This window comes from Nerophis ophidion, linkage group LG01 (assembly GCF_033978795.1).
Source record: "Nerophis ophidion isolate RoL-2023_Sa linkage group LG01, RoL_Noph_v1.0, whole genome shotgun sequence".
In the NCBI taxonomy this organism is placed as follows: Eukaryota; Metazoa; Chordata; class Actinopteri; order Syngnathiformes; family Syngnathidae; genus Nerophis; species Nerophis ophidion.
This window is the reverse complement of record NC_084611.1, coordinates 14,924,834-15,069,012: the sequence shown is the minus strand read 5'-3', so window position 1 is coordinate 15,069,012 and position 144,179 is coordinate 14,924,834. Positions and strand designations below refer to the sequence as shown.

Sequence of the window (144,179 nt, the reverse complement as noted above, 5' to 3'; positions counted from 1 at the left end):
TAAGCTGCAGGAGGATGTGGACAGGCTTCGAGGCAAATTCAAGCAGGTGCATACTAGAAGTACACAATCAGTTATGAATACCTGCCGATGGTACCAAGTTTGCTTATTACAAGCAAAGTTCAATCAATCAATCAATGTTTACTTATATAGCCCTAAATCACTAGTGTCTCAAAGGGCTGCACAAACCACAACACAAACCACTACGACATCCTCGGTAGGCCCACATAAGGGCAAGGAAAACTCACACCCAGTGGGACGTCGGTGACAATGATGACTATGAGAACCTTGGAGAGGACGAAAGCAATGGATGTCGAGCGGGTCTAACATGATACTGTGAAAGTTCAATCCATAATGGATCCAACACAGTCGCGAGAGTCCAGTCCAAAGCGGATCCAACACAGCAGCGAGAGTCCCGTTCACAGCGGAGCCAGCAGGAAAACATCCCAAGCGGAGGCGGATCAGCAGCGCAGAGATGTCCCCAGCCGATACACAGGCAAGCAGTGCATGGCCACCGGATCGGACCGGACCCCCTCCTCAAGGGAGAGTGGGACATAGGAGAAAAAGAAAAGAAATTGAGAAAAAGAAAAGAAACGGCAGATCAACTGGTCTAAAAAGGGAGTCTATTTAAAGGCTAGAGTATACAAATGAGTTTTAAGGTGAGACTTAAATGCTTCTACTGAGGTGGCATCTCGAACTGTTACCGGGAGGGCATTCCAGAGTACTGGAGCCCGAAATGAAAACGCTCTATAGCCCGCAGACTTTTTTTGGGCTTTGGGAATCACTAATAAGGAGTCCTTTGAACGCAGATTTCTTGCCGGGACATATGGTACAATACAATCGGCAAGATAGGATGGAGCTAGACCGTGTAGTATTTTATACGTAAGTAGTAAAACCTTAAAGTCACATCTTAAGTGCACAGGAAGCCAGTGCAGGTGAGCCAGTACAGGCGTAATGTGATCAAACTTTCTTGTTCTTGTCAAAAGTCTAGCAGCCGCATTTTGTACCAACTGTAATCTTTTAATGCTAGACATAGGGAGACCCGAAAATAATACGTTACAGTAATCGAGACGAGACGTAACAAACGCATGGATAATGATCTCAGCGTCTTTAATGGACAGAATGGAGCGAATTTTAGCGATATTACGGAGATGAAAGAAAGCCGTTTTAGTAATGCTTTTAATGTCTGCCTCAAAGGAGAGAGTTGGGTCAAAGATAATACCCAGATTCTTTACCGAGTCGCCTTGTTTAATTGTTTGGTTGTCAAATGTTAGAGTTGTATTATTAAATAGAGGTCGGTGTCTAGCAGGACCGATAATCAGCATTTCCGTTTTTCTTTATTCTTTTTCTAAAGTCGCCTTACTAATTTCATGAGTTGCGGGGTTGTGGTCTTTTTGGCTTGTTTTTGAGCGTGCAGTTACTTATTTGGCCTTACGTTTCTGTCCACACAACAAAGTACACACTGGCTGTTGATACAGTGGTACGTCAACCAAAGACCTTTATTGTTTTCAAAGCTCAAAACACCACAATTTAAATATGGAACATCCATCCATCCATTCATCCATTTTCTACCGCTAGTGCCTATCTCAGCTACAATCGGGTGGAAGGCGGGGTAAACCCCGGACAAGTCGCCACCTCATCGCAGGGCCAACACAGATAGACAACATTTACAGACCAGGGCCAATTTAGTGTTGCCAATCAACCTACCCCCCGACGCATGTTTCTGGCATGTCCTTTCAAAATAAAATCTAAATTTTAGACAACAAATATTGTTACAGTGCGTATCGCTTACGTTATTCGCTTTCGGTGATCATAGCGTTTTATCGGTGGACAGATTTTTTTATGCATCGGTAGACAACAGTGCAATGACAATAGGCTATACACAGTCCTGGTCAAAAGTTTACATACACTTGTAAAGAACATAATAATGTCATGGCTGTCTTGAGTTTTCAATAATTTCTACAACTCTTATTTTTGGTGATAGAGTGATTGGAGCACATACTTGTTGGTCACCAAAAAAAACATTCATGAGGTTTGGTTCTTTTATGAATTTATTATGGGTCTACTGAAAATGTGAGCAAATCTGCTGGGTCAAAAGTATACATACAGCATTGTTAATATTTGGTTAGTGAAGTGAATTATATTTATATAGCACTTTTTTTCTAGTGACTCAAAGCACTTTTACATAGTGAAACCCAATATATCTAAGTTACATTTAAACCAGTGTGGGTGGCACTGGGAGCAGGTGGGTCAAGTGTGTTGCCCAAGGACACAACAGCAGTGACTTGGATGGCGGGGATCGAACCTGGAACCCACATGTTACGTGTCCCTCGGCAAGTTTCACTTCAATAAGGCGCTTTTGGTAGCCATCCACAAGCTTCTGGTTGTATTTTTGACCACTCCTCTTGACCAAATTGGTGCATTTCAGCTAAATGTGTTGGTTTTCTGACATGGACTTTTTTCTTCAGCATTGTCCACACGTTTAAGTCAGGGCTTTGGCAAGGCCATTTCAAAACCTTCATTCTAGCCTGATTTAGCCATTCCTTTAGCACTTGTGACATGTGTTTGGGGTCATGGTCCTGTTAGAACACCCAACTGCGCCCAAGATCCAACCTCCGGGTTGATCATTTTAGGTTGTCCTGAAGAATTTGGAGGTAATCCTCCTTTTTCATTGTCCCATTTACTCTCTGTAAAGCACCAGTTCCTTTGGCAGAAAAACAGGCCCAGAGCTTAATACTACCACCACCATGCTTGACGGTAGGTGTGGTGTTCCTGGCATTAAAGTCCTCACCTTTTCTCCTCCAAACATATTGCTGGGCATTGTGGCCAAACAGCTCAATTTTTTGTTTCATCTCACCACAGAACTTTCCTCCAGAAGGTCTTATCTTTGTCCATGTGATGTCAGATGAAACAAAAATACTGTACTTTACGTGCCTCTAGGAAGAAGTTCCACAGCCTCCGAAGCAGAACCTTCAGGTTCTGTAACAGCTTCTTCCCTCAGGCCGTAAGACTCTTGAACGCATCATAATAATCCCCCAAAATGGATTAAACTCGCTGTAATATAAAGACAGTATAACATACATTTATAAACCTGGATGCATATGCAAAAAGTGCAATATATTTATCTGGACAGTAATCTATTTATTTTATATCCGCACCTTATTGCTTTTTTTTATCCTGCACTACCATCAGCTAATGCAACAAAATTTCGTTCTTACTTGTACTGTAAAGTTCAAATTTGATTGAAAATTAAAAAAAGAAGTCTTAAGTCTAAAGCAGGGGTCCCCAAACTACGGCCCGCGGCCATCATTACATTTGTTTTAAGTTGCATTGAAATAATTTTAAGTATATTTGCCGACATACGTGCAGAGAACCTGATGTTTTTGGTTCCATTTAGGTCTGTTCCGTCCTCGGCATCCAAACGGACTTCAGGGATTACAGAAATCTCGCTCAAGGGGCTACCTTCTAGATCTCTTCGGAGAAGGACCAAGACCTTGGCCAATGTCCGTGAGTAGCAAAGAAGGGCCTTCTTCAGTTCTCTTAGTCCCACATCGAAAACCCTTTTCAAAACCATGATCACAGATCCCAGGCACGATCAACAGTCCTCACTGGGCCAGAACCAGTTCTCTCGATCGAGTCAATTACCTGTTGGTCTGTTTCTGGTACCAGAGTTTACTCACCAGTCGTGAAGTGAATTATATTTATATAGCGCTTTTCTCTAGCGACTAAGCGCTTTACATAGTGAAACCCAATATATCTAAGTTACATTTAAACCAGTGTGGGTGGCACTGAGAGCAGGTGGGTAAAGTGTCTTGCCCAAGGACATAACGGCATTCATTGACTAGGATGGCGGAAGCGGGAATCGAACCTGGAACCCTCAAGTTGCTGGCACGGCCACTTCGTCAACACCGGACGACCATTTTGGACTCAATGTCAGTATTGATGGTCAAGCCAGCTCTCCTTTCGTGAATCATTGCTGAACACGAATAAGGACAATCACAGCAGGACTTTGGTTCGGACACGTTTTACGACGCTCGAAACGCAGCGCCTTTCTCAACATGTCAACTGAAATAATTAAAAAGGATTGTGTTTTTTATCAGATTGCTGTCAGCGTACCAGCGTTTTGTTTTGTTTTGTTCTCGCCCACAGTCCTTGTTCGGAGGAACCTCTTCCACAGGTCTTTGTTCACTACCACCGCTTCAAACTGCCACACACGTTTGACAGTACCAAGCGCCAATGTTTCGCACGACACATTTCATGGGCGGGACAGGAAGTAGTCGGCTTCAGAACATAGGGAAACGTTTAGGGAATTTGGCGTGGAAGTTGAGATTTATTACGTAAGTGCAATGTTACGTGTAATATTGTGACTTGAATGATAAATGGGTTGTACTTGTATAGCGCTTTTCTACCTTCAAGGTACTCAAAGCGCTTTGACACTACTTCCACATTTACCCATTCACACACACATTCACACACTGATGGAGGGAGCTGCCATGCAAGGCGCTAACCAGCACTCATCAGGAGCAAGGGTGAAGTGTCTTGCTCAGGACACAACGGACGTGACGAGGTTGGTACTAGGTGGGGATTGAACCAGGGACCCTTGGGTTGCGCATGTCCAGTACCGTGACACAGACAAAGCAGAGACATAGTGATATCATGAGTGTCAGCACATTTGCATTTCTGACTAATCATATATCGTGTCTAACTGGGGCTGCTGAAACTACCCCCCTTCCTTCAGAAGCAGCCACAGTGATGTAACCAGCGACCTCCCAAATAAATAGAGGAGCACGTGGGACTGTACCTTAGAGCATAGGTTGGAACTGTAACTAAATGTACAGCCCAATAAGTCTCTCCTCATCGAGCAAAATGTAACTCTGTCGCTGCATGATTCCTTGCTTCTTGTCTGTTTAATAGATGTCATCAGTGTTTGAACCTGACAGTTTCAATCGCAAACTGGTAACACCACCACCAAAGAACAGTTTTTGAGACATACACATAAAACGGTTCATAAATATTTACACAAATTTACACCAACGCATATCTAAGACATATTACGTGTTATATTGTGACTTGACATATTACGTATAATATTGTGGGGTCACATATTACGTGTAATATTGTGGGGTCACATATGTGTAATATTGTGGGGTCACAAATTACGTGTAATGTTGTGACTTGACATATGTGTAATATTGTGGGGTCACTTATTACGTGTAATCAATCAATCAATCAATGTTTATTTATATAGCCCCAAATCACAAATGTCTCAAAGGACTGCACAAATCATTACGACTACAACATCCTCGGAAGAACCCACAAAAGGGCAAGGAAAACTCACACCCAGTGGGCAGGGAGAATTCACATCCAGTGGGACGCCAGTGACAATGCTGACTATGAGAAACCTTGGAGAGGACCTCAGATGTGGGCAACCCCCCCCCCCCCCCCTCTAGGGGACCGAAAGCAATGGATGTCGAGCGGGTCTAACATGATACTGTGAAAGTTCAATCCATAGTGGCTCCAAGACAGCAGCGAGTCCCGTCCACAGGAAACCATCTCAAGCGGATCAGCAGCGTAGAGATGTCCCCAACCGATATTGTGGGGTCACATATTACGTGTAATATTGTGGGGTCACATATTACGTGTAATATTGTGGGGTCACATATTGCGTGTAATATTGTAGGGGTCACATATTACGTGTAATATTGTGGGGTCACATATCACGAGTAATATTGTGGGGTCACATATTGCGTGTAATATTGTAGGGGTCACATATTACGTGTAATATTGTGGCGTCACATATTGCGTGTAATATTATGAGGTAAAATATTACGTGTAATATTGTGGCGTCACATATTGCGTGTAATATTATGAAGTAAAATATTACGTGTAATATTGTGGTGTCACATACTACATGTAATATTGTGACTTCAAATATTACTTGTAATATTGTGGTGTCCCATATTACGTGCAATATTGTGACTTCAAATATTATGTGTAATATTGTGGTGTCACATATTACGTGAAATATTGTGAGGTGACATATGGATGTCTAAGGGTCTTTTCTGGGAAGCATTAAAGAGCAAAAGTGCAGACGTTAGAGAAGAAGAAGGTTCTCTTGAAGGTTGTTTACAGGACATGTGCATCATTACGAGACAAAGCATGTTGAGAGAAGATAAAAGGAAGACCTCACCACACGTACAGTAAAATACCTTTAATTGGAGTCGGTGCAGGCCAATAGTTTCTCCTATTTGTGTAAACAAAGCTGAAGTACGGCTTGTGCAGGATGGTGTACTTCAGAAAGAAACCAGCAGTGTTTGGCACTCGGAGAAGTCCTCAAATGACGAGGAATAAAAGTTCGACAAGAAGATGGCGATATGTGTCACGTCAGCAGCTTCCATCACCAGTGATGTCACAAATATGCAAATTAATCTCATCTTCACCCCTGCTTTGCTCCATCGCTCCTCAGGATTCTGAGTCTGGAACCATCTTGCGACATGTGAACAGTACATGGTGACTGCTGAGTCAGCGTGTCCTCCTGTAGAAGACAAAGGAGCCCACCAAAATGACGGACGCCACCAAGGTGAGCGTCCTCCAGCGAGACCACCCGCCGATCACTCCTTCCTGCAAGGCGAGACGCAAACATCAGTTGGATTCATCCCGCACTGTTGGTCATGGGACTCACTCACCCAGCCTCCCTGCTGGACCAGCCAATAGTAGAGCTGCTCTCTGATGACTTGCAGCACCCAGCTGATGATCTGGCGGCTGTTCTCCAGATGGTTGGTGGTCAGAGCCTTGGAAGACAAACATCACAAGTCTCAGCTGGGAAAATGTCATTTGGCTAAAGAGGGCCACCCATGCCGAAAGGCCGAGCTCAGAGGCTAACAGTTAGCACGCTAGCCGCATAGCGACAACATCAGTGACTCTTGGCTGGAGACCTGCAGAACCAGCTAGCATACTAGCATGCTAACATTAGCGTGTCAAAGGTTGACACAAAATAATAAAACAAAATATATGACTCGGGCGTACATCCGTTTAATGAGTCTAAGTAGGTTTGAATGCTAACATTAGTAACATAATATATATTGATAATATATACATAGGAAATATATGTATTACATAATATATATTACAATATATATATTGTCTATATACAGTATGCAAATATGTATGTATATGTATTATCTAAATAATACACATTGTAATATATATATATATATATATATATATATATATATATATATATATATATATATATATATTTATTACAAACGTGTGTGTGTGTGTGTGAAAAATCACAAGACTACTTCATCTCTACAGAACTGTTTCATGAGGGGTCCCCTCAATCATCTACCACGGTATCGAGCACAATTCTCTGGATAATACAATTAAGACATATATATATATACATATATATATATATACATATATATATATATATATATATACATATATATATATATATATATATATATACATATATATATATATATATATATATATATATATATATATATATGTATGTATGTATATATATGTATATATATGTATATATATATATGTATGTATATATATATATATATAGAATCGATTCAAATTTTTTCAAAATCGATTTTTTTAATTTTTTATTATTTTTTTTAATCAATCCAACAAACCACTATACAGCAATACCATAACAATGCAATCCAATTCCAAAACCAAACCTGACCCAGCAACACTCAGAACTGCAATAAACAGAGCAATTGAGAGGAGACACAAACAAACCAAAAGTAGTGAAACAAAAATGAATATTATCAACAACAGTATCAATATTAGTTATAATTTCAGCATAGCAGTGATTAAAAATCCCTCACTGACATTATCATTAGACATTTATAAAAATAATAAAAAAGAACAATAGTGTCACAGTGGCTTACACTTGCATCACATCTCATAAGCTTGACAACACACTGTGTCCAATGTTTTCACAAAGATAAAATAAGTCATATTTTTGGTTCGTTTAATAGTTAAAACAAATTTACATTATTGCAATCAGTTGATAAAACATTGTCCTTCACTATTATAAAAGCTTTTTTTTTTTTAATCCACTACTAGAATCTGAAAAATATCGTTTTTGAATCGAGAATCGAATCGAAAAAAATCGATATATTATCGAATCGTGACCCCAAGAATGGATATTCAATCGAATCGTGGGACAACCAAAGATTCACAGCCCTAATATATATATATATATATATATATATATATATATATATATATATATATAGGCTCACACAAGTTCAGTATATATATATAGGCTATATATATATATATATATATATATGCATATGTATAACATATATCTATATATATATATATACACAGAATATATATAGTATATACATTTAGTGGTATGTATTAGGGCTGCGAATCTTTGGGTGTCCCACGATTCGATTCAATATCGATTCTTGGGGTCGCGATTCGATTATAAATTCTGTATTCATTCAATACATAGGATTTCAGCAGGATCTACCCCAGTCTGCTAACATGCTAGCAGAGTAGTAGATTTTTTGAAAAAATCTTTTGTAATTGTAAAGGACAATGTTTTATCAACTGATTGCAATAATGTAAATTTGTTTTAACTATTAAACAAACCAAAAATATGACATATTTTATCTTTGTGAAAACATTGGACACAGTGTGTTAAGTTTATGAGATGTGATGCAAGTGTAAGCCACTCTGACACTATTCCATCCATCCATCCATTTTCTACCGCTTATTCCCTTTTGGGGTCGCGGGGGGCGCTGGCGCCTATCTCAGCTACAATTGTTCTTTTTTATTATTTTTACAAATGTCTAATGATAATGTCAATGAGGGATTTTTAATCACTGCTATGCTGAAATTATAACTAATATTGATACTGTTGTTGATAATATTCATTTTTGTTTCACTACTTTTGGTTTGTTTGTGTCTCCTCTCAATTGCTCTGTTTATTGCAGTTCTGAGTGTTGCTGGGTCAGGTTTGGGTTTGGAATTGGATTGCATTGTTATGGTATTGTTGTGTATTGTTTTGTTGGATTGATAAAAAAAAAATATATATATACATACATATATATATATTTTTTTTCTTTCATCTAAATCAATTTTTAAAAAAAGAGAATCGATTCTGAATCACACAACGTGAGAATCGCTATTCAAATTCGAATCAATTTTCTCCCACACCCCTAGTATTTATAGTGTGTATATATACCAGTAGTATATATTATATATAATATATATACATATATTTACATAAATAAATATTTTTATATATGTTTTATTATTGTATGTTTTATATATAATACATAGTATATAGTGTGTGTATATATATATATATTTAAAGTATATAATATTTGTATATATATATATATATACATATATACTGTATATATATATATATATATATATATATATATTTATATATATGTGTGTTTTTTATACTTATCCAGGGTGTACTTGCGTTCCACCCAAATGCAGCTGTAATAGGCACCAGCGACCCGAAAAGGGACAAACGGTAAAAAATGGATGGATGGATATCTATTTATAAATATATATAAATATATTTATACATACACAGTGTGTATTTATGTATATATATATATATATATATATATATATATACATGTAGTAAGTTTCATTGTGTTGCAAATACAATGACAAAGCACCTATCCTATCCTACATATATCTAGGTATTTATATTTATCTAAATATATTTGTATATATATGTACTGTGTATATATATTTACATATATTTGTATAAATATATATGTATAGATACAGTACATATATATCAATATATCTATATATATACACATATAAAGTATATATATGTAAATACATATATATATATATATATATATATATATGTCTTGATTGGATTATCCAGAGAATAGTGCTCGATACCAATATATAGGTGTGGGAAAAATCACAAGACTACTTCATCTCTACAGAACTGTTTCATGAGGGGTTCCCTCAATCATCAGGAGATTTTAAAATCTCCTGATATATATTTTATTTTAAAATTTCCTGATGATTGAGGGAACCCCTCATGAAACAGTTCTGTAGAGATGAAGTAGTCTTATGATTTTTCCCACACCTACATATATATATAGATACACACACACACACATATATATATATATATATATATATATATATATATATATATATATATATATATATCCATTATCTACCGCTTATTCCTTTTGGGGTCGCTGGTGCCTATCTCAGCTACAATCAGGCGGAAGGCGGTGTACACCCTGGATAAGTCGCCACCTCATCGCAGGTCCAACACAGACAACATTCACACTCACAAAGATATATATATATATATATATATATATATATATATATATATATATATATATATATATATATATATATATATATATATATGTATATACATACATACATCAATCAATCAATGTTTATTTATATAGCCCTAAATCACAAGTGTCTCAAAGGGCTGCACAAACCACATCCTCGGTAGAGCCCACATAAGGGCAACGAAAAACTTGCTTCACCAATTATTTATTTATTTATTTTTGTTGTGATTACTTATGGAGTATATTGTGAATACATTGAGAACAGAAAGTGAACAAAAGTTTTAGCAACTGTTATGTAAAAAAAAAAGGGGTAGGATTAAATAAGCTCTGCTTCTTCCTACTCCTTTTCGAACATGTTGAAACTGGAAATTGTGATGTATCATGTTGTATGCTTGCATGTTTGAAATAAACTCAAACTCAAAAACTCACACCCAATAGAACGTCGGTGACAGTGACAATGATGACCGTGAGAAACCTTGGAGAGGACCGCATATGTGGTCCATTGCTTTCGGTCCCCCAGGGGACCAAAAGCGGGTTTAACATGATACTGTGAATATATATATATATATATATATATACATATATATATATATATATATATATATATATATATATATATATATACACATATATATATATATATATTTATATATATATATGTATAAAGTCTGTATAATAAGTGGTACAAATAAGTATTAATTTACCTTGTATATGAGTCTGTATGCCAGGTGGAAGAGAGCCACGACTCTCCCCCAGTTGATGCCGTCAGCAAAGATGTTCCTGGCAACTTTCATAAAAATATCCTGAGCACAGTTCCCTTGAACCTGGTTGATTAGTCTGTCAATTGCACACACACAGACACACACACACACACACACACACGGTCGATCATTGGCATGCAGTCAAACATCATCTTGTCACTTATATCCGCATCATAGAACATATTTCATCTACCATTTTGTTGTTTACTAGCATAGCTTTATTTTTGTTATCAAAAATACTTTAGTAGCAAAGTTAGTCATTAATTCATTATTTAAATAGAATAGCAGCTTAGCACACATACATACATACATACATACATATATATATATACATATATGTATGTGTGTGTCCACGGTGTACGTCGCCTTCCGCTGAGATAGGCACCAGCGCCCCCCTACGACCCCAAAAAAGGGAATAAGCGGTAGAAAATGGATGTGTGTATATATATATATATATATATATATATATATATATTTTAGGGGTGTAACGGTACGTGTATTTGTATTGAACCGTTTCGGTACGGGGGTTTCGGTTCGGTACGAGGGTGTATCGAACGAGTTTGTAAACTAAAGTCTTAACAAGCTGCTCTGCTTTCTGCCTCTGTCTGAGCAGTGAGCACCCAGTATTGTGCCGCCTACACAACCATCTGATTGGTTACATACAAAGCCAATCAGCAATGCGTATTCAGAGCGATGTAAAAGCCAATCAGCAGTGCGTATTCAGAAAGCATGGGGTTAGTGCTCCGGCGTCGAGATGAGCAGATGTGTGTTAAGCAGGTGAGCGGCGGACATCGTACACTCCCCAAAATATAAAAAACACTTCCCAGTCACAACTATTACAAACATCACTATGAGCCCCTTGACCTTCTAGAAACTTAAACTGCAGCTCAACTCGCTCATAGTTGAGGTGAAGGCTAATAGCTTTTAGCGTTACGTTAGCTCATTTTGCTAAGTGTGTGCGTGCGTTTGCATAATAAAAGTCAACTACAGACTTCCCAAATGCTGTAATTTAATTAAGCATGATGAGTTGACTTGAAACTGTTTAATGTTGCACTTTTTATATGTAGAAGAAAGGTTTTGTCATTTTATTTAATCAAAGCAACAACTTGAGGCAGTTTAATGTGGATTAACGTGGGCAGAATTATTACGATGTTCCCAATGTTAAAAGGATAAAGCCATTGTTTACAAATTTGGTAAATAAATAACCAAAAAATTTATATTTTGTTGTTTTCTTCCTGTACCGAAAATGAACCGAACTGTGACCTCTAAACCGAGGTACGTACCGAACCGAAATTTTTGTGTACCATTACACCCCTAATATATATATATATATATATGTATATATATGTATATATATATATATATATATATATATATACATATATATATATATGTAGGTGTGGGAAAAATCACAAGACTACTTCATCTCTACAGAACTGTTTCATGAGGGGTTCCCTCAATCATCAGGAGATTTTAATGGAAGCATTCACATACAATGGTTTATATAGGGCACAGAGTGGGTGAGTACAGGCAGGCGTAGGGTGTGGTGATTGGCTCATGTGTTACCTAGGAGGTGTTTCCGTCTGTGGTGGCATGTTGAAATGATTTCACTGCGCTTGTTGAGGGATGATAGATCTGGATGATATATAATAAACAGTTTCTCTTTTAAGCATAGGTTGCATCTTTTATTGCCACTGTTGTAAGGTGTGCTGGATGCAAGAATTTGCCATGTTATTGAATATTCAACATTATTGCCTTTGAGGTTCCAAATGTGCTTGCTGAGTTCTGTAGAATTCCGCAATGTCTGGTTTCTAAAGGAGGCCTTGTGATTATTCCACCTGGTTTTAAACGCTCCTTTGGTTAATCCTACGTACGTGTCGGATGTGTTAATGTCCTTGCGTGTTACCTTTGCTTGGTAAACGACTGATGTCTGTAAGCACCCTCCGTTGAGAGGGCAATCAGGTTTCTTGCGACAGTTACATTCCTTATTGGTTTCAGAGTCGTTTAGTCTGGGGGTAGGCAGGCCTTTTGCAATTGCTTTGTTGTGGTTTGAAATGATTTGTTGTATGTTATTCATATAGCTGTAGCTCAATTTGATGTTGTTCTTGTTGAATATTTTTCTTAGGGTGTTGCCTTTGGGGAAGTGTTTGTCGATCAGAGTGAGGAACTTGTGGCCGATATTGGTTGAGACGTTTTTGCTGAATGGTGGATTGTACCAGATGATGTGGTTTCGTTTTCTGCTCTTTATATATATATATATATATATTTATAAAAATATATATATATATATATTATATTATATATACATACACACATACATATTTAAACTATATTGCCCAAAAAATATTTGGACACCCATCCAAATGATGAGAATCAGGTGTCCTAATCACTTGGCCCGGCCACAGGTGTATAAAATCAAGCACTTGGGAATGGAGACTGTTTCTGCAAACATTTGTGAAAGAATGGGCCGCTCTCAGGAGCGCAGTGATTTCCAACGTGGAACTGTCATAGGATGCCACCTGTGCAACAAATCCAGTCGTGAAATTTCCTCGCTCCTAAATATTCCAAAGTCAACTGTCGGCTTTATTATAAGAAAATAGAAGAGTTTGGGAACAACAGCAACTCAGCAACCAAGTAAACTGTTAAGAAAGGGGTTAGCGGATGCTGGAACGCATAGTGGAAATACTTTCTGCACAATCCGTTGCTGCAGAGCTCCAAACTTCATGTGACCTTGCAATTAGCCCACATACAGTACACAAAGAGCTTCATGCAATAGGTTTCCATGGCCGAACAGCTGAATCTAAGCCATACATCACGAAGTCCAATGCAAAGCGTGGGATGCAGTGGTGTAAAGCACGTCCCCACTGGACTCTAGAGCAGTGGAGACGCCTTCTCTGGAGTGATGAACCACACCAATCCATCTGGCAATCTGATGGACGAGTCTGGCTTTGGAGGTTGCCAGGAGAACGGTACATTTCAGACTGCATTGTGAAGTGTGAAAATTGATGGAGGAGGAATTATGGTGTGGGGTTGTTTTTCAGGAGTTGGGCACAGCCCCTTAGTTCCAGTTAAAGGAACTTTGAATGCTCCAGGATACCAAAACATTGTGGACACATGGTCCCAACCTTGTGGGAACAGTTTGGAGCGGGTCCCTTCCTTTTCCAACATGACGGTGAACCAGGGCACAAAGCAAGGTCCATAAAGACATGGTGTGGATGAACTTGACTGGCCTGCACAGAGTCCTGACCTGAACCCGATAGAACACCTTTAGGATGAATTAGAACGGAGACTGAAAGCCGGGCCTTCTCCACCAACATCAGTGTGTGACCTCACCAATGCACTTTTGGAAGAATGGTCGAAAATTCCTCTAAACACACTCCTAATTGAAGCTGTAATTGCTGCAAAAGGTGGACCGACATATTGAACCCAATGGGTTAGGAATGGGATGGCACTTCAAGTTAATTTGTGTGTCAAGGCAGGTGACCAAATACTTTTGGCAATATACATATACGTATATATACATATATACATATATATATATATATATATATATAAACCCCGTTTCCATATGAGTTGGGAAATTGTGTTTGATGTAAATATAAACGGAATACAATGATTGCAAATCATTTTCAACCAATATTCAGTTGAATGCATGACAAAGACAACATATTTGATGTTCAAACTAATAAACTTTATTTTTTTTTGCAAATAATAATTAACTTAGAATTTCATGGCTGCAACACATGCCAAAGTAGTTGGGAAAGGGCATGTTCACCACTGTGTTACATCACCTTTTCTTTTAACAACACGCAATAAACCTTTGGGAACTGAGGAAACTAATTGTTGAATCTTTGAAAGTGGAATTCTTTCTCATTCTTGTTTTATGTAGAGCTTTAGTCGTTCAACAGTCCGGGGTCTCCGCTGTCGTATTTTACGCTTCATAATGCGCCACACATTTTCGATGGGAGATAGGTCTGGACTGCAGGCGGGCCAGGAAAGTACCTGCACTCTGTTACGATGAAACCACGCTGTTGTAACACGTGGCTTGGCATTGTCTTGCTGAAATAAGCAGGGGCGTCCATGATAACGTTGCTTGAATGACAACATATGTTGCTCAAAAACCTGTATGGACCATTCAGCATTAATGGCGCCTTCACAGATGTGTAAGTTACCCAAGACTTGGGCACTAATACACCCCCATACCATCACAGATGCTGGCTTTTGAACTTCCCGCCTATAACATTCCGGATGGTTATTTTCCTCTTTGTTCCAGAGGACACCACGTCCACAGTTTCCAAATAAAATTTCAAAATATGGACTCGCCAGACCACAGAACTCTTTTTCACTTTGCATCAGTCAATCTTAGATGAGCTCGGGCGCAGCGAAGCCAGCGGCGTTCCTTGGTGTTGTTGATAAATGGGTTTGGCTTTGCATAGTAGAGTTTTAACTTGCACTTACATATGTAGTAACCAGCTGTAGTTACTGACAGTGAATTTATGAAGTGTTCCTGAGCCCATGTGGTGATATCCTTTACACACTGATGTCTGTTTTTGATGCAGTACCGCCTGAGGGATCAACAGTCCGTAATAACATCGCTTACGTGCAGTGATTTCTCCAGATTCTCTGAACCTTTTGAGGATTTTACGGACTGTAGATTGTAAAATTCCTAAATTCCTTGCAATAGCTCCTTGAGAAATGTTGTTCTAAAACTGTTCGACAATTTCATGGAAGCTGTTTTTATACCCAATCATGGCACCCACCTGTTCCCAATTAGCCTGCACACCTGTGGGATGTTCCAAATAAGAGTTTGATGAGAATTTCTCAACTTTATCAGTATTTATTGCCACCTCTCCCAAGTTATTTGTCACGTGTTGCTGGCATTAAATTCTAAAGTTAATGATTTGCAAAAAAAAATGTTTATCAGTTTGAACATCAAATATGTTGTATTTGTAGAATATTCAACTGAATATGGGTTGAAAATGATTAGCAAATTATTGTATTCCGTTTATATTTACATCTAACACAATTTCCCAACTCATATGGAAACGGGGTTTTTATGTATATATATATATATATATATATATATATTATATATATATATATATATATATATATATATATATATATATTATATATATATATATAGTCAAGAAAATAAGTAATTGAACAACCTGCTATTTTGCAAGTTCTCCCACTTAGAAATCATGGAGGGGTCTGACATTTTTACAGTAGGTGCATGTCCACTGTATGAGAGATAATCTACAAAGAAAAATCCAGAAATCACAATCAATGATTTTTTAACAATTTATTTGTGTGATACATCTGAAAATAAGTATTTGAACACCTGTCTATCAGCTAGAATTAGGACCCTCAAAGACCTGTTAGTCCGCCTTTAAAAGTCCTCCTCCATTGCACTGTACTATCCTGAATCAGATGCACCTGTGTGAGGTCGTTAGCTGCATACAGACACCTGTCCACCCCATACAATCAGTAAGACCCAAACATTCAACATGGCTAAGAGCAAAGAGCTGTCCAAAGACACCAGAGACAAAATTGTACAACTCCCCAAGGATGGAAAGGGCTCTGGAGAAATTGCCAAGCAGCTTGGTGAAAAAAGGTCCGCTGTTGGAGGAATCATTAGACAATGGAAGAAGCTAAACATGACGGTCAATCTCAATCGGAGTGGAGTCCCATGCAAGATGTCACCTCGTGGGTTCTCAATGATGCTAAGAAAGGTGAGGAATCAGCCCAGGACTACACGGCAGGACTTGGTCAATGACCTGAAAAGAGCTGGGACCACAGTTTCCATGGTCACTGTTGGTAATACACCAAGACGTAATGGTTTGAAATCATGCATGGCACGGAAGGTTCCCCTGCTTAAACCAGCACATGTTAAGGCCCGTCTCTAGTTTGCCAATGACTATTTGGATGATCCAGAGGAGTCATGGGAGAAAGTTTTGTGGACAGATGAGACCAAAATTGACCTTTTTGGTCATAATTCCACTATGCGTGTTCGGAGGAAGAAGAATGATGCGTACCATCCTAAGAACACCATCCCTACTGTGAAGCATGGGGGTGGTAGCATCATGCTATGGGGGTGTTTTTCTGCTCATGGGACATGACGACTGTACTGTATTAAGGAGAGGATGACTGCAGCAATGTATTGTGAGATTTTGGCCAAAAACCTCCTTCCCTCAGTTAGATAATTGAAGATGAGTCGTGGCTGGATCTTCCAACATGACAATGACCCAAAGAACACAGCCAGAAAAACCAAGAAGTGGCTTCGTAAGAACCATATCAAGGTTCTGGAGTGGCCTAGCCAGTCTCCAGACCTAAATCCATTTGAAAATCTTTGGATGGAGCTGAAAGTCTGTGATACTCAGCCAGAAACCGGACTGATCTAGAGAAGATCTGTGTGGAGGAGTGGGCCAAAATCCCTCCTGCAGTCTGTGCAAAACTGGTGAAGAACTACAGGAAATGTTTGACCTCTGTAATTGCAAACAAAGGCTACCCTACCAAATATTAATGTTGGTGTTCAAATACTTATTTTCAGCTGTATCACACAAATAAATTGTTAAAAAAATCATAGAATGTGATTTCTGGATTTTTCTTTTTAGGTTATCTCTCATACAGTGGACATGCACCTACCGTGAAAATTTCAGACCCCACCATGATTTCTAAGTGGGAGAACTTGCAAAATAGCAGGGTGTTCAAATACTTATTTTCTTCACTGTATATATAGATATGTATCCATCCATCCATTTTCTACCGCTTATTCCCTTTTGGGGTTGCGGGGGGGCGCTGGCGCCTATCTCAGCTACAACCGCTATATATATACTGTATTTCCTTGAATTGCCGCCGGGGTGCTAATTAATTTAAAACCTCTTCTCACTCCTGCGCTTACCAAAGGCATGTGGTAAAAGTAAACACGCGCTAATTGTTTTAAAACCTCTTCTCACTCCGGCGCTTACCAAAGGCATGCGGTAAATTTAGTTCTGCGCTTATAAATTTGAGTGTGATGTAAGGATACCATCATGAAAAGCACATTTAATAAAAAAATACCTTAATGTACGGGAGCCTGTGAAGGACTGTATTTTACGTTGGGGGGGGATGCTCCAATTATTCACTATTTACCCAATAAATCTAGTCTAAGAGAGAGCGAGAGGAGACGGCTTATATAGTTGAACAATTTACTATATACACCACATAAATATACAATAACCAGACAATAATAAACACATTAATTACACTCATAACCATGATAGCACCCAACTAAACTCTTTATAATGTTCCACACTCGCTCTCCAAATAGTAAACAGTCACAGGGGAGAGGGTCTCTTTAACAAACTTAACTAATACGTGACTAAACCCGCCGTTCGTGAAGTTACTGTGCAGTAAACTAACACACGTGCGAGCTGCGGTTAGCACACCCGTCCTATCTACTGGCAACGTGAGTGCCCAAACGTCCTAAACTTTAACGAGTGCAACTTATTAACTGTCACTTATAACACACTGAAATAGGAAGCTTACTGTGGTTATTTCTCTGAACTGCAACCGTGGTGAATTATCTCCCGTGTAGTATTACCGACGCTACGTTGCTTGTTAATGCCGCAGCTCTTTTAACACTTTGTTTAACGTGCCGGCGGAAACGGAACTGCCCGTAACCATAGCAACAGGAAACCATAGCAACCGAAGCCATAGCAACTATTTAACAACTTAATGAAACACATTATACCTTTCCAAACGACACATATGAAATAGAAATAAATAATAATAATTGAACCCTTAACAGAAACGATCTATTTGAGGAACTAAAGGAACAATTACATAAATATGCAAACCTTCGGAACAGTTAATATGTAGCATAAAAAATGCAGATGGCCTTAAAGGGGAACATTATCACAATTTCAAAAGGGTTAAAAACAATAAAAATCAGTTCCCAGTGGCTTGTTGTATTTTATGAAGTTTTTTTCAAAATTTTACCGGTCCCGGAATATCCCTAAATAAAGCTTTAAAGTGCCTTATTTTAGCTATCTTCGAAACCACTATCCATTTCCCTGTGACGTCATACAGTGCTGCAAATACAAACAACATGGCGGTTACCACAGCAAGATATAGTGACATTAGCTCGGATTCAGACTCGGATTTCAGCGGCTTAAGCGATTCAACAGATTACGCATGTATTGCAACAGATGGTCGGAGTATGGAGGCAGATAGCGAAAACGAAATTGAAGAAGAAATTGAAGCTATTGAGCAAATAGCTATTGACGCTAGTCGGCCATAGCGTGGGTGTACCTAATGAAGTGGCCCATAGCATGGCTGCCTTATTAGCATCGCCGGTAAAATGTGCGGACCAAACGATCAGGACTTTCGCATCTTGTGACACTGGAGCAACTTAAATCCGTCGATTGGTAATTGTTTGTTTCGCATTATATGTGGGTATCTAGTTTCAAATGTACATACAGCTAGCGTAAATAGCATGTTAGCATCGATTAGCTGGCAGCCATGCCGTGACCAAATATGTGTGATTAGTACATAAGTCAACAACATCAACAAAACTCACCTTTGTGATTTCGTTGACATAATCGTTGCAAATGCATCTGCAGGTTATCCATACATCTCTGTGCCATGTATGTCTTAGCATAGCCGGTAAAATGTGAAGACTCTTTGGTACATTCAACGGGGGTCTGGCGGCAGATTTCTTGCCAGTGGTGCAACTTGAATCTCTCCCTGTTAGTGTTGTTACACCCTCCGACAACACACCGACGAGGCATGAGGTCTCCAAGGTTCCAAAAAATAGTCGAAAAAACAGAAAATAACAGAGCTGAGACCCGGTGTTTGTAATGTGAAAATGAATATGGCGGGTGTGTTACCTCGGTGACGTCACGTTCTGACGTCATCGCTAAAAGATCGATAAACAGAAAGGCGTTTAATTCGCCAAAATTCACCCATTTAGAGTTAGGAAATCGGTTAAAAAAATACATGGTCTTTTTTTCTGCAACATCAAGATATATATTGACGCTTGCATAGGTTTGGTGATAATGTTCCCCTTTAAAACGCCACAACACTCAGCCACCGTATGTAAGTACCCAAAATAAAGACTCGACATAAATATAAAATCAATCGGATCAGAAACATTGGAGGAAACGGGATTAAAACCCGATGCTAACCGCCCATAGAAAATACATGGGTACGGCTAGTAGCTACTATTAGCAAACAAATTCACTCACCAACTCGGCTTAATATCTAAACATCGCCACACTCTCTCATCGCAACTCGGCCCTGATGGTCGGCACCTATAAGTTTACAATTAGTTGTAAAATGTTGGACAGTTGTTTTTACGATATGCAGGCAAACGACAACTTTACAACATTCCGGCTTCAGATGTCCCCAGGCTTAGCCACCGCACCTGGCAGCCATCTTGGAACGCTGGATTATATAGAGCGCGATAGGCTGCAGCGGGTCACGTGAGCGCCTGTGTTAAATTTGCGAGATTAAACGTGGAAACGGCGCAGGTAATATGAGGGGATGCCCTGACAGGAAATATATCTTATTTCTCACCCGTGTTACACACTCGCGACGTGACGAGTTTGACCCGGCGGTAAACCGAGGCATGCGCTAATTATTTTGCTAAACAAGTTTGACCCGGCGGTAAAACGAGGCCAGCGGATAATATATACCCGGCGGCAATTCCAGGAAATACTGTATATATACTGTATATATATATATATATATTCCGCCTCACTCTGTATGTATATATGTAATGTAGTATCCGTCACATTCATAATAACATGTAATAATTACATATTTGGATCATTTTAAGCATACGAGAGTCAACTCAACATTCACTTTCCTTTCAACAACAACCAGACTACTTATCATGGCAGACTTTAGTCTTACATAAGTCTTACATAAGTCAAGTGCCGAGTCCAAGGTGACAAGTCAAAACACGAGCAGTGTATCCACTCAAACATACCTTTGGAGCTCAGCATTCCTGTTCAAATCATCTGCAATCTTCAGGAGCTGCTCCACAACTTCTTTGACTTGTGGTTCCTGTTGCTCGTCTGGCGTCCCGCCCAGGTCCTCGGAACAAACGTTTCGACCGGGGTGCTCCATGTTTATCCGCTCAATTACGTACCTGCCACAATGGGAGCTGGATTAATGCAGGGCTGTCACATGGCCACACCTGAAATAATCCCGTCCCACCCAAAGACACCTGCTTCGGGGGCCTCACACTTCTTCCACATACTTCAATGTTACATACGTATTGAATTGAGGCAGATTTGAGCCTCTTTTATTTTTTTCCCATTTTAGCCAATTTTGCAACCGAACGACTCAGAGTCATATAACCTGGTCCTTGACACATGCTAACTGTTAGCATGCAATCTCTTAAAACTCATTTTGCATGCATACGCTTCATAGTCATAAAATTTGTTTCTTGACACATGCTAACTGTTAGCATGCTAACTCTTAAAACAAATTTTGCATGCATGCACTTCATAGTCATATAACTTGGTACTTGACGCATGCTAACTGTTAGCATGCTAACTCTTTAAAGTTAATTTGGTATGCATACCTTTCATAGTCATAACTTGGTACTTGATGCATGCTAATTGTTATGCTAACTTCAAAGATAATTTTGCATGCGTACGCTTCATAGTCATAAAACTTGGTACTTGACGCATGCTAATTGTTATGCTAACTTTTTAAAGAAAATTTTGCACGCATAGGCTTCATAGTCATAAAACTTGGTACTTGACGCATGCTAATTGTTATGCTAACTTTTTAAAGAAAATTTTGCACGCATAGGCTTCATAGTCATACAACTTGGTACTTGACACATGCTAACTGTAAGCATGCTAACTCTTTAAAGCTAATTTGGCATGCATACCTTTCATAGGCATAACTTGGTACTTGATGCATGCTAACTCTTTAACGCTAAATTGGCATGCATAGGCTTCATAGTCATAAAACTTGGTACTTGACACATGCTAATTGTTATGCTAACATTTTAAAGATAATTTTGGATGCATACGCTTCATAGTCATATAACTTGGTATTTGACAAATGCTAATTGTTAGCATGCTAACTTTTTAAAGCTAATTTGGCATTGATACTTTTCATAGTCATATAACTTGGTACTTAACACATGCTAATTGTTAGCACGCTAACTTTTTAAAGCTAATTTGGCATGCATACGCTTCAAAGTCATATAACTTGGTACTTGACGCATGCTAATTGTTATGCTAACTTTTTAAAGATATTTTTGCAGGCATACATTTCACAGTCATACAACTTAGTAATTGACACATTGTAACTGTTGGCATGCTAACTTTTTAAAGCTACTTTTGCATGCATACGCTTCATAATCATATAACTTGGTACTTGACGCATGCTAACTGTTAGCATGCTAACTCTTTAAAGCTAATTTGGTATGCATACCTTTCATAGTCATAACATGGTACTTGATGCTTGCTAATTTTTATGCTAACTTTTCAAAGATAATTTTGCATGCGTACGCTTCATAGTCATGAAACTTGGTAAAAAGCATGCTAATTGTTATGCTAACTTTTTAAAGAAAATTTTGCACTCATAGGCTTCATAGTCATACAACTTAGTACTTGACACATGCTAACTGAAAGCATGCTAACTCTTTAAAGCTAATTTGGCATGCATACCTTTCATAGGCATAACTTGGTACTTGATGCATGCTAACTTTTTAAAGCTAATTTGGCATGCATAGGCTTATTAGTCATAAAACTTGGTACTTGACACATGATAATTGTTATGCTAACTTTTTAAAGCTAATTTTGCCTGCATACGCTTCATAGTCATATAACTTGGTATTTGACACATGCTAATTTTTAGCACGCTAACTTTTTAAAGGTAATTTGGCATTCATACTTTTCATAGTCATATAACTTGGTACTTAACACATGCTAATTGTTAGCACGCCAACTTTTTAAAGCTAATTTGGCATGCCTAAGCTTTATAGTCATAACTTGGTATTTGACACATGATAATTGTTAGCATGCTAACTTTTTAAAGCTAATTTGGCATGCATACGCTTCAAAGTCATATAACTTGGTACTTGACGCATGCTAATTGTTATGCTAACTTTTTAAAGATAATTTTGCAGGCATACATTTCACAGTCATACAACTTAGCAATTTACACATTGTAACTGTTGGCATGCTAACTTTTTAAAGCTACTTTTGCATGCATACGCTTCATAGTCATACAACTTGGTACTTGACGCATGCTAACTGTTAGCATGCTAAGTCTTTAAAGCTAATTTGGTGTGCATACCTTTCATAGTCATAACTTGGTACTTGATGCATGCTAATTGTTATGCTAACTTTTCAAAGATAATTTTGAATGCGTACGCTTCATAGTCGTAAAACTTGGTACTTGACGCATGCTAATTATCATGCTTACTTTTTAAAGAAAATTTTGCATGCATAGGCTTCATAGTGATGCAACTTGGTACTTGACACATGCTAACTGTAAGCATGCTAACTCTTTAAAGCTAATTTGGCATGCATACCTTTCATAGGCATAACTTGGTACTTGATGCATGCTAACTTTTTAAAGCTAATTTGGCATGCTTAGGCTTCATAGTCATAAAACTTGGTACTTAACACATGCTAATTGTTATGCTAACTTTTTAAAGATAATTTTGCATGCATACCATTCATAGTCATATAACTTGGTATTTGACACATGCTAATTGTTAGCATGCTAACTTTTTAAAGCTAATTCTGCATTCATACTTTTCATAGTCATATAACTTGGTACTTAACACATGCTAATAGTTAAGACGCTAACTTTTTAAAGCTAATTTGGCAAAGTCATATAACTTGGTACTTGACGCATGCTAATTGTTATGCTAACTTTTTAAAGATAATTTTGCAGGCATACACTTCACAGTCATACAACTTAGTAATTGACACATTGTAACTGTTGGCATGCTAACTTTTTAAAGCTACTTTTGCATGCATACGCTTCATAGTCATACAACTTGTTAGTTGACGCATCTTAACTGTTGGAATGCTAACTTTTTCAAGCTAATTTTGAAAGCATAGTCACATAACTTGGTACTTGACGCGTGTTAGCATGATAAGCAGCTTAATTTCAATGAACTTAAAATGAGTCCAAAAAAGACCTGGCCACAAATGCAATGTTATTGTTTGGAAAGGAAAAAAATTGTGTGATTAATATGTGTATATACATGATTAATGCACTATATTCGTGAATAATCGCTATTTTTGACAGCCCTTGTTATCAGATATTCCACAAATTTCCTGTGACGTATTAAAACAAAGCTAACATGATTGTTTTGTCCAGCTAGCTTAGCATATATTGGCGTACTTTGGTTTGCTCTTAGCACCGTTAATGTACGTCAAAGTGCCCCCAAACCCCCCACCCGCCCCGCATCCTTCTATTACCGGTAGACTGAATGTGGCCACTCACTCACCCTCGCAGGACCACTGCTCCTTGTTCCAGGATGGGATCGTCAATGACATCTGTTCAACACAACACTTGGATTAGAACATTGGAGACAAAAAAACAGAATAGGCCTACAATCTTAGGGAATCCAACCATTCCATACAAGACATAGCTCAGGAATAACCATACTGTCTCAATATATCCACGTTAGATCCACGTATCGCAATATCAGTCGTTTTTATGTGAACAAGAATGCGATTTTACCGAATTTCCCGGACTATAGAGTGCACCGTTATATGTGCCGATATATGAGATATATAGACACAAATACCTCTTTAGTAAGATGTAAATCAGATATATAAACATAAATAAGTCTCTGCAGTGCTTTGTTGTTAAGGCGGGCGCCTTAACAACAAAGAGCCACCACCTAATTTAAAGTCTTAACAAGCTGCTCCGCTTAGTTCTGCCTCTGCCTCTGTCAGTACGTCTCTGCAGCGCCCAGCATTGTCCCACCCACAAAACCATCTGAGTGGTTACACGCAGAGGTGGGTAGAGTAGCCAGAAATTGTACTCAAGTAAGAGTACTGTTACTTTAGAGATTTATTACTCAAGTACAAGTAAGGAATAGTCACCCAAATATTTACTTAGGTAAAAGTAAAAAGTATGTTGAGAAAAAACTACTCAAGTACTGAGTAACTGATGAGTAACCTGTTCGTTTAATGACGGCAACAAGTAATGCACAAAAACATAAAAATAGCAATGAACAAATTCAGAGCCAGGAATATCTCTTAAGCAACTAAAAAAATTAAATATATTAAATTATATATTTGGTTTTACAGTGTATTGAGAAAAAAAAATTCAAAATGAATTTTACCTTTGCAGCCTCATTATACGATTGGCTAAGTTTTATATTCATAAATGTAAGTTTCAAAATACCCGACCTGTTTTTTGTGCCTTTAAAAAAGATTTAAAACTCTACATTAAAACACTCAACCTCTAACAACCAAAAAGCTGTGAAAACGATGATGCTGTGTTCCAAATTTAAGTTGTTTACTGAGATTGAGTGAGCCTATGGCTTTGCACTTTGTTTATTTTATATATATATATATATATATATATATATATATTTTTTTTTTTGCATTCTATTTTAGTTACTTTGAATTTACAACCCCTGGCGCTGTTTTGTACGTTTTTTATACTGTTTTGGTACTTAATTTGATTATTATTTTCAACTGCTTGTAAATGTTGAAATTTATAAATAAAGGTTTAATTAATTTTTTTTTTTTAAAGTGCAGTTAATCATGTGACCGCCTGGCTCTGTTTGATTGGTGAAACGGAGTCGAACGTCACCATTGACTGCATTTGATTGGTGAAATGCAGGTATGGGATAGATCCTACTTTGAAGGTCTGTCTGACAAAACCAAATCAAACAAAGCGTGCATTAACAGATTGATACAAATCAGTAGCGAGTAATAATAATAATAATAATAACTTAGGTTTGTATCGCGCTTTTCTAAACACTCAAAGCGCTCACAGAGTAGTGGGACCCAACATTCATTCACACCTGGTGGTGGTAAGCGACATTAGTAGCCACAGCTGCCCTGGGGTAGAGGGCAGACTGAGTAGCGAGCTGAATGTAGATAAATGGAGCAGAGTAAAAGTAGCGTTTCTTCTCTATATACTCAAGTAAAAGTATGTTGCATTAAAACTACTCTTAGAAGTACAATTTATCCCAAAAGTTACTCAAGTAGATGTAACGGAGAAAATGTAGCGCGTTCCTACCCACCTCTGGTTACACGACATGCTCTCAGTTAAACCATGTCCCAAACTCCAAGCTGCTGTTTTGAAGCATTTTAACAAAACAATAATGCACTTTGTGACTTCAATAATAAATACGGCAGTGCCATGCTGGCATTTTTTCCCATAACTTGAGTTGATTTATTTTGGAAAACCTTGTTACATTGTTAATGCATCCAGTGTGGCATCACAACAAAATTAGGCATAATGTGTTAATTCCACGACTGCATATATCGGTATTGGTTGTTAATCGGAATCGGTAATTAAGAGTTCGACAATATCGGAAAATCAGCAAAAAAGCCATCATCGGTCATCTCTAAAATAAATGGTATTCATTATGATAACCGGGATGTGTTCTCTCACTATCACGATGTCATCAAATGCCGCCAAAAGGCGTTGAAAACTAACAAGGCTATCCGAGGTGTCGTGTTCATTTAGCCTTTCATTAGTAACCACGCGAAAGTAGTCGTGCAAACTTATTCGGGTTATTCAAGTCATTCAACCTCATGCTACTTGGATAGCTTGCACTTGCACCAACCAAACTCTGTAGAATGTAAGAGTGCCAAGTCCTTGTTCACAGTGTGTCACGGGAACTTGTGTGCCAAGTTCCTGTCAGCCATATTGGTTCTGAATGTGAAGCAGCACATTTCAAATGCAGAAATAAAAGGCACTACCTTTTCCAATTTTTATGTTTGACATAATGAAAACTGTTCTTGTTTTATTTTTGATACTAAGAATATATTTTTATTTTAACTTCCTCAGGGAATTTAAATTTTGAACAAATATTATATATTTGTGTTTTCATCTCAAACATGTTATGATGGCAAAAAGGAACATTGATTACAATTTTGCATGCAATGAACTGGATGGCATTCTAAAAATGTAAATCTATTGTCGTAATTATTGAGTGGTTTGTCTTTTTTTTATTGTTTATGTATTGTTGGCAGGTTGAAAACAGCTAAGCGGATTTGCGAGGAGAAAACAACATTTTTTAAACAGCTCCGTATAATAATCATCAAAAACGCACAAGAGACAAGAACGTTGTTTATGCGGTCACACCACACAGCACACAGGGCTGTGGCCACACCTGTTTTTATTAGCACGATCAACCACGGACACCTTTCAGCTGTGCGTGTCAGCCTTTAATAATGAAAAAAGGCATTTAGAAAATAAAATATAATTAGGCCAAACGCAATAATTAAGGGCACATCTTAACATGTATAATCAAACCTTAATTAAGCAAAACTAGGATTTATTCGAATACTCGATCAGAATACAATATTCAATAGCTGCAGCTCTAAATCACATATATCAATCAATCAATCATCTATCAAAGTTTATTTATATAGCCCTAAATCACAAGTGTCTCAAAGGGCTGCACAAGCCACAACGACATCCTCGGCTCAGATCCCACATCAGGGCAAGAAAAAAACTCAAACCCAATGGGATTACAATGAAAAAACATGTTTTACTTGGCTCTCTCTTAAAGTATCTCTTAAAGCAGGGGTGTCAAACTCAAATAGAGTGGGCCAAAATTTTAAACGGAACAAAGCCGCGGGCCAGGGTTGAACAAATTAACCTTTTCATAGGGACCCAAACAAGTTTTGCATTAAATATTGAACAAGCAAGGCTTATATAACTTTAGTGACATGCAAAATCCAGTTTCAAATAATAATAATAATAATAAAAAATATCAATGGCATATCAAATAAAATAAAATAAAAATGTAATGCTTTTTTTTCTATTTGCAATCTTCTGAGGCAAATATAATTTTTTTTCCACAGGATAATAGTAAATTTGAAAATAAAATAACAATAATGAATGAACCAATCATTCAAGCCTTGAAGTAGCAAGAGAAAATGCATGAAAAAAAACATTAATTATTGTTCAGTTTGCTGGAAGTTTCCCGGAAGAGTTAGTGCTGAAAGGGTTTCTGGTGTGTTACGGTGCGGATGTTCACTTGAAATGTGTTTGTCATTCTTGTTTAGTGTGGGTTCACAGTGTGGCGCATATATGTAACAGTGCTAAAGTTGTTTATACGGCCACCCTCAGTGTGACCTGTATGGCTGTTAACCAAGTATCCATTGCATTCACTTGTGTGTGTGAGTGTAAAAGCCACAAATATTATGTAACACGCTGTTAGTATGGAGGAAAAGCGGACGTGACGACAGGTTGTAGAGAACGCTAAAGGCAGTGCCTTAAATGCACGCCCCCAATATAGTTGTCCAGGTGGAAATCAGTAGAAATTCGGGAGAATGGTCGGCCCAGGAGATTTTCAGGAGGGGCATTAAACTTCGGGAGTCTACCGGGAAAATTAGGAGGGTTGGCAAGTCTGAGTATTAGCGGTGAATACGGTGTTACAGCGGCACTGACGCTGTATAACACCGGCGGGCCAGCTCTAATGCTAAATTGATATTGCCTCAAGGGCCAAATTAAATTACACGGCGGGCCAGAGTTTGACACCAATGTCTTGAAGTATAACTACAGAAAACAGTAATTATTAATTTAAAAACATTGTTTGCATTTCTGCTGCTACATCAGGCAAATAACTAACCATTTTTATGTGATGCGTAGCTCTTGCCCCAAAGTGTAAATAACAAAAACAAACTCATTAGATAAATAGTATTAGTTACTAATTGCTATGAAGTAGAACATGGGAATGATTAAGTGAGCTCTGCTTCCTCCTACTTCTTTTCCAAAATGGAAATATTTGAAATGTGTCTTAATTTATAACTGTTTGCATGTTTGACATCAACATCATTGTGTCATCATAATAATATGGAAACATGAGAAAAGCTGTATTTCGTATTAAATTATTTAAATTTATATATATTTTTTTTTTTGCTTGCTTAATGTGTCTCCTTTACTCATAAATACTGTTACATCAATTATCAATGTTTAGTGATTTCATTTCTTAAATATCATAACAATAACAAACTTTACGACTCCCATTGCCGGGGAACGGCGGTTTCCTCCAAGAGGTTCAAGTCTCTAGATGCGCTCACCGTCCACACAAATGTCTGGTTTAAAACATGTTGTCAAACGCAGTAAAAGTGTAGAGACTTATAAACATAAATAAGTTCTTTAGTAAGACATACATGATATACAAACATAAATATGTCTTTAGTAAGATATGTACACATAAATATGACAGTAGCACGACATAAATGAGATATATAAACATAAATGTGTGAATAGTAAGATACAGGGTTCCTACACCATTTCCATGGCCAAATTCAAGCACTTTTTAAGGACTTTTAAGATCAATTTCACAGTTTTTCCAGTACCCTTCAAAAGGCAAAAACCAGTGTGAATCAATCCATAGCCTTGTTGTTTGAGGTCACCAAATGCTGTCTGTAGGAAAAATACGGAAAATCTGATAAAAGCCTAGCATTGAACCAGCAGTTGTGCATCAAAAATGAAGCAGTTTCAGTAGACCAAGGGTGCCCACACTTTTTCTGCAGGCGAGCTACTTTTCAATTGACCAAGTCGAGGGGATCTACCTCATTCATATATATCATTTATATGTTTTTATTTATGAAACATACTTTTTTGTTAACATATTAAAGGTTTTTAATGATAATGCAATAATGTTTAACACATATAGAGCCCTTTCTTTCATAAAGACAAGAATATAAGTTGGAGTATTACCTGATTCGGATGACTTGCATTGATTTGAATCCGACAGAAGTGCGGATAACGTCGGCATTTTCAAATGGAGGAGAACAAAAGTCCTCCTTTCTGTCCAATACCACATGAAATTGGTTGGTTTTTGGCATCTTATTTGTCCAGTTTCCATACTCATTTTTATACATTTTACAAGAAATCCATTAGCTCCGTAGCTTGCAAGCTTGTGCACGCCAGCTTTCTGAGACTCTTATTTTGTTAGCACAGGCAAGAGGAAGCAGCGCTTTTATTGTGAAGATAGGAACTCTGCAGTCCTAAAGTTTAAAACTAGCATATATTAATGCAGCATGAAGGAGAATGTTTTAATGGGAACACATAGAATCATTACACTGCTGTGATTATATGGATCAAGTGTTCATTCAAGGCTAAGGCAAAATATATATCGTGTATCGCGACATGGCCTAAAAATATCGAGATATTAAAAAAAGGCCATATCGCTCAGTCTTTAGTAAGACATACATGAGATGTATATACAAATAAGTTATTTAGTAAGATATATATGAGTTATAAAAACATAAATATGATTTAGAAAGACATAAACGAGATGTATAAACACAAATACGTCTTTAGTAAGACAAATGAGATATATAAACAAATAAGTTATTTAGTAAGATATAAATGAAGCATATAAACATAAATAAGTCTTTAGTGAGACATGCATCAGATATATAAACATAAATGAGTCTTTAGTAAGACATACATGATATATCTAAAAAAAATAAGTTATTTAGTAAGATATAAATGAGTTTTATAAAAATAAATAAGTGATTTAGTAAGACATAAATCAGATGTATAAACCTAAATACGTCTTTAGTAAGAAATTAATTAGATTTATAAACAAGTTATTTAGTAAGATATAAATGAGTTATATAAACATAAATAAGTTATTTAGTAAGACATAAATGAGATATATAGACATAAATAAGTTATTTAGTAAGACATAAATGAGATATATAAACGTAAATACGTCATTAGTAAGACATACATGAGATATATAAACAAATGAGTTATTTAGTAAGATATAAATAATTTATATAAACATAAGTGATTTAGTAAGACATAAATGAGATACATATAGACAAAAATAAGTTATTTAGTAAGACATATATGAGATATATAAACATAAATACGTCTTTAGTAAGACATAAATGAGATATATATAAAAAATAAGTTATTTAATAAGATATAAATGAGTCATATAAACATAAATAAGGGATTTAGTAAGACATAAATGAGATATATGAACATTAATAAGTTATTTAGTAAGACATAAATGAGATGTATAAACAAATGAGTCTTTAGTAAGACAAACATGAGGTATATAAACAAATAAGTTATTTAGTAAGACATAAATGAGGTATATGAACATTAATAATTTATTTAGTAAGATATAAATGAGTCATATAAACATAAATAAGGGATTTAGTAAGACATAAATGAGATATATAAACACAAATACGTCTTTAGTAAGACAGATTATATATATCAATCAATCAATCAATGTTTATTTATATAACCCTAAATCACAAATATATAAACAAATAAGTTATTTGGTAAGATATAAATGAAGTATATAAACATTAATAAGTCTTAAGTAAGACATACATGAGATACATAAACATAAATGAGTCTTTAGTAAGACAAATGGGATGTATAAACATAAATAAGTCTTTAGTAAGACATACATGAGATATATAAACATAAATGAGTCTTTAGTAAGACATACATGATATATATAAACAAATAAGTGATTTAGTAAGATATACATGAGTTATATAAACACAAATAAGTGATTTAGTAAGACAAATGAGTTATATGAACATAAATAAGTGATTTAGTAAGACATGAATGAGATATATAAACAAATAAGTTATTTAGTAAGATATAAATGAAGTATGTAAACATAAATATATCTTTAGCAAGACAAAAATGAGATATATAAACATAAATGAGTCTTTAGTAAGACATACATGAGATATATAAACAAATAAGTTTAGCAGGACATAATTGAAGTATATGAACATTAATAAGTTATTTAGAAAGACAAATGAGGTATATGAACACAAATAAGTTATTTAGTAAGACATAAATGAGGTATATGAACATTAATTAGTTATTTAGTAAGACAAATGAGGTATAAGAACACAAATAAGTTATTTTGTAAGAAATGAGGTAAATGAACATTAATAAGGTATTTAATAAGACATAAATGAGGTATATAGACAAATAAGTTATTTAGTAAGACATTTATGAGATGTATATACATAAATACGTCTTTAGTAAGACATAAATTAGATATATGAACAAATAAGTTATTTATTAAGATATGAATGAAGTGTATAAACATAAAAACATCTTTAGTAAGACATAAATGAGATATATAAACAAATAACTTATTCAGTAAGATATAAATGAAGTATATAAACATAAACACATCTTTAGTAAGACAAAAATGAGATATATAAACATAAATGAGTCTTTAGTAAGACATACATGATATATATAAACAAATAAGTTATTTAGTAAGATATATAGACATAAATAAGTTATTTAGTAAAACATAAATAAGGTATATGAACATGAATAAGTTATTTAGTAGGACAAATGAGGTGTATGAACATTACTAAGTTATTTAGTAAGACAAATGAGGTATATGAACACAAATAAGTTATTTAGTAAGACATAAATGAGGTATATGAACATTGATAAGTTATTTAGTAAGACATAAATGAGATGTATAAACAAATAAGTATTTAGTAAGACAAACATGAGGTATATAAACAAATAAGTTATTTAGTAAGACATAAATGAGCCATATGAACATTAATAAGTTATTTAATAAGACAAATGACGTATATAGACAAATAAGTTATTTAGTGAGACATTTATGAGATGTATAAACATAAATACATTTTTAGTAAGACATAAATGAGATATATAAACAAATAAGTTATTTAGTAAGATATAAATGAAGTGTATAAACATAAATACGTCTTTAGTAAGACATAAATGAGATATATAAACAAATAAGTTATTTAGTAAGATATAAATGAAGTATATAAACATAAACACATCTTTAGTAAGACAAAAATGAGATACATAAACATAAATGAGTCTTTAGTAAGACATACATGAGATATATAAACAAATAAGTTATTTAGTAAGATATATAGACATAAATAAGTTATTTAGTAAGACATAAATGAGGTATATGAACATTACTAAGTTATTTAGTAAGACAAATGAGGTATATGAACACAAATAAGTTATTTAGTAAGACATAAATGAGGTATATGAACATTGATAAGTTATTTAGTAAGACATAAATGAGATGTATAAACAAATAAGTCTTTAGTAAGACAAACATGAGGTATATAAACAAGTTATTTAGTAAGACATAAATGAGGTATATGAACATTAATAAGTTATTCAATAAGTCATAAAGGACGTATATAGACAAATAAGTTATTTAGTGAGAAATTTATGAGATGTATGAACATAAATACGTCTTTAGTAAGACATAAATGAGAAATATAAACAAATAAGTTATTTGTTAAATTATAAATGAAGTGTATGAACATAAATGCGTCTTTAGTAAGACATAAATGAGATATATAAACAAATGAGTTATCTAGTAATTTATATATGAAGTATATAAACATAAATAAGTCTTTAGTAAGACATAAGTGAGATATATAAACAAATACGTTATTTAGTAAGATATATATGAAGTATATAAACAAACATCTTTAGTAAGACAAAAATGAGATATATAAACATAAATGAGTCTTTAGTAAGACATACATGAGATATATAAACAAAAAAGTTATTTAGTGAGATATATAGACATAAATAACTTATTTAGTAAGACATAAATGAGGTGTATGAACATGAATAAGTTATTTAGTAGGACAAATGAGGTGTATGAACATTACTAAGTTATTTAGTAAGACAAATGAGGTATATGAACACAAATAAGTTATTTAGTAAGACATAAATGAGGTATATGAACATTGATAAGTTATTTAGTAAGACATAAATGAGATGTATAAACAAATAAGTCTTTAGTAAGACAAACATGCGGTATATAAACAAATAAGTTATTTAGTAAAACATAAATGAGGTATATGAACATTAATAAGTTATTTAATAAGACATAAATGAGGTATATAGACAAATAAGTTATTTAGTGGGACATTCATGAGATGTATAAACATAAATACATCTTTAGTAAGACATCAATGAGATATATAAACAAATAAGTTATTTAGTAAGATATAAATGAAGTGTATAAACATAAATGCGTCTTTAGTAAGACATAAATGAGATATATAAACAAACAAGTTATTTAGTAAGATATATATGAAGTATATAAACATAAATAAGTCTTTAGTAAGACATAAATGAGATATATGAACAAATAAGTTATTTAGTAAGAGATATATGAAGTATATAAACATAAATAAGTCTTTAGTAAGACATAAATGAGATATATGAACAAATAAGTTATTTAGTAAGATATACATGAAGTATATAAACATAAATACGTCTTTAGTAAGACATAAATGAGATATTGAAACTAGTAAGACATAAATGAGGTATATGAACACAAATAAGTTATTTAGTGGGACGTAAATGAGTTATATAAACATAAAAAAGTTATTTAGCAAGACAAATGAGATATATGAACACAAATAAGTTATTTAGTAACACATAAATGAGGTATATGAACATTATTAGTTATTTAGTAAGAAGTAAATGAGTTATATGAACATAAGAAAGTCATTTAGTAAGACATCAATAAAACATACCTTCACCACCCACAGCACCTTCAAGTTTCTCTTTGTCGTCGTTGCCGCTTCTGTCTTCAGACATATTCTAGGACTGGCGCGAACAAGTGAATATCAATTGTGATAAAACGTCCGAGGTGTGCATGGACAGAAAAAGACGTGAGTTACAAAAGGTTTCGTTAGAAGGCGGCAGGCAGCAACAGCAGCGAGAAAACTTCTTTCCCTTTCGGGAAGTTGGGAACACGGAAGTGTCATGGCGGAAAGCAACCAGGGTGTTGCAGTACCTTATCTTGCCGCTAGTCTGCGCCACAGCAGTACCTTCTCCTGCCGCTAGTCTGCGCCAAAGCAACGCTTTTAAACAGGGCGCTTCCAAATCAGTTTATTTATTTACCTTTAGGCCCATCACAAGTTTGGTCCCGGGGACCCAAAAGGGTGTCAGTCATTAAAAAATAAGTCATATATTAATATGTTTTTATTATCTTTATTCAATGCCAGAATATCTCGTTAATTAGTGTCCAAAGTGCAGGAACATTTGCTTTTTAAAAAACACCATTACAGAAAAAAATATCAAAAAGTAGACTAATATGACTCTAATAACACAAAGCTGGCTGTTTTTTTTTTTCTTTAAAACGGTCATTGCTCAAAAAATCATAATGAATCAATATCCATGTTGTTATAAATTATTTAAGGCTTTGATTACTTCATATCAAATATTACTCTTCAAAAATTTTGGGAGGAAAAATATTGCATATTTTGTGTCTCTGCAATAAATAAAAAAAGACAAAAACTGCATTAAAAAAAAGCTAATAATAATTGACGGATGTATATGAAGAAGATTTAAGTCTTGAAAGTAAAAAAAAAAAAAAAAAAAAGTGACTATTTTTAGTGGAGGTTTTTTGGACACCCAATAATTTTAGTTGGATTAAAAAACTAATTTAAAAAATTGTCATTGCTTTAAAAATAATTATTGACTTAATTAAGGCAGCAATTACTTCACATCAAATATCACACTTTGAAATAATTTTGAAGGGAAAATATTGCACATTTTGTGTGTCTGAAAAAAATATGAGAAAAACTGAATAAAATAAATAAAAATGATAATAAAAAAATGTAGTTATCAAGGGATGTATCTGAATATTTAAGAGTTGAAGGTAAAACATTAATAAAAGGGTTTATTTTCAACACTCGCATGAGTGGAGCCTTTTATTTTAGTTGGACTTTTTTAATCCGTCATTGATCAAAAAATAAAAATAAAAAATTAATGTTGTTATGAATTATTGGCCTATTTAAAGCTCCAATTACTTCACATCAAATATCACACTTTGAAATAATTTTGGAGGGAAAATATTGCACATTTTGTGATTCGAAAAAAATAAGAGAAAAACTGAATACAATAAATAAAAATTATAATAAAATGTAGTTATTGATGGATGTATCTGAATATTTAAGAGTTGAAGGTAAAAAATTTATAAAAGGGTTTATTTTTAACATTCGCATGAGTGGAGATTTATTTTAGTTGGATTTTTTTGATCTGTCATTAATCAAAAAATAATAATGAATAAAAATTAATGTTTTGAATTATTGACCAATTTAAGGCTCCAATTACTTCACATCAAATATTACACTTTCAAATAATTTTGGAGGGAAAATATTGCACATTTTGTGAGTCTGAAAAAAAAAGAGAAAAACGGAATAAAATAAATAAAAATGCTAATAAAATGTAGTTTTTGATGGATATATCTGAATATTTAAGAGTTAAAAGTAAAACGTCAATAAAAGGGTTTATTTATAACATTCGCATGAGTGGAGACTTATTTTAATTGGATTTTTAAAATTTGTCATTAATCAAAAAATAATAATGAATAAAAAGTAATGTTGTGAATTATTGACCAATTTAAGGCTCCAATTACTTCACATCAAATATTACACTTTCAAATAATTTTGCAGGGAAAATATTTCACATTTTGGGTGTCTGGGAAAAAAAATCTTTAGAAAAACTGAATAAAATAAATAAACATGATAATAATAAAATGTAGTTATCGATGGATATATATTTAAGAGTTGAAAGTAAAAAATTAATAAAAGGGTTATTTTTAACACTCGCATTAGTGGAGAATTATTTTAGTTGGATTTTTTTTTTTAATTTTTCATTGATCAAAAAATAATAAATATCAATGTTGTTATGAATTATTGACCAATTTAAGGCTCCAATTACTTCAAATCAAATATTACACTTTGAAATATTTTTGGGGGAAAATATTGCATATTTCGTGTGTCTGCAAGAAAAAAAAAAAGTTCTCTGACAAAAACTGAATAAAATAAAAAATAAATAAAAGCTAATAATCGACGGATAGTTTTATTTTGGTTTCATCTGACCACATGACATTCTCCCAATCCTCTGCTGTATCATCCATGTATCCATTTTGGTATAAACTCAACTCCTCGTGTTTGGAGGAAGAAGAATACCGGGTTACATCCCAAGAACACCACACCTACTGTGAAGCATGGGGGTGGAAACATCATGCTCTGGGGCTGTTTTTCTGCTAAGGGGACAGGACGATTGATCCGTGTTAAGGAAAGAATGAACGGGGCCATGTATCGTGAGATTTTGAGCCAAAACCTCCTTCCATCAGTGAGAGCTTTGAATCGTTGACCAAACACTTATTTTCCACCAAAATTTACAAATAAATTCTTTAAAATTCCTACCATGTGAATTCCAAACAAGAGTTTGATGGGGACCATCGGGAGTACAAGAGAATCCAGGTGGAGCTGGACAACATCAATCAACGTCTGGCTTTTCTGGATAGAGAACTGGACCGACATCCTGAGGGCAGTTCTCACTTCCTGGTAAGTCTAGTGTGTCACATGACCTTCCTCTCTCCTTGCAGGTTTATACAATCCTCCGAATACATCAGTGGTGTATAAACCTTTTCTACTGAGGGACATATTTACAGTATATATATACACACACACACACACACACATATATATACATATATGTACATATATAATTATATATACATACATATATACATATACAGTGGGGCAAAAAAGTATTTAGTCAGCCACCGATTGTGCAAGTTCTCCCACTTAAAATGATGACAGAGGTCTGTAATTTTCATCATAGGTACACTTCAACTGTGAGAGACAGAATGTGAAAAAAAAATCCAGGAATTCACATTGTAGGAATTTTAAAGAATTTATTTGTAAATTATGGTGGAAAATAAGTATTTGGTCAACCAATCAAAGCTCTCACTGATGGAAGGAGGTTTTGGCTCAAAATCTCACGATACATGGCCCCATTCATTCTTTTCTTAACACGGATCAATCGTCCTGTCCCCTTAGCAGAAAAACAGCCCCAAAGCATGATGTTTCCACCCCCATGCTTCACAGTAGGTATGGTGTTCTTGGGATGCAACTCAGTATTCTTCTTCCTCCAAACAGGACAAGTTGACTTTATACCAAAAAGTTCTAATTTGGTTTCATCCGACCATAAGACCATCCTCTGCTGTATCATCCATGTATCCATTTTGGTATAAACTCAACTCGTCGTGTTTGGAGGAAGAAGAATACTGAGTTGCATCCCAAGAACACCATACCTACTGTGAAGCATGGGGGTGGAAACATCATGCTTTGGGGCTGTTTTTCTGCTAAGGGGACAGGACGATTGATCCGTGTTAAGGAAAGAATGAATGGGGCCATGTATCGTGAGATTTTGAGCCAAAACCTCCTTCCATCAGTGAGAGCTTTGAATGGTTGACCCAATACCTATTTTCCACCAAAATTTTACAAATAAATTCTTTAAAATTCCTACAATGTAAATTCCTGGATTTTTTTTTTCACATTCTGTCTCTCACAGTTGAAGTGTACCTATGATGAAAATTACAGACCTCTGTCATCATTTTAAGTGGGAGAACTTGCACAATCGGTGGCTGACTAAATACTTTTTTGCCCCACTGTGTATATATATATATATTTTTTTTTTCTTTCCTTTTTTTTGGGAAGTAGAATATTGCATATTTTGTGTCTATGCAATAAAAAAATATTTCCAATGAAAAAAAATGAATAAAATTAAAATAATAATCAACAGATACATCTGAAGATTTAAGTCTTGCAAGTAAAAAAAATATGTGTTTATTTTTAACACTTGCACGAGTTAAGGCTTTTTTGGATCCCCAATATTTTTAGTTGGATTGTTTTTTTTTTTAATATTCATTGTTCAAAAAAATAATAATCTCTCAAATGAATGTTATGAATTATTGACATATTTAAGGCTCTATAGTAGCATTGGTATTTGTACTTCATTTAGCCATGTTTGTGTTTAATTCAGAACAAAAAAAAAACACTTGCAATACCTTTCAAAAACCCATCCGAGCTGCTGTTCAGTATCCTGGCTTCTGATTGGTTCAGCCTCTATGTTCAATTAGAGTGGTTAAACTGGTTTACAACAAGGGAAATATTTGCTTTAAATGAAATCATTTCAAATTCAACAGCAATAAACGAGGGATTACTCTTAAATTATTTTTGTATCATCGACCAAACAGCATGTAAAAAAAATATAATTATATATTAAAGAAAATTACACATTTATAAACAAAAAGTACATTAATTGATTTAAGAAATAATCGCACAAATGACATGTAGTCGTGCCCCTCCCCCGCCCTGCAGGTAGATACGGTAGCAAAAGTGTTTGCCGCCGTGGAAGAAAATATGACGACTATAAATCACATTAAAGCAGACTTTATTGCGGCGCAATCCAAGTATTGAACAACCATCTTCATCTTCCACTGCTCGTATGGAAACCATCAAGGTCAGAGGGGGCGGAGCCTATCCTAAGCCGCGGCGAGGGACCCGCGGCCGATCACTGGTCTCCAGGGTAGGTCCCCTCCGTGTGGGGCAAACGCACCTTTGAGCGGGCTGCAAGCGAGAAGAGAAGCCATGTTTTAGGAGACACCCTGACATGAGAGTCCCAAATCCTGTGGAACAGTACGCGGATCTACATGAGCCAGCTAAAAATCGCCATTTTTTTCAGACTCAAAATCCATATTAATGTATCACATACAAACTATTACGTGTGCGCGGTCGACAAGTGATGCACCAAAAGTTTGACGTAGATCGTCCAAAGCTGATCAATAAGTCACTTTTTTTTCATTTACAACTGAAGTCACATTTGAGAAGAGCAGATTCCAAGGATGCCACCTGTGCAACAAACCCAGTCGTGAAAATTCCTCCCTCCTAAATATTCCAAAGTCAACTGTCGGCTTTATTATAAGAAAATGGAAGTGTTTGGGAACAACAGCAACTCAGCCACCAAGTGGTAGGCCACGTAAACTGATGCTGAAGCTCATAGTGCAAAGACTTTCTGTACGGTCGGTTGCTACAGACCTCAAAGCTTCATGTGACCCTCCAATTAGCCCACATACAGTACGCAGAGAGCGTCATGGAATGGGTTTCCATGGCCGAGCAGCTGCCTCTAAGCCATACATCACCAAGTCCAATGCAAAACGTCGGATGCGGTGCTGTAAAGCAAGTCGCCACTGGACTCTAGAGTAGTGGAGACGTCTTCTCTGGAATGACGAATCACACCAATCCATCCAGCAAGCTGATGGACGAGTCTGGCTTTGGAAGTGGTCAGGAGAACGCTACATTTCGGACTGCTTTGTGCAGAGTGTGAAATTTGGTGGAGGAGGAATTATGGTGTGGGGTTGTTTTTCAGGAGTTGGGCTTGGTCCCTTAGTTCCAAGTGAAAGGAACTTTGAATGCTCCAGGATACCAAAACATCTTGGACAATTCCATGCTCCCAACCTTGCGGGAACAGTTTGGAGCGGGCCTCTTCCTCTTACATGACTGTGCACTAGTGCACAAAGCAACGTCCAAAAAGACATGGATGACAGAGTCTGGTGTGGACTAACTTGACTGGCCTGCACAGAGTCCTGACCTGAACCCGATAGAACACCATTGGGATGAATTAGAACGGAGCCTGAGAGCCAGGCCTTCTTGACCAACATCAGTGTTTGACCTCACCAATGTGCTTTTGGAAGAATGGTAGAAACTTCCAATAAACATACTCCGCAACCTTGTGGACAGCCTTCTCAGAAGAGTGGCAGCTGTAATAGCTGCAAAAGGTGGACTGACGTCATATTGAACCCTATGGGTTAGGAATGGGATGGCACTTCAAGCTCATATGTGAGTCAAGGCAGGTGGCCAAATACTTTTTGGCTATATAGAAGTGGTCCCCAACTTTTTTGTATCCGCGGACCGGTCAACGCTTAATAATTTGTCCCGCGGTCCGGGGCTGGCGGGGGTCTTTTTATTTTTTTCTTCTTTGTCATGAAAAAGGGACGTTTTTGTCATGAAAAGGGGAGGTTTTTGTGGTTGGTGCACTAATTGTAAGTGTATATTGTGTTTTTTATGTTGAGGGGACGGCGTGGTGCACTGGGAGAGTGGCCGTGCGCAACCCGAGGGGGTCTCCGGTTCAATCCCGACCTAGTACCAACCCCGTCACGTCCGTTGTGTCCTGAGCAAGACACTTCACTCTTGCTCCTGATGACTGCTGGTTAGCGCCTTGCATGGCAGCTCCCTCTATCAGTGTGTGAATGGGTAAATGTGGAAGTAGTGTCAAAGCGCTTTGAGTACCTTGAAGGTAGAAAAGCGCTATACAAGTACAACCCATTAATTTATTTAAAAAAAAAAAAAAAAAAAAAATTTTTTTTTTTTTTTTTAAATAAAAAAATTATTCTGCGGCCCGGTACAAATCGGGTTTGGGACCACTGCTATATAGTGTATTTTCCGGTGAAAATATACATATAAAATATATTAATTTTTGTCAGTGGCACTTTTATTAACCTAGTCAGTCAAGATGGTATTAACAGCATAGAAAAAAAACTGTTGAAGTAGCACAGAATTACATAACAAATATAATATGAAAACATGCAATATATTTATCTGTACAGTAATCCATTTATTTATCGTTTATATCTGCACCATGTTGCTCTTTTATCCTGCACTACAACGATCTAATGCAACCAAATGTTGTTCTTATCTGTACTGTAAATGACAGATTTGAATGACAATAAAAGGAAGTCCAAGTCCAAGTCCAAGTCTTAATTACCTGAAATAAACAGGTCGGCACGTCGAACCTTGGTAAGATTATCCACGCCGTTCACTCTTCTTTTTAGTCGTTTCCCCGCCCATAAATAACCGTAAGAATTCTATAAAAGCGACTTTATTCCTATAAAAGTGACTTATTCTTTCCCTCTTTATCGTGACAGTGGGAAATAGCGCACGTCGTCGGCATGATCAACATAAATGGTTAACCGAACGCCGCCCGCAGTCAAGTCACTTTTGGAACGTAACTTCCACCCTTCAATATGGATACCGGCAATGCATTGTGGGAAATGTAAAAAATGTATACATCCGAACCCATAGACATCATACAAGTAGACGCAGCATGGGCTGCTGTGACGTGAGAAATTGGGCCGCCATCTTGAAGTGGTGATGAGGAGCCGATGGGCAGCCTAAACTGACAGTTGACAGGTCAAAAACAAAGATGCCGGGCTGGTGTTCAGCATTTTCCTGTTCAAATGAGCGGACTTTTGAAAATAGGAATCGGGGGATTACTTTTCACAAGTAAGATTTACCATTAACGTACATCCATCCATCCATCCATCATCTTCCGCTTATCCGAGGTCGGGTCGCGGGGGCAGCAGCCTAAGCAGGGAAGCCCAGACTTCCCTATCTCCAGCCACTTCGTCTAGCTCTTCCCGGGGGATCCCGAGGCGTTCCCAGGCCAGCCGGGAGACATAGTCTTCCCAACGTGTCCTGGGTCTTCCCCGTGGCCTCCTACCAGCTGGACGTGCCCTAAACACCTCCCTAGGGAGGCGTTCGGGTGGCATCCTGACCAGATGCCCGAGCCACCTCATCTGGCTCCTCTCGATGTGGAGGAGCAGCGGCTTTACTTTGAGTTCCTCCCGGATGGCAGAGCTTCTCACCCTATCTCTAAGGGAGAGCCCCGCCACCCGGCGGAGGAAACACATTTCGGCTGCTTGTACCCGTTATCTTATCCTTTCGGTCATGACCCAAAGCTCATGACCATAGGTGAGGATGGGAACGTAGATCGACCGGTAAATTGAGAGCTTTGCCTTCCGGCTCAGCTCCTTTTTCACCACAACGGATCGATACAATGTCCGCATTACTGAAGACGCCGCACCGATCCGCCTGTCGATCTAACGTACAATTGGTTGTATTTTGTGAAAAGAATATTACCACAGAGTTGAGAAGGAGCAAAGATCTTCAATAGTACTGAAATCATAGCCGCTGGCAAACAAGGCTATGACCATAATAGAATTGCTTGTCAATGAAATTAATTACATTTAATAATGTTATTCTTGAATAACATATAGTTCTCTGCAGACCTATGGCGGCATAATGCCTTCAGTGTGCATATTCTATATACTTCTCTGCAAACCTATGAAATTTTCTATTTTGTATTAATTATTTAGTCAGAATGCTTCATTTGTAAGTCCATCCGTCCATCCATCCATCTTCTACCGCTTATTCCCATTTGTACGTGAACATCACAAATACATTTTTGGGGGGAGGATGACCACCCCCACATGGGTTAGGTTTACAAACTTTCAGCCCCACCTAAAACTTCAGGAAACTCTTCATTTAACATAATGTCCTTTTTTGCTGCTTCAACACAGCTCAATCCACACAGAAAAAGGTAAAGTGAAATAACTTAGTTGTTAACTGTAAGTCAATAATGCTTGTCTTTCTCTCAGACAGACAGGGCTTTGCTGTACGTAACACGCACACACACAGTGAGCTAACGTTACACTAAAAGCTAATAAGTCATCTCCTCAAGTACTACGAGCGAGCTGAGCTGCCACTTATGTTTCTAGTACGTCAACGGGCTCATAGTGATGTTACTAGTAGTTGACTGGGAGGTGTTTATTATAATTTGGGGAGTGTCCACTGCCTTATGCTCACCTGCTGAACACCTATCTGCTCACCCTGCAAACTCTCAAGACAGAATAAACTCTCTGCTGCTGCAGCACTAGAGATGTGGTCAATAGGTCCCTGAGATATATAGATATCTAATGAATTCATACATTGTTTTCGTAGGACATACACATGTATATATAACCTAATCATATTGTTTTGTGAATTTAAAAAATAGCTGACCGTTTTTTCCCCCCCCTTTTCTGGGATTATATTCCCAGTTTTGATCTCAGACGTCTGGTCACTTATAGCAGTGGTTCTCAAATGGGGGTACGCAAACCGCTGGGGGTACTTCAGGGTATGCCAAGGGGTACGTGAGATTTTTTTTAAATATTCTAAAAATAGCAACAATTTAAAAATCCTTTATAAATATATTTATTGAACAATACTTCAAGAAAATATGAACGCAACATTCAGTGTTGACAGCTCGATTTTTTGTGGACATGTTCCATAAATATTGATGTAAAGATTTGTTTTTTTGTGAGGAAATGTTTAGAATTAGGTTCATGAATCCAGATGGATCTCGGTTACAATCCCCATCGGGCACTTTAAGTTGATGATTACTTTTCTGTGTAGAAATCTTTCTAATTGAATCACTTGTTTATTTTTCAACGAGTTTTTAGTTATTTCTATATCTTTTTTTCCAAATAGTTCAAGAAAGAACACTACAAATTATCAATATTTTGCACTGTTATACAATTTAATAAATCAAAAACTGATGACATAGTACTGTATTTTACACCTTTATCTCTTTTTTTCAACCAAAAATGCTTTGCTCTGATTAGGGGGTACTTGAATTAAAAAAAATGTTCACAGGGGGTACATCACTGAAAAAAGGTTGAGAACCACTGACTTATAGCATATAGGAATATTCTATTACAGTTCGAGATGCCACCTCAGTAGAAGCATTTAAGTCTCACCTTAAAACTAATTTGTATACTCTAGCCTTTAAATAGACTCCCTTTTTAGACCAGTTGATCTGCCGTTTCTTTTCTTTTTCTCCTATGTCCCACTCTCCCTTGTGGAGGGGGTCCGGTCCGATCCGGTGGCCATGTACTGCTTGCCTGTGTATCGGCTGGGGACATCTCTGCGCTGCTGATCCGCCTCCGCTTGGGATGTTTTCCTGCTGGCTCCGCTGTGAACGGGACTCTCGCTGCTGTGTTGGATCCGCTTTGGACTGGACTCTTGCGACTGTGTTGGATCCATTATGGATTGAACTTTCACAGTATCATGTTAGACCCGCTCGACATCCATTGCTTTCCTCCCCTCCAAGGTTCTCATAGTCATCATTGTCACCGACGTCCCACTGGGTGTGAGTTTCCCTTGCCCTTATGTGGGCCTACCGAGGATGTCGTAGTGATTTGTGCAGCCCTTTGAGACACTAGTGATTTAGGGCTATATAAGTAAACATTGATTGATTGATTGAAGTAGTGATGGGTCCGGCAACACCGATGCATCGGTGCATGCGTCGAGCTCGTAGAGCGAAACCCTGTGTCGGTGCGATGACCGCTCTTAGAAAGTTATGTGACCAATCATGAGCTGTTTTGGTCACGTGACCGATAAGCGAACTGTGTCGCACCGACGCCTGCGCGCCAAACTGTGTTTATAAGGAAGCGCATCTGTCAACGAGATGCTGCTGCCAACAGAATCGCCGCACTTCTGTCGTCGGTCATTTGTAATTAATCGTCGTCGGAGATCATTTCCACTGTGTGGGAATATTTTGATCATATATCGGGAAAAAAAAGGTATTTGTGTTCATTTCCTTGTCGTTTCATCCTGTTCTCTCAAAGATTCTAGCATTGTCCCACCTAGACAAACATCCTATTAATTACATTAAATGGCAGTAACAAACAATCTCTTCGATAGCTTAGTTGGTAGAGTGGAGGACTGTAGTTGTACATGCTGAGTTCCTTAGGGCACTTGTTCAAATCCAGCTCGAACCCATTTCCTTTTTACCATGAATTGATTAACGTGGAACCTGATTTAAGCACGTTGAAAAACTTATTCGGGTGTTACCATTTAGTGGTCAATTGTACGGAATATGTACTGTACTGTGCAATATACTAATAAAAGTTTTAATCAATCAATCATGTTCCCATTATTTATTGACTGCATCTAAAAAAGAAAAAAATATATTTTTATTTAAAGGGGAACATTATCACCAAACCTATGCAAGCGTCGAAATATATCTTGATGTTGCAGAAAAAAGACCATGTATTTTTTTAACCGATTTCCGAACTCTAAATGGGTGAATTTTGGCCAATTAAACGCCTTTCTGTTTATCGGTCTTTTAGTGATGACGTCAGAACGTGACGTCACCGAGGTTTCACATTACAGCTCTGTAATTTTCCGTTTTTTCCACAATTTTTTAGAAGCTTGGAGACATCATGCCTCGCCGGTGTGTTGTCGGAGGGTGTAACAACACTAACAGGGAGGGATTCAAGTTGCACCACTGGCAAGAAATCTGCCGCCAGACCCCCATTGAATGTGCCAGAGTGTCTGCACATTTTACCGGCGATGCTAAGACAGACATGGCACAGAGATGTATGGATAACCTGCAGATGCATTTGCAACGATTAAGTCAACGAAATCACAAAGGTGAGTTTTGTTGATGTCGTTGACTTATGTGCTAATCAGACATATTTGGTCACGGCATGACTGCCAGCTAATCGATGCTAACATGCTATGCTAATCGATGCTAACATGCTATTTACGCTAGCTGTATGTACATTTGAAACTAGATACCCACATTTAATGCGAAACAAACACTTACCCATCGGCGGATTTAAGTTGCTCCAGTGTCACAAGATGCGAAAGTCCTGATCGTTTGGTCTGCACATTTTACCGGCGATGCTAATAAGGCAGCCATGCTATGGGCCACTTCATTAGGTACACCCATGCTATGGCCGAATAACGTCAATAGCTATTCGCTCAATAGCTTCATTTTCTTCTTCAATTTCGTTTTCGCTATCTGCCTCCATACTCCGACCATCTGTTTCAATACATGCGTAATCTGTTGAATCGCTTAAGCCGCTGAAATCAGAGTCTGAATCCGAGCTAAGCTATATCTTGCTGTGGTAACCAACATGTTGTTTGTATTGGCAGCCCTGTATGACGTCACAGGGAAATGGACAGTCGCATCGCAAATAGCGAAAATCAAGAACTTTAAAGCTTTTTTTAGGGATATTCCGGGAGGTGTAAAATTTTGAAAAAAACTTTGAAAAATAAAACAAGCTACTGGGAACTGATTTTTATTGTTTTTAACCCTTTTAAAATTGTGATAATGTTCCCCTTTAAATGAAGATATGAAATAATCCTAAATGAAATACAATGACTTGGTTTGTATTATTGTATATACTAGGTCATAAAATCAGTGTCAGTTGAGTCGGTTCATAGGTTGCATGTAGGGATTATTAATGTCCGGCAGATGTCAGTATTTAGTGACACAGTATCAATACAGTTTTGCAATGTGTTGAAATGATACATGAAGCCTCGTCAACCCATCACTACTGTTAAGCAAACGATGAATAATAAAACATGTGTCCTTTATTATAGCTACACGTGTGACAAAAAAAAAAACGTGTGAATATCAGTGGTTTTCAGTGAGGTAAGATGAATTAAAGGGGAGCATTATCACAATTTCAGAAGGGTTGAAACCATTAAAAATCCGTTCCCCATTGCTTATTTTATTTTTCGAAGTTTTTTTTCCAAAATTTTACCCATCCCGGAATATCCCTAAAAAAAGCTTTAAAAGCGCCTGATTTTTGCTATCTGTGAAGCCACCGTCCATTTTCCTGTGATGTCATCCAGTGATGCCAATACGGATAGCACAGCAAAATATAGCGACATTAGCTCGGATTCAGACTCGGATTTCAGCGCCTTAAGCGATTCAACAGATTACGCATGTATTGAAACGGATGGTTGGAGTATGGAGGCAGATAGCGAAAACGAAATTGAAGAAGAAACTGAAGCTATTGAGCGAATAGCTATCGACGCTATTCGGCCATGTCTGCCTTAGCATCGCCGGTAAAATGTGCAGACCAATCGATCGGGACTTTTGCATCTTGTGACACTGGATCAACTTAAATCTGTCGATTAGTAAGTGTTTGTTTGGCATTAAATGTGGGTGGAGGGAAACGCTAGGTGCAAATATAGTTTCAAATGTACATACAGCTAGGCTAAATAGCATGTTAGCATCGATTAGCTGGCAGTCATGCCGCGACCAAATATGTCTGATTAGCACATAGGTCAATAACATCAACAAAACTCACCATTGTGATTTCGTTGACTTTATCGTTGGAAATGCATCCGCAGGTTATCCATACACCTCTGTGCCATGTCTGCCTTAGCATCACCGGTAAAATGTGCAGACACTCCAGCACATTCAATGGAGGTCTGGCGGCAGATTTCTTTGACTTTATCGTTGGAAATGCATCTACTTTGAGTGTCGCAGGATATCCACACAATCTTGCCATCTCTGTCGTAGCATAGCTTTCATCGGTAAAGTGAAGTGAATTTTTGAAGTGAATTATATTTATATAGCGCTTTTCTCTAGTGACTCAAAGCGCTTTACATAGTGAAACCCAATATCTAAGTTACATTTAAACCAGTGTGGGTGGCACTGGGAGCAGGTGGGTAAAGTGCATTGCCCAAGGACACAACGGCAGTGACTAGAATGGCGGAAGCGGGAATCGAACCTGCAACCCTCAAGTTGCTGGTACCAACCGAGCTTTGCCGCCCCTGCGTAACAAACGACTGACCATTTCGTCGGCTTTCCCCACACCCTCGTATTTTGAACAAATTTCGTCCAATTTCTTGCCACTTTCGCGTCTTGGGCCAGTGGTGCAACTTGAATCCCTCCCTGTTAGTGTTGTTACACCCTCCGACAGCACACCGACGAGGCATGATGTCTCCAAGGTTCCAGAAAATAGTCGAAAAAACGGAAAATAACAGAGCTGAGACCCAGTGTTTGGTATGTGTTTGAGAAAATGGCGGCTTTATTACCTAGGTGACGTCATGTTCTGATAAATAGAAAGGCGTTTAATTTGCCAAAAGTCACCCATTTAGAGTTCATAAAATCGGTAAAAAAAATGTATGGTCTTTTTTCTTCAACATCAAGGTGTATATTGACGCTTACATAGGTCTGGTGATAATGTTCCCCTTTAAATGCGCTGACAGGTCATTGCTCCTACCAAATGAATTGCACTGAGTGGAGCGGATCACCACTCCAAGATGGCGGCCCGGCGTCTCGTCAGCGCCGGTACGTAACTTCCGCCCTTCATTATGGATACCGGCAATGCATTGTGGGACATGTAAAAAATTTATATATCCGAACCCCTGTATGGTGTAATAAAAACACGCTATGTATGCTCACTGAAAATGTCTCAGCTGCCACGAAAAGTCAGCTGTCAGAAAGTCCCGCCATGTAGGAATAATGAAGGTAAAAAATACGAAACTTACCATTAATGCTAACAGTAATAGCAGCTCCTGTTGTGGGGCTTTGGCCAGCGAGTGACTCGCGGCACAAGAAGGACTTTTTGGGATCCAACAAGAAGCGTTCGGACTTGGTCGGAATTATTCCGGTGACTAAAGATTTAAGTGGACCCGCGGTGGTAAAAGATGTCGCTTGCATGAACGCAGCTAACACTCCCGATCTCATTTTTAGTGACATCTTTCTTTCCACCTAAATAACAGCGACCTTGTCTTCTTCTTCGTCGATGGTGCCAAACACTACTGCCGCCACCTAGTGGATGCGCATGACATCACTCAAAAAAAAAAAAACCGTTATAAAAATAAATGCATCGGTCGTTATAGCCATTGAAATTCATCCTATCACATTTAAATAAATCAATAAGGAATTTAAAACCCATTTCCTGGTTGAAATACTATTAAACACATATAAATGGAATAAAAGAGCAATCAGGTGAAATTTATATATCCATCCATCCATCCATTTTTCTACCGCTTATTCCCTTTTGGGGTCGCGGGGGGCGCTGGCGCCTATCTCAGCTACAATCGGGCGGAAGGCGGGGTACACCCTGGACAAGTCGCCACCTCATCGCAGGGCCAACACAATTTATATATATGAAGGTTTATTTGAAATAGGGACAGATACATAGACATGTGAAACAGTTACCCAATGTATGCATCATAGTGTTTGTAGCCAAAGCTAATTTACAACACTTGTCCCCAACAACAACAACAACACAGATCCAACATCATTAAAACAGGAAAATAAAAATAATAAGACAAAAATTAGTCGATAATAATGATAAAGTTGGTTATCCTGCGACACTCAAAGTAGATGGTGAAGAAGGAGCTGAGCCGGAAGGCAAAGCTCTCAATTTACCGGTCGATCTACGTTCCCATCCTTACCTATGGTCATGAGCTTTGGGTCATGACCGAAAGGATAAGATCACGGGTACAAGCGGCCGAAATGAGTTTCCTCCGCCGTGTGGCGGGGCTCTCCCTTAGAGATAGGGTGAGAAGCTCTGCCATCCGGGAGGAACTCAAAGTAAAGCCGCTGCTCCTTCACATCGAGAGGAGCCAGATGAGGTGGTTCGGGCATTTGGTCAGGATGCCACCCGAACGCCTCCCTAGGGAGGTGTTTAGGCCACGGGGAAGACCCAGGACACGTTGGGAAGACTATGTCTCCCGGCTGGCCTGGGAACGCCTCGGTATCCCCCGGGAAGAGCTAGACGAAGTGGCTGGGGAGAGGGAAGTCTGGGTTTCCCTGCTTAGGCTGTTGCCCCCGCGACCCGACCTCGGATAAGCGGAGGAAGATGGATGGATGGATGGAATAATGATAATAAAAATAATACAGACAAAGTGCAAACTAGATAAAAGTCAATAATAATAATAACAACACAAAGTGCAGACTAGATAAAAAACAATGAGTAAAAATTTGTAAAAACTAAACATGGGAACACGATTGCCGCTTAACTAACCATAATTTTGTTTGTTTTTCGAAAGTGACAGGTGCAGATATACTTTTCAAAGTGTCAGGTAAAGAGTTCCATAGTTGTGGTCCTTTTAAAGATGTTCTCCGGAATGGAACGCAACAGTTGCCTTTTGACATTGCTCTGGTGGTAGATCTGGTACCACTTTGCAGTCTTGTAATTGTCTTGCAGAGCAATTGGGGAGCAGAGGAGAACAAGTTGCAATGTTGACTCTAATAACACAAAGTTGTTTTTCTTTAAAACTGTCATTGCTCCAAAAAAATAATAATGAATCAAAATCAATGTCGCGGTGAATGGTCGACCTACATTCATACAAAGTGTGCATTGTGAATTATATTTATATAGCGCTTTTCTCTAGTGACTCAACGCGCTTCTACATAGTGAAACCCAATATCTAAGTTGCATTTAAACCAGTGTGGGTGGCACTGGGAGCAGGTGGGTAAAGTGTCTTGCCCAAGGACCCAACGGCAGTGACTAGGATGGCAGAAGCGGGAATCGAACCTGCAACCCTCAAGTTGCTGGCACGGCCGCTCTACCAACCGAGCTATGCCGCACAGCAAAGATTCAGCTTTGAAATATTTTGGGGGAAACCGTTTCATATTTTGTGTTTCATTGACTGATTGAGGGCTTCACGGTGGGAGAGGGGTTAGTGCGTCTGCCTCACAATACGAAGGCCTCAGTAGTCCTGGGTTCAATCCCGGGCTCGGGTATTTTCTGTGTGGAGTTTGCATGTTCTCCCTGTGAATGCGTGGGTTCCCTCCGGCTACTCCGGCTTCCTCCCACCTCCAAAAACATGCACCTGGGGATAGGTTGAATGTGAGTGTGAATGTTGTCTGTCTATCTGTGTTGGCCCTGTGATGAGGTGGGGACTTGTCCGGGGTGTACCCCACCTTCCGCCCGATTGTAGCTGAGATAGGCACTAACGCCCCCCGTGACCCCAAAGGGAATAAGCGGTAGAAAATGGATGGATGGATGATTGATTGAGACTTTTATTAGTAGATTGCACAGTACAGTACATATTCCGTACTTACACAATCCGTACTTATTCCCGAATAAGTTTTTTCAACTTGTTTAAGTCGGGGTCTACATTAATCAATTCATATATGCCATATAAAAAAAAAAAACATAAAACAGCATAAAACCAAAATATGAAAACGTATAATCGACAGATAGATCTGAAGTGGATCTAGTAACTTAAAAGTAAAAAGTGAAAAAAAAAATCTGTGACTTATTTATAACACTCTAATGAGTGCAAGCTGAATTTAATAGGAAAAACATGAAGAAATAAAAAGTGTTTTCTGACTTTTTAGTGATTAGTAGGGACCGTTTGGGGTCCCTACTAATTTTAGTGGTATTTTTCTTTAACTGTCACTGCTCAAAAAATAATGAATTACTGTAAAATGAATGCTGTTATGATTTATTGACTTATTTAAGACTCCAATACATTAAATATTCCACTTTGAAATATTTTTGGGGGAAAATATTGCAAAGATTTTTGGCAAATGCTGCAACGGTCTCACTGGGTGTGTTTACAGTGTGACTCAAATGTTGATAAGGATTGTTTCGGTTAAGGCGAGCGGACACCGACCAATAACTTTGCTCTTCCCAATGCTCTTCTGTCCATTGGAGGACAGAAGAGCATCTTGAAAAAGAAGTTACAGGTCTGTGAGAGCCAGAGATCTTCCTTGTTTGAAGTGACCTAATACTTATTTTCCCCCATAATTTACAAATAAATTCTTTAAAATTCCTACAATGTGAATTCCTGGATTTTTTTCACATTCTGTCTCTCACAGTTGAAGTGTACCTATGATGAAAATTACAGACCTCTGTCATCAGTTTAAGTGGGAGAACTTGCACAATTCGGTGGCTGACTAAATACTTTTTTGCCCCACTGTGTATATATATATATATATATATATACAAACCCATATTAAGTTGAATGCACTACAAAGACAAGATATTTGATGTTCAAACTCATAAACTTTATTTTTTTTTTGCAAATAATAATTAACTTAGAATTTCATGGCTGCAACACGTGCCAAAGTAGTTGGGAAAGGGCATGTTCACCACTGTGTTACATCACCTTTTCTTTTAAAAACACTCAATAATCGTTTGGGAACTGAGGAAACTAATTGTTGAAGCTTTGAAAGTGGAATTCTTTACCATTCTTGCTTTATGTAGAGCTTCAGTTGTTCAACAGCCCGGGGTCTCCGCTGTCGTATTTTACGCTTCATAATGTGCCACACATTTTTGATGGGAGACATGTCTGGACTGCAGGCGGGCCAGGAGAGTACCCGCACTCTTTTACTACGAAGCCACGCTGTTGTAACATTTGGCTTGGCATTGTTTTGCTGAAATAAGCAGGGGCGTCCATGATAACGTTGGACCATTCAGCATTAATGGTGCCTTCACAGATGTGTAAGTTACCCATGTTTTGGGCACTAATACACCCCCATACCATCACAGATGCTGGCTTTTGAACTTTGCGCCTATAACAATCCGGATGGTTATTTTCCTCTTTGTTCCGGAGGACACCACGTCCACAGTTTCCAAATATAATTTGAAATGTGGACTCGTCAGACCACAGACCACTTTTCCACTTTGCATCAGTACATGTTAGATGAGCTCGGGCCCAGCGAAGCCGGCGGCATTTCTGGGTGTTGTTGATAAATGGCTTTCGCTTTGCATAGTAGAGTTTTAACTTGCACTTACAGATGTAGCGAACAACTGTAGTTACTGACAGTGGTTTTATGAAGTGTTCCTGAGCCCATGTGGTGATATCCTTTACACGCTGATGTCGCTTTTTGATGCAGTACCACCTGGGGGATCGAAGGTCCGTAATATCATCGCTTACGTGCAGTGATTTCTCCAGATTCTCTGAACCTTTTGATGATTTTACGGACCGTCTGCTCTAGCTGTCCGTTCTGGCTCTCAAATTGATCATCATTTCGCCTTGCAGAGCGGCCATTTTCTCCGAGATGTTATCCAGTTTGTGATAAAAATCACAATTTTGAGTGCTTATCAATCGCGACATTCCGGGCTCCTTGAACATCGTCTTCCAATTTTGTCGGCGGACCAGAGCACCGTTCAATCCAATCAGCGGATGATTTGTTATCGCCATTCAGAATGGGTAGACTTCTTTGAAAGAAGAATCGCCAGGAACACATACCTCCACTTCTCACAGAAGTCCATGGTGTATCCAAATTCAATAAGAAGGGAAGACAATAAAAGGGAGAGAATGTGACAGCCTCCGCTGACCGCCAGACAGAACAAAAATAAATGAATGTAAAATAAAGAAAAGTAGATAAATACAAAAATAAATATAAACAAAAAAATATGAATGTATTAATGCAAAATAAATACAAAACAGTGTGAGAATGTAAATAAACACATACATGTAAAATAAATACATCAATATTAAATAAATATAAACATGTAAATATGTGAACAAATACTAAAAAAATTACACAGAAATATAAAATAAATACAAATCAGTGTAAAAATGTGAATAAATACATACATGTAAAATAGATACATTTAAAACTGTGAATAAGTACATATAAAATGTATTCAAATAAAAGTACAAATATGAATACATGCATGTAAAATACATAAAAATACAAATATATATATATATATATATGTATAATGTATTAAAATAAATGTAAAAATATCCATACTTGCATGTAAAATACTTAAAAAACACAAATAAATAAATACATGTAAAATGTATTCAAATAAAAGTAAAAATATGAATAATTACATGCATGTAAATTACATACAAAAACATAATGTAAAAATATTAATACACACATGCATGTAAAATAAATGATAAAATAAATAGATGTAAAATAGGTTCAAATAAATGTAAAATATGACTAAATACATGCATGTAAAATACATTAAATATGTGTAAAGATACAAATAAATAGATAAATGCATGAACATTTTATTTAAATAAATTTCAAAATATTAATAAACACATGCATATAAAATACATTTAAAAAACAACTACAGGTTAAATAAATTCAAATAAATGTAGGAATAATAAAAAAATAATTACAAATACAAAAATATGAAAAAATACACCAATGTATAAATTACATGAACAATTGTGAACTAAGAAATACTATAAAAATGAATACAAATGTAAATAACTGCATTAAAAACTGCAAAAAATACAATAAAATAAAAATAATTTTGAATGACATAAAACAGATCCTGCATATATCGATTGAATTATTTCTCTTTCCCCTGAAACGTCATTTAAAATCATTTGTCCTTTCGACAATAAATTGTAGAAATTTCATGATCAATTTCATTTGTATTTTGAACAAGCAAGCTGGACAACTGGATTGTTTAAAAGTCATTTTAACATGAACTGATTGCGGGAAAAAATCTTAAACCAATTTCCCTCAATTTTTACTCGAAACCAAAGATTTAAAAAAATATACACCAGAATTAACAATCATCATAATTACGGAAGTGCATAATTACATGCAGTACTATTTTTGCGCCACTGGATGTCAGTATTGAGCATGATTCCTTGTGTTTCAGTCTTCATTGTGAATTATTCCTTTACTGAAAACCCTTTGACAGTTTCTCTACCACAAATCCATCCATTTTCTACCGCTTGTCCCTTTAATGTACTTTAGACTAAACCAAAACAATCGCTGGATTATACAAAACACTGATACCGTGATACACTTTTTACCTGGATCATAGTTTCTAGAATTCTAACATGGAAAAGACTTGTTTTGAAGTCTACTCTCTGAGCAACTAATAAGTTTGTCTTACTTTTAGTCAGGATTCGGGTAGCAGCATTCTGGATGAACTGCAGAAGTTTCAGAGAGCCCAGTGAGAAGATCGATACAGAAGTGTCAACCTGCTGGAGAAAAAAGGCGTTGATTGGTATCTCCAAGTCTGAATCGGACAAGTCATCTCCATTTCCAAACAAGGAATGGACCCCTGAGGAACGCCACAGATCATAGCCGTTTGGTCTGCGATACTGGAATTCCCATAAGGCTGATACCAGACCTTTATGCTGTAGTATCGATTCGTAAATCAAAATGTCGATACTTTCGATACTTAATTTCATGGGTATCAACCTTTGTCTACTAAAAGGTTAAGTATGAGTCGGCCATTTTGATATTTAAAAAAAAAAAAGCTAAAAACCTAAAAATATTTAAATGCACCACTTTGTTTTATAGGTGACTGTCGAGGTCATCCTTCAGGGGGTTCCTCGGACCACCAAGCGCTGACATGACATCCCGGTTCAGGTTCACAAACAGTTTTTTTTCTCCAAATATAGTCTCTTGCTTTTCAGCAATTGTTTTGTGTCTGTCTCCGGTTTGCTCTCGCTCTTGCTCCAACTCCAGCACCTCTCTCCTCCCCGTCTGCTGAATTTTAACAGAGGGACAGGTGATTAGATAACCATCTACGCACCTGTCGCTATCAAGAAGCCAGTCCTGGCACACCCCGCTTCGCTGCAGGTCCGCAGGACACCCCCCCCCCCCCCCCCTCATAGTCACTAAATATATTATCAGTGTAGTGAAGTGAAGTGAATTGAATTATATTTATATAGCGCTTTTCTCAAGTGACTCAAAGCGCTTTACATAGTGACACCCAATATCTAAGTTACATTTAAACCAGTGTGGGTGGCACTGGGAGCAGGTGGGTAAAGTGTCTTGCCCAAGGACACAACGACAGTAACTAGGATGGCACAAGCGGGAATCGAACCTGCAACCCTCAAGTTGCTGGCACGGCCACTCGAACTCAAACCGAGCTATGCCGCCCACAGATGTGTAAAAATGTCAGATTTTTCTCTCAACATTCCGATCTTTCTTCATGCATTTTTACCGTTAGTTTTTCCAGATGGATATGTTATTATTTGAAAAGACACAAATATTCAACATTTTAGCAGACATTGTTTAAGTCCGTGACGACCTCCTTAAAGTTTTGTAGCCAATCAGAAATGTCAAGCAGCTAAAATGTGCCAAACATGGATAAGTGTGGAGAGAGAGTTGTGTATTTTTCCCATCATGCTTTATAATGGATTGAAATGGGTGTCATTCGTAATTTTTTATGGTGCATGAACATTTTTTACAATGACCACAAAGTTCAGTGAGAAAGTTGTGTTGACTTTTTCTGTTGGTTGCAGGGTTTTTTTTAGCGCCATGACTAGGGGAGGTTGTTTGGATTGGGTTACAGTAAATGCTGTGCTGTTTTCCTCCAGTCGTTGACCGGAATTCTTTAAATTGTCTACAAGGTGGCGACAAAGTTGCAGCATAGAGTTCGTCAGATGCCAGATTCCTTTGTAAACTCATGACGTCTGGCGGGCCGCAGTTTGGACACGCCTGCATTGGGTGTATTTGCACAAAGTATCAGTATGGGATCGATACCAGCCTGAATTTTCCTTGGTATCAGATGGAGAAGAAAATGAGTAGTATCGCACGTGACTAGTCTGAGACGGAGAATGCAGCACAGACCAAATGGAACACTTGGAAGATTAGATGTGTTCATGATATTCTGTAGACTTTTTGGCAAGAGTATGAATCTTTAGGCACGTAACCACTTGATCTGATTCCAGTTCCTCTCTACAGATTGCCACTGGCCTGCCCGGCAGCAAGGTGGGTCCGGTCCTGGGGGTCCTGTCGCTGGCCAGACTGTCTGCGTGGGGCCGGTGGTCTCTTTTTCCCTAGGTGCCGCACCTGATGTTTTGAGTAGGGCTCTCTGGGTGGTTGGGGTCGTACTTGGGCTCCCACACACACTGGGAGACAAATGCATTGTACATAAAAACACACAATTATTCATACACATATACATGTATAAATAATTGTGTGTTTGTTTGTATGTATATATGCATACATATATACATACATGCATATATGTATATATGTATATATACATGTATGTATGTATGTATGCATGCATACATGTATATATATATATATATACGCATATATATATGCATACATATATATAAACACATATATTCATATATATATATATATGTGTATGACTAATTGTGTGTTTGTATGTATGTATATCTATATATATATATATATATATATATATATATATACAAACACAATTATTCATACATATGTGTATGAATAATTTTGATTGTATATATGTACACACAAACATATATATATGTATTTATACATACATATATACGAACACACAATTATTCATACATACATATATGTGAATGAATAATTGAGTTTGTATGTATGTATGTATGTATATATATATATATCAATCAATCAATGTTTATTTACATAGCCCCAAATCACAAATGTCTCAAAGGACTGCACAAATCATTACGACTACAACATCTTTGGAAGAACCCACAAAAGGGCAAGAAAAACTCACACCCAGTGGGCAGAGAGAATTCACATCCAGTGGGACACCAGTGACAATGCTGACTATGAGAAACCTTGAAGAGGACCTCAGATGTGGGCAACCCCCCCTCTCTAGGGGACCGAAAGCAATGGATGTCGAGCGGGTCTAACATGATACTGTGAAAGTTCAATCCATAGTGGCTCCAACACAGCCGTGAGAGTTCAGTTCAAGCGGATCGAAGACAGCAGCGAGAGTCCCGTCCACAGGAAACCATCTCAAGCGGATCAGCAGCGTAGAGACGTCCCCAACCGATACAGGCGAGGGGTCCATCCTGGGTCCCGACGAGCGGTCCATCCTGGGTCTCGACTCTGGACAGCCAGTACTTCATCCATGGTCATCGGACTGGACCCCCCCCCACATATATATATATATATATATATATATATACACATACATACAAACACACAACTATTCATACATATATGTGTATGAAAAATTATTTATAAAATTATTCATACACATATAAATTATGAATAATTGTGTGTTTGTACATATGTATGTATATATACATATATACATACAAACACACACAACTATTCATACATATATGTGTATGAATAGTTGTGTGAATAATTATATACAAACACACAATTATCCATACATAAATGTATATGAATAATTGTCTTTGTACGTATAAACAGTATATATATATATATATATATATATATATATACAAACACACAATTATTCATACATATGTGTATGAATAATTGTGTTTGTACGTATTATGTGTGTGTGTGTATATATATATATATATATATATATATATATATATATATATATATATATATATGTATATATATATCCACATATATACACACATACAAACACACAACTATTCATACTTATATGCGCATGGATAATTGTGTGTTTTTATGTGTGTATATTTTATATATATATATATATATATATATATATATATATATATATACATACATTCATGTATACATATATATGTATGTATGTATATATATATATACACACACATACATTCATGTATATATATGTATATACAGTATATACATAAAAACACACATGTATACATACATATATGTATGTATGAAAAATTGTTATGTATATATATATATACATACATATATATAATTACATATGTTCACACATACATACACAAATACAGTAGATACAACCCATTTTTTGTGCCTCCCTACTTTTTAGTGTACTTTACGTATTTTGAAAAGAACAAAGATCACGTATTGATGTCAAATCACTGAAACCAGGATATTCAGAAGCGTCTTTTTAGCATATTTGCCATTCTATATTTATTCTTTTATTCATATTCCATCCATTTCCTACCGCTTATACCTTATTCCCTATAATAATAATAAGCCAACGCCACCAAAGGTCAGACATTTTGTGGACTGTCCGTGAATAGTCGTGCGACTTTCACACCTAAACTTGTCGCCGTCCGAGTTCCAGGAAACATTGATCCATGCCGTCGTGTCTTCAGGGTTTCATTGATCGACTGAAGGTGTTACGCCATCAAGTTTTCATGGCTTCGCATAAATGACGGTGTTTGAGGAAAACAAGACATTGTTGAGGCGTCGAAAGAATGTTGTTTTGGGACTGACGAGAGTGTTGTGTGTAGAAACTGAGAACAGGTTAGTCCAGTATGACCGAGGAGGAGCAGGTGAGATGAGCACACACCTTGTTAGTCTCAATTCCACCCGGAGAAGCACACAGGTGTCATCTCCTGCTCCCTGCTCGGCATCCACGTCAAAAAGGTAACTTTTCTAAACCTCGACACACCGTGAACAGTAGCTCTTTTTCTGTGTTAGCATGCTAGCGTGTTAGCTTTTGATTGATTGATTGATTGATTGAAACTTGTATTAGTAGATTGCACAGTACAGTACATATTCCGTACAATTGACCACTAAATGGTAACACCCGGATAAGTTTTTCAACTTATTTAAGTCGGGGTACACGTTAATCAATTCATGGTAAAAGCTGACCTCAACTCTGCTCTTGGAAAATCTTCTTTTTTCCCCATTTCCTGTTTGCTTGTTGACCAATGAGAACTTGTGACAACTGGAACTAAAATCGAATTGGAGTGGCTTTTAGCTAGGCTGCCCATATTGGGAAATCCCAAAATAGGGGACACATGTACAGTGGGGCAAAAAAGTATTTAGTCAGCCACCGATTGTGCGAGTTCTCCCACTTAAAATGATGACAGAGGTCTGTAATTTTCATCATAGGTACACTTTAACTGTGAGAGACAGAATGTGAAAAAAAAAATCCAGGAATTTACATTGTAGGAATTTTAAAGAATTTATTTGTAAAATTATGGTGGAAAATAGGTATTTGGTCAACCATTCAAAGCTCTCACTAATGGAAGGACGTTTTGGCTCAAAATCTCACGATACATGGCCCCATTCATTCTTTCCTTAACACGGATCAATCGTCCTGTCCCCTTAGCAGAAAAACAGCCCCAAAGCATGATGTTTCCACCCCCATGCTTCACAGTAGGTGTGGTGTTCTTGGGATGCAACTCAGTATTATACTTCCTCCAAACACGACGAGTTGAGTTTATACCAAAATGTATACATGGATGATACAGCAGAGGATGGTCTTATGGTCGGATGAAACCAAATTAGAACTTTTTGGTATAAAGTCAACTTGTCCTCTTTGGAGGAAGAAGAATACTGAGTTGCATCCCAAGAACACCACACCTACTGTGAAGCATGGGGGTGGAAACATCATGCTATGGGGCTGTTTTTCTGCTAAGGGGACAGGACGATTGATCCGTGTTAAGGAAAGAATGAATGGGGCCATGTATGGTGAGATTTTGAGGCAAAACCTCCTTCCATCGGTGAGAGCTTTGAATGGTTGACCAAATACTTATTTTCCACCATAATTTACAAATAAATTCTTTAAAATTCCTACAATGTGAATTCCTGGATTTTTTTGTCACATTCTGTCTCTCACGATTGAAGTGTAGATGAAAATTACAGACCGCTGACTAAATACTTTTTTGCGTGCCAAGGCCGGGACTAGGTGAACAATTTGCCAATGATACTTGAACTTGCTTTATAAATAATATATTTATTTAAATAAAATATTTTTCTTCTCCTCTGCTGACAGCAGTGTTGGCGCGAGGAATTTTCAAAAATCTAGTCATAAAAATGGGGTCCCACAGTAGTTTTTTGGGGTCCCACTTCTTTGTAAGCGTTTTGAAAACAAATGCTAAACGTTTGAATTATCCTGTTATATCTCACATTCTATATTGTGTTTTGGAAAAAGGTTGTCATAAACGTTTCTCCATTTATTAAAAGAAATAATATAAAAAGAAGATACATTTGTATGCATATGTAAATATATTTAGTTAAAAACATTCATTCTCTTTCTTCTTTCCTTCATGGATCTAATTTTAGTAGTTTTTTCTATGTTTTTATTTAATAAGTTGTAAGTGTGTTTGTTTCAGTATAAAAGTGTAAAAAGTGATAATGGTGTGCCAGGGGCATACATACATTTTATATTTAATGCTTAAATCTCTGGAGTCCACATCAACTTCAGATTTATTCCTCATTTCAGAATGTTTTAGTTTTTTTTTTAAATGTTATTTGTTTGTTTGTTTTCCGCCCTTTTTAGTCAAACAAAACCATATTTTTTTTATGGCAAACACAGAACATATGCAAAATCTTCCACCAAAAATAGTTTTCAAAGTGGAATATTTGATTTGATGTAATCGGAACCTTGGATAGGTCAATGATTCATAATAACATTGATTTTGATTCAATATTATGTTTTAAACAATGACAGTTTGAAAGAAGAAAAAAACAGCTTTGTTTCACTCTATCACAATATACACCGCGGGGTGTGTATATTGTAGCGTCCCGGAAGAGTTAGTGGTGCAAGGGGTTCTGGGTATTTGTCCTGTTGTGTTACGGTGCGGATGTTCTCCCGAAATGTGTTTGTCATTTTTGTTTGGTGTGGGTTCACAGTGTGGCGCATAAACATCACTTCATATTCTCTACTGCTCACTAGTGTTACCATATCTGAGTTACTGTGTAGAAATATATGGGGAAATAATGACAAAAGTACACTTCATTCACTAACAGTGTTACAAAAAAGATCAGTTAGAATAATACATAATGTTGGATATAGAGAACATACAAACCCTTTATTTATTGAATTAAGGTACTGAAATTCCACGACATAGATTATAAGATTATACACAAAGCAAACTATAACAACAATTCTTCTCAACAAAAGAAGAGAAATATAATCTTAGAGAAAAATGTAATTTAAAAGATTTGTATGCACGTACAACACTTAAGACCTTTAGTATATCAGTATGTGGAATTGAGTTATGGAATGGATTAAGCAAAGCAATCAAACAATGTACTAATGTGATCCACTTCAAGAAACTCTTCAAACTGGAAGTGTTTACAAAGTACAAAAAAGAAGAACTATGATAAACATTCTGATTTTACTCACCCATTCATTCTCAAAATAATCTCACTTATCTCATCGTATGGAATAAAATTTACTTCACCAATTATTTATTTATTTATTTATTTATTTTTATTGTGATTACTTAAGGAGTATACATTGTGAATACATTGAGAGCAGGAAGTGAACAAAAGTTTTAGCAACTGTTATGTAAAGAAAAGGGGTAGGATTAAATAAGCTCTGCTTCTTCCTACTCCTTTTCGAACATGTTGAAAAGAGAAACTGGAAATTGTGATGTATCATGTTGTATGCTTGCATGTTCGAAATAAACTCAAATTCAAACTCAAACTCATATTTGTTTATACGGCCACCCTCAGTGTGACCTGTATGGCTGTTAACCAAGTATGCCTTGATTGACAATCAATCCACTACCTCGCTCTTTCTGTCTCTGCCCCTCCCTCACGACTGTTGCTGCCACACCTTCACAATTTGTTTAGTTTTTAACCCATCCTAACCCTGTATGTACAATGAAAATACACGCAACCATCACACAAAACGCCGGACATTTGAGGCATTTAAGAAACCCCGCCCGGACAGCCCGGACAGTCCCGCAAAAGAGGACATGTCCGGGTAAAAGAGGACGCATGGTCAGTCTATCTGTTGACCAATGAGAACGCGTTGACAACTGGAACTAAAATCCGTCTCCGGTCGAATTTGAGTCGCTGTCTTCGACATTTACGCGGATTTTAGCTTTCCAGCGTGTTGTGAGCATTATGTACCGCCGTCCTACAGCTTTTAGCACGCAGTGACGCAAGCTGTAGGACATGACAAGAGAGTTGGTGTCGTAATGCGTTTGGAGAAAATATTTGGCTTTTTCTTCAGACTGATGTCCTTGCCTCAGTAGAGTGGAAAAACAAGTTGACTTTATGTTCTTAATTGTGTTGCATTTAGGGCTGGGCGGTATGGCCTTTTTATTAATATCTCAATATTTTTATGCCATGTCACGATACACGATATATATCTTCATTTTTGCCTTAGCCTTGAATGAACACTTGATGCATATAATCACAGCAGTGTGATGATTCTATGTGTCTACATTAAAACATTTTTCTTCATACTGCATTGATATATGCTACTTTTAAACTTTCATGCAGAGAGAGAAGTCACAACTTAGTCAAATGACCAAAATTGTATTTATTACACAGTTATTACGCAGTGGCACAAACATTCACGTCATTTCCAAAACAGAAAGTGCAAGATTGTCAGAGACATTTTAAAACAAGCTATGAGTGCATTTTTGTGCATGATGTCACTAAGATGACATATCAAAACAACACTAAATTAAAGCGCACTTTTTGTACAGAACGCAATTTAAAGTCATATTTATGAGATTAAAAGTAATATTTATGAGATTAAAAGTAATATTTGTGATATAAATTACATTTATGAGATAAAACGTTACAGTTATGGGATAAAAAAAACATATTTCTGGGATAAAAAGTTATATTTATAAGATAAAAAGTTATATTTATTGGATAAAAAGACGTATTTATGAGATAAAAAGTCAAAATTATAAGAGTGCAGTGCAGTTATGCAGGTTGTACCTCAATTTCGACATAATTTAGATTTTTTAATCTCATGATTACATTTTATATCATAATTTCAGTTTTCTTAATTTTTACTTTCAACTTTCTTATCTTATAATTTCAAAATGTTATCTCATAATGAATGCTTTTTTTTTTCATAATTTTAACTTTTTATCTCATTTCAACTTTTTATTTCATAACTCTGAATTTTTATCTCATAATTTCGATTTTTTAAAATATCATAATTATGTTTTTTGATCTCATAATTATGACTTTTCATCTCATAATTTCGATTTTTTTTAACCTCCTAATTCTGACTTTTTATTTCATAATCTTTTACTTTTTATCTCTTAATTTCTTCTTTTCATTTAAATAAAATTTGACTTTTTAATCTCATGATTCGACTTTATCTCATAAATTTAACTTTTTATCCCAAAAATATGAGTTTCTATTTCTTAATCGTCACTTTCTGATCTCATATATCTCATAATTTTACATTTTTATCTCAAACTTTCAACTTTTCCTCTTATAATTTTGATTTTTAAATGTATAATTGTGACATTATGTCTCACAATTTTGATGTTTTATTTCAAAATTAGGACTTTTTATATCAAAATTCGACTTTATCTCATAATTTCAACGGTTTATCTCATATGACTATCTCATAATTGTGACTTTTTATCTCATAATTTCAACTTTTTATCTCATAAATGACTTTTTAAAATCTCATTTCGACTTTATCTCATGGCTATGACTTTGTAAGTCATAATTCCAACTTTTTATCTCATTATGGATTTTATCTCACAATTTTGACTTTCTTAACTCATGATTTAGACTTTTTATTTTATAATTTTGACATTTTATCTCCTACTTATTATCAGACTTAATCAAATATTCAGGATGTTTTTTATTGAGGCGGGTGAGATTGGAGTAGTAATTAGTTTTGAAGGGGGTATTCATATGGATATTGAAATACCCATTATAATTATATTATCTGCATGCGTGACTAGATGAGCGGAAACTCTGAAAATTCACTGATAAAGTCCGAATAAGGCCCAGGGGGGCAATAGATAACAGCTAGATTAGAGAGGTAGCGGTGTGAAAGACCTCACAGTAAGCACCTCAAATGATTTATACTTATTACTTTGGTTAGGACTAAGGTTAAGGTTTTCATTGGATATTGGTGCGTGTATTCTTCATCAGGTACACACACTTGTCATCTTGGACTTCTAACTTTATGTATTTGGTGAATACTTATGGAAGTATTATGTTTCAGAGTAATACATTTATGTATCTGATGAATACTTATGGAAGTATGTCGCAGAATAATAACTGTGTATTTGATGAATACTTATGGAATATTTATGTTGTCGCAGAATAATAACTTTGTGTATTTGATCATTACTTATGGAAGTTTAAGTTGTTACAGAGTAATAATTGAATGTATTTGATGAATACTTGTGGGAGTATTATTTTGTTGTAGAGTAATAACTGTATGTATTCGATCAATACTTATGAAAGTATAAGTGGTTGCAGAGTAATAAGTTTATGTTTTTTTTGAAGACTTGTGGAAGTATTATGTTGTTGCCTAGTAATAACTATATATTTGATGAGTACTTGTGGAAGTATTATGTTGTTGCAGAGTAATAATTGCGTGCATTTGATGAATACTTAGGGAAGTGTTATGTTGTTGCAGAGTAATACCTGTATATATTGATGAATACTTACGGAAGAATAATGTTGTTGCTGAGTAATAACAGTATGTATTTGATGACTACTTGTGGGAGTGTTATGTTGGTGCAGAGTAATAAATTCATGTATTTGATGAATACTTATGGAAGTACTATGTTTTTCCAGAGAAATACTACAAAGTCACAATGCCAGCTGACAGAAGCAGTCTTCCACCCTATCAGCCAAACAGCAAAAAACAGTAAGTGGAAATATTTTCTTCCTCATATTTCATATCATGTGCACTTTTTAGCTCCTTTCAATGGATCATATTTACTCAGGATTAATCATCAGCAACCATTTTTAAATCTGATTAACAGTGGTATTTGTTGGATAGTGGTAATTAAAAAAAATGTTTAATGCCGATTAATCCACAACAATTTTGTGATTAATCTGAATAAAAAAATTTTGATGTCACTAAATAAATGTGACTGACATATAATTGTGATTAATCCACAATTAATCTGATTTAAAATGGTCATGTTTGACAGCACTAATTAAAAATGTATATTTAATCAGATTAATCACGACAGAGAAATGATTAATCTGATTAAAAGTGTTTGAGAGCACTGGTTAGAAATGAAAATTTGTCAGATTTATTAGGACAGAGAAGTGATTAATCTGATTAAAATTGTCTGATAGCACTAATTAAAAATAAATATTTAATCTGATTAATAACGACACAGAATTGATTAATCTGAATAAAAGTGTCTGACAGCACTAGTCAAAAATTAATATTTAATCAGATTAATCAAGGCAGAAAAGTGATTAATCTGATTAAAAGTGCTTGAGAGCACTAGTTAAAAATGAATATTTAAAGTGATTGATCTGATTAAAAGTGTTTGACAGCACTAGTTAAAAATGAATATTCAATCAGATTAATTAGGAGAGAGGAGTGATTAATCAGATTCAAAGTGTGTAATTGTGTCGGGTGCTTGCAGTCGACACCGACATGGCGAGCGGACGTCCCATCCCGTCTACTACCATCCCGGAGACAAGATGCTTCACTTCTACCGCTGGACTTCGCCGCCTGGCGTGATGAAGATAATGAGCATCATCATCATCATCATGTGCGTGGCGGTCTTCGCCTGCGTGGCGTCCACACTGGCCTGGGACTACGACATGAACAACTTGGGTCTCGGCGGCGGAGGCCTGGTCCCGGGCTTCGGCGGCGGGCAGTTTGGCGGCGGGCAGTTTGGAGGCGGGCAGTTTGGCGGCGGGCAGTTTGGCAGCTCCATCGGCGGCGGCTTCGGAGGAGGCTCCGGCAGTTCCTTCAGCAATTTCGGCGGCGGAGGAGTGCAGATGGATCCCAAATCGGCCAAAGGTTTCATCATCGCCATTTCCGCCATCACCTTCATCGCCGTGCTGGTCATTTTCGTGCTGGTCGTGTCCAGGCAAAAGGCCGCTACCTCGTCCAAGTTCTACCTGGCGGCGATCATCATCTCCGCCATCTTGGCCTTTCTGATGCTCATCGCCACCATCGTGTACTTGGTGGCGGTCAACCCGACAGCTCAGACCTCAGGCTCCATTTACTACAACCAGATCCGCCAGGTGTGCGCTCAGTACCAGAACCAGGCTCAGGCTCAGGGTATCTTCCTCAACCAGTACCTCTACCACTACTGCGTGGTGGAACCTCCGGAGGTGAGATATTACGGGCGTAATGTCAACACACACACTCTGGTGCCCACACAAACGATCAGAAAACACAACAATCCTTAAATTTACCATAGTACAACAGCAAAAATAAGCAAAAACTACAATTGTCTCAGATTTTAATCCTTTGGGTTTTCCCCTTAAATTCTTCCTATATCCAAGGACTTATTTCCTAAACAATAATAAAAACTACAAAAAACGATTTTGTGATACTACATTTACTACAACCAGATCCACCAGTCGTGCGCTCAGTACCTAGAACCAGGCTCAGGGTATCTATTTCAACCAGTACCTCTACCACTACTGCGTGGTGGAACCCCCGGAGGTGAGATATTACGTATGTAATGTCAACACACACACGTTGGTGCCCACACAAACTATCAGAAAACACAACAATCCTTAAATTTACCATAGTACAACAGCAAAAATAAGCAAAAACTACAATTGTTTCAGATTTTAATCCTTTGGGTTTTCCCCTTAAATTCCTCCTATATCCAAGGACTTATTTCCTAAACTATAATAAAAACTACAAAAAACTATTTTGTGATAGTCAATGTACTACAACCACATCTGCCAGGTGTGCACTCAGTATGTAGAACCAGGCTCAGGCTCAGGGTATCTTCCTCAACCAGTACCTCTACTACTACTGCGTGGTGGAACCTCAGGAGGTGAGATATTACGGGCGTAATGTCAACACACACACTTTGGTGCCCACACAAACGATCAGAAAACACAACAATCCTTAAATTAACCATATTACAACAGCAAAAATAAGCAAAAACTACAATTGTCTCAGATTTTAATCCTTTGGGTTTTCCCCTTAAATTCCTCCTATATCCAAGGACGTATTTCCTAAACAATAATAAAAACTACAAAAAACGATTTTGTGATACTACATTTACTACAACCAGATCCGCCAGTCGTGCGCTCAGTACCTAGAACCAGGCTCAGGGTATCTATTTCAACCAGTACCTCTACCACTACTGCGTGGTGGAACCCTTGGAGGTGAGATATTACGTATGTAATGTCAACACACACACGTTGGTGCCCACACAAACTATCAGAAAACACAACAATCCTTAAATTTACCATAGTACAACAGCAAAAATAAGCAAAAACTACAATTGTTTCAGATTTTAATCCTTTGGGTTTTCCCCTTAAATTCCTCCTATATCCAAGGACTTATTTCCTACACTATAATAAAAACTACAAAAAACTATTTTGTGATAGTCAATGTACTACAACCACATCTGCCAGGTGTGCACTCAGTATGTAGAACCAGGCTCAGGCAGGGTATCTTCCTCAACCAGTACCTCTACTACTACTGCGTGGTGGAACCTCAGGAGGTGAGATATTACGGGCGTAATGTCAACACACACACTTTGGTGCCCACACAAACGATCAGAAAACACAACAATCCTTAAATTAACCATATTACAACAGCAAAAATAAGCAAAAACTACAATTGTCTCAGATTTTAATCCTCAGGGTTTTCCCCTTAAATTCCTCCTATATCCAAGGACGTATTTCCTAAACAATAATAAAAACTACAAAAAACGATTTTGTGATACTACATTTACTACAACCAGATCCGCCTGGTGTGCGCTCAGTACCTAGAACCAGGCACAGGCTCAGGGTATCTATTTCAACCAGTACCTCTACCACTACTGCGTGGTGGAATTTCAGGAGGTGAGATATTACGGGCGTAATTTCAACACACACACTTTGGTGCCCACACAAATGATCAGAAAACACAACAATCCTTAAATATACCGTATTGCGACAAAAAAAAGTCAGCAAAAACTACAATTGTCTCAGATTTTAATCCTTTAGGTTTGGCCCTTAAATTCCTCCTACGTCCAAAGGACTTATTTCCTAAACAATAATTAAAACTACAAAAAACTATTTTGTGATAGTAAACTTACTACAACAAGATCCGCCAGGTGTGCGTTCAGTACCTAGAACCAAGCTCAGGCTCAGGGTATCTTCCTCAACCAGTACCTCTACAGATTCTGCGTGGTTGAACCTCAGGAGGTGAGCTATTACAGACGTATTGTCAACACACACATTTTGGTGCCCACACAAACGATCAGAAAACACAACAATCCTTAAATATACCATATTGCGACAACAAAAATAAGCAAAAACTACAATTGTCTCAGATTTTAATCCTTTGGGTTTTCCCCTTAAATTCCTCCTATATCCAAGGACTTATTTCCTAAACTATAATAAAAACTACAAAAAACTATTTTGTGATAGTCAATTTACTACAACCACATCTGCCAGGTGTGCACTCAGTACCTAGAACCAAGCTCAGGCTCAGGGTATCTATTTCAACCAGTACCTCTACCACTACTGCGTGGTGGAATCTCAGGAGGTGAGATATTACGGGCGTAATTTCAACACACACACTTTGGTGCCCACACAAATGATCAGAAAACACAACAATCCTTAAATATACCGTATTGCGACAAAAAAAAGTCAGCAAAAACTACAATTGTCTCAGATTTTAATCCTTTAGGTTTGGCCCTTAAATTCCTCCTACGTCCAAAGGACTTATTTCCTAAACAATAAATAAAACTACAAAAAACAATTTTGTGATAGTAAACTTACTACAACAAGATCCGCCAGGTGTGCGTTCAGTACCTAGAACCAAGCTCAGGCTCAGGGTATCTTCCTCAACCAGTACCTCTACAGATTCTGCGTGGTTGAACCTCAGGAGGTGAGCTATTACAGACGTAATGTCAACACACACATTTTGGTGCCCACACAAACGATCAGAAAACACAACAATCCTTAAATATACCATATTGCGACAACAAAAATAAGCAAAAACTACAATTGTCTCAGATTTTAATCCTTTGGGTTTTCCCCTTAAATTCCTCCTATATCCAAGGACTTATTTCCTAAACTATAATAAAAACTACAAAAAACTATTTTGTGATAGTCAATTTACTACAACCACATCTGCCAGGTGTGCACTCAGTACCTAGAACCAAGCTCAGGCTCAGGGTATCTATTTCAACCAGTACCTCTACCACTACTGCGTGGTTGAATCTCAGGAGGTGAGATATCACGGGCGTAATTTCAACACACACACTTTGGTGCCCACACAAATGATCAGAAAACACAACAATCCTTAAATATACCGTATTGCGACAAAAAAAAGTCAGCAAAAACTACAATTGTCTCAGATTTTAATCCTTTAGGTTTGGCCCTTAAATTCCTCCTACGTCCAAAGGACTTATTTCCTAAACAATAAATAAAACTACAAAAAACTATTTTGTGATAGTAAACTTACTACAACAAGATCCGCCAGGTGTGCGTTCAGTACCTAGAACCAAGCTCAGGCTCAGGGTATCTTCCTCAACCAGTACCTCTACAGATTCTGCGTGGTTGAACCTCAGGAGGTGAGCTATTACAGACGTAATGTCAACACACACATTTTGGTGCCCACACAAACGATCAGAAAACACAACAATCCTTAAATATACCATATTGCGACAACAAAAATAAGCAAAAACTACAATTGTCTCAGATTTTAATCCTTTGGGTTTTCCCCTTAAATTCCTCCTATATCCAAGGACTTATTTCCTAAACTATAATAAAAACTACAAAAAACTATTTTGTGATAGTCAATTTACTACAACCACATCTGCCAGGTGTGCACTCAGTACCTAGAACCAAGCTCAGGCTCAGGGTATCTATTTCAACCAGTACCTCTACCACTACTGCGTGGTGGAATCTCAGGAGGTGAGATATTACGGGCGTAATTTCAACACACACACTTTGGTGCCCACACAAATGATCAGAAAACACAACAATCCTTAAATATACCGTATTGCGACAAAAAAAAGTCAGCAAAAACTACAATTGTCTCAGATTTTAATCCTTTAGGTTTGGCCCTTAAATTCCTCCTACGTCCAAAGGACTTATTTCCTAAACAATAAATAAAACTACAAAAAACTATTTTGCGATAGTAAACTTACTACAACAAGATCCGCCAGGTGTGCGTTCAGTACCTAGAACCAAGCTCAGGCTCAGGGTATCTTCCTCAACCAGTACCTCTACAGATTCTGCGTGGTTGAACCTCAGGAGGTGAGCTATTACAGACGTAATGTCAACACACACATTTTGGTGCCCACACAAACGATCAGAAAACACAACAATCCTTAAATATACCATATTGCGACAACAAAAATAAGCAAAAACTACAATTGTCTCAGATTTTAATCCTTTGGGTTTTCCCCTTAAATTCCTCCTATATCCAAGGACTTATTTCCTAAACTATAATAAAAACTACAAAAAACTATTTTGTGATAGTCAATTTACTACAACCACATCTGCCAGGTGTGCACTCAGTACCTAGAACCAAGCTCAGGCTCAGGGTATCTATTTCAACCAGTACCTCTACCACTACTGCGTGGTTGAATCTCAGGAGGTGAGATGTTACGGGCGTAATTTCAACACACACACTTTGGTGCCCACACAAATGATCAGAAAACACAACAATCCTTAAATATACCGTATTGCGACAAAAAAAAGTCAGCAAAAACTACAATTGTCTCAGATTTTAATCCTTTAGGTTTGGCCCTTAAATTCCTCCTACGTCCAAAGGACTTATTTCCTAAACAATAATTAAAACTACAAAAAACAATTTTGTGATAGTAAACTTACTACAACAAGATCCGCCAGGTGTGCGTTCAGTACCTAGAACCAAGCTCAGGCTCAGGGTATCTTCCTCAACCAGTACCTCTACAGATTCTGCGTGGTTGAACCTCAGGAGGTGAGCTATTACAGACGTAATGTCAACACACACATTTTGGTGCCCACACAAACGATCAGAAAACACAACAATTCTTAAATTTACCATATTGCGACAACAAAAATTAGCAAAAACTCCAATTGTCTCAGATTTTAATCCTTTGCATTTTGCCCTTAAAATCTTCCTATGTCCTAAACAATAAAAACTACAAAATACGATTTTGTGGTAGTAAAAAAATCCTGACCTATTCACTGCGTAGGGACATGATACTGCACTTGGTATCATTACCGTCGATACTTCTGTTTACGTTACAGAGCTTAGAAGTTAGTATAGCTTCCTGTAGCCGTGTAGCGTGTTTAGCTTGTGCTCGTCCTCCAGTGATAACGTTACTTACTTTGGAGGTGACGACTAGTGACTGGCATTAGCAGCCAACGAGGACGCTACATTGCGTTCAAGCCTCGCCCGTTTCCATTTTGTTGACACCTGTCTTGGTCTGGTGCAGGCCATCGCCATTGTCCTCGGCTTCCTGGTGTTTGTGGCGCTGATCATTCTTCTGGTGTTCGCCGTGAAGACCCGCTCCAGCATCAGACGCTGGGGCCGAGACCGCATCCTGTGGGAAGAAGTCAAGGTGGTCAACGACGGTCTTCATCACAGCGTCGGAGAGTGGGTGAGTCCCCTTGCCGCTTCCTCTACTTCCTGCCGTACTTGATTGTGATTAATCCACAGAAACCCAATGATTAAACCAAATAAGACGGTCATTTTTGACATGGCTAATTAACACAAATATTTAATTCTGATTAATCTACAGCAACCCTTTGATTAATCGGATTGAAAATTTCATGTTTGACAAAACTAAATAAAAATGAATTTTTGATCGTAATTAATCCATCGCAACCCTGTGATTAATCGGATTAAAAAGTTCATGTTTGACAAAGCTAAATAAAAATGACTATTTAATCGTGATTAAACCACAGCAACCATGGGATTAAAATACTGAGGTGGCGACTTGTCCGGGGTGTACCCCGCCTTCCGCCCGATTGTAGCTGAGATAGGCACCAGCGCCCCCCCGCAACCGCAAAGGGGAATAAGCGGTAGGAAATGGATGGATGGATGTTTGACAGTTAATTAAAAAAATACATTTAATTGGGATTAATACACAGCAACCATGTGATTAATCTAGAAAAAAAGTTAATGTTTGACAGAGTTAATTAAAAATAATACTCAATTATTATTATTCCACAGCAACCTTGTGATTATTCTGACTAAAAAGTTCATGTTTGACAAAGCTAAATAAAAATAACTATTTAATCGTGATTAAACCACAGCATCTGTGTGATTAATCTATTTAAGAAAGTTGTGTTTGACAATCAATTAAAAAAAGATATTTAATTGTGATTAACCCCCAGATACCCTGTGATTGAGCTAATTAAAAATGTAATGTTTGACAGAGTTAATTAAAATTTACTATTTAATCGTGATTAAACCACAGCAACCGTGTGATTAATCTATTTAAGGTCATGTTTGAAAGTCAATAAAAAATATATATTTAATTGTGATTAATCTCGATAAAAAGTTAATGTTTGACAGAGTTAATTAAAAAATAATACTCAGTCGTTATTATTCCACAGCAATCCTGTGATTAATCTCACTAAAAAATTCACGTTCGACAAATAAATATTTAAATAATGTTTGACAAAGCTAATTACAACTAAATTACATTAAATCATTAATAATCCTTAGGAACCTTGTGATCTATCTAATTAAACATTTTTGATTTGACTATTGATTTTTGACAGCTCCATTTAAGAAAAATATATATTTAATTGTGATTAACCCCCAAATACCCTGTGATTGAGCTAATTAAAAATGTAATGTTTGACAGAGTTAATTAAAATTTACTGTTTAATTGTGATTAAACCGCAGCAACCGTGTGATTAATCTATTTAAGGCCATGTTTAAAAGTCAATAAAAAATATATATTTAATTGTGATTAATCTCAATAAAAAGTTAATATTTGACAGAGTTAATTACAAATAATACTCAGTCGTTATTTTTCCACAGCAACCCTGTGATTAATCTCACTAAAAAGTTCACGTTCGACAAATAAATATTTAAATAATGTTTGACAAAGCTAATTACAACTAAATTACATTAAGTCATTAATAATCCTTAGGAACCTTGTGATCTATCTAATTAAACATTTTTGATTTGACTGTTGATTTTTGACACCTACATTTAAGAAAAATATATATTTAATTGTGATTAACCCCCAAATACCCTGTGATTGAGCTAATTAAAAATGTAATGTTTGACAGAGTTAATTAAAATTTACTATTTAATTGTGATTAAACCGCAGCAACCGTGTGATTAATCTATTTAAGGTCATGTTTAAAAGTCAATAAAAATATATATTTAATTGTGATTAATCTCAATAAAAAGTTAATATTTGACAGAGTTAATTACAAATAATACTCAGTCGTTATTTTTCCACAGCAACCCTGTGATTAATCTCACTAAAAAGTTCACGTTCGACAAATAAATATTTAAATAATGTTTGACAAAGCTAATTACAACTAAATTACATTAAGTCATTAATAATCCTTAGGAACCTTGTGATCTATCTAATTAAACATTTTTGATTTGACTGTTGATTTTTGACACCTACATTTAAGAAAAATATATATTTAATTGTGATTAACCCTCAAATACCCTGTGATTGAGCTAATTAAAAATGTAATGTTTGACAGAGTTAATTAAAATTGACTATTTAATCGTGATTAAACCACAGCAACCATGTGATTAATCTATTTAAGGTCATGTTTGAAAGTCAATAAAAATATATATATTTAATTGTGATTAATCTCGATAAAAAGTTAATGTTTGACAGAGTTAATTAAAAAAATAATACTCAGTCGTTATTATTCCACAGCAACCCTGTGATTAATCCCACTAAAAAGTTCATGTTTGACAAATAATTCCAAATAAATATTTGAATAATGTTTGACAAAGCTAATTACAACTAAATTATATTTAATCATTATTAATCCTTAGGAACCTTGTGATCAATCTGATTAAACATTTTTGATTTGATTGTCGATTTTTGACAGCTCCATTTAAGAAAAAAATTAATTTAATTGTGATTAACCCCCAGATACCCTGTGATTGATCGAATTAAAAAATGAAATGTTTGCCAGAGTTAATTAAAATTGACCATTTAATCGTGATTAATACACAGTTTAAAAAGTAATGTTTGACTGAGTTAATTAAAAAGGACTGATATTTAATTGTGATTTATAATTAATTGTGAATAATTCCCAGCAACTTTGTGACAGATCTAATTAAAAAATTAATGTTAGACAGAGTTAATCTGAAATGACTATTTAATCGGGATTAATCCACACCATTTTTGTCATTCTAAGGGTAATGTTTGACAGTGATAATTAAAAATGAATTGTATTTAATTGTGATTAATTCCCAGCCACCATCTGACTAATCAAAGGTAATTTTGACAGTTAAATAAAATGAGTATCTAATTGTGATTATTCCTCAGAAACCCTGAGAGTAATCAAAATGAAATGGTAATGTTTGACCAAGTTAAGAAAAAATGACCATTTAATTGTGATTAATCTAATTGAAAGGGTCAAATTTGACGGTGCTAATTAAAAATGTATTATATTCAATCTTGATTAAACCACAGCACAACTGGGATTAATCTGATTTTAACAGGATAATTTTTGACAGGTCTAATTAAAGGTAAATTATATTTAATAATGATTAATTCCCAGATACCCTGTGATGATTCTAATTAAAAAGGTAACATTTGACAGTACTAATTTAAAATGAATGCTATTTAATCATGATTAGTCCGCAGCAACCCTGCGATTAATCCACATAAAAATGTTTGATAGCACTATTTACAAATGAATGACATTTAATCTGGATCAACCATAGCACAAATGTGATTATTTTGATTGTTTTGACAGCACTATTTGAAAAGGAATGATATTCAATGGTGATAAATCCACAGCTGGCCTCTCGCTAGAGTGCATTCTTGCGCGCTATTAAAAAAACCTTTCATGCTGACAGGTTGGGCAGCTTTGTCGTCATAACTTTGATGGACAGCATTTGTGGGTGCAGCCACGGCCTTGAAGGCAGGGACGTCTTTTGTGGGCGGACAGGAGGGACACGTGTCCTCTGCACTTTTTTCAAAAGCTTTGCACTTCTTCAGCATCCAAAAAACAATGTTACTATTAACTACGTGCCACAGAAAGGCGTCAAATTGTGAGAGCCAGCAATATTGTGGAGTACGAGGGTCAACTGTCCTTGTTTTGAAGACGTAGGAGGAGGACGCGCACGCCCCCGCAATTATGTTACCGTCATTAAAACTGCGATCTGAAGGTAAAAAACGTCCATCAATCTGCAATTAATAACAAATTAACTATAGACAAGATGCGATGAATCGATATGAAGTATTTGAATAGCCTTTTCAAACACCCAATTATATTCAATGGAGGCAAGTCAAACAAACGGAAAGTCTGTCAACAAGCTCACTGATTGGCGTTAACGTGACAATGATTGACAGCAAGCTGACCAATCAGAGGTCAGATGTGTTGACGGATGCAGGTGGAGAGAAGAGAAGTGACCTTTGCGTGGTGGAATAAGATAAGTGACGTTTGTGTGGTGGAACAAGAGAAAGGATGTTTGCGTGGTAGAATAAGAGAAGTGACGTTTGCGTGTTAGAATGAGAGAAGTGGTAGAATAAGAGAAGTGACGTTTGTGTGGTAGAATAAGAGAGAAGTGACGTTTGCGTGGTAGAATAAGAGAGAAGTGACGTTTGTGTTGTAGAATAACAGAAGTGACGTTTGTGGTAGGATAAGAGAAGTGATGTTTGTGTGGTAGAATAAAAGAAGTGATGTTTGTGTGGTAGAATAGGAAAAGTGGTAGAATAAGATAAATGGTATATTAAAATAAGTGGTAGACTAAGATAAGTAGTATATTAAGAGAAGTGGTGGAATAAAAAAAGTAATGTTTGTGTGGTAGAATAGGAGAAATGGTAGAATGAGAGAGGTGGTAGAATAAGTTAAGCAGTACAATAAGAGAAGTGGTAGAATGAAAAAAAAGTAATGTTTATGTGGTAGAATAAGAGAAGTGGTAGAATTAAAAAAAGTAATGTTTGTGTGGTAGAATAAGAGAAGTGGTAGAATAAGAGAAGTGATGTTTGTGTAGTAGAATAAGAGAAGTGATGTTTGTGTGGTAGAATAAGAGTAGTAGAATAAGTTAACTGGTAGAATAAGAGTAGTAGAATAAGATAACCGGTATAAGAGAAGTGGTAGAATAAAAACAAGTTATGTTTGTGTGGTAAAATAAGAAAAGAGATGTTTGTGTGGTAGAATACGAGAAGTGGTAGAATAAGAGAAGTGATGTTTGTGTGGTAGAATAAGAGAAGTGGTGGAATAAGAGAATCAGTCAATCAATCAATCAATGTTTACTTATATAGCCCTAAATCACTTGTTTGCGTGGTAGAATAAGGGAAGTAGTAGAATAAGAGAACTGATGTTTGTGTGGTAGAATAAGAGAAGTAGTAGAATAAGATAACCGGTATAAGAGAAGGGGTAGAATAAAAAAAAAGTTATGGTTGTGTGGTAGAATAAGAGAAGAGATGTTTGTGTGGTAGAATAAGAGAAGCGGTAGAATAAGAGAAGTGAAGTTTGTGTTGGTAGAATAAGAGAAGTAGTAGAATAAGAGAACTAATGTTTGTGTGGTAGAATAAGAGAAGTAGTAGAATCAGATAACCGGTATAAGAGAAGGGGTGGATAAAAAAAAGAGTTATGTTTGTGTGGTAGAATAAGAGAAGAGATGTTTGTGTGGTACAATAAGAGACGCGGTAGAATAAGAGAAGTGAAGTTTGTGAGGTAGAATAAGAGAAGTAGTAGAATAACATAACCGGTATAAGAGAATTGGTAGAATAAAAACAATTTATTTTGTGTGGTAGAATAAGAGAAGTGATGTTTGTGGTAGAATAAGAGAATGAGTAGAATAAGAGAAGTGATGGGTGTTTGGTAGAATAAGAAGTGGTAGAATAAGATAAGCGGTGGAATAAAAAAAAGTAATGTTTGTGTGGTAGAATAAGAGAAGTGGCAGAATAAGATATGTGGTATAATAAGAGAAGTGGTAGAATAAAAAAAGTAATGTTTGTGTGGTATAATAAGATATGTGGTATAATAAGAGAAGTGGTATAACAAAAAAAGTAATGTTTGTGTGTTATAATAAGATACGTGGTAGAATAAGAGAAGTGGTAGGAAAAGATAAGCAGCATATTAAATGAAGTGGTAGAATAAAAAACGTTATGTTTGTGTGGTAGAATAGAAGAAGATTAGATTAGATTAGATAGTACTTTATTTATTCCGTCAGGAGAGTTCCTTCAGGAAAATTAAAATTTTCAGCACAATCCCATTCAAGATCAGACAAACATTACAGGGAGACAGAACAGGATCGCTGACGGGTCTGCCGGCTTCCAGCGCCCCTTACAAAAAAGATGATATACAGGTAAACAAGGAGGGGGGGGGGATTAAAATAAAATAATATAAAAAATAATTAAAAAAAAAAAAAAAAAAGTGGTAGAGTAAGAGAAGTGATAGAATAAGATAAGCAGTATAATAATAGAAGTGATAGAATAAAAAAAGTAATTTTTGTGTGGTACAATAAGAGAAGTTATGATTGTGTGGTAGAATAGGAAAAGTGGTATATTAAGAGAAGTGGTAGAATAAAAAAAAAGTTATGTTTCTGTGGTAGAATAAGATAAATTGTATATTAAAAGAAATGGTAGAATAAGAGAGGTGATGTTTGTGTGGTAGAATAAGAGAGGTGATGTTTGTGCGGTAGTGCTGGTGCATGCTGGGAGTCGAGCGACCGGTCGGACCGGCGGAACAATGTCTGCCGTGTTGAGTGCTTTCACTTCATTTCCAACGCAACAACAAACACTTTCGGACGGTCAGAGGCACATTCTAAAAGTACTTGGACACAACAAGACATAACAAGTGGAATAAAAGAGCAAACAGGTGAAATGTGAGGAGGAAAAGTCGCAAAGTTGACTAATAACACAAAGCTGCCATGCCATGTTATTTTTTTCTCTTAAAACTGTCATTGCTCAAAAAATAATAATGTATCAAATTCAATGTTATGAATTATTGACGTATTTAAGACTCCAATTACTTCACATCAAATATTAAACTTTGAAATTTTGGGGGGGAAAATATTGCACATTTTGTGTGTTTGCCGTAAAAAACTGGATTTTGTTTAACAAAAAGGGCTTAACGCATAAACAATAAAACTGTAATTGGACAGATTTGAAGTTGATCCAGAGATTTAAGCGTTGAAGGTAAAAAATTATTTTTCACACTTTTAAAACTTTTGGATCCCTGAATATTTAGTGGGATAATTGATAACAGTGATAAATAGATAATTAGTAATACACTATAAAAAAATTCAAGTGAATTTTTACATTTAAAAAAAATGGCCGCTCAGTCGCTAGAATTTGGCGGTAAAAATAGCAGTACTAACTGTTTGTCAGGTTCAAACACTGATGACATCTATTCAACAGGACTAGGAGCAAATAATCAAACTGACACAGAATTAAATTTGGCTCAATTTGAGGAGAAACGTCTGGTCTGTACTCTTGCACAGTCTCTAGCACGCTCTGGCGAAAGATTGCCCGCCTCCTCCTTTATTTGGACTTTCCCAAACCACATGTCAACCGCTGCTTCCAAAGGGACGGGGTGGTAAACCGTTCACAGAAAAGGTCGTAAAACTGTTCAAAGAAGAGGTTCGTAAAACACTTCGAAAAGAGGTCGCCTGGAGGAGAGTCTGGTCCTGCTTCCTCTTATCCTTTGTAGTTCTTGGGTCAGACAATATATTTCTGTTGATTACAATACATGAAAGAAACAGGAACACCTTCATGTTGCTTCCCCCCTGCACAGTGGAGTTTTACGAGCCTTCTTCTTGGTAGGTTCAAAGACAGCTTTTGGTCTTCTCGCTGGGAACTCAGTTTTTGTGATAATTTAGATAGAATTATTCTAACAAGCCTTTTTCAACGTGTGGTAATTCACTGTCCATACGTGAGAGTACCAATACTTTAGTAGTCATCAAAATATTGACTTGGGTAAGAGCAAGCAAGTATTCTGTGAAAAACTACTCAAGTATTGAGTAACTTGTGAGTAACTTCTGATTTATTTGGTAGTTAACTAGTTTACAATTTACTTCAACTTGTTTTCTTTAGTTGGAAGTAGAATTCCTATAAGATGAAATGAGAAAATTTCTACTGACACAGGTGACAACACATCCTCACCTATGGTCATGAGCTTTGGGTTATGACCGCAAGGACAAGATCACGGGTACAAGCGGCCCAAATGGTGGCGGGGCTCTCCCTTAGAGATAGGGTGAGAAGCTCTGCCATCCGGGAGGAGCTCAAAGTAAAGCCGCTGTTCCAACACATGGAGAGGAACCAGTTCAGGTGGTTCGGGCATCTGGTCAGGATGCAACCCGAACACCTCCCTAGGGAGGTTTTTAGGGTACGTCCGACCGGTAGGAGGCCACGGGGAAGACCCAGGACACGTTGGGAAGATTAGGTCTCCCGGCTGGCCTGGGAACGCCTCGGGATCCCCCGGGGAGGAGCTGGACGAAGGGGCTGGGGAGAGGAAAGTCTGGGCTTCCCTGCTTAGGCTGCTGCCCCCGCGAACCGACCTCCGATAAGCGGAAGAAGATGGATGTATGGATGGATTATCATACTTTCCAAATATGTTTTTGTCTATATAAAAATAGATTTAAAAAAACTTTACAGCTAACTACCCATCAAATTAATAAAAATGTAAATACATTTTATGTTGTTCTTTACAGCATAGTACTGTAAATTGAAAAAAACCTTAAAAGCCTTAAAATTCTGTTGACTGATCTGCCAGTTTTTTTTACCGTAAAATTGTTGTTTTTAAATGGAAAGACGGTACATGTGTTTTTACGGTAGAAAAACTGGCAGCTAAGTTGCTAGAATAAAAAATAGAACTCGTACTGTTTTTCCATTGACAACATCACGTTGTAAAAAAACAATGTAAGTTTGATACAAAAATTCTAGCAAATAAGATGTCCGCTTTTCCCCCCGTGACAATATAGTCTGGTCCCTGACAATATAAACTGGTCCCTACACACCGGAGCTCTTGTAAAAAGAGCTCAGCAGCGCATGCACTTTTTGCGTCGGATGAAAAGAGCACAGCTCCCTCCCCCCATTCTCACCACATTCTACAGAAGCACTATAGAGAGCTTGCTGACCAACAGCATCTCTGTCTGGACTGGAGACTGCAATGCCTCAGACTCGAACTCTCTCCAAAGAGTGGTGAGGACGGCGGAAAAGATTATCAGGACTCCTCCTACTCCTATCAAGGAGATCGCAAAAAGCCGCTGCCTGACCAGGGCTCAGAAAATCTGCAAAGACTCCTCCCACCCCCACCCAGGACTGTTTTCACTGCTGGACTCTAGTAAGAGGTTCCGCAGCCTCCGTAGCAGAACATCCAGGTTCTGTAACAGCTTCTTCCCTCAGGCCGTAAAACTCTTGAACGTATCATAATTAAATTATCCCCTCAACTCCCCCCAAAATGGATAAACTCGCTGGAATAAAAAAGACGATACAACATACATCCATAAACATGGAGGCATGTGAAAAAGTGCAATGTATTTATCTATTCTGTATAGTAATCTATTTATTTATATCTGCACCTTATTGTTTTTTTTATCCTGCACTACCAAGAGCTAATGCAATGAAATTTCGTTCTTATTAGTACTGTAAAGTTCAAATTTGAATGACAATAAAAAGGAAGTCTAAGTCTAATGTCTAAGTCTAAAACCCACAATATTTTAAAGTAAAATTTTGTAAATGTAAAGTTTTCACACTGAAATCGACAGTCTACTTAAAACTATTTATATAATTAACAATGAAATCCAGAGGCAAATTTATACATTATCCCTGATCTAAAGTGACCGATGGTCATACGCAATGTGCCTCCCGTACACTAGGGGGCGAGTGTGCTCATTTCAAGCTCGTGTTTCGCTATATTAGAAGAAGACAATGCTACATGCTAATAAGCGAGCGCTAGTAACTTTAAAACTACGGATTTTAACCGATAAATGTAACTTTACACTACTTTTTGATGTTGTTGGTAAAGTTTTAATGTGTTTGGATGACACTTGTGGTTATTCAGATCACCAGGGACATACAAAAAGATCGCTTTTTAGGCCAAACGTTTTAGGTTTCTGCTTACCAGTGGTCTCAAAACAGCCGGTATGTGCTGGCGTCATGTCACCTAATTAAATTGTCGTCTTTTTCTGAGCATTCTTACATTATTAAACAAGTAAGATTCTAATTTATCATACTTTACAAATACCAACCCTATTTCAGCTTCAGAGAGCTGTACTTTGTGCTTGCTTGATTGGTGAAATGGGGGCCTACGTCACTACTGCATACGTTGGATTGGTCAAACCGAGTCACGTGACAATGCCTACCGGAAGCAGGCTCGCTGACTTAAAGGCCTACTGAAATTAGATTTTCTTATTTAAACAGGGATATCAGGTCCATTCTATGTGTCATACTTGATCATTTCGCGATATTGCCATATTTTTGCTGAAAGGATTCAGTTGAGAACATCGACGTTAAAGTTCGCAACTTTTGGCCCTAATACCGGAAGTATGTGCGCGTGACGTCACGAGTTGCAGGGCTCCACACATATTCACATTGTTTATAATGGGAGCCACCAGCAGTAAGAGCAATTTGGGCTGAGAAAGCGACAATTTCCTATTAACTTAAACAAGGATGAAAGATTTGCGAATTAGGATATTGATAGTGAAGGACTAGAAAGAAAAAAAAAAAGCGACGGCTCCGGGCGGCGGCAGTGTGAGTGATTCAGATGTAATTCGACACATTTATTAGGGTAATTCTGGAAGATCTCTGATCTGCTTATTGTTTTAATAGTGTTATAGTGAGATTGTAAAGATTGTAAAGCATACCTCGAGGTCGGATGGCTGCAGTGAACATGCCGTGTCTCAGAGAGAAGCCGAGGAGCTAAGCTCACAGCTGCCTTTTTTGACAGCTGCTGCAGGACGATGAATAATCCAATGATGTCTCCGGTAAGATATATATAGCAATTTTCCCATCCAAAAACAATGCGTGTTGACGTAGAGAAAACATGTTCGCTTGACCGCTCTGCTTCACAACAAACAAAGAAACACCGGCTGTGTCTCGGTGCTAAAGACAGCTGCAATCCACCGCTTTCCACCAACAGCATTGTTCTTTATAGTCTCCATTATTAAATGAACAAATTGCAAAAGATTCAGCAACACAGATTTCCATCATACGGTGTAATTATGCGATTAAAGCAGACAACTCAGCAGCGCTAATATTTCCTGACAGTCCGTGACGTCACGCGTACGCCTCATCATTAAGCGACGTTTTCAACAAGAAACTCCCGGGAAATTTAAAATTGCAATTTAGTAAACTAAAAAGGCCGTATTGGCATGTGTTGCAATGTTAATATTTCATCATTGATATATAAACTATCGGACTGCGTGGTCGGTAATAGTGGGTTTCAGTAAGCCTTTAAAATAATACGTCTTTGATTGATTGATTGAAACTTTTATTAGTAGATTGCACTGTACAGTGCATATTCCGTACAATTGACCACTAAATGGTAACACCCGAATAGGTTGTTCAACTTGTTTTTAAGTTGAAGTCCACGTTAATCAATTCATGGTTTGCGAGGGAGGAGTTCGGGGAAGCCATGGAAAAAGTTTTTGTTTCATCTGACATCACATGGACAAAGATAAGACCTTCTGGAGGAAAGTTCTGTGGTCAGATGAAACAAAAATGGAGCTGTTTGGCCACAATACCCAGCAATATGTTTGGCGGAGAAAAGCTGAGGTCTTTAATCTTTAAAGGGACGGCGTGGCGCAGTGGGAGAGTGGCCGAGCGCAACCCGAGGGTCACTGGTTCAAATCCCACCTCGTACCAACCTCGTCACGTCCGTTGTGTCCTGAGCAAGACACTTCACCCTTGCTCCTGATGGGTGCTGGTTGGCGCCTTGCTTGGCAGCTCCCTCCATCAGTGTGTGAATGTGTGTGTGAATGAGTAAATGTGGAAGTAGTGTCAAAGCGCTTTGAGTACCTTGAAGGTAGAAAAGCGCTATACAAGTACAACCCATTTATCATTTAATCCCAGGAACACCATTCCTACTGTCAAGCATGGTGGTGGTAGTATTATGCTCTGCGCCTGTTTTGATGCCAATGGAGCTGGTGCTTTACAGAGAGTAAATGGGACAATGAAAAAGGAGGATTACCTCCAAATTCTTCAGGACAACCTAAAATCCTCAGCCCGGAGGTTGGGTTTTGGGCACAATTGGTTATTCAAACAGGACAATGACCCCAAACACACGTCAAAAGTGGTAAAGGAATGGCTAAATCAGGCCGGAATTAAGGTTTTAGAATGGCCTTCCCAACGTGTGGACAATGTTGAAGAAACAAGTCCATATCAGAATAAACAACAAATTTAGCTGAACTGCGCCAATTTTGTCAAGAGTGGTCAAAAAATCAACCAGAAGCTTGTGGATGGCTACCAAAAGCGTCTTATTGCAGTGAAACTTGCCAAACTTCATGAATGTTTTTTGTGACCGACAAGTATGTGCTCCAATCCCAAAAAAAAATAAAGAGTTGTAGAAATTTCTGGAAACTCAAGAAAGCCATGACATCATGTTCTTTACAAGTGTATGTAAACTTTTGACCACGACTGTATATATTGTCATGGTTTTGAAAATGAAAAATATCACCCATCCATCCATTTCCTACCGCTTATTCCCTTTGGGGGGCGGTGGTGCAATCGGGCGGAAGGCGGTTTACATCCTGGACAAGTTGCCACCTCATCGCGGGCGGTATAGCTCGGTTGGTAGAGCGGCCGTGTCAGCAACTTGAGGGTTGCAGGTTCGATCCCCGCTTCTGCCATCCTAGTCACTGCCGTTGTGTCCTTGGGCAAGACACTTTACCCACCTGCTCCCAGTGCCACCCACACTGGTTTAAATGTAACTTAGATATTGGGTTTAACTATGTAAAGCGCTTTGAGTCACTTTGAGAAAAGCGCTATATAAATATAATTCACTTCACTTCACTTCACTTCACTCATCGCAGGAAAAATATCATGCTTTAACATTTTCTGCGTGCGGCCCTCGGTGGAAAAAAGTTCGGAAAGCGCGGATTTAACTCAAAAGAAGAAACTACAAGTACGATACCAACATATGATATCAATATGTATCACACTTGTTACATTGTTTATGAGAGATGTAGTCTTGATACGTCTCGGAATGTTACCATACCACTTTGTCACTTCCGGGACCACACCGATACAGGATCCATGGCCGATAGAGACATGGATGTGTTGTTTTTCTAGGTGAGCCAAGTGGGGGGCGACCCGGAGAAGCTGCTGAACGACCGCAATGATCAAGTCGGGGCTCCGCAGGGCTACCGGGACCACAACAAGCCCATCTACATGCCGGGGTGAGCCTCCATCTTGTCCTCGCTCCTGGGGTAGGGTCGGCCGGAGCCCATCCCAGTTGACCGGGGCCGAGAGGCCAGGTGCACCTGGACTTGTCATGAGCCAATCACAAGAACCATAAAACACATCTATATAGCCATAATTGTGCATACATACGCAGTACAGAACGATATTGGAGATTTTGAGTACTGGCTGATAACAGACAGAATTGAGCCGATACGATGTTAGCAGGAATCATACATATTTGTAATATTTTTGTAAAGGGGAATGTTTCCAAAGGTTTATTCAAGTGTAAAAACATCTAGTGGGGAATCAAGTTAAGGTCACGACACAGTTAGTTGAATAATGCGGACACTTTTGTTACTGGATACTTTCTAATATGCCTTGGAGACTTTGTAAGAGTAAGCAGTACGCAACTATAATTACTTGATACTTGTTTATTTCGACAAATGTCACCTTTGATTGTTCATTGATTATTACTGATGTCTAGCTTGTGTGCTATTGTGTGCTTAGCTGTTGTGTAGCTGCTAGCTTCTAGTAGCCTATACCGCCGAGCATGTTTATCTTTTGTAAATGACTTGAGTAAAACAGAATAAATTGTGTGTTTATTGGAGGACATTTACATATTAAAGAGCTGTCCACTCTGCATGACTGCTTTTATCGCACATGATATCACACAAGAAAACACTCTGCCTGGCTGCTTGTATCGCAAATGATATCACACACAAGTAAACACTTTGCAGGACTGCTTTTATCGCACATGATATCGCACACAAGTGAACACCTTACCCGACTGCTTGTATCGCACATGATATCACACACAAGTAAACACTCTGCAAGACTGCTTGTATCGCACATTACATCACATACAAGTACACACTCTGCTTGTATCGCAATCACACACAATTCAAAAAGCTACAAGACTGCTTGTATCGCACACTATATCACACACAGGTAAACACTGCTTTTATCGCACATGATATCACACAAGAAAACACTCTGCTTTTATCGCACATGATATCACACAAGAAAACCCTCTGCATGGCTGCTTGTATCGCAAATGATATCACACACAAGTAAACACTTTGCAGGACTGCTTTTATCGCACATGATATCGCACACAAGTGAACACCTTACCCGACTGCTTGTATCGCACATGATATCACACACAAGTAAACACTCTGCAAGACTGCTTGTATCGCACATTACATCACATACAAGTACACACTCTGCTTGTATCGCAATCACACACAATTCAAAAAGCTACAAGACTACTTGTATCGCATATGCTATCACACAATTAAACACTCTACAAGACTGCTTGTATCACACACTATATCACACATAGGCAAACACTGCTTTTAATCGCACATGATATCACACAAGAAAACACTCTGCTTGTATCGCAAATGATATCACACACAAGTAAACACTTTGCAGGACTGCTTTTATCGCACATGATATCACACACAAGTGAACACCTTGCCCGACTGCTTGTATCGCACATGATATCACACACAAGTAAACACTCTGCAGCACTGCTTGTATCGCACAATACATCCCACACAAGTACACACTCTGCTTGTATCGCAATCACACACAATTAAACACTACAAGACTGCTTGTATCGCACACTATATCACACACAGGTAAACACTGCTTTTATCGCACATGATATTACACACAAGTAAACACTCTGCATGACTGCTTGTATCGCAAATGATATCACACACAAGTAAACACTTTGCAGGACTGCTTTTATCGCACATGATATCACACACAAGTGAACACCTTGCCTGACTGCTTGTATCGCACATTACATCACATACAAGTACACACTCTGCTTGTATCGCAATCACACACAATTCAAAAAGCTACAAGACTGCTTGTATCGCATATGCTATCACACAAACACTCTACAAGACTGCTTGTATCGCACACTATATCACACACAGGTAAACACTGCTTTTATCGCACATGATATTACACACAAGAAAAACACTCTGCATGGCTGCTTGTATCGCAAATGATATCACACACAAGTAAACACTTTGCAGGACTGCTTTTATCGCACATGATATCGCACACAAGTGAACACCTTACCCGACTGCTTGTATCGCACATGATATCACACACAAGTAAACACTCTACAAGACTGCTTGTATCGCACATTACATCACATACAAGTACACACTCTGCTTGTATCGCAATCACACACAATTCAAAAAGCTACAAGACTACTTGTATCGCATATGCTATCACACAATTAAACACTCTACAAGACTGCTTGTATCGCACACTATATCACACACAGGTAAACACTGCTTTTATCGCACATGATATTACACACAAGTAAACACTGCATGACTGCTTGTATCGCAAATGATATCACACACAAGTAAACACTTTGCAGGACTGCTTTTATCGCACATGATATCGCACACAAGTGAACACCTTACCCGACTGCTTGTATCGCACATGATATCACACACAAGTAAACACTCTGCAAGACTGCTTGTATCGCACATTACATCACATACAAGTACACACTCTGCTTGTATCGCAATCACACACAATTCAAAAAGCTACAAGACTACTTGTATCGCATATGCTATCACACAAACACTCTACAAGACTGCTTGTATCGCACACTATATCACACACAGGTAAACACTGCTTTTATCGCACATAATATCACACAAGAAAACACTCTGCTTTTATCGCACATGATATCACACAAGGAAACACTCTGCCTGGCTGCTTGTATCGCAAATGATATCACACACAAGTAAACACTTTGCAGGACTGCTTTTATCGCACATGATATCACACACAAGTGAACACCTTGCCCGACTGCTTGTATCGCACATGATATCACACACAAGTAAACACTCTGCAGCACTGCTTGTATCGCACAATACATCCCACACAAGTACACACTCTGCTTGTATCGCAATCACACACAATTAAACACTACAAGACTGCTTGTATCGCACACTATATCACACACAGGTAAACACTGCTTTTATCGCACATGATATTACACACAAGTAAACACTCTGCATGACTGCTTGTATCGCAAATGATATCACACACAAGTAAACACTTTGCAGGACTGCTTTTATCGCACATGATATCACACACAAGTGAACACCTTGCCCGACTGCTTGTATCGCACATGATATCACACACAAGTAAACACTCTGCAAGACTGCTTGTATCGCACATTACATCACATACAAGTACACACTCTGCTTGTATCGCAATCACACACAATTCAAAAAGCTACAAGACTGCTTGTATCGCATATGCTATCACACAATTAAACACTCTACAAGACTGCTTGTATCGCACACTATATCACACACAGGTAAACACTGCTTTTATCGCACATGATATTACACACAAGTAAACACTGCATGACTGCTTGTATCGCAAATGATATCACACACAAGTAAACACTTTGCAGGACTGCTTTTATCGCACATGATATCGCACACAAGTGAACACCTTACCCGACTGCTTGTATCGCACATGATATCACACACAAGTAAACACTCTGCAAGACTGCTTGTATCGCACATTACATCACATGCAAGTACACACTCTGCTTGTATCGCAATCACACACAATTCAAAAAGCTACAAGACTACTTGTATCGCATATGCTATCACACAATTAAACACTCTACAAGACTGCTTGTATCGCACACTATATCACACACAGGTAAACACTGCTTTTATCGCACATGATATCACACAAGAAAACACTCTGCTTTTATCGCACATGATATCACACAAGGAAACACTCTGCCTGGCTGCTTGTATCGCAAATGATATCACACACAAGTAAACACTTTGCAGGACTGCTTTTATCGCACATGATATCACACACAAGTGAACACCTTGCCCGACTGCTTGTATCGCACATGATATCACACACAAGTAAACACTCTGCAGCACTGCTTGTATCGCACAATACATCCCACACAAGTACACACTCTGCTTGTATCGCAATCACACACAATTAAACACTACAAGACTGCTTGTATCGCACACTATATCACACACAGGTAAACACTGCTTTTATCGCACATGATATCACACACAAGAAAACACTCTGCATGGCTACTTGTATCGCAAATGATATCACACACAAGTAAGCACTTTGCAGGACTGCTTTTATCGCACATGATATCGCACACAAGTGAACACCTTGCCCGACTGCTTGTATCGCACATGATATTACACACAAGTAAACACTCTGCAAGACTGCTTGTATCGCACATTACATCACATGCAAGTACACACTCTGCTTGTATCGCAATCACACACAATTCAAAAAGCTACAAGACTGCTTGTATCGCATATGCTATCACACAATTAAACACTCTACAAGACTGCTTGTATCGCACACTATATCACACACAGGTAAACACTGCTTTTATCGCACATGATATTACACACAAGTAAACACTCTGCATGACTGCTTGTATCGCAAATGATATCACACACAAGTAAACACTTTGCAGGACTGCTTTTATCGCACATGATATCACACACAAGTGAACACCTTGCCCGACTGCTTGTATCGCACATGATATCACACACAAGTAAACACTCTGCAAGACTGCTTGTATCGCACATTACATCACATACAAGTACACACTCTGCTTGTATCGCAATCACACACAATTCAAAAAGCTACAAGACTGCTTGTATCGCATATGCTATCACACAATTAAACACTCTACAAGACTGCTTGTATCGCACACTATATCACACACAGGTAAACACTGCTTTTATCGCACATGATATTACACACAAGTAAACACTGCATGACTGCTTGTATCGCAAATGATATCACACACAAGTAAACACTTTGCAGGACTGCTTTTATCGCACATGATATCGCACACAAGTGAACACCTTACCCGACTGCTTGTATCGCACATGATATCACACACAAGTAAACACTCTGCAAGACTGCTTGTATCGCACATTACATCACATGCAAGTACACACTCTGCTTGTATCGCAATCACACACAATTCAAAAAGCTACAAGACTACTTGTATCGCATATGCTATCACACAATTAAACACTCTACAAGACTGCTTGTATCGCACACTATATCACACACAGGTAAACACTGCTTTTATCGCACATGATATCACACAAGAAAACACTCTGCTTTTATCGCACATGATATCACACAAGGAAACACTCTGCCTGGCTGCTTGTATCGCAAATGATATCACACACAAGTAAACACTTTGCAGGACTGCTTTTATCGCACATGATATCACACACAAGTGAACACCTTGCCCGACTGCTTGTATCGCACATGATATCACACACAAGTAAACACTCTGCAGCACTGCTTGTATCGCACAATACATCCCACACAAGTACACACTCTGCTTGTATCGCAATCACACACAATTAAACACTACAAGACTGCTTGTATCGCACACTATATCACACACAGGTAAACACTGCTTTTATCGCACATGATATCACACACAAGAAAACACTCTGCATGGCTACTTGTATCGCAAATGATATCACACACAAGTAAGCACTTTGCAGGACTGCTTTTATCGCACATGATATCGCACACAAGTGAACACCTTGCCCGACTGCTTGTATCGCACATGATATTACACACAAGTAAACACTCTGCAAGACTGCTTGTATCGCACATTACATCACATGCAAGTACACACTCTGCTTGTATCGCAATCACACACAATTCAAAAAGCTACAAGACTGCTTGTATCGCATATGCTATCACACAATTAAACACTCTACAAGACTGCTTGTATCGCACACTATATCACACACAGGTAAACACTGCTTTTATCGCACATGATATCACACAAGAAAACACTCTGCTTTTATCGCACATGATATCACACAAGGAAACACTCTGCCTGGCTGCTTGTATCGCAAATGATATCACACACAAGTAAACACTTTGCAGGACTGCTTTTATCGCACATGATATCACACACAAGTGAACACCTTGCCCGACTGCTTGTATCGCACATGATATCACACACAAGTAAACACTCTGCAGCACTGCTTGTATCGCACAATACATCCCACACAAGTACACACTCTGCTTGTATCGCAATCACACACAATTAAACACTACAAGACTGCTTGTATCGCACACTATATCACACACAGGTAAACACTGCTTTTATCGCACATGATATACACACAAGTAAACACTCTGCATGACTGCTTGTATCGCAAATGATATCACACACAAGTAAACACTTTGCAGGACTGCTTTTATCGCATATGATATCACACACAAGTGAACAGCTTGCACGACTGCTTTTATTGCACATGATATCACACACAAGTAACACTGCGGCTGCTTGTTCGCACATGATATCACACACAAGTAAACACTCTGCAGGATGCTTGTATCGCACATGATATCACACAAGTACACAATCTGCTTGTATCGGACATGATATCACACACAAGTCAACAAGCTGCAAGACTGCTTGTATCGCACATGATATCACACAAGTAAAAACGCTACAAGACTGCTTGTATCGCACATGATATCACACACAAGTCAACACTCTGCAGTACTGCATGTATCGCACATGATATCACACACAAGTACACACTCTGTTTGTATCACACATGATATCACACACAAGTCATCATGCTGCAGGGCTGCTTGTGTCACACATAATATCACACAAGTAAACACTCTACAAGACTGCTCGTATCCCACATGATATCACACACAGGTAAACACGCTGCAGGTCTGCTTGTATCACACATGATATCACAAACAAGTAAACACTCTGCAAGACTGCATGTATCGCACATGATATCACACACAGGTAAACACTCCAGTACTGCTTGTATCGCACATGATATCACACACAGGTAAACACTGCAGTACTGCTTGTATCGCACATGATATCACACACAGGTAAACACTCTTCAGGACTGCTTGTATCGCACATGATATTACACACAAGTAAACACTCTGCTGGACTGCATGCATCGCACAAGATATCACACACAAGTACACGCTCCGATTGTATCGCACATGATATCACACACAAGTCAACATGCTGCAGGGCTGCTTGTATCGCACGTATTATCAAACTCAAGTAAAAACTGCAAGACTGTTTGAATCACACATGATATCACACACAGGTAAACACTCTGCAGGACTGCTTGTATCGCACATGATATCACAAAAAAACATTCTGCAGGACTGCTTGTATCACACAAGATATCACATATAAGTCAACACTCTGCAGGGCTGCTTTTATCGCACATGATATCACACACAGGTAAACACTCTGCAGGACTGCTTGTATCACACATGATATCACACACAGGCAAACACTCTGTAGGACTGCTTGCATCGCACATGATATCACACACAAGTAAACACTCTGCAAGGGCATCAACTGCAAACATAAAGTGAACCAAGTACACAAATGACATGAGAATAAAGCACAAATTAAAAATATACAAAAAACAACAAATATTACAGTATGGAATTGTCACCACTTTGCAGGACCTCGGACATCTACGCAATGTCCAGTCTGGAGGATAATGACATTGTTGCCGATTCAGGAGACAATCTTGAGGAGAACTTTAGCAAGTAAGTCCCGTGAAATATTTTCATGTTTGACGAGTTGCTTCTTAATTCAATTTAAAATGAAGGTCTGCAAACATTTCTTTCAAATGTAGGTCAATAATTAACTTTTGACATTCGAATATACACTATATTACACAACTTAATATATCTATATATGTGTGTATATATATATATATATATATATATATATATATATATATATATATATATATATATATATATAACCTACACACCCAACAATATACTGTATGTATTGAAATAGAAGCACTTTAAAGATATGTGATCTTTGTCGACATCTAGCGGCCAGATTATTTCACTACAGCTACAAATGACGTCACGTGACCAATGCTTGAACGTTAGCAAATCAGACAAACGATCTCCGAATCGACCCAAAAGTGCTTAGAATAAAGCAAACAACACACTGCACTTGTGTACAAGTATAACGTACAAATGTAAGTAAGGTTAGCCTCTACATTTGACCAATCACCCTCACACCCTGGGAGGAGAGGGGAGCAGTGAGCAGCAGCGGTGGCCGCGCTCAGGAATCACATTGAGTGATTTAACCCCCAATTTCAAGCCTTGATGCTGAGTGCCAAGCAGGGAGGTACCGGGTCCCATTTTGAGAGTCTTTGGTATGACTTGGCCGGGGTTTGAACTCACGACCAACCGATCTCAAGGCGGAAACTCTAACCTTGTGAATGCACACTGAAGAAGCGCATAAACAGGAAATGACGTAACGGACTGCGCCGCCAAAATAAAGCGTAGGAAACATTCCCGAAGCAACTAAACTAAAGTTTTTACAGTAAATCAACTTTCAGACCATCTCAGTGGTTGATGATGTGTTTGACTTAGTCCTAGTCTGAGTTCTAGTTGATGATGGGTTTAGAGACTTAGTCCTGGTCTGAATTCTAGTTGATGTGTTTAAAGACTTAGTCCTAGTCTGAGTTGTAGTTGATGATGTGTTTAGAGACTTAGTCCTAGTTTAAGTTGTAGTTGATGATGGGTTTAAAGACTTAGTCCTAGTTGATGATGGGTTTAAAGACTTAGTTCTATTCTAAGTTCTAGTTGATGATGGGTTCAAAGACTTAGTTCTAGTTGATGTGGGTTTAAAGACATAGTGCTGCTCAGAAATTTAGTTGATGATGGGTTTATAGACTTGGTCCTAGGCTGAGTTCTAGTTGATGATGTGTTTAAAGACTTAGTCCTAGTCTGAGTTCTAGTTGATGATGGGTTTAAAGACTTAGTTGTAGTCTGAGTTGTAGTTGATGATGGGTTTAAAGGCTTAGTCCTAGTTGATGATGGGTTTAAAGGCTTAGTCCTAGTTGATGATGGGTTTAAAGACTTAGTCCTAGTTTGAGTTCTAGTTGATGATGGGTTCAAAGACTTAGTTCTAGTTGATGGTGGGTTTAGAGACATAGTCCTACTCTGAATTTTAGTTGATGATGGGTTTATAGACTTTGGCCTAATCTGAGTTCTAGTTGATGATGTGTTTAAAGACTTAGTCCTAGTCTGAGTTTTAGTTGATTATGTGTTTAAAGACTTAGTCTTAGTCTGAGTTCTAGTGGATGATGGGTTTAAAGGCTTAGTCGTAGTTGATGATGGGTTTAAAGACTTAGTCCTAGTCTGAGGTCTAGTTGATGTGTTTAAAGACTTAGTCCTAGTCTGAATTCTAGTTGATGATGGGTTTAAAGGCTTAGTCCTAGTTGATGATGGGTTTAAAGGCTTAGTCCTAGTTGATGATGGGTTTAAAGACTTAGTCTTAGTCTGAGTTCTAGTTGATGATGGGTTTAAAGGCTTAGTCCTAGTTGATGACGGGTTTAAAGACTTAGTCCTAGTGTGAGTTCTAGTTGATGATGGGTTTGAAGGCTTAGTCCTAGTTGATGATGGGTTTAAAGACTTAGTCCTAGTGTGAGTTCTAGTTGATGATGGGTTTAAAGGCTTAGTCCTAGTTGATGATTGGCTTAAAGACTTAGTCCTAGTCTGATTTCTAGTTGGTGGCGACTTGTCCAGGGTGTACCCCGCCTTCCGCCCGATTGTAGCTGAGATAGGCGCCAGCGCCCCCCGCGACCCTGAAAGGGAATAAGCAGTAGAAAATGGATGGATGGATGGGTTTAAGGACTTAGTCCTAGTTTATGATGGGTTTAAAACTCAGTCCTATTCTGAGTTCTGGTTGATGATGGGTTTAAAGACTTAGTCGTAGTCTGAGTTCTAGTTGATGATGGGTTCAAAGACTTAGTCCTAGTCTAAGTTCTAGTTGATATGTTTAAAGCCATAGTCCTTGTCTGAGTTCTGGTTGATGATGGGTTCAAAGACTTAGTCCTAGTTGATGATGTGTTTAAAGACTTAGTCCTAGTCTGAGTTTTCGTTGATGATGCATTCAAAGACTTAGTCCTAGTCTGAGGTATAGTTGATGATGGGTTCAAAAATGTATATCTAGCCTAAGTTCTAGTTGATGATGGGTTCAAGGACTTAGTCCTAGTCTGAGTTTTAATTGATGAAGACTTAGTCCTAGTCTGAGGTCTGAGGTACCTCCCGCAGGTCGTTTCCGGCCATCATGGACGAGGACGATCGTCTGACCTACAAACAAGAGTTTGATGGGGACCATCAGGAGTACAAGAGAATCCAGGTGGAGCTGGACAACATCAATCAACGTCTGGCTTTTCTGGATGGAGAACTGGACCGACATCCTGAGGGCAGTTCTCACTTCCTGGTAAGTCTAGTGTGTCACATGACCTTCCTCTCTCCTTGCAGGTTTATGCAATCCTCCGAATACATCAGTGGTGTATAAACCTTTTCCACTGAGGGACATATTTACAGTATATATACACACACACACACACACACATATATACATATATGTACATATATAATTATATATACATACATATATACATATATACAGTGGGGCAAAAAAGTATTTAGTCAGCCACCGATTGTGCAAGTTCTCCCACTTAAAATGATGACAGAGGTCTGTAATTTTCATCATAGGTACACTTCAACTGTGAGAGACAGAATGTGGAAAAAAAGTCCAGGAATTCACATTGTAGGAATTTTTAAGAATTTATTTGTAAATTATGGTGGAAAATAAGTATTTGGTCAACCAATCAAAGCTCTCACTGATGGAAAGAGGTTTTGGCTCAAAATCTCACGATACATGGCCCCGTTCATTCTTTCCTTAACACGGATCAATCGTCCTGTCCCCTTAGCAGAAAAACAGCCCCAAAGCATGATGTTTCCACCCCCATGCTTCGCAGTAGGTGTGGTGTTCTTGGGATGCAACTCAGTATTCTTCTTCCTCCAAACACGACCAGTTGAGTTTATACCAAAACGGATACATGGATGATACAGCAGAGGATTGGGAGAATGTCATGTGGTCAGATGAAACCAAAATAGAACTTTTACTACGAAGCTTGGCATTGTGTTGCTGAAATAAGCAGGAGCGTCCATGATAACGTTGCTTGGATGACAACATGTGTTGCTCCAAAACCTGTATGGACCATTCAGCATTAATGGTGCCTTCACAGATGTGTAAGTTACCCATGCCTTGGGCAGTAATACACCCCCATACCATCACAGATGCTGGCTTTTGAACTTTGCGCCTATAACAATCCGGATGGTTATTTTCCTCTTTGTTCCGGAGGACACCACGTCCACAGTTTCCAAATATAATTTGAAATGTGGGCTCGTCAGACCACAGAACACTTTTCCACTTTGCATCAGTCCATCTTAGGTGAGCTCGGGCCCAGCGAAGCCAGCGGCGTTCCTGGGTGTTGTTGATAAATGGGTTTTGCTTTGCATAGTAGAGTTTTAACTTGCACTTACTGTAGTTACTGGCTGTGGTTTTCTGAAGTGATCCTGAGCCCATGTGGTGATATCCTTTACACGCTGATGTCGGTTTTTGATGCAGTACCGCCTGAGGGCTCAAAGGTCCGTAATATCATCGCTTACGTGCAGGGATTTCTCCAGATTCTCTGAACCTTTTGATGATTTTACAGACAGTAGATGGTAAAATCCCTAAATTCCTTGCAATAGCTCGTTGAGAAATGTTGTTCTAAAACTGTTCGACAATTTGCTTACAAAGTGGTGACCCTCGCCCCATCCTTGTTTGTGAATTACTTCGCATTTCATGGAAGCTGCTTTTATACCCAATCATGGCACCCACCTGTTCCCAATTAGCCTGCACACCTGTGGGATGTTCCAAATAAGTGTTTGATGAGCATTTATCAACTTTATCAGTATTTATTGCCACCTTTCCCAACTTCTTTGTCACGTGTTGCTGGCATCTAATTCTAAAGTTAATTATTATTTGCACAAAAACACATGTTTATTAGTTTGAACATCAAATAAAGTTGAAATTGAAGTACCAATGATTGTCACGCACACACTAAATGTGGCAAAATTATTTTCTGCATTTGACCCATCCACTTGATCACCCCTTGGGCGGTGAGGGGAGCAGTGAGCAGCAGCCGTGCCACGCTCGGGAATCAATTATGGTGATTTAACCCCCAGTTCCAACCCTTGATGCTGAGTGCCAAACAGGTGGGCAATGGGTCCCATTTTTTTTTATAGTCTTTGGTATGACTCGGCCGGGGTTTGAACTCCCAACCTACCGATCGCAGGGCGGACACTCTAACCACTAGGCTACTGAGAAATATGTTGTCTTTGTAGCATATTCAACTGAATATGGGTTGAATATGCGTCTCCTGACGATTGAGGGAACCCATCATGAAACAGTTCTGTAGAGATAAAGTAGTCTTGTGATTTTTCCCACACACAAACACATACATATACATATATATATACATACAGTATATATATACCTGCAGTGTGTATATTGTACATATTGTTATAAAGTTGTCTGTTACAACATTATGTATATAAGCGGTTTAAAAATATATATACATATTTAAAATAAAAAAAGACACGTGTGATTGTGAACGACAGACAAAATAAAAATTAAAAAGTGCAGTTCCCCTAAGTGTGCCATGCATGTGCTGAATGAAAACAATTTGCTCTATGACTGCACCGTTGTGAAAGCCGCAGGGTTCAAAGCGTAGGAAAAAAGTAGAGGCTTTCAGTCCCCAAAAAAATGTGGAGCAACACTGAAAGTGTGTTCTTGTGTCCAGGCGGCCATGGACGAATACACCGCGCTGAAGAACGTGAAGAAAGTACGTCAGCACGTGAAAATAAGTAACTACATTTTGCAACAATGGCTGATCTTTCTCTGCCTTCCAGTCTTCGGACTACCAGGTGAACAAACGACAAAGCAGATATCTCAAGTCCAAACTGTCCCACATCAAGAAGATGATCAGCGATTACGACCACCGGCCTTGAACCTTCCTTGTTTGGCTCCGTCCAGCCACTTTTCTACTTGGGGGAGCAGTCCAGGTCTTTTTTCCCCCCTTTTGGGGCGGCATAGCTCGGTTGGTAGAGTGGCCGTGCCAGCAACTTGAGGGTTGCAGGTTCGATTCCCGCTTCCGCCATCCTAGTCACTGCCGTTGTGTCCTTGGGCAAGACACTTTACCCACCTGCTCCCAGTGCCACCCACACTGGTTTAAATGTAACTTAGACATTGGGTTTCACTATGTAAAGCGCTTTGAGTCACTAGAGAAAAGCGCTATATAAATATAATTCACTTCACTTAAGCAATAAGGTGTTGAAAATGTACGAAAAATAAATTATATTTTATGATTTTGCTTCAATTAATTTCAACTTGGCCCTTTTCATGTTTTGTACATTTGCAAACAGTTTTTGGTTTACATGTGAATTTTAGTTTTTTTTTCTCCACTTTCTAATAAAATATGTTAAAAAAAAGTCACATGACATTCTCATTTCATTCATTTTCATTTTGGACAGGGGAGTCCCGATACATCTTTTTCAAGATACAAGACCGATATTGCTCGATACGGATAATAATTCAATGAGGAGTCAATCAGAGAACAATGCTGTCTTTAAGTTGAAGTAGAAAGGTAAATATTTTATTGGTGACACCCAGTGGTCACAAAAATTCATTAAGTTAAGCACTAAATTGGATGATGCGGACACTTTTGTTACTGGACACTTTCTAATATGCCGTGGAGACTTTGTACATGTGAGTAATATGTAAATATGATTATTTGATACTTGTTTATATTGACAAATGTCACTTTCTAGTCAATGAATATTACCAATATCTAGCTTGTGTGCTTAGCTGTTGTGTAGCTGCAGGCTCTGGTTAGCTTACATACCTTATCATTATTTTTGGTAAATGATTTTAGTAAAATACAACAAAAAAAGTGTTTATTGGAGGACATTTACATGTTAAATGTCCAGCTTTGTACAGGTAAACACTGCTGTATCGCACATGATATCACACACACACAACACGTTGCAGGACTGCTTGTATCGCACGTGATATCACATGCAAGTAAAAACTCTGCAGGACTACTTGTATCGCACATGATATCACAAACAAGTAAACAAACTACAGGACTGCATATATCGCACATGATATCCCACACGAGTAAACTCGCTGCTTGTATCGCACATATCTCATCGCATATGATATCACACACACACAACACGTTGCAGGACTGCTTTTACCGCACGTGATATCACACGCAAGTAAAAACTCTGCAGGACTCCTTGTATCGCACATGATATCACAAACAAGTAAACAAGCTGCAGGACTGCATGTATCGCACACGATATCCCACACGAGTAAACTCGCTGCTTGTATCGCACATATCTCATCGCACATATCACACACACACAACACGTTGCAGGACTGCTTTTACCGCACGTGATATCACACGCAAGTAAAAACTCTGCAGGACTCATTGTATCGCACATGATATCACAAACAAAGAAGCTTAAGGACTGCATGCATCGCACATGATATCCCACACGAGTAAACTCGTTGCTTGTATCGTACATACAGTATCTCATCACACAAGTAAACATGCCGCAGGACTGCTTGTATCGCACATGATATCACACACAAGTAAACACTCTTCAAGACTACTTGTATCGCACATGATATCACACACAACACGTTGCAGGACTGCTTGTATTGCACATATCACACATATGTAAACACACTGCATGACTGCTTTTATTGCACATGTTATCACACACAAACACACTGAAGCAATGCTTGTATCGCACATGATATCCCTCACAAGTAAACTTGCTGCTTGTATCACACATATCACAGAAGTAAACATGCCGCAGGACTGCTTGTATTGCACATGATATCACACACAAGTAAACACTCTGCAAGACTGCTTGTATCGCACATGATATCACACACAACACATTGCAGGACTGCTTGTATCGCACATATCACACATATGTAAACACACTGCATGGCTGCTTGTATCGCACGTGATACACACACAAACACACTGCAGGACTGCTTGCATCGCACTTGACATCACACACAAGTAAACACGCTGCAGGACTGCTTGTATCGCATATGATATCCCACACAAGTAAAATTGCTGCTTGTATCACACATATCATCACAGAAGTAAACATGCCGCAGGACTGCTTGTATTGCACATGATATCACACACAAGTAAACACTCTGCAAGACTGCTTGTATAGCACATGATATCACAAACATCACGTTGCAGGACTGCTTGTATCGCAAATATCACACACATGTAAACACACTACAAGACTGCTTTTATCGCACGTGATATTACACACATGTAAACACACTGCAGGACTGCTTGCGTCGCACATGACATCACACACAAGTAAACACTCTTCAAGACTGCTTGTATCGCACATGATATCACACACAAAACGTTGCAGGACTGCTTGTATCGCACACATCACACATATGTAAACACACTGTATGACTGCTTTTATCGCACGTGATACACACACATAAACACACTGCAGGACTGCTTGCATCGCACTTGACATCACACACAAGTAAACACACTGCAGGACTGCTTGTATCGCACATGATATCCCACACAAGTAAACTTATCATCACAGAAGTAAACATGCCGCAGGACTGCTTGTATTGCACATGATATCACACAGAAGTAAACACTCTGCAAGACTGCTTGTATTGCACATGATATCACACACATCACGTTGCAGGACTGCTTGTATCGCAAATATCACACACATGTAAACCCACTGCAAGACTGCTTTTATTGCACATGATATCACACACAAGTAAACACGCTGCAGGACTGCTTGCATCGCACATGACATCACACACAAGTAAACACTCTTCACGACTGCTTGTATCGCACATGATATCACACACAAGTAAACACGCTGCAGGAGTGCTTGGATCGCACATGTCACACAAGTAAACTCTGCAGGACTACTTGTATCGCACATGATATCAATTGTTCAACAGTTTATTGGTCCCTAATGTGAAATTTAAATTTTCAGTACAATTCCGTTCAAGAGCACACACAACTAAATTCGCCGCTTGTATCGCACACCAGTGAACACACTGCAGGACTGCTTGTATCAAACATATCACATAAGTTAACACACGGCAGTGTTGTTTGTATCGCACATGATATCACACACACAAGCAAACTGGCTGCAAGACTGCTTGAATCGCAAATGATATCACACAGAATTGCTTGTATCGCACATAATATCACACACAAGTAAACACTATGCAGGACTTCTTGTATCGCACATGATATCACACACGCAACCAAACACTCTGCAGGACTGATTGTGTTGCACATGATATCATGGCAAGAAAGACCCGTCACTGTTTGTGAAATGATGAATAGTTGATGTAAAGAGGAAGATATAAACATCGCATCAGTCTTTATCGCAGTGAGAGCAGACATTGTACAGCACGTGACTGTTTTATTATGTTTGTATATCTTGTTTAGCACTTAGCAATGCTGCTACTTTTTCGATCTGTTTAGCACACAGCTTCTGAAACCTGTAGATCGTCCTCCTTATATTCAGGCTCAAAAATATCACTTCCATTTGTCCCAAAGTAGTATTTTTGTTGTCACTCATCAAGTCTGCCATGATTAGTAGTCTTCTTCTTGTTGAAGGGAAAGTAAATGTTGTTATGAGTCGGAGAAATTAACACTTAAAATGATCCAAATATGTTAATAACACATGTTATTATGAATGTGACGGATACTACATTACATATATACATACAGTGTTTATATAAACATTAATGGCGTTTTTTTTAAGCGCTTTATAGGCGGAATAGAGCGACTGTCATTGGCTGACTCTTGCTAGCATCTATTTATGATTTGAAATGTATAAAAAAAGAAAAACGACTTACATGAGGTTTGCGAATGACAGACGTGCAGTTCCCCTTGAAGGTAGGACTTATGTGAATCATTCAACACATGAAGGACTCGTCAAAGACAGGAAACTCGACGGAAGAGACAGGAAGTGGTAATCATTTCGCAGCAGCAGCAGACTTTCTGCTAAAAAAAAACCCCAACACAACTTTATCCTTTGGGAAGCTTGATTCCTGCACGTTTTTCGTAATTTGACTCCACTTTCCTTTTCTTTGACGCACTTCAGTCAGAAGTTAAAAAAATAAACGACGTCAAAGTCACACGGGGGGGAGGTTGGAGTTCGGACGATAATTCGTGGATGAAAGCAGAACGATGTAGCGTGGGAGAAAATCCAAGCCGTCTCCGTGGAGCAGGACATCCTGGTCAGAGCGTGGCGGCCGCCGCGGGAGTGACTTTGACCGGGTGCAGGCTGAGATCCAGCGACGGCGGCTCTTCCGGCACGACAGGACTTTTCTTCTGGGCGTCCATCTTGTCCGTCAGCTGGCTGTGCAGCTCCTTCACCGGCTCGCCGCTCTGAAAGCAGCAAGCACACGTCAACAACGCACGCCAGGAGGCAAATGGTGAACACAGTCCGAAATGAGACTCTTCTATCCATACATCGTAATAATGTTTATTATGTCATTTATACTTACGTTTTACTTCTTTTTGGAGAAGTTTTACTTCTTTTCTAGTGGTTAGAGTGTCCGCCCAGAGAGTTTAACGGCAGGTCAAACAAAACAGAACCATGACTTCTGTTTTGTTTGACCTGCCGTTTTACTGCCTTGTTACAGACGCGTTTGGAAACAATTAAGGTATGTGAATAAACATTTGCAGAATAATTCTGTGTAAATAACTGATTTCACAATGTATATATATCAGTTGTGGAAAGTGGAGAAATATAAACATTACTTCTGTTTTGTTTGACCGGCCGTTTTACTGCCTTATTACAGACACGTTCGGAAACAATTAAGGTATGTAAAGAAACATTTACAGAATATTTCTGTGTAAATAACTCATTTCACAACGTATATATATCATTTGTGGAAAGTGGAGAACCATAACCATGATTTCTGTTTTGTTTGACCGGCCGTTTTACTGCCTTATTACAGACACGTTCGGAAACAATTAAGGTATGTAAAGAAACATTTAAATAAATAAAATGATAAATGGGTTGTACTTGTATAGCGCTTTTCTACCTTCAAGGTACTCAAAGCGCTTTGACACTACTTCCACATTTACCCATTCACACACACATTCACACACTGATGGAGGGAGCTGCCATGCAAGGCGCCAACCAGCACCCATCAGGAGCAAGGGTGAAGTGTCTTGCTCAGGACACAACGGACATGACGAGGTTGGTTCTAGGTGGGATTTGAACCAGTGACCCTCGGGTTGCGCACGGCCACTCTCCCACTGCGCCACGCCGTCCCCAGAATTTACAGAATATTTCTGTGTAAATAACTAATTTCACAACGTATATATCTGTTGTGGAAATTGGAGAACCATAACCAAGACTTCTGTTTTGTTTGACCTGCCGTTTTACTGCCTTGTTACAGACACGTTTGGAAACAATTAAGGTATGTAAATAAACATTTACAGAATATTTCTGTGGAAATAACTCATTTAACAACGCATATATCTGTTGTGGAAAGTGGAGAACCATAACTATGACTTCTGTTTTGTTTGACCTGCCGTTTTACTGCCTTGTTACAGACACGTTTGGAAACAATTAAGGTACGTAAATAAACATTTACAGAATATTTCTGTGTAAATAACTCATATTTGTTGTGGAAAGTGGAGAACCATAACCATGACTTCTGTTTTGTTTGACCTGCCGCTTTACTGCCTTGTTACAGACACCATTTGGAAACAATTAAGGTACGTAAATAAACATTTACAGAATATTTCTGTGTAAATAACTCATATGTGTTGTGGAAAGTGGAGAACCATAAACATGACTTCTATTTTGTTTGACCTGCCGTTTTACTGTCTTGTTACAGACACCATTTCGAAACAATTAAGGCATGTAAATAAACATTTACAGAATATTTCTGTGCAAATAAATCATTTCACAATGTATATATATCTGTTGTTGAATGTGGAGAACCATAACCATGACTTCTGTTTTGTTTGACCTGCCGTTTTACTGCCTTGTTACAGAAACGTTTGGAAACAAGGTATGTAAATAAACATTTACAGAATATTTCTGTGTAAATAACTCATTTCAGAACGTATATATCTGTTGTGGAAAGTGGAGAACCATAACCATGACTTCTGTTTTGTTTGACCTGCCGTTTTACTGCCTTGTTACAGAAACGTTTGGAAACAATTATGGTATGTAACTAAACATTAGCAGAATATTTCTGTGTAAATAACTAAGTTCATAACCCATATATCTGTTGAGGAAAGTGGAGAACCATTTTCATGACTTCTGTTTTGTTTGACCTTCCGTTTTACTGCCTTGTTACAGAAACGTTTGGAAACAATTATGGTATGTAAATAAACATTTACAGAATATTTCTGTGTAAATAACTAATTTCAGAACGTATATATCTGTTTGGGAAAGTGGAGAATCGTGAAAAACTTGATCAATAAGCAACAATTTTTGGATGTTTGGTATAATATGAATGATTATTTAGCCAAAGTCTGAGTGTGAGGCAAAGAAAGGCCAACCTGCTTGGGAGGTTCCAGAGTTTTCTTCAAGGTTTCCAAGTACGAGGGCAGGACTTTGTGGTGGAGATGCAGCAACATGCGCAGCGTGTGTCGGTGCACGTTCTCCTTACTGCCACGTCAAAGTTACAAGTTACTTTCGGCGCCGTCGCCACATCATGCAGCACAAACCTGGAAAACGACGTCAGGAGGAAGCCATCGAAGACCACGGAACAGAACTCCTCCCCTCCGAACTCGTCCGACAGCAGGGTGAGATGTCCGGTCAGCAGGTGCAGGAAGATGTCCCCAAAGGCCATGTCGTTGTACGTGTCCACTGTGGGGAACAACTCAGCTTTATGGACACAACCTGTGTGTGTGTGTGTGAGTGTGTATTGTTTTAAAATCTGTATTAGACTTTGTGTTGCATTTATGAACAGTGCTTTACAAGCAAAGTCAGATTGTTTGATATCAATGATCCATATGATTAAGTGAAATAAGTCAAACAATGGTAGCTATGAAAAACACTAACCTATTTATCATTAACTAAAACGGAAGTACGCTGCCTTTAGGTTGAAGGGTAGTGGTAATTTTCTTTCCCCGGTGACACCTACTGATGATAATAATTGATGACATTAAGCTCATGATGGAGTAACTTAAACGATGCGGACACGTTTGTTCCTGGATATTTTCTTACTCTGCCTTGGAGACTTAGTATGTGGAAGTGACGCGCAATTATAATTATTTGATAACACAATTCGAGTCGATTGTTGGGGGTCAACGATTCGATTCGGAATCGATCCTCAATTCAAAATCAGTACTTTATTTAGTAGCACTGGGTGCCAGTTCTGTTATTAACTACTTTCCTCCATACAATAGATAAACAGCTCTGATGAATTTCTACTTCAAAGAAAAGTGGTTTTGCTGGATAAAATTCTGGCCAGACATTTAATAAAGTCAAATACAAATAAGGATAGTAGAGAGGTATCCAACAGATATTTTCTAAAGTAAATCTTTACAGCAGATATAGATCATATACAAACCCTGTTTCCATATGAGTTGGGAAATTGTGTTAGATTTAAATATAAACAAAATACAATGATTTGCAAATCCTTTTCAACCCTTATTTAATTAAATTCACTACAAAGACAAGATATTTGATGTTCAAACTCCTAAACTTTTTTTTTTTTTGCAAATAATAATTAACTTAGAATTTCATGGCTGTAACACGTGCCAAAGTAGTTGGGAAAGGGCATGTTCACCACTGTGTTACATCACATTTTATTTTAACAACACTCAATAAACATTTGGGAACTGAGGAAACTAATTGTTGAAGCTTTGAAAGTGGAGTTCTTTAGCATTCTTGCTTGACGTACAGCTTAAGTTCAACAGTCTTGTTGTCGTATTTTACGCTTCATAATGAGCCACACATTTTCGATGGGAGACATGTCTGGACTGCAGGTGGGCCAGTAACATACCCGCACTCTTTTACTACGAAGCCACGTTGTTGTAACACGTGGCTTGGCATTGTCTTGCTGAAATAAGCAGGGGCGTCCATAATGACAACATATGTTGCTCCAAAACCTGTATGGACCATTCAGCATTAATGGTGCCTTCCCAGATGTGTAAGTTACCCATGCCTTGGGCACTAATGCACCCCCATACCATCACAGATGCTGGCTTTTGAACTTTGCGCCTATAACAATCCGGATGGTTATTTTCCTTTTTGTTCCGGGGGACACCACGTCCAAAGTTCCCAAATATAATTGGAAATGTGGACTCGTCACACCACAGGACACTTTTCCACTTTGAATCAGTCCATCTTAGATGAGCTCGGGCCCAGCGAAGCCGGCGGCGTTCCTGGGTGTTGTTGATAAATTGGTTTGGCTTTCCACAGTAGAGTTTTAACTTGCACTTACAGATGTAGCGACCAACTGTAGTTACTGACAGTGGTTTTATGAAGTGTTCCTGAGCCCATGTGGTAGGGCTGGGCGATATATCGATATACAATATATATCGCGGGTTTGTCTCTGTGCGATATGGAAAATGACTATATCGTAATATTCGAGTAGACGTTCTCACGCAGCTGCGGGCATTACACTCTCCTCGCTCTTTCCTGTGTCTGCTCACAGACAAGCAGGTGCACATTCTTACATACGTCACTTACTGTCACGTCATATGTATACGCCCTCGCCCAGCGGAGCGGTAGCAGCATGGCTAACGTTAGCTGTGATGCTAGCGGGTTGTTGCGAGAGAAAGAAGGTGCGAATCTCGTAACAAATGAAGGAAGAATTAATTCCCAAGAAAAACAGCACGGGGCCCATCGTCTGGCGGTGGTTAGGCTTCAAGCAGGAATATGTCAATTAGACAACTTTAATTTGTCATGTGTGGGGCACAAGCGTTGCTACCAAAAGTTGCATTACTGTTAATATGTAGCATCATTTGAAAAGTCACCTGCTAATAACTTTAATAAATACAGTTTTGGTCAATTGACTTAGTTGTGATTTCCTTCTCTGCATGAAAGTTTAAAAGTAGCATACATTAGTGCAGTATGAACAAGAATGTTTTAATGTAGAGACAATAGAATCACCATACTGCTGTGATTATATTTATCCAGTGTTCATTCAAGGCTAAGGCAAAATACCGAGAAATATATCGTATATCGCGATATGGCCGAAAAATATCGCGGTATTAAAAAAAGGCAATATCGCCCAGCCCTACCATGTGGTGATATTCTTTACACACAGATGTTGGTTTTTGATGCAGTACCGCCTGAGGGATCAAAGGTCTGTAATATCATCGCTTACGTGCAGTGATTTCTCCAGATTCTCTGAACCTCTTGATGATTTTACGGACCCTAGATGGTAAAATCCCTAAATTCCTTGCAATAGCTCGTTGAGAAATGTTCTAAAACTGTTCGACAATTTGCTTAAAAAGTGGTGACCCTCGCCCCATCCTTGTTCGTGAATTACTGAACATTTCAGGGAAGCTGCTTTTATACCCAATCATGGCACCCACCTGTTCCCAAATGGCCTGCACACCTGTGGGATGTTCCAAAATAAGTGTTTGATGAGCATCCCTCAACTTTTTCAGTATTCACTACCACCTTTCCCAACTTCTTTGTCACGTTTTGCTGGCATCAAAAATCTAAAGTTAATGTTTATTTGAAAAACAAAAATGTTCATCAGTTTGAACATCAAATATGTTGTCTTTGTAGCATATTCAACTGAATATGGGTTGAAAATGATATGCAAATCATTGTATTCCGTTTATATTAACATCTAACACAATTTCCCAACTCATATGGAAACGGGGTTTGTATATACATATATACACACACAAACATACATGTACATATATATACACACACACATATATACATATATATATATATATATATATATATATATATACACACACACACACACACACACACACACATACATATACACATTTAATACACACATATATATACATATACAGTATGTACATATATATATATATATATATATACACATACATGTATGTATGTATATATATACATACGTGTGTATATGTATATATATATATATATATATATATATATATTCATTATATATATTTATATACACACACACACACAGACATACATACATAAATAAAGTTGGTATGGTATATATATATATGTATATATATATATATATATATATATACACACATACACACACACGTATGTATACATATATATACATATATATATGTATATAAATCAAAAATCGGATAAAACATTTTATGTATATACATATATACACACAACCACACATACATACACACATATATATATATATATATATATATATATATATATATATATATATATATATATATCAATGTTTTATCCAATTTTTGATTTTCTTGAATCCATCCATCCATCCCTTTTCTATCAATAGTCCCTTTTGGGATCACGGGGGGTGCTGGAGCCTATCTCAGTTGCATTCGGGCGGAAGGCAGTGTACACCCTGGACAAGACGCCACCTCATCACAGGGCCAACACAGATAGACTGTTACAAAAAAGAATTGCGATTCATCCGAAAAACGTTTTTTTGGAAACCCCTATTCATCTATATTTTCCATTGTGCGGTGTGACACTGCAACATTGTTCAATGGTTATTACCGAAGTCTAGCTTGAGTGCTATTGTGTGCTTAGCTGTAGTGTAGCTGCTCGCTCCTCGTAGCCTGTTGCCTAACATGCTTATGGACCGAAAGGCGTCCACCTAAATGTCGTTTGAAGTGACCCTGGTCATTTAAAGTAAAGCCTGTTTTGTCTTAACTCAGAAGCGGCTTTGCATGCTCACCCAAAGCGGGTAACAGCCTCTGTAAGGCGTTCTTGTTCCTCAGCTTGGCGATGTGAAGAACGTAGTACAGACCCATCTCACAAGCCACTCGGTTGTCCTGCAGGTACCTGAGGAGGAGCCATGGCAGACACAAATGACAAGGTGGATGTTAACTTGTAAAGGTTGTGACTGGTGCAGCGCAAATGTGGAACAATAGGGCAGAGGACAAACACGCAATACCGTGTATCAGTAACTTTTAGATGTCTCTTTGCGCGATTCATTCGTTCATCTTGTGTGCCGTCGGAAGCCATTGTGATCACATGACTTCCTGTGCAGCCTTTTGGCGAAATTGTTTACGAAGTCCATCATTTGCCACTTCTCAACGCTTCAGCGTGGGTTTCTTTTCTTGGCTGTCACCAAGTTTTGTTTGTTTTGCTTACGGAGATGATGATTTCATTTTCCAGCATGATCTGGCACCTGCCCAAAGTGCCAAAACCACCAGTAACTGGTGTATTGACCATGGCATTACTGTCCGCGATTGGCCTGCCAACTCCCCTGACCTGAACCCCATAGAGAATTTGTGGGGTATTGTGAAGAAGAAGCTGAAAGACACCAGACCCAATAATGCAAATGAGCTAAAGGCCGCTAGTGAAGCATCCTGGGCATCCATAACAACCCAGCAATGCCACAGGCCGATTGCCTCCATGCCACGCTGCATTGATGCAGTAATCCATGCAAAAGGATTCCTAACCAAGTACTTAGTGCATTATTGACATTTTCAAATGTTTGATTTTGTTTTGCTGTTATAAATCTTTTTTTTTACGTGGTCTGAGGAAATATTCAAATTTTATGAGATAGGATTTTTGAGTTTTCTTAAGCTGTATGCAATATTAAAATAATAAAAGGCTCGCAATATTTCAGTTGATGTGTAGTGCATCCAGAATGTAAGACATTTCCATGTTTTTAGTTTCATTACAGAAAATAAAGGTCTTTATTACAATATTCTAATTTTCTCAGACAGTCCTGTATGTACATATATATATATATATATATATATATACACACACACACACACATATATGTATGTATATACATACATATGTATACATAAATACATATACACATTTTTATATATATATGTACATATATATACAGTATATATATATATATATATATATACATACATGCTGTATATACATACATACATATATACGCATGTATATATACAAATACATATACAAATATATACGTATATATATATATATATATATATATATATATATATATATATATATATGTATGTATATTTATCTATACACATACATACATACATACATACATATATATAAATACATACATATAGCTCAGGGGATGGGTCAAATGCAGAGGACAAATTTCACCACACCTAGTGTGTGTGTGACAATCATTGGTACTTTAACTTAATATATATATATATATATGTGTGTATACACAAACCCCGTTTCCATATGAGTTGGGAAATTGTGTTAGATGTAAATATAAACGGAATACAATGATTTGCAAATCCTTTTCAACCAATATCAATTGAATGCACTACAAAGACAAGATATTTGATGTTCAAACTCATAAACAAAAATTTTTTCGGGCAACTAATAATTAACTTAGAATTTCATGGCTGCAACACGTGCCAAAGTAGTTGGGAAAGGGCATGTTCACCACTGTGTTACATCACCTTTTCTTTTAAGAAAACACGCAATAAACGTTTGGGAACTGAGGAAACTAATTGTTGAAGCTTTGAAAGTGGAATTCTTTCCCATTCTTTTTCTATGTAGAGCTTCAGTCGTTCAACAGTCCGGGGTCTTCGCTGTCGTATTTTACGCTTCATAATGCGCCACACATTTTCGATGGGAGACAGGTCTGGACTGCATGCGGACCAGGAAAGTACCCGCACTCTTTTATTGCGAAGCCACACTGTTGTAACACGTGCTGAATGTGGCTTGGCATTGTCTTGCTGAAATAAGCAGAGGCGTCCATAAAAAAGACGGTGCATAGATGGCAGCATATGTTGTTCCAAAACCTGTATGTACCTTTCAGCATTAATGGTGCCTTCACAGATGTGTAAGTTACCCATGCCTTGGGCACTAATGCACTCCCATACCATCACAGATGCTGGCTTTTGAACTTTGCGTTGATAACAGTCTGGATGGTTCGCTTCCCCTTTGGTCCGGGTGACACAAATTTGAATATTTCCAAAAACAATTTGAAATGTGGACTCGTCAGACCACAGAACACTTTTCCACTTTGCATCAGTCCATCTTAGATGATCTCGGGCCCAGAGAAGCCGGCGGCGTTTCTGGATGTTGTTGACAAATGGCTTTCGCTTTGCATAGTAGAGCTTTAACTTGCACTTACAGATGTAGCGACCAACAGTATTTAGTGACAGTGGTTTTCTGAAGTGTTCCTGAGCCCATGTGGTGATATCCTTTTGAGATTGATGTCGGTTTTTGATACAGTGCCGTCTGAGGGATCGAAGGTCACGGTCATTCAATGTTGGTTTCCGGCCATGCCGCTCACGTGGAGTGATTTCTCCAGACAGATGTTGAAATCCCTAAATTTCTTGCAATTGCACTTTGAAAAACGTTTTTCTTAAACTGTTTGACTATTTGCTCACGCAGTTGTGGACAAAGGAGTGTACCTCGCTCCATCCTTTCTTGTGAATGACTGAGCATTTCATGGAAGCTGCTTTTATAGCCAACCATTGCACCCACCTGTTCCCAATTAGCCTGCACACCTGTGGGATGTTCCATATAAGTGTTTGATGAGCATTCCCCAACTTTATCAGTATTTATTGCCACCTTTCCCAACTTCTTTGTCATGTGTTGCTGGCACCAAATTCTAAAGTTAATGATTATTTTTAAGTTTGAACATCAAATATGTTGTCTTTGTAGCATATTCAACTGAATATGGGTTGAAAAGGATTTGCAAATCATTGTATTCCGTTTATATTTACATTTAACACAATTTCCCAAATCATATGGAAACGGGGTTCGTATATATATATATATATATATATATATATATATATATATATATATATATATATATATATATATATATATAATTGGCAAGAGCCAATTATTCATGTTTACATGAATTCTTATGGGGAACTCGTTTTCATTCATGAACCATCTTCAAGAACCGATGGAGTTTGTAAATGGAGGTTACACGGTGCTGCACACTATTTGCCTTCTTCTACCTTATGAAGGCATCTGGCAAGGAGGTCGGATACGCCAGCGAGCTCTTCTCATCATTGGGAAGCTTCTGCTCCACGCTGAAGGTGTGGTCGTCCACAACCACCGACATCATGGCGGGTAGAAAGCGGGTCATGAGCTCCAGATCCTGAGGGGAGAACAAATCAGCTCACCCAAACCTCTCCAATTTCTCCGAGACAACCATTTTAAAATGACTCTGACTTCATGGACGTACCAGGCGTGGTTCTTTGAAGACCTGGCTGTCGATCATATCCCAGGCTCCCTGGCCGAGCGACAGCATCCTTAGAAGCAACATCAGATCAGGACTGTCCTGATCACAAACACAACAGGAGAACACCCTTAAAACACTCAAACCTTCCACTACCTCAACACTTGAAGGCCAAGGTTCTGCCTTTGTACAGGAGATAAGAATCCTTCTTTAGCTGCAATTTGTTACCAGGGAAACCACATATGTGTTTAAAAGCTTTGCACGCCTCCCCCGTTGTGTTGACTTTGCATTTACAGCGCTACTTTTCTTCAACCTTTGGGACCCGGCTGCTTATAAAAACGGTGACGGCCATAATAAATGATAAATGAGTTGTACTTTTATAGCCCTTTTCTACCTTCAAGGTACTCAAAGCGCTTTGACACTACTTCCACATTTACCCATTCACACACACATTCACACACTGATGGAGGGAGCTGCCCTGCAAGGCGCCAACCAGCACCCATCAGGAGCAAGGGTGAAGTGTCTTGCTCAGGACACAACGGACGTGACGAGGTTGGTACTAGGTGGGATTTGAACCAGGGACCCTCGGGTTGCGCACGGCCACTCTCCCACTGCGCCACGCCGTCCCTAATACAGATAATTTTCCAAAAAAACCCAAGCAAATACACTGATCATGTGTGTTTTTTGTGCTATGGCGGCATCTTTTGGACGAGATTGCTTACTGCAGGGGCTGCAATGTCCTCCGTTTTTAGTCTTTTCAACTGGACGTAGAAGCGCCGTTCCGTCTTCTAGCCATCCATAGCGTTACTACCATTATGGGTGTCCTGGACATGACGTTAAAGTGCATCCGGCAGTGGAGGCTCCTCTATGGGGTCTTGGGGCACGAGGAGGTTAACCCCTTTACTACTGTTACCCCAGGTGGCTCTTGGCAAAGGTCTAGTACCTGACTGCCCACTAGCCAGGGATACGGTGAAGACCTCAACGGCAGAGCAGGCGGAAGACGGTAGATTTAAGAACTACCACAACGGCTGCGATGGCGGACGAAGGCTGCAGCAGAAAAGGGTCCCCAGTCGTCTTGGACTCCATGCCACTGGACACTGACCCGATTCGGTCAAGGATCGTGCGGTGACTGTCTGTGCACAAAGTCTCCCCACGTTAGACAAAGTCACGCACAGGCATCCTCCATAAAGGGATACACCCCTGCCAGGAGGATCGCCATACTTGTTCGAGTAACCGCCGATGATGACCCTTATGGATTCTACATTTAACGTTAATAAGATTTACAACATATTTTAGACAAGTTTGCCTACTGCAGGTTCTGTGAAGTCCTCCGATTTTAGTCCTTTCAACCGGACGTAGAAGCGCTGTTCCGTCTTCTAGCCATCCGTAGCGTTACTACCCCCATGGATTCCTACATTTAACGTTCATAGGATTTACAATATGTTTTGGACACGTTTGCTGACTGCAGGTGCTGTGATGTCCTCTGTTTTTAGTCCTTTCAACCGGACGTAGAAGCGCCGTTCGATCTTCTAGCCATCCATAGCGTTTTTACCCTCATGGATTCTACATCCGACATTAGCAAGTTTTACAATATAACAAACAATTGTGAATGTGAGGGAGGTGGCCTACGGGCCTGCCGCGGAATGGAGTGTTGCCAGGACTGGCCTCAAAGACAGCGACAGGTGCGTAGATGGCCCAGGTGGGCCTTGTTATCTAATCACCTGTCGCCTTTATTAGCAGCAGCCGTGACGAGACGAGTAATTGGAGTTTCTGCCGGGCAAACGCAGAAAGTCTTGTTGCTGTGAAGCAAAAGGCTCGCACCTTGTGAGAACGAAATAAAACAGTGTTATACCCTGAATTCCTGGCAGTACATAGTGATCTAAATAACCCACTAGTTACATACTAAAGTGTCCGATGTGTGATGTCTGTAGGAGTGTTTTCATACATATTTGTATGTGCAATCGTAATGTAATGACGCTAGCATCATTAGCATTAGCTAATACGCCAACATGTTTACGAGTGTCTGCATTAGTATTATTAACTTAGAATCAACGTTCCCTCTAAGGCAGTGGTCCCCAACCTTTTTGTAGCTGGTTGGTGACCGGGGTTTTTTAAATAAAAAAATAATAAAAAATTATTCTGCAGCCCGGTACCAATTGATTGGGGGCCACTGCTCTAAGGTACGCGCCTGTGCAATTGCACACTGTTCACGCGTACTCTAGGCCGCGCACAAAATGAAATAAAAAGATAAGCGCATAACAGTGTGCAAGTCTGCCTTCGCTCACATGTGCACCACTGAATGCTCAAGGAGTTTTGGCGTTTGCTCACACATATGAGAAATTGGAGGGAAAATTGCTTAGAATGGCATTATTTTTGTATTGTTTCACTTTCACCTTTCCTCAATGAATTCACCCAAACGTCACCGTGGAGTAATTGAGTCTGTTTAGCTGATTGAGCTAGCTTGCCCAGCTAGTGGGTCCATGGCGATGACTTCTGTTTTTCTTTCATCTCCCGTTTTACTGCCTTGTTGCAGACAACGTTTGAAAACAATTAAGGTATGTAAATTAACATTTACAGAACAATTATTTGTAAGTAACTATTTGCACAATGTTTATATCTTCAAATACATGGAAACATATTTTTCCCCTTAAATTTAGTAGGTGAGGCTTGTATACCGGTGTGTTCTATGTTCTGCTGTTTATACAAAACCCAAATGAATACAATTAAAACCCAGCCGGGCTGTGAATGAATGAATCATGGTATCTCCAGGTCGACTTGTAGTGTCCATCATTCCACAGGCAGCGTGCTCACCCTGGGTAAAGCATCCTGGCTCAGCAGCTCCTGCAGGTTCCTCATGATACTCAGCACCAGCGTGTTGGAAGCAAACGGGTCACACAGGATCATAGACAGGTCCCTGAAGACAACAGCACATGTCCAGGTTCTGACTTGCTCTAAAATCAGTTCTATTTTTTTTTTTACCCAAGAACTTGCTCTTGTCCTTTCTTGACTCCATCCAGGAACCCTTGCAACTCTCGGGCCCGCTTGCCATCCACAAACTTTTCTCTGATGCAGGCGTCTAAGCACCATGTGAACTGTCAGCGTGGGAGGACATTTACATGTTAACTGGGTGTCAGCTTTGCACATGTAAACACTCTGCTTGTGTCACACATGATATCACACAAGCAAACACTCTGCTTGTATCGTACATGATATCACACACAGGTAAATACTCTGCTTGTGTCGCACATTATAGCACACACAAGTAAACACTCAGCAGGCCTTCCTGTATGGCACATGATATCACACACAAGTAAACACTCTGCAGGCCTGCCTGTATCGCACATGATATCACACACAAGTAAACACTCTGCAGTACTGCTTGTATCACACATGAATTAGGTAAAAAAAAAGTTAGCATGTGTCAAATATCAGGTTACACGACTATGAAACAAATTCATGCAAAATTAGCTGAAAAAAGTTAGCATGTGTCAGATATCAAGTTATACGACTATGAAGCAAATTCATGCAAAATTAGCTGAAAAAAAGTTAGCATGTGTCAAATATCAAGTTATACAACTTTGAAACAAATAAATGCAAAATTAGCTGGATAAAAAAAGTTGGCATGTTAACAGTGAGCATGTGTAAACTACCAAGTTATATGACCAGGAAATGAGTTCATGCAAAATTAGCTAAAACAAATGTTAGCATCCTAACAGTTAGCATGTGTCAAATATGAAGTTATATGACAATGAAGCAAATTCATGCAAAATTAGCTGAAAAAAAGTTAACGTGTCAAATATCATGTTATAGGACTATGAAGCTAATTCATGCAAAATTAGCTGGAAAAAAATGTTAGCATGCTAGCAGTGAGCATGTGTAAAGCACAGAGTTATATGAGCAGGAAATGTGTTAATGCAAAATTAGCTATAGAAAAAGTTAGCATGCTAACAGTTAGCATGTGTCAAATATCAAATATGACTATGAAGCGTAATCATGTAAAATTAGCTAAAAAAAATAAAATAAAATAATAAGGCTGCTAACAGTGAGCATGCTTAAAGGACCAAATCATATGACCAGGAAGTGTGTTCATGCAAAATTAGCTAAAAAAAGTAAGCATGTGTCAAATATCAATTTATACGACTATGAAGTAAATTCATGCAAAATTAGCTGAAAAAAAGTTAGCATGTGTCAAATATCAAGTTATACGACTATGAAACAAATTAATGCAAAATTAGCTGGAAAAAAAGTTAGCATGCTAGCAGTGAGCATTTGTAAAGCACAAAGTTATATGACCAGGAAGCGTGTTAATGTAAAATTAGCTAAAGAAAAAGTTAGCATGCTAACAGTTAGCATGTGTCCAATATCAAGTAGTTATATGACTATGAAGCGTAATCCTGTAAAATTAGCTAAATAAAATAAAATAAAATTAAAAAAAGCATGATCACAGTGAGCATGCATAAAGCACTAAGTTATGACCAGGAAGTGTGTTCATTCAAAATGAGCTGAAAAAAAAGTTAGCATGTGTCAAATATCAAGTTAGACAACTTTGAAACAAATTCATGCAAAATTAGCTGTGGGAAAAAAGTTAGCATGCTAGCAGTGAGCATTTGTAAAGCACAAAGTTATATGAGGAAGCGTGTTAATGTAAAATTAGCTAAAGAAAAAGTTAGCATGCTAACAGTTAGCATGTGTCCAATATCAAGTAGTTATATGACTATGAAGCGTAATCATGTAAAATTAGCTAAATAAAATAAAAAAAGCATAACAGTGAGCATGCACAAAGCACTAAGTTATGACCAGGAAGTGTGTTCATTCAAAATTAGATAAAAAAAAAGTAAGCATGTGTCATATATCAATTTATACGACTATGAAGCAAATTCCTGCAAAATTAGCTGAAAAAAAAGTTAGCATGTGTCAAATATCAAGTTATACGACTATGAAGCAAATTAATGCAAAATTAGCTGGAAAAAAAAAGTTAGCATGCTAGCAGCGAGCATTTGTAAAGCACAAAGTTATATGACCAGGAAGCGTGTTAATGTAAAATTAGCTAAAGAAGAAGTTAGCATGCTAACAGTTAGCATGTGTCCAATATCAAGTAGTTATATGACTATGAAGCGTAATCATGTAAAATTAGCTAAATAAAATAAAATAAAATAAAAAAAAGAATGATAACAGTGAGCATGCATAAAGCACTAAGTTATGACCAGGAAGTGTGTTCATTCAAAATTAGCTAAAAAAAGTAAGCATGTGTCAAATATCAATTTATACGACTATGAAGCAAATTCCTGCAAAATTAGCTGAAAAAAAAGTTAGCATGTGTCAAATATCAAGTTAGACAACTTTGAAACAAATTCATGCAAAATTAGCTGTGGGAAAAAAGTTAGCATGCTAGCAGTGAGCATTTGTAAAGCACAAAGTTATATGACCAGGAAGCGTGTTAATGTAAAATTAGCTAAAGAAAAAGTTAGCATGCTAACAGTTAGCATGTGTCCAATATCAAGTAGTTATATGACTATGAAGCGTAATCATGTAAAATTAGCTAAATAAAATAAAAAAAGCATAACAGTGAGCATGCACAAAGCACTAAGTTATGACCAGGAAGTGTGTTCATTCAAAATTAGATAAAAAAAAGTAAGCATGTGTCATATATCAATTTATACGACTATGAAGAAAAATCCTGCAAAATTAGCTGAAAAAAAAGTTAGCATGTGTCAAATATCAAGTTATACGACTATGAAGCAAATTAATGCAAAATTAGCTGGAAAAAAAAAGTTAGCATGCTAGCAGCGAGCATTTGTAAAGCACAAAGTTATATGACCAGGAAGCGTGTTAATGTAAAATTAGCTAAAGAAGAAGTTAGCATGCTAACAGTTAGCATGTGTCCAATATCAAGTAGTTATATGACTATGAAGCGTAATCATGTAAAATTAGCTAAATAAAATAAAATAAAATAAAAAAAGCATGATCACAGTGAGCATGCATAAAGCACTAAGTTATGACCAGGAAGTGTGTTCATTCAAAATTAGCTAAAAAAAAGTAAGCATGTGTCAAATATCAATTTATACGACTATGAAGCAAATTCCTGCAAAATTAGCTGAAAAAAAAGTTAGCATGTGTCAAATATCAAGTTAGACAACTTTGAAACAAATTCATGCAAAATTAGCTGGGGGAAAAAAGTTAGCATGCTAGCAGTGAGCATTTGTACAGCACAAAGTTATATGACCAGGAAGCGTGTTAATGTAAAATTAGCTAAAGAAAAAGTTAGCATGCTAACAGTTAGCATGTGTCCAATATCAAGTAGTTATAAGACTATGAAGCGTAACCATGAAAAAAAAAAATATTAATAAGGCTGCTAAGAGTGAGCATGCGTAAAGCACCAAATCATACGACCAGGAAGACTGTTCATTCAAAATTAGCTAAAAAAAAAAGTTAGCATGTGTCAAATATCAAGTTATACGACTATGAAGCAAATTCATGCAAAATTAGCTGAAAAAAAGTTAGCATGTGTTAAATATCAAGTTATACGACTATGAAGCAAATTCATAGAAAATTAGCTGAAAAAAAGTTAACATGTGTCAAATATCAAGTTATACGACTATGAAGCATATTCATGCAAAATTAGGTGAAAAAAAGTTAGCATGCTAGCAGTAAGCATGTGTAAAGCACAAAGTTATATGACCAGGAAGTGTTTTAATTCAGAATTAGCTAAAGAAAAAGTCAGCATGCTAACAGTTAGCATGTGTCCAATATCAAGTAATTATATGACTATGAAGCGTAATCATGTAAAATTAGCTAAATAAAATAAAATAAAAAAAACATGATAACAGTGAGCATGCATAAAGCACTAAGTTATGACCAGGAAGTGTGTTCATTCAAAATTAGCTAAAAAAAAGTAAGCATGTGTCAAATATCAATTTATACGACTATGAAGCAAATTCATGCGAAGTTAGCTGAAAAAAAGATAGCATGTGTCAAATATCAAGTTATATGACAATGAAACAAATTAATGCAAAATTAGCTGGAAAAAAAAAGTTAGCATGCTAGCAGTGAGCATTTGTAAAGCACAAAGTTATATGACCAGGAAGCGTGTTAATGTAAAATTAGCTAAAGAAAAAGTTAGCATGCTAACAGTTAGCATGTGTCCAATATCAAGTAGTTATATGACTATGAAGCGTAATCATGTAAAATTAGCTAAATAAAATAAAAAAAGCATAATAACAGTGAGCATGCATAAAGCACTAAGTTATGACCAGGAAGTGTGTTCATTCAAAATTAGCTAAAAAAAAGTAAGCATGTGTCAAATATCAATTTATACGACTATGAAGCAAATTCATGCAAAATTAGCTGAAAAAAAAGTTAGCATGTGTCAAATATCAAGTTATACGACTATGAAGCAAATTCATGCAAAATTAGCTGAAAAAAATTAGCATGTGTCAAATATCAAGTTATACAACTTTGAAACTAATTAATGCAAAATTAGCTGGAAAAAAAAAGTTAGCATGCTAGCAATAAGCATTTGTAAAGCACAAAGTTATATGACCAGGAAGCGTGTGAATGTAAAATTAGCTAAAGAAAAAGTTAGCATGCTAACAGTTAGCATGTGTCAAATATCAAGTTATATAACTGGCATTTGGCGTTAAAATTCTCATCTAGCGTATCAACTTGTATGTGGCGGCCCTGGCTGGAACAAGTTGGGACAGCCCTGGTCTCGAAGGTGCTGTCATCACCCGCCATGTTTGTTAGAGTAAAAACAAGACTGAAGTCTGGGCACCTTGTGACAGGGGTCCACAGAACAGATCTCACTGATGTCCAAGTCATGGAGGGACATCAGCAACTCGGCCCTCAGCGTGCAGTAGTGAACGTTCCGCGTCCGCAGGAAGAGCGTCCGCAGGAACTGCAACACCATATCGTACAGCTTCACGTTCTTCCCGATCATCTGCGTCAGCTTCAGGACCACCTTCCGGGACCAAAGGCCAGATGGGACGGTTAAACCGCGGCGATGGCTTTGAATGTACTTGTGTGGCCACGCACCTCGCCTTGACGTCGCATTTTGGGGGAGGGGCTGAAGAAATTATGCAGGATGGAGAGGTCGCTGCTGAACAGCGCCGCTTCTTTATCCACGATGTACTGCTTCAGGAGCGGGGACACCTCGTCCCCAAAAAGAGCCTGATTGTCCTGCCAGATCTGCCTTTTCACCTCCACAGCGCACACCTTGTACAGCTCCTTGTCCGCCATCACCAGCTTCAGTTTCTTCTCAGGGACCTGCAGGCGCGGCAGAGAACTGTCACATTATTACAAACCCCGTTTCCATATGAGCTGGTAAATTGTGTTAGATGTAAATATAAAACGGAATACAATGATTTGCAAATCAGTTTCAACCCATATTCAGTTGAATATGTTACAAAGACAACATATTTGACATTCAGACTGATAAACATTATCAACGTTAGAATTTGATGCCAGCAACACGTGACAAAGAAGTTGGGAAAGGTGGCAATAAACACTGATAAAGTTGAGGAATGCTCATCAAACACTTATTAGGAACATCCCACAGGTGTGCAGGCTAATTGTGAACAGGTGGGTGCCATGATTGGGTATAAAAACAGTTCCCAAAAAATGCTCAGTCTTTCACAAGAAAGGATGTGGCGAGGTAAACCCCTTTGTCCACAACTGCATAAGCAAAATAGTTTAACAGTTTAAGAACAACGTTTCGCAAAGAGCAATTGCAAGAAATTTAGGGATTTCAACATCTACGGTCCATAATATCATCAAAAGGTTCAGAGAATCTGGAGAAATCACTCCACAAAAGCGGCATGACCGGACACCAACATTGAATGACCGTGGCCTTCGATCCCTCTGACGGCACTGTATCAAAAACCAACATCAATCTCTAAAGGATATCACCACATGGGCTCAGGAACACTTCAGAAAACCACTGTCATTAAATACAGTTCATCGCTACATCTTTAAGTGCAAGTTTCAGCTCTACTATGCAAAGCGAAAGCCAATTATCAACAACATCCAGAAACGCCGCTTCTTTGTACCATGAATTGATTAACGTGGACCCCGACTTAAACAAGTTGAAAAACTTATTCGGGTGTTACCATTTAGTGGTCAATTGTACGGAATATGTACTGTACTGTGCAATCTACTAATAAAAGTATCAATCAATCAATCAATCAAAGCCCGAGATTATCTGAGATGGTGTGATGCAAAGTGGAAAAGTGGTCTGTGGTCTAACGAGTCCACATTTCAAATTATTTTTGGAAATATTCGACATTGTGTCATCCGGATTTCAACATCTACGGCAGTGGTTCTTAACCTTTATGGCGGTACCGAACCCCACCAGTTTCATATACGCATTCACCAAACCGTTTTTTAGTGAAAAATAAAATGTTTTTGTTTTTTTTCAAATTCAAGACAAAGTTGTATGTTTTTGGTAACACTTTTGTATGGGGAATATATTCTTAGTAACAAAGACTTAATTTAGAATTATTTGGACACAAGGGGAACATATTCTAAGTGATAAAGACTTAATTTAGTTATTTGGTTAGGGTCAGGGTTAGAGGGTTAGGGTTATAATAAGGCCATGCCGAATAAGGCATTAATAAGGACTTAATAATGACTAATTAAGAGCCAATATGTTACTAATTTGCATGTTAATAAGGAACTAAATAATGGTGAATATGTTCCCCATACTAAAGTGTTACCATGTTTTTATTTTTATGGTGCACAAAATGAACCGTGCACAGTGCATAAATTCACAACAAATTACACACCTGCAAATCAGTCAGCTGATAGGGAGAAGTTTGTATTTACACGATGAGTCGGGTGTGTTTTGACCTCCGCCGAACCCCTAAGACCGAGTTCGATCGAACCCAGGTTAAGAACCACCGATCTACGGTCCATAATGTCATCAAAAGGTTCAGAGAATCTGGAGAAATCACTTCACGTAAGCAGCATGACCGGACACCAACTTTGAATGACCGTGACTTTCGATCCCTCAGTCGGCACTGTATCAAAAACCCACATCCATCTCTAAAGGATATCACCACATGGGCTCAGGAACACTTCAGAAAACCACTGTCACTAAATACAGCTCGTCGCTACATCTGTAAGTGTAAGTTACAGCTCTACTATGCAAAGCGAAAGCCATTCATCAACAACATCCAGAAACGTCGCCGGCTTCTCTGGGCCAGAGATCATCAAAGATGGACTGATGCAAAGTGGAAAAGTGTTCTGTGGTCTGACGAGTCCACATTTCAAATTGTTTTTGGAAATATTCGACATCGTGTCATCCGTAGACGTAGAGGAGGAACCACAGATCCCTTCTCCATCATCAACGATGCTAATCAAGCAGCGATTACTTTGGGAACATTTATGATCCAAGACCTTGTATTTTTGATCCTGAACACAAAGAGGATGATCAATAAGTTTTAGAAGCTAAGTACTAAACGGATGTAGCTTTATTGTGACAGTATAGCGTTAGCATCATTACTAGGTGCTAAACATAAAAAAAAAACGTAATACTCTCGCTGGGATGCCGAACGACAAGACGCTCACATAATTCCGTTTAGATGAGGAATTAATCACAATCCTCACAAAGGGTTAAAAAAGCGTCTTTTTCGCCATCTCGGGGATGTCAAAGTGAACCAGCATGTCGGTCCTTGGCCACATTTGTCTACTAGCAAGTGAAAGATGCATGAATTATAAATTAGAATTGACTTTTAGCAAGTTTGAGACCAAGCAAAAGCAGCTGCCGGCTCAGTGTGTCAACAATAACAGCGCAATATAGCAATAGCTCAGTGCTATCAATGCGCCGCTAAAATAATTTGCCTGTTTTAGCGCTTATAATAACAATATCACTCATATTTGGTTCATTTTCAGGTCACGACATGTAAATGGAGTATTGTTGGCACTTTCTGGAGGATTTTAGAGAGTATCACAGGAGGACCTTCCATCTGTTGACTGAATGCCCATCCATCCATTTTCTACCGCTTATTCCCTTTCGGGGTCGCGGGGGGCGCTGGCGCCTATCTCAGCTACAATCGGGCGGAAGGCAGGGTACACCCTGGACAAGTCGCCACCTCATCGCAGGGCCAACACAGATTGACAGACAACATTCACACTCACATTCACACACTAGGGCCAATTTAGTGTTGCCAATCAACCTATCCCCAGGTGCATGTCTTTGGAAGTGGGAGGAAGCCGGAGTACCCGGAGGGAACCCACGCATTCACGGGGAGAACATGCAAACTCCACACAGAAAGATCCCGAGCCTGGATTTGAACCCAGGACTGCAGGAACTTCGTATTGTGAGGCAGACGCACTAACCCCTCTGCCACCGTGAAGCCCTGTTGACTGAATGGTTAAATATATTTATTTACCATATAGCAGGGGTGCCCATTACGTCGATCGCGTGCTACCAGTCGACCGCGGGGGGTGTGTCAGTCGATCTCGAGCCAGGCTTTTAAAAAAAATAGACCTAAAAATTAGTGATCATCAATCTTCATCAAGACGTCACTTAAATGACATTCACGGTACCAGAGGGTCTTGTGAGATGACGCTGGCTGCTGCAAGATCATTATTATTAAATATGACAGAGAGGAAGGCGAGAAACACTTTTTATTTCAACAGACTCTCGCGCCGTACCTTCCGTCAAAACTCTAAAGGCCGACTGCACATTTCCTATCTTCACAATAAAAGCCCTGCTTCATGCTGCCTGCGCTAACTAAATACAGAGTCTCGGAAAACTGGCGTGCACAAGCGATCCCTCAGAAAGCTGGCGTGCACATCACTTGTGCACGCCAGCTTTCCGAGACTCTTATTTTGTTAGCGCAGGCAGCATAAAGCAGGGCTTTTATTGTGACGAAAGGAAATGTGCAGTCGGCCTTTAGAGTTTTGACGGAAGGGACGGCGCGAAAGTCTGTTGAAATAAAAAGTGTTTCTCGCCTTCCTCTCTGTCATTTTTTCATAATAATGAACTGGCAGCAGCCAGCGTCATCTCACAAGACCCTCGGGTGCCGTGAATGTCAATCAAGCAAGCTACGGAATTTGCCGCCAATGTTTTTCTTGTAAAGTGTATGGAAGCTGGATGAATTAGATGCCAAAAACCAACCACTTTCATGTGGTATTGTACAGAAAGGACAACTTTTTTTCTCCTCCATTTGAAAATGTGGGCGTTATCATCATTACTGTCTGATTCCAATCAATGCAAGTCATCAGAATCAGGTAATACACCAACTTATATTCTTGTCTTTGTGAAAGAAAGACATCTGTATGTGTTACACATGCTTGTATTATCATTAAACACATTTAACTTGTTTACAAAAATGTCTCTTTCATAAATAAATAAATATAAATGATATATATAAATGAAGTAGATCCCCTCGAGTTGGTCAATTGAAAAGTAGCTCGCCTGCAGAAAAAGTGTGGGCACCCCTGCCATATAGAATGCATTAGCAAGTCTCACTGTGGATTTTTCTGTACAGAGCGAAATAAATAAAAAATGAGAGCAAAGAAATAGTGAACAAAAGATGAAAAGTCACTGCCACGGTATGGCACTTTTTTGGGGGGGGGTTTCCCAACGGATCGTAGTCCTTCACTGCGCTCATCTTTTTTTCAAACGCACGTTTGCTATTCGGATGTGCAGAAACAACAGGTAGGAACTGAAGTGATAACAAAATAAAACAAATGTGATATTTTAAAATAATAATTTACTCCAATAATATTTAAACAAAAATTACTGCATAACATACATTTCCTTGTGGGGCTGTATAGCCTGGTTGGTAGAGTGGCCGTGCCAGCAACTTGAGGGTTCCAGGTTCGATCCCCGCTTCCGCCATCCTAGTCACTGTTGTTATATCCTCGGGCAAGACACTTTACCCACCTGCTCCCAGTGTCACCCACACTGGTTCAAATGTAACTTGGATATTGGCTTTCACTTTGTAAAGTGCTTTGAGTCACTACAGAAAAAGCGCTATATAATTATAATTCACTTCACTTCACTTCCTTTCCATATTTAAATAAATAAAACAGGGCAAAATAACGTTACACAGACTAACACTTCCTGCCACTAAACCTGCTAAAAAATGTTCCTTCTCAGGTTTCTCCAAGTTCACATTTTCACACTATTTTGTTACATTTTAATAAGCATTTTGTCAGAATAATTGTATCCAAGTTATCACACAACTTTCAATTAGTTCCCGGCGAGAAGATAAAAGCTGTCTTTGAACCCACCAAGAATAAGGCTTGTAAAACTCCAGTGTAGAATGGGAAGCAACATATAGGTGTTCCGTTTCTATCATGTATTGTAATACACAGAAAGAGTGTGTCTTGACCCAAGAACTACAAAGCAGATAGGAAGCAGGACCGGACTCCGCTCCTACCGGCTTTTCTTTGAACTGTTTTAAGCAAAGTTTATGGCTGTTTATGACTCCCGCCCTTACAAACAGCTGTTGCCATGTAATCAGGGAAAGTCCAAATAAAAGAAGAGGCGTACAATCTTTCATTAGAGCGTGTTAGAACACTGTAGAAGGGTGCAGGTGTACCCGCTCTCCTCAACTGAGCCAAATTTAATTCAGTCTCTGTTTAATTCCTTGTTTCTTGTCTTGTTTAATAGATGTCATCAGTGTTTGAACCTGACACATTTCTTAAATATTCCTTATGTTTTGACCATAAAGAGGTTATTATTAAGTGTGATTTGTTTTCCATGCTTGTGTTGATGTTTTATTTTCTTTCTGCCTCGATAGCTGAGGGGAATATTATACATTTTAAATTAAAATGTTGATATTACATTTTCCCCTGGTAAATATTTATTGTAATTCATAAAAATATAAATAATGATCGATATCGACCAATATTAAAAAATCTTATATAGTGATACAGTTTTCAGCCCTAACATCTGGCGTATCTGTCATGATTCCATGAGAGGGACAGGTGTAGACCTTAGGAAGACTTGCCTTGGGTAGATGTTTCAGCACCTGCATGACCACCGGCTGGATGGAGGACATTTTGACCAGCGGGAAGCTTTTCTCCAGCAACTCTTCCAGCTTGCCGTACCTGTGAGAAAGACCTGCTCACAAAGTCCTGCTGGGAGACGGCCGAGGATTGTGCTACCTGTCGTCCTCCTTGCCCTCTGCGATGGTGGCGACTCTCTCCATCAGCTTGTCCCGGAGCTCGTCAAAGACGGACTGGTGGAACTCCAGCCTGGGTGTCCCGTGCAGGTCCAGGAAGGGGAGAGCCGACTGGAGGGTTGGCAGGAGGATGCCATTTTCCATCTGCGGTCATGACATCACATTGTTGCACACCTTGCTGACTAGGATTTCACATTGTCGTCCTAAAAAGCCCCGTGCATAAAACGAGGGCTGCAGCGAGCTGTTATTTGAGTAATCGGATACATTATTTTAGGGAAAAAACTTCAAATAAACCAAGATTTTTCTGATTAGATTTTTTCCCTCCTATGGGTGCTTTTTTTTTTTTACTTTCCATTTACCTTTTTACTTTCCACTTCACTTATTATACACCCCGCTAGCACCAACACCCGCCCCCCCAACCCCCCGCCCACCTCAACCGACGCACGGAGGGTCGGAGGGGGGGGATTTGGTGCTAGCGGGAGGTGTATAATGTAGCCCGGAAAAGTTAGGGATGCATTGGATTCTGGGTATTTGTTCTGCTGTGTTTATGTTGTGTTACAGTGCGGATGTTCTCCCAAAATGTGTTTGTCATTCTTGTTTGGTGTGGGTTCACAGTGTGGCGCATATTTGTAAGAGTGTTAAAGTTGTTTAAACGGGCACCCTCAGTGTGACCCGTATGGCTGTTGAACAAGTATGCCTTGCAGTCGTGTACGTGTGTCTGCAGAAGCCTCATACATTATGTGACTGGGCTGAAAAACTGTTGGTACATATTGTAGAGGGCGCTAAAGGCAGCGCCTACATAGGACGCCCTTATTATTATTACTAGGGTGAAAATCAGCAGTCTTTCACGAGAATATATGCTCGGAAATTCGTGAGTCTCCCAGAAAATTGGGGAGGACTGGCAAGCGGCATTCATATAAAACTTGCGGGCCGCACTAACATTAAATTCTCATACTACGGTGCGGGCCGTGTGTCTGAGACCCCTGGTTTAGACATAACACAAAGCAAAAAAAAAACTCTGTATGCAGTGTTATTTCATTTAAAATTTCAAAAGAGTTTTGTGGCTCCCATTGTTTTCTTTATTTTGTGCAATGGGTCCAAATGGCTCTTTGAGTGGTAAAGGTTGCCGACTCCTGCACAAGTGACTGCAAGGCATACCTGGTCAACAGCCATACAGGTCACATTGAGGGTGGCTGTATAAACAACTTTAACACTGTTACAAATATGCGCCACACTGTGAACCCACACCAAACAAGAATGACAAACACATTTCAGGAGAACATCCGCAGCGTAACAGAATATAACACAACAGAACAAATGCCCAGAACCCGTTGCAGCACTAACTCTCCCGGGACACTACAATATACACGCCACCTCATATGTTTTTCCCATATATATATATATATATATATATATATATATATATATATATATATATATATATATATATATATATATATATATATATACACACATATATATATATATATATATATATACACACACAATCAGAATCAGAAATACTTTATTAATCCCTGAGGGGAAATTCAAATTTAGAGGTTATTTTGAATATTTCTACCTTTGCACTTTCTTCCAAAACTGTGAATGTTACAGAATATAAGTGTGACTTATTTTGTTATACTGTCAAGCAGTGTTGGCGTTAACGCACTTTTTGTGTCTTTTTAATGCATTTAAAGCAGAAAAGAGCATATTTTTTTTCCTACCATTTGCGGACCTAAGCTAATGTTTTAAAGGCCCACGGCACATTCTAAAAATACTATTAAAATAAACAAAAACATAACAAAAGTGAAATAAAAAAGCTTAAAGGTGAAATGTAAGTTATAAAAAGTTGCAATGTTGACTATTAAAAAAAAGCTGTTTTTTTTTTCTTTCAAACTGTCATTGCTCAAAACATAATAATGAATCAAAAAGAATGCTATTAGGAATTATTAACCTATCCCAGGTTCGGATTACTTCACATGAAATATTCCACTTTGAAAAATATTTTTGGTGGAAGATTTTGCATATTTTGTGTGTTTGCCATAAAAAACAACAACATAGTTTTGTTTGACAAAAAAGGGCGGAAAACAAACAAACAAAACAGCAACATAAAAAAAAAAAAACTAAAACATTTTGAAATGAGGAATATATCTGAAGTTTATGTAGACTCCAGACATTTAAGCGTTAAATATAAATTATATGTATGCCCTGGCACACCATTATCATCATTTTATGACCGATACTAATATACTGAAGGTTTTAAGTGTTGTACGTGCATACAAATGTTTTAAATTACATTTTTCCAAGATTATATTTCTCCACTTCTGTTAAAAAATGTTATATATTCTTGGCTAGCAGGTTGTAGTTTGCTTTGTGTATCATTTTAGCTGTTTGCAAATTCACAATGTCGTGGAATTTCAGTATTTTTGATTCAATGAATAAAAGGGTTTGTGTTGGTTTCACCTGCTCAGTGGCCTTGTGGTTACAGTGTCCGCCCTGAGACTGAAAGGTCGTGAGTTCGAACCCCGGCCAAGTCATACCGAAAACTACAAAAATGGAACCCTTTACCTCCCTGCTTGGCACTAAGCATCATGGGTTGGAATTGGGGGTTAAAGGCCTACTGAAACCCACTACTACCGACCACGCAGTCTGATAGTTTATACACCAATGATGAAATATTAACATTGCAAAACATGCCAACACGGCCTTTTTAGTTTACTAAATTGCAATTTTAAATTTCCCGCGAAGTTTCGTGTTGAAAACGTCGCGGTATGATGACGCGTGCGTTTGATGTCTCGGGTTGTAGCAGACATTATTTTCCAGCCCCTTATACAAGCTATAAGTAGTCTGCTTTAATCGCATAATTACACAGTATTCTGGACATCTGTGTTGCTGAATCTTTTGCAATTTGTTCAATTAATAATGGAGAAGTCAAAGTAGAAAGATGGAGGTGGTAAGCTTTAGCCTTTAGCCACACAAACGCAGCCCGTGTTTCCTTGTTTAAAATTCCCGGAGGTGAAGCTTTACTATGGATCAGAGCGGTCAAGCGAACGTGGATCCCGACTACATGTCAACCGGCAGTTTTCAGTGAGAAAATTGTGGTAATAAGTCGGCTCTTACCGGAGACATCAGCGGAGCTTCCGTCCTGCTGCAGCTGCGTGACTTCCCTCAGAGACTCTGGCTGTCAACACACCCCTCCGACTTTCAGGTATTATTTAATCTCACTAAAACACTAGCAACACAATAGGCAGATAAGGGATTTTCCAGAATGATCCTAGTAAATGTGTCTAATAACATCTGAATCGCTCCCACTGCTATCGCCTTTTTTTTATTTTTTATTTTCCATCCATCCATTTTCTACCGCTTATTCCCTTTTTTGGGGTCGCGGGGGGCGCTGGCGCCTATCTCAGCTACAATCGGGCGGAAGGCGGGGTACACCCTGGACAAGTCGCCACCTCATCGCAGGGCCAACACAGATAGACAGACAACATTCACACTCACATTCACACACTAGGGCCAATTTAGTGTTGCCAATCAACCTATCCCCAGGTGCATGTCTTTGGAAGTTGGAGGAAGCCGGAGTACCCGGAAGGAACCCATGCATTCACGGGGAGAACATGCAAACTCCACACAGAAAGATCCCGAGCCTGGATTTGAACCCAGGACTGCAGGACCTTCGTATTGTGAGGCAGACGCACTAACCCCTCTGCCACTCTAAATATCCCCATCCACAAATCTTTCATTCCCGCTCACATTAATGGGGAAATTGTTGCTTTCTCGGTCCGAATAGCTCTAGCTGCTGCTGGCTATGATTGTAAACAATGTGAGGATCCCTACAACCTGTGACGTCACGCGCACATCGTCTGCTACTCACTGGTGACGGTGGCAGAGAAGAGGACTGTTGACAAACTAGTGAGCATCCTGGATGATGCCAGTCACCCTCTGCATAGCGTTATCAGCAGCCAGAGGAGCCTGTTCAGTGCTAGACTGCTTCATGTGGGGCGGTTTAGCTCGGTTGGTAGAGTGGCCGTGCCAGCAACTTGAGGGTTGCAGGTTCAATTCCCGCTTCTGCCAGCCTAGTCACTGCCATTGTGTCCTTGGACAAGACACTTTACCCACCTGCTCCCAGTGCCACCCACACTGGTTTGAATGTAACTTAGATATTGGGTTTCATTATGTAAAGCGCTTTGAGTCACTAGGGAAAAAGCGCTATATAAATATAATTCACATAATTCACATCCCAAGTGCAGGACTAATAGACTCAAAAACTCCTTTGTCCCACACGCCATTAGACTGTACAACTCCTCTCTTGGGCGGGGGGTACTAGAATGACAGAGGATGCAAAACAATAACAGTGCAATACGTTTTCATAACATGGTCACTACTGCCTACTTTGTCTTGTTATATTCTTATTTTACTGTTATATTTTTATTCCCATTGTTGCTTTTTATTTTTTATTCTTATTGTATCCATCCATCCATTTTCTACCGCTTATTCCCTTTTGGGGTCGCGGGAGGCGCTGGCGCCTATCTCAGCTACAATCGGGCGGAAGGCGGGGTACACCCTAGACAAGTCGCCACCTCATCGCAGGGCCAACACAGATAGACAGACAACATTCACACTCACATTCACACACTAGGGCCAATTTAGTGTTGCCAATCAACCTATCCCCAGGTGCATATTTCTCTATTTTGTTTCCATTTAAACCCCAATTATTTACTTTTTTTTAAATTGATCTCAACTCTGTACACTGCTGCTGGAATTTTAATTTTCCTGAAGGAACTCTCCTGAAGGAATCAATAAAGAACTATCTATCTATCTGTCTGCTTCCGGTAAAGGCAGGGCTTTTTTTTATCAGCGACAAAAAGTTGCGAACTTTATCGATGATGTTCTCTACTAAATCCTTTCAGCAAAAATATAGAAAAATCGCGAAATGATCAAGTATGACACATAGAATGGACCTGCTATCCCCGTTTAAATAAGAAAATCTCATTTCAGTAGGCCTTTAAATCACCAAAAAATGATTCCCGAGCGCGACCACCGCTGCTGCTCACTGCTCCCCTCACTTTTGAGGGGTGAACAAGCGGAGGTCAATTGCAGAGGATACATTTCACCACACCTAGTGTGTGTGTGCGTGTGTGTGTGTGCGTGATAATCATTGGTTCTTTAATTTAATTCAAATGAAAACGAAGATGTGCAATAAGAGACATGTCAACTGAGCATTAATTAATTAGGTGGTACGAACATTTTAAAGTAGTTTTGTGCCAAACATGACGCGGTGTGAAGCATAAATACCTGAAACTGGTCGATAGCTTTGAGTGGCTCAGTGCAGTTGGTGAGAGTCTCTTTAAGGTCCTCGCCGTTAGATATCCCAAGCTCAGGAAGCCCGCCGAACATTTTGCTCTCCATTTATTAATCTGCTTAAAAAAAAACCCCAAAAGAAACAGAAAAGAGAAGACACTTTTTTTTTTTTTAGCAAACCAGTATTTCCCACCTCAATGCACACTTTCTTCTTCTCTTTTGTCTCCTTCGTATACTGCGACTCAAAAGGTGCATACTGCCACCTACTGTATGGGAGAATGTAACATGGACTACGGAACAGCTGTTTTATTTCATTAAAATAGGTCAATTCTATTATGATGTGTGCTCATTGCTCAACCTATCACTTAATAGTTTGTGTTAAATATTAAATATATATTACACAAAAGAAAACTTATTGTTTTTTGTATTTATTTTTTCTACAATAAATACATGTATTGTTTTCATCAAAAGTGTAATATTGTCTGCTCCTTTGTAAAAGTTTTTTTTTAATTTTATAAACCATCCATCCATCCATCCTTCATCTTCCGCTTATCCGAGGTCGGGTCGCGGGGGCAACAGCCTAAGCAGGGAAGCCTAGACTTCCCTCTCCCCAGCCACTTCTTCTAGCTCTTCCCGGGGGATCCCGAGGCGTTCCCAGGCCAGCCGGGAGACATAGTCTTCCCAACGTGTCCTGGGTCTTCCCCGTGGCCTCCTACCGGTTGGACGTGCCCTAAACACCTCCCTAGGGAGGCGTTCGGGTAGCATCCTGACCAGATGCCCGAACCACCTTATCTGGCTCCTCTCGATGTGAAGGAGCAGCGGCTTTACTTTGAGTTCCTCCCGGATGGCAGAGCTTCTCACCCTATCTCTAAGGGAGAGCCCCGCCACCCGGCGGAGGAAACTCATTTCGGCCGCTTGTACCCGTGATCTTATCCTTTCGGTCATGACCCAAAGCTCATGACCATAGGTGAGGATGGGAACGTAGATCGACCGGTAAATTGAGAGCTTTGCCTTCCGGCTCAGCTCCTTCTTCACCACAACGGATCGGTACAACGTTCGCATTACTAAAGACGCCGCACCTCCGCCTGTCGATCGAATTTTATAAACCTTTATTTATAAATTGCAAAATTTACAAACAATTGAAAAATAATAATAATCAAAATAAGTACAAAAACAGTACATTAACAGTACAAAACAGCGACAGGGGGTTGTAAACTCAATACATTGACTAAAATAGAATGCTATATATCAGGGGTAGGGAACCTATGGCTCTAGAGCCAGATGTGGCTCTTTTGATGTCTTCATCTGGCTCTCAGACAAATATTAGCCAACATTACTTAACACGATAAGTAATGAATAATTCCGCTGGTAATCACAGTGTTAAAAATAACGTTCAGAATATAAAACATTCTCATGCATCTTAATCCATCAATCCGTTTTCTTCCGCACCTGTTCATCAATGGTGAGAATTATTTTATGTATTATTAGTTAACTGTAGAATAACAATGTTATTAATAATAAAAATAGACTTATTTTGTTGGCCCTGCGATGAGGTGGCGACTTGTCCAGGGTGTACCCCGCCTTCCGCCCAATTGTAGCTGAGATAGGCGCCAGCGCCCCCCGCGACCCCAAAAGGGAATAAGTGGTAGAAAATGGATGGATGGACTTATTTTACTCTAAAAATGTTGGTCTTACTTAAAAATGCACACATATAGTTGTATTCAGTGTTAGAAAAAATTGTACAGCTCTCACGGAAATATATTTTAAAATATTTGACTACTCCACAGACTCTGGAGAATCTTGAAGGTGATCTGGAGGAGGGGCAAGGTAGCAGACCAGTGGAGACAGGCAGAGGGTGTGTGGATCCCAAAGGAGGAGAAGTCTAAGAACATCAATCAGTTCCGAACCATCTCGTTGCTGAGTGTTGAAGGGAAGATCTTCTTCAGCCTCATGGCCAGGCGACTGACAGACTACCTCCTGAAGAACTCCTACATTGATACATCGGTCCAGAAAGGAGGGATCCCAGAGGTATCTGGATGTCTGGAGCACACAGGCGTGGTCACTCAGCTCATCAGGGAAGCCAGGGAGAATAAGGGGGACCTGGCTGTTCTGTGGCTGGACCTCGAAAATGCCTATGGATCCATACCCCACAAGCTGGTCGAAGAGGCACTGAATCGGCATCACATTCCAAAGAAGTTCAGAGACCTCATTCTGGACTAGTATGCCAACTTCCATCTAAGAGTCTCCTCCGGAAAAACAACCTCCGACTGGCACAGGCTTGAAAAGGGGATCATCACTGGCTGTACGATCTCAGTCACCCTCTTTGCGCTCGCCATGAACATGCTGGTGAAGTCTGCGGAAGTTCAGTGCAGAGGTCCCCTCTCCAGGTCTGGAGTCCGGCAGCCACCCATCCGAGCCTTCATGGACGACCTGACAGTGACCACTACATCCGTCCCAGGTTGCAGGTGGATCTTGAATGGCCTTCAGGAGGTGATTTCCTGGGCTCGCATGAACTTCAAGCCGGCCAAGTCGAGGGTCCTAGTGCTAAAGAAAGGAAAGGTTACTGGCAAATTCTGCTTCTCACTTGGCACCACCAAAATACCATCACTCACCGAGGAACCTGTGAAGAGCTTGGGAAAGGTGTTTAATTGCAGCCTGAGAGACGCAGCCTCCACAAGATCGACCAACCAAGACCTGGAGACCTGGCTGACCGTGGTGGATAAGTCTGGCCTTCCTGGCAAGTTCAAGGCCTGGATTTACCAGCACGGGATTCTCCCTCGGATCCTCTGGCCCCTCATGGTGTACGAAGTCCCCATTTCAACGGTGGAAGGCTTTGAGATGAGGGTCAGTAGGTTCCTGTGCAGGTGGCTAGGACTGCCGCGAAGCCTGAGCAGCATTGCTCTATACGGGCATAACAACAAACTGAAGCTCCCCATCAGCAGCCTGAGCGAGGAGTTCATGGTGACACGGTCCAGGGAGCTCCTACAGTATCGGGAGTCCAGTGACCCAAAGGTTGCACAGGCTGGGATTGAAGTCAGGACGGGGCGGAAGTGGAGAGCTGTCGAGGCTGTGGATGTTGCAGAGGCAAGGCTACGGCAAAAGGTTTTGGTGGGAACAGTGGCGCAGGGGAGATCTGGCTTAGGTAGCAGAAGAACACCTCGCTATGACAAGGCGCAGGGGAAAGAGAAGAGGTCACTGATCCTCGAGGAAGTGGCATCAAGGTGGCTGTGGATCAGGAGGGGAGAGGCGTGGCATGTAGGGCAGTAGCGCTACCTGGACACAGGCTGGGGCCTGATCAACCCTGGCTGGGTCGCCTAGGGGAGGGGGTCTGATTGTTGAAAGACCCGAAACCCCCTGTGATCCTAGGTTACATCACTGAGGATGTGTCCAGTTGCACCATTGGTGTATTTAAAAAGACTTTCATGGCTCTCTCAGCCAAAAAGGTATATATATATATATATATATATATATATATATATATATATATATATATATATATATATATATATATATATATATATATATATATATATATATATATATATATGTATATGTATATATATATATATATATATATATATATATATACATATATATATACATATATATATATATATATATATATACACACACACAGTATATGTATAGTTTTCCTTTATTACCTCTTGTGTTATTTATTTTACTCCATATTTGTTCCCACAACCGCACCTTAAATTGGAGTTTTTAATCGCGTTATATGCACATATAATGACAATAAAGTATATTCTATTCTATTCTATTCTATATGTATATATATATATATATATATATATATATATATATATATATATATATATATATATATATATATATATATATTGTTTTAATAGTTTTTTGTCTTTTCTCGCTCAAATGCCCGGTCTCTCAAAAGCATAACATGTGTCATCACATCCTGTGTCCGACACAATTGAGTTCCCCTCACATTGGTTCCGGTACAGACTAAAAAGTCGATGTTATATTGTGGAACCAAGAATTCCCTACTGGATTAATAACTTCGAAATAATATTAAAATCTTGGATAGCAATCAAAAATTAAAAAGTATTCAAACTGTTTTAAATAAGCCATTTTTTTTCGTTTATTTTAGTTATATATATATATTTTTTTCCCCATGTATACAGATTTTACTTGAATCTCATCTGTAGTGCCCTTTATAATTACTTTTACCGTATTTAACAGTTTTTTTTTGTATGAAAATTGTGAGAATTTGATTCATATATAATGTTAATTGCGCGGCTTCGATGTGTTTCTATATGCATGTTCTTTGTTCGATTAAAAAATATATATTCTTTCCGGTACCGTCATGTGACCTGAGTAACTAATAGATGACGTATTAAATGAAATTGTTTAAACGTAAAAGTTGATTTCAGAAAGTAACACCGACATTCTCCTGTTAAATTAATGATTTCAAATTAGTAAAAAAAATATTGGAAAATAGTAAAAAAAAAACAAGAATATAAAACTTAAATTATTGGCTGCATTGGAAAAATGTAAGTTGTTGTCGATAAACCCAATGTTTTTGTACTTTTATTTATTCATGTTTTTGTAGTTTTTGTTGAAACATGTTTCATCACAGAAATGAACATCTTCAATATTAAGGTTTCTCAGACGAGGGGTAGTATTTAAATGATAAATGATAAATGGGTTGTACTTGTATAGCGCTTTTGAATATAATACATCCTGAGTCACCATAGATTTTAAGGCTAGAGGTATTGCTTTGGTGATCTTTTGAAACAGAGTTTTCTTAAATACACCATTGATAATTTTCACACGTTTTTTTTCAAACGATGTATCATTTGCTCGTTGCTCTGGAATTTGTCGAAAGTGCTATTTTCAAAACATGCAGTAATAAAATAAAAAATATTGAAATTCAATGATTTGGTGCATTTATAAACAGCTAAAATTATGTACAAAGCAAACTATAACCTGCTACCCAGTTATGTACAACAATTCTTCCAATTTTAAACATTTGTATGCACATAGAACATTTAAAACATTTAGTGCAACAGTATGTGGAATTAAATTAGGGAATGGATCAATCAAAGAAGTCAAACAATGTACTAATATGATCCAGTTTAAGATGCTGTTCAAATTACAAGTTTTTACAAAGTACAAGGAGGAAGAATATTAATAACCATTGTGAAGTTATTGAAAATGAGTATTCATCTCATGATGTGAATCGTAACTTACTTAACTATTTAAAAAAAACTTGTTGTATCTAGAATTCATTGAACAAATGTGTCAGTAATGGTTATGAATTAGAAAAGGGGTAGGATTAAATAAGCTTTGCTTCTTCCTACTCCTTTTCGAACATGTTGTAAGAGAAATGAGAATATGTACATTATATCAGTGTTTTTCAACCACTGTGCCGCGGCACACTAGTGTGCCGTGAGATACAGTCTAGTGTGCAGTGGGAGATGATCTAATTTCACCTATTTGGGTTAAAATATGTTTTGCAAATCAGTAATAATAGTCTGCAAATGATCTGTTGTTGAGTGTCAGTCAGAGTAACCGTGTAATACTCTTCCATATCAGTAGGTGGCAGCAGGTAGCTAATTGCTTTGTAGATGTCGGGAACAGCGGGAGGCAGTGTGCAGGTAAAAAGGTATCAAATGCTAAGACCAAAAATAAACAAAAGGTGAATGTCCCTAAGAAAAGGCATTGAAGCTTAGGGAAGGCTAAGCGGAACTAAACTAAAATGGAAACGCTGCAAAATCAACAAAAACAGAATGCTGGACGACAGCAAAGACTTACTGTGGAGCAAAAAGTACATCCCAACATGACATGACAATCAACAATGTCCCTACAAAAAAAGAATAAAAACAACTGAAATATTCTTGATTGCTAAAACATCGCTCAAAATAAGACATGAAACTGCTACAGGAAAATACCAAATAGGAACGCAAGACAAGAAGTGAAACATTACAGACAGGAAAACAGCAAAAAAGTGAAAATAAGTCAGGGTGTGATGTGACAGGTGGTGACAGTACACCTACTTTGAGACAAGAGCTATAGTTGCAACAATTGCAAGAACGACTTTTTAATTGTCAATATCGGCTGCTGATTTTTTATTATTGAATGATTTCTGCTGGGCCCTGCGATGAGCTGGCGGCTTGTCCAGGGTGTACACCGCCTTCCGCCCGAATGTAGCTGAGATAGGCACCAGCGTCCCCCGCCACCCCAAAGCAGTAGAAAATGGATGGATCGATGGATTTCTGCTGGTGGTGTGCCTCGGGATTTTTTCTAGGAAAAAAAATGTGCCTTGGCTGAGAAAAGGTTGAAAAACACTGCATTATATGATGTATCATATTGTGTCCGTATGCATGTTCGAAATAAACCTAAAACCATAACCATAATGCATGGGTGTCAAACTCTGGCCCGCGGGCCAAATATGGCCCGCCGTGTAATTTAATTTGGCCCTTGAGGCAATATCAATTTAGCATTAGAGCTGGCCCGCCGGTGTTATACAGCGTCAGTGCCGCTATAACACCGCATTCACCGCTAATACCCATACTTGCCAACCCTCCCAATTTTCCCGGTAGACTCCCGAAGTTCAGTGCCCCTCCCGAAAATCTCCCGGGGCAACCATTCTCCCGGATTTCTACTGATTTCCACCTGGACAACTATATTGGGGCCGTGCATTTAAGGCACTGCCTTAAGCGTTCTCTACAACCTGTCGTCACGTCCGCTTTTCCTCCATACTAACAGCGCGTCACATAATATTTGTGGCTTTTACACACACACACAAGTGAATGCAAGTCATACTTGGTCAACAGCCATACAGGTCACACTGAGGGTGACTGTATAGACAACTTTAGCACTGTTACAAATATGCGCCACACTGTGAACCCACACCAAACAAGAATGACAAACACATTTCAGTTGAACATCCGCACCGTAACACAACAGAACAAATACCCAGGGCCCCTTGCAGCACTAACTCTTCCTGGAAACTTCCAGCAAATTGACCAATAATTAACGTTTAATTCATGCATTTTCTCTTGCTACTTCAAGGCTTGAATGTTTGTTTCATTCATTATTATTTCATTTACAAATGTATTATTACCCTGTGGAAAAAAATTGACATTTACCTCAGAAGATTGCAAATAGAAAAAAAAGGCATTACATTTTTATTTAAATTTGATTTGATATGCCATTGATAGGCTTCACGGTGGCAGAGGGGTTAGTGCGTCTGCCTCACAATACGAAGGTCCTGCAGTTCTGGGTTCAAATCCAGGCTAGGGATCTTTGCATGTTCTCCCCGTGAATGCGTGGGTTCCCTCCGGGTACTCCGGCTTCCTCCCACTTCCAAAGACATGCACCTGGGGATAGGTTGATTGGCAACACTAAATTGGCCCTAGTGTGTGAATGAATGTGAGTGTGAATGTTGTCTGTCTATCTGTGTTGGCCCTGCGATGAGGTGGTGACTTGTCCAGGGTGTACCCCGCCTTCCGCCCGATTGTAGCTGAGATAGGCGCCAGCGCCCCCCGCCACCCCAAAAGGGAATAAGCGGTACAAAATGGATGGATGGATGGATGCCATTGATATTTTTTTTAATTATTATTATTATTTTTGATCCGGTGGCCATGTACTGCTCGCCTGTGTATCGGCTGGGGACATCTCTGCGCTGCTGATCCGCCTCCGCTTGGGATGGTTTCCTGCTGGCTCCGCTGTGAACGGGACTCTCGCTGCTGTGTTGGATCCGCTTTGGACTGGACTCTCGCGACTGTGTTGGATCCATTATGGATTGAACTTTCACAGTATCATGTTAGACCCATTCGACATCCATTGCTTTCCTCCTCTCCAAGGTTCTCATAGTCCTCATTGTCACCGACGTCCCACTGGGTCATTATTGTCACCGATGTCCCACTGGGTGTGAGTTTTCCTTGCCCTAATGTGAGCCTACCGAGGATGTCGTAGTGGTTTGTGCAGCCCTTTGAGACACTAGTGGTTTAGGGCTATATAAGTAAACATTGATTGATTGATTGATTGAAACTGGATTTTGCATGTCACTAAAGTTACGTAAGCCTTGCTTGTTCAATATTTAATGCAAAACTTGTTTGGGTCCCTATTAAAAGGTTAATGTGTTCAACCTTGGCCCGCAGCTTTGTTCCGTTTAAAATTTTGGCCTACTCTGTGTTTGAGTTTGACACCCCTGCCATAATGGAAAAACCTAAGGACGGCACAGCCTCGTCTCTTCCGCCATCTAGCGGTAGTTGTGACAAATTGCATCCAAATCAGGTGGGATGTCAGCTGACTTCCACACAAGCAGGAAGAACAACTCAACCCTTCCACCAAGTAAAACTGTATAATAACTACTCCAATCACTACAGCATCTTTTTTTTTTAAATTTTTTTTTTATTTGATTCCACTTGGCTTTTAACTCATAGTATGTTCGCTGGAGATGATGAAGATGGAGATTTCTTGTTACCGTCAGGCGGGTGAGTATTATGAATGTTAGCCATCGAGCTAAGCTAGCTAGTTAGCATGTGTGTGTTTAGCCTTTTTACTAGACACAATAAAACACGATTTAGTTCATTCGAGTTCATTTGCGTCACGGAGCACACTCGTTGTAGTCAATGTCTCCGCATTACTAACTCAGTATCATTAGACACATAAGATACTGTAACTTGAGGGGCCTCCAAAGTGTGGCCCCGGGCCCATTTTGGTACACAACTTCTTTTTTTATTATTTTTTTTTTTACAGACCCTCAAGATATTGTAGCAAAACTGTTAGACAGAACTTTTCATAGGATTTATGAAGCTCCGTTTGAAATAAAAATGTATACCGTATTTCCTTGAATTTCCGCCGGGGCGCTTATTCATTTAAAACCTCTTCGCTTACCTCTGCGCTTACCAAAGGCATGCGGTAAAAGTAAGCATGCGCTAATTATTTCAAAACCTCTTCTCACTCCGGCGCTTACCAAAGGCATGCAGGAAAAAATTGAGTGCGATGTAAGCTTGGACCTTAAATCCTACTGAATAGCTCAATCAATTAATCAATCAATGTTTACTTATATAGCCCTAAATCACTAGTGTCTCAAAGGGCTGCACAAACCACTACGACATCCTCGGTAGGCCCACATAAGGGCAAGGAAAACTCACACCCAGTGGGACATCGGTGACAATAATGACCCAGTGGGACGTCGGTGACAATGATGACTATGAGAACCTTGGAGAGGAGGAAAGCAATGGATGTCGAGCGGGTCTAACATGATACTGGGAAAGTTCAATCCATAATGGATCCAACACAGTCGCGAGAGTCCAGTCCAAAGCGGATCCAACACAGCAGCGAGAGTCCCGTTCACAGCGGAGCCAGCAGGAAACCATCCCAAGCAGAGGCGGATCAGCAGCGCAGAGATGTCCCCAGCCGATACACAGGCAAGCAGTACATGGCCACCGGATCGGACCGGACCCCCTCCACAAGGGAGAGTGGGACATAGAAGAAAAAGAAAAGAAACGGCAGATCAACTGGTCTAAAAAGGAAGTCTATTTAAAGGCTAGAGTATACAAATGAGTTTTAAGGTGAGACTTAAATGCTTCTACTGAGGTGGCATCTCGAACTGTTAATCTTCTTCCCTTTGTGCGATTTCAAATGACCGGTATTGAAATCAGCCTCCTCCATTTTGAAAATGATGACAGGGGAAGTGTCACGAGTTGGACCAGGCGGTAATTATTTTGGGAAGCGAGTTTGACCCGGCAGTAATTTAAGGCAGGCGCATACTATATGTCCTGCGGCAATTCAAGGAAATACGGTATATTAGGTTGTTTTATGTTACTATGCCTGCAATGTGTGTGTGTGATACATACAGTCGTGCTCATAAGTTTACATACCCTTGGATAATTTATGATTTATTGGCCATTCTTCAGAGGTTATAAATGATAACACAAAAAAACTTTTTTCTTTCATGCTTAATGGTTCTTCTGGCAACTCGACCATGCAGCCCAGTTTTCTTCAAGTGCCTCCTTATAATGCATTTCGAAACAGCCACACCACAATTTTTCAGGGAGTCATGTATTTCAACTGGAGTTATTTGTGGATTTTTCTTTGCATCTCGAACAATTTTCCTGGCAGTTGTGGCTGAAATCTTTGCTGGTATATCTGAATCCCTCATTTTCCACTTCTTAATCAGCGTTTGAACACTGCTGATTGGCATTTTCAATTCCTTGGATATCTTTTTTACACCCCTTTCCTGTTTTATGCAGTACAATTACCTTTTTCTCGCTGATCCTTCGACAATTATTTTGCCTTCCCCATGACTCAGAATCCAGAAACATCCGTGCAGCACTGGATGAAAGATGCAATGGTCTGTCAGAAGCCCAGAAACTTATTGACCTTTTATACACACACATTAATTACAAACAAACATGTCACAGGTGAGGATTGGAACCTTGATTAGCCATTCAAACATGTTTGTGTCAACTTTTTTGCATGTTATCAGATCAAAGTCACTGGGGTATGTAAACTTTTGGTCAGGGTCATTTGGGTACTTTCTTTTGTCATTTTGATTTAAAAAGAGTGAACACAGTTGTTTGCCAATAAATACCTTCAGACAACCATTAAAAATGAGTGGAAGAAAGGTTTTTGTGTTATCGTTCATAATCTCTGAAGAATGGCCAATAAATCATAAATTCTTCCAGGGTATGTAAACATATGAGCACAACTGTAAATGTGTTTGTTGTGGTGTATTGTTGATCATGTCAGGTGATGAAGTTAAATGTGTTTGTTGTAGTGTCTTATGATCATGTCAGGTGATAAAGTTAAATGTGTTTGTTGTGGTGTATTATTGATCATGTCAGGTGATGAAGTTAAATGTGTTTGTTGTAGTGTCTTATGATCATGTCAGGTGATAACGTTAAATGTGTTTGTTGCAGTGTATGATTGTTCATGTCAGGTAATAAAGTTAAATGTGTTTGTTGTAGTGTATTTTTGATCATGTCAGGTGATTAAGTTAAATGTGTTTGTTGTGGTGTGTTATTGATCATCTCAGGTGATGAGGTCGAATGTGTTTGTTGTGGTGTATTATTGACCATGTCAGGTGATAAAGTTAAATGTGTTTGTTGTAGTGTATTATTGATCATGTAAGGGGATAAAGTTAAATGTGTTTGTTGTAGTGTATTATTGATGAACTCAGGTGATAAAGTTAAATGTGTTTGTTGTAATTTATTATTGATCATGGCAGGTGATAAAGTTAAATGTGTTAGTTACGGTATATTATTGATCATGTCAGGTGATACAGTTAAATGTGTGTGTTGTGGTGTATTATTGATCATCTCAGGTGATGAAGTTAAATGTGGTTGTTGTAGTGTATTATTGATCATGTCAGGATATAAAGTTAAATGTGTTTGCTGTGGTGTATTATTGATTATCTCAGGTGATAAAGTTTAATGTGTTTGTTGTAGTGTATTATTGATAATGTCAGGTGATTAAGTTGAATTGTTTGTTGTGGTATA

The 144,179-nt window shown here is 38.3% G+C and overlaps 5 protein-coding genes and 1 long non-coding RNA gene across 10 annotated transcripts in view; 3 read left to right on the top strand and 3 right to left on the bottom strand.

Annotated features, from left to right (window-relative positions):
* Positions 1 to 4,096, top strand: part of lto1 (LTO1 maturation factor of ABCE1) — a 12,145-nt gene extending 8,049 nt beyond the window's left edge. The window contains exons 4-6 of the mRNA XM_061896972.1: positions 1 to 46; positions 3,395 to 3,504; positions 3,843 to 4,096. The exon at positions 1 to 46 is cut by the window's left edge and continues 72 nt beyond it. Of these exons, the coding sequence (XP_061752956.1) occupies positions 1 to 46; positions 3,395 to 3,466 (118 nt within the window). The 3' untranslated portion in view covers positions 3,467 to 3,504; positions 3,843 to 4,096. The remainder of the gene's footprint in view (positions 47 to 3,394; positions 3,505 to 3,842) is intronic.
* A 2,097-nt stretch (positions 4,097 to 6,193) lies between these two features.
* Positions 6,194 to 35,089, bottom strand: zgc:153993 (uncharacterized protein LOC767645 homolog). 2 transcript variants are annotated; one of them, XM_061896958.1, is made up of 6 exons: positions 34,843 to 35,089; positions 24,572 to 24,624; positions 21,075 to 21,236; positions 11,042 to 11,174; positions 6,684 to 6,788; positions 6,194 to 6,618 (listed from the first exon to the last, which is right to left on the bottom strand). In XM_061896958.1, exons 2-6 carry the CDS (start codon positions 24,622 to 24,624, stop codon positions 6,520 to 6,522), a joined length of 552 nt encoding a protein of 183 aa, XP_061752942.1. In that variant the 5' UTR covers positions 34,843 to 35,089; the 3' UTR covers positions 6,194 to 6,519. The 2 variants fall into 2 exon arrangements, with proteins under 2 accessions (XP_061752942.1, XP_061752931.1); XM_061896947.1 differs by having other exon boundaries at positions 24,576 to 24,624; positions 34,843 to 35,087.
* Positions 35,090 to 54,712: 19,623 nt separating this feature from the next.
* Positions 54,713 to 72,968, bottom strand: LOC133550851 (uncharacterized). Its single transcript, XR_009806389.1, has 2 exons — positions 72,727 to 72,968; positions 54,713 to 55,671 (listed from the first exon to the last, which is right to left on the bottom strand). It is a non-coding gene; the product is annotated as an uncharacterized LOC133550851 (long non-coding RNA).
* On the top strand, positions 59,776 to 99,376 carry oclnb (occludin b). The gene is made up of 9 exons (XM_061896927.1): positions 59,776 to 59,932; positions 66,044 to 66,116; positions 66,856 to 67,555; positions 72,835 to 72,999; positions 85,804 to 85,910; positions 93,475 to 93,561; positions 96,097 to 96,268; positions 98,685 to 98,726; positions 98,794 to 99,376. Exons 2-9 carry the CDS (start codon positions 66,064 to 66,066, stop codon positions 98,890 to 98,892), a joined length of 1,425 nt encoding a protein of 474 aa, XP_061752911.1. The 5' UTR covers positions 59,776 to 59,932; positions 66,044 to 66,063; the 3' UTR covers positions 98,893 to 99,376.
* A 1,253-nt stretch (positions 99,377 to 100,629) lies between these two features.
* On the bottom strand, positions 100,630 to 132,950 carry nelfb (negative elongation factor complex member B). The gene is made up of 14 exons (XM_061896913.1): positions 132,884 to 132,950; positions 132,685 to 132,806; positions 127,373 to 127,533; positions 127,216 to 127,315; positions 121,286 to 121,516; positions 121,026 to 121,211; positions 116,234 to 116,346; positions 116,066 to 116,168; positions 113,261 to 113,356; positions 113,031 to 113,173; positions 109,817 to 109,923; positions 105,678 to 105,819; positions 105,510 to 105,618; positions 100,630 to 103,370 (listed from the first exon to the last, which is right to left on the bottom strand). Exons 2-14 carry the CDS (start codon positions 132,796 to 132,798, stop codon positions 103,221 to 103,223), a joined length of 1,755 nt encoding a protein of 584 aa, XP_061752897.1. The 5' UTR covers positions 132,799 to 132,806; positions 132,884 to 132,950; the 3' UTR covers positions 100,630 to 103,220.
* Positions 132,951 to 140,963: 8,013 nt separating this feature from the next.
* The window catches only part of LOC133550820 (FK506-binding protein 15-like), a 57,684-nt gene continuing 54,468 nt past the window's right edge, over positions 140,964 to 144,179 (top strand). For 2 of the 4 annotated variants that reach the window (XR_009806386.1, XM_061896897.1), the window contains exon 1: positions 140,964 to 141,167. Coding sequence is in view for 3 of the 4 variants with exons in the window: in XM_061896897.1 (XP_061752881.1) it covers positions 141,118 to 141,167 (50 nt within the window). In the remaining variant the exon portion in view is untranslated. The remainder of the gene's footprint in view (positions 141,168 to 144,179) is intronic. The other 2 variants (XM_061896888.1, XM_061896880.1) reach the window with 1 other exon arrangement.

Excerpts from the sequence above, each read along its gene's own strand:
- zgc:153993 (XM_061896947.1), bottom strand. The coding sequence starts at position 34,906 with ATGTCTGAAGACAGAAGCGGCAACGACGACAAAGAGAAACTTGAAGGT. Across the intron at positions 24,625-34,842 it reads AGGTGCTGTGGGTGGTGAAG|ATGTCATTGACGATCCCATC; the intron begins GTATGTTTTATT and ends TGTGTTGAACAG. Across the intron at positions 11,175-21,074 it reads AGGAATGCTGAGCTCCAAAG|ACTAATCAACCAGGTTCAAG; the intron begins GTATGTTTGAGT and ends TGCAATTGACAG.
- oclnb (XM_061896927.1), top strand. The coding sequence starts at position 66,064 with ATGCCAGCTGACAGAAGCAGTCTTCCACCCTATCAGCCAAACAGCAAA. Across the intron at positions 66,117-66,855 it reads CAGCCAAACAGCAAAAAACA|TCGACACCGACATGGCGAGC; the intron begins GTAAGTGGAAAT and ends GGGTGCTTGCAG. Across the intron at positions 98,727-98,793 it reads CGCTGAAGAACGTGAAGAAA|TCTTCGGACTACCAGGTGAA; the intron begins GTACGTCAGCAC and ends TCTGCCTTCCAG.
- nelfb (XM_061896913.1), bottom strand. The coding sequence starts at position 132,798 with ATGGAGAGCAAAATGTTCGGCGGGCTTCCTGAGCTTGGGATATCTAAC. Across the intron at positions 121,517-127,215 it reads TGCTGAAACATCTACCCAAG|GTCCCTGAGAAGAAACTGAA; the intron begins GCAAGTCTTCCT and ends CCGCGCCTGCAG. Across the intron at positions 113,357-116,065 it reads GCCAGGATGCTTTACCCAGG|GACAGTCCTGATCTGATGTT; the intron begins GTGAGCACGCTG and ends GTTTGTGATCAG.